General features: G+C 45.0%; 1 protein-coding gene across 1 annotated transcript; it reads left to right on the top strand.

The window, feature by feature from the left end:
- Positions 1-38,606: 38,606 nt before the first annotated feature.
- Positions 38,607-143,755, top strand: LOC112224076 (calpain-15-like). Its single transcript, XM_024387370.2, has 12 exons — positions 38,607-38,833; positions 99,186-100,869; positions 112,664-112,872; positions 123,369-123,552; positions 127,035-127,258; positions 129,453-129,578; positions 129,827-129,979; positions 135,847-136,008; positions 136,172-136,404; positions 136,799-136,962; positions 137,310-137,488; positions 143,052-143,755. The coding sequence occupies exons 2-12, from the start codon at positions 99,208-99,210 to the stop codon at positions 143,227-143,229; spliced, it is 3,474 nt and encodes a 1,157-aa protein (XP_024243138.2). The 5' UTR covers positions 38,607-38,833; positions 99,186-99,207; the 3' UTR covers positions 143,230-143,755.
- Positions 143,756-144,179: the final 424 nt, after the last annotated feature.

Below are 144,179 nucleotides of genomic sequence, written 5' to 3'. Positions count from 1 at the left end.
GTCCTTGTGCCCTTTCTCAGTAATGTGTTTTCTAACCTGCGGGGGGCCGAGTGCAGGCCTTGGGCTGGTGGCTGGTGCTGGCCAAAGACTTCCTACGAAGACGACTCCCACCAATCAGGTCTGAGTGGTGGACCCTGGCCACTGTAGGCGACTGGGGGATGCTGGGTAGTGTCCGGGACATGGCCAATAGAGGCCTATGTAGCTTCCTCTCCAAAGACCTGGTGGTGTGACAAATCAATAACAGGTCATCAGTAATATAACAGTACAATAATATGGTCTTTCAGCAGACACTCTTATAGTCACTTAGATTAGTAGACACTATATGGGCGGCAGGCAGCTTCGAGGTTAGACTGAGGGCCAGTAACTGAAAGGTAGCAGATTTCAATCCTGAAGCCAACAAGGTGAAAAATCTGTCGTTGTGCCCTGAGTAAGGTACTTTTGGTAAATTCACATGCTGGTCAGGAAGTTCTAAGTCCCAAGTGTGCAACCTACAAGATTTTAGCTAGCTAGATAAGCTAGCTAACGTTGCTAATAATAAAGTTAGCTACCTTGCTTAACATTGACAATATGGTCAAAGTAGCTACATTATTAACATTATCAACATTATCAGTTTGTAAATGTCAAAAAACTGATTTGTTGTCATTTTTAGGTTGAAAAGATAAAGGTCAGAGATGATATGTCACAACTCGGCAGCTCTGGTAACAAAATGATCTCTGATTTTCCGACTTGAAAATACAACCTGGAGGGTCGTTTAAGTGAAACCTCCCAGTCGTAATCTCGTATTTCCGATAACTCCAACACCACATGAACTCCCCATTTACCCCAATTGCTACGTACTTATAAATGTCCAATGCAGACATTTTTATCTCAATTTCAAATTATTTCTTGGTAACAATACAGCCCAATGCAGCAGTTTTTTTGATCTGCTTATAAAATCATTTCCAGGTAAAAAATGAGTACGTTACTGTGATTCTTTTCAATCAAAATGGTCCAAAGGAATCAACAGTAGCTTGCCTAGTTAAATCAAGGATAAATAAAATAAAAAATGAAAAAATAGCTTCTAAGGAACAGCAATTTCTCAAGCAAGAATTTTGCTAGGACTATCTAGGAGTGGTTTGAGTGGGGAGGGGAAAACTCAAAACTAGCTGTTATTGTGAGAGAGGTCATGGAACTATCTGTCTTATTGGTATATTATCTAATTGGTGATATCACCAGGCATGCCTAAATGTCACCAGCCAGGTGATGTCACCAGAGAGGCCAAAACTCCATCCCACCAAAACAAGCTGACATTTGAGGTGGTCTTTTCAAACAGCTCCTACACTAAAAGGGCATTATCATCATGTTCACAATTGCACAGTATTATTCCAACCTCATGGTGTTGGAATATAAACACAACATGCAACAATTTCTAAGATTTTACAGTTCATATAAGAAAATCAGTCAGTTGATATGAATTAATTAGGCCCTAATCTATGGATTTCACATTACTGGGAATACAGGTATGCATTTCTTGCTCACAAATCAGAAAACCAGTCAGTATCTGGTGTGACCCCCATTTGCCTCATGGAGAGCGACACATGTCCATCGCATAGAGTTGATCAGGTTGTTGATTGTGGCCTGTGGAATGTTGTCCCACTCCTCTTCAATGGCTGTGTGAAGTAGCTGCATATTGGTGGGAACTGGAAAATGCTGTCGTACACGTTGATCCAGTTCATCCCAAACTTGCTCAATAGGTAACATGTCTGGTGACTATGCAGGCCATGGAAGAACTGGGACATTTTCAGCTTCCAGGAATTGTGTACAGATCCCTGTGAAATGGGGCTGTGAATGGCATGACAATGGGCATCAGGATCTTGTCACGATATCTCTGTGCATTCAAATTGCCATAGGTAAAATGCTATTGTGTTTGATGTCCATAACTTATGCCTGCCATACCATAACCCAGCTGCCACCATGGGGCACTCTGTTTACAATGTTGACATCAGCAAACCACTCGCACACACGTCTGCCATCTGCCCGGTACAGTTGAAACCGGGATTCATCCATGAAGAGCACACATCTCCATCGAAGGTGAGCACATGCCCACAGAAGTCAGTTACAACACCGAACTGCAGTCAGGTCAAGATCCTGGTGAGACCAACGATCACGCAGATGAGCTTAACTGAGACTGTTTCTGACCGTTTGTGCAACAATTGTTTGGTTGTGTGAACCCACAGTTTCATCAGCTGTCCGGGTGGCTGGTCTCAGATGATCCTACAGGTGAAGAAGCATGATGGTCCTGGGCTTGCGTGGTTACACATGGTCTGCTGTTGTGAGGCCAATTGCTCGTACTGCCAAATTCTCTAAAATGACATTGGAGGCGGCTTATGGTGGAGAAATTAACATTCAATCTCTGGCAACAACTCTGGTGGACATTCCTGCAGTCAGCATGCCAATTGCACACTCCCTCAAAACTTGTGTTGTGTGACAGAACCGCATACTTTAGAGTGCCATTTTATTGTCACCAGCACAAGGTGCACCTGATCATGCTGACCTGATCATGATAAGCTCCTTGATATGCCACACCTGTCATGGTTACCATGTTCTAAGAATTTAAGATATGAATGTTCTAGACATGTTTCATATGAATGTAATCATGGGCTGAAATCGCTGCCAAAGGTGCTTCAAGAACTAAGTAAAGGTTCTGAATACTTATGTAAATGTAATATTTATGTTGATAATTTTTTTTTAAATTAAGTATTCCTAAAAAGCTGTTTTTCTTTGTCTTTATGGGGTATTGGGTGTAGATTGATGAGGAAAAACATATATTTAATCAATATAGCTGTAACGTAACAAAATGTGGAAAAAGTCAATGGGTCTGAATAATTTCAAAATGCACTGTATATAAGGTACACTGCTGTCATTGACTGCTAGACCAGAAACAGTCAGAAGTTGCACACTTGACACAATCGAGGTGCAGATGTTTACTTTCTACACAAGTTATTTTTTTGTTTCGTACAAAAAACGAATTGTTGCGGTAAAAAAAAAAAGGGAGACATTTTTTGGTGCCATTTATGGAAAATGGAATTCTAAGCTTCACTCCAGTAAGAAGAGGCGCAAGGAATGTTCATTTAAATTAATTGGCTATGGCCTCGCGCTACTGTTCCAGCTCAGCCAACGTTCTTTGGCAGTTTTTTAGCCTTGGGTGAATTTTCAATTGTTCTATTGTCCATCTTATCAGGAGTTTAGCTAGCTAGCTTTAGCGTTCAAAAGTGTTCGAAAACCTTGTCAATTATCAACTGACTGGCTTTCTTGATGTCTACAGTATTCTCTCTGGTATGCAATTGGGTTTCCGCTCAGGTTATGGATGTGTCACTGCAACCTTAAAGGTCCTCAATGATACACCTCAATCATTTACCTTGATTTTAAGCAATGTTGTGCGGCTATTTTTCTTGACTTGGCCAAAGCTTTTGATACGGTAGACCATTTCATTCTTGTGAGCCGGCTAAGGAGTATTGGTGTCTCTTAGTGGTTTTTGGCATGGTTCGCTAACTACCTCTCAAAGAGTGCAGTGTATAAAGTCAGATGCTTATTTATAAAACCCTCTTAGGCCTCTCTCCCCCCTAGCTGAGAAATCTTCTGCAGCCCTCATCCTCCACATACAACACCCGTTCTGCCAGTCACATTCTGTTTAAGGTCCCCAAAGCACACACACATCCCTGGGTCACTCATCTTTTCAGTTCGCTGCAGCTAGCGACTGGAACGAGTTGCAACAAACACTCAAACTGGACAGTTTTATCTCAATTTCTTCCTTCAAACTCTTACAGACAGTTGTGGCTGCTTTGTGTGATGTATTGTTGTCTCTACCTTCTTGCCCTTTGTGATGTTGTCTGTGCCCAATAATATTTGTACCATGATTTGTGCTACTACCATGTTGTCAAAAATCTAATTTAAATCAAATCAAATGTATTTATATAGCCCTTCTTACATCAGCTGATATCTCAAAGTGCTGTACAGAAACCCAACCTAAAACCTCAAACAGCAAGTAATGCAGGTGTAGAAGCAAATCTAATCAAATCAAATTTTATTAGTCACATGCACCGAATACAACAGCTTACAATGAAATGCTTACTTACGAGCCCCGAACCAACAATTCAGTTGTAAAAAATTATAATCATTAAAAAAAATACTAACATTAAAACCCAAAACTGAAAAAACTATATAGAAGATTTCAAAATAAATACAAATAAAAAAAAATATATATTTACAGATAAGTATTAGAAATAAAAGTAACAAGTATTTAAAGAGCAGCAGTAAACTTACAATTGTGAGACTATTTGCAGGGGGTACAGGTACAAAGTCAATGTGCGGGGGCACCAGATAGTTGATGTAATATGTACATGTGGGTAGAGTTATTGAAGTGGCTATGCATAGATGATAACAATAGAGAGTAGCAGCGGTGTAAAAGAGGGGGGGATGCAAATAGTCTGGGTAGCCATTTGATTAGGTGTCCAGGAGTCTTATGGCTTGGGGGTACAATTTTTAGGGTCTTCCTCTGACACCGCCTGGTATAGAGGTCCTGGGCCGTTCGCACTACCCTCTGTAGTGCCTTGCAGTCGGAAGCCAAGCAGTTGCCATATCAGGCAGTGATGCAACCCGTCAGGATGCTCTCGATGGTGCAGCTGTAGAACCTTTTGAGGATCTGAGGACCCATGCCAAATCTTTTCAGTCTCCTGAGGGGGAATAGGTTTTGTCGTGCCCTCGTCACGACTGTCTTGGTGTGCTTGGACCATGTTAGTTAGTTGGTGATGTGGACGCCAAGGAACTTGAAGCTCTCAACCTGCTCCACTGCAGCCCTGTAGCTTACCATCTGCTTCATCTAACCACTTTTTTATTGAACGAGTCACTGGTGCTTCCTGCTTTAGTTTTTGCTTGTAAGCAGGAATCAGGAGGATATAATTATGGTCAGATTTACCAAATGGAGGGCAAGGGAGAGCTTTGTATGCGCCTCTGTGTGTGGAGCAAAGGTGGTCCAAAGAGTAAAGAGTTTTTTCCTCTGGTTGCACATTTAACATGCTGATAGAAATTTGGTAACACTGATTTAAGTTCCCTGCATTAAAGTCCCTGGCTACATGGATCGCCGCCTCTGGGTGAGAGTTTTCATTCAATGCTGTCTTAGTGCCAGCCTCTGACTGTGGTGGTATGTAAAACAGCTACAAAAAATACAGGTGAAAACTCTCTAGGTAGATAGTGTGGTCTACAGCTTATCATGAGCTACTCTACCTCAGGTGAGCAATACCTCGAGACTTCCTTCGATATCGTGCACCAGCTGTGATTTACAAAAATACAAGGCCCTATTCTGCTGGTACAGCGTATAACCAGCCAGCTGTATGTTGATAGTGTCGTCCATGACTCCATGAAACATAAGATATTACAGTTTTTAATGTCCATTTGGTAGTTTAATCTTGCGCGTAGGTCATCTATTTTATTCTCCAAAGATTGCATGTTTGCTAAAAGAATGGAAGGAAGTGGGGGTTTATTCGATCTTCTAGGAATTCTCAGAAGGCAGCCAGCCCTTTGGCCCCTGTTTCTCCGCCTCATCTTCACGCAAATCATGGGAATCTGGGTTGTCATGTGTTGCTGCCTTTCTATGTTGTTGTCTTAGGTCTCTCTTTATGTAGTGTTGTGTTGTCTCTCTTGTCGTGATGTGTGTGTCCTATATTTTATTTGTATCCCAGCCCCCGTCCCTGCAGGAGGCTTTTTGCCTTTTGATAGGTTATCATTGTAAATAAGGATTTGTTCTTAACTGACTTGCCTAGTTAAATAAAGGTTAAATAACATTTAAATTACGCTAGCTAGCAGCACTAGCAAGTTAACTATAAAAATATTTAACGAGGTCAAAAACAAAAGAAACTTTGCGAGAAGCGCCACTGCTTTCAGTCGAATGGTCTCTTTTTTCATATTACTTTCCACTACAGACCATTCATGTTCTTGATCCTCATCCACCCAACCCATATCATCAGAACTATCATCCATATTGATCACATTCTAGCACAGCTGCTGCTTCTCCAACCTTCTCTCCATATCCTCCAACGTGGAATCCTCACAATTCGCTGCCATCACTGTGTGGCCAGCTTTGACCTATAAAGCCTGGGCTCTTCTTCTTCAGTGTTTTTTATATAGAGGAATAGCGCCACCAAACCAACCATTGGCAAAAAATATACATCTGGAATGAATGGGATAATACTGGATTTATACCGGATGACCTTTTGTAGGTTAGCTGGAGGTAGATTCATTAATATTCATGAGTTACGTCGGGTGATTGGTTGAGCCTACTTGGGTAGATGACATCACACAGATGCGCTGCAGAGCCGTCTGTTTAGCTTGCATAAGAAGTAAGCACCGAATGACTTGGGAAACCCAGCTTCAGATGAATTCATTGTGAAATAAATTAAAGCCTCACCAGCTAGCTTCTTTAGGATCAGAATCCTGTCCACGAGACGGTTGAGCTAATGTAGGCTAATGAGATTAGCATGAGGTTGTAAGTAACAAGAACATTTCCCAGGACATAGATATATCTGATACTGGCAGAAACCTTAAATTATTGTTAATCTAACTGCACTGTCCAATTTACAGTAGCTATTAGAGTGCACAGTTTTGACCATGAAAAGTTATTAATAAACAAATTAGGCACATTTGGGCATTTTGAACAGAAATGCAATGGTTCATTAGATCAGTCTAAATCTTTGCACATACACCTTTGCCATCTAGTGGCCAAACTCTAAATTGCACCTGGGCTGGAATAATACATTATGGCTTTTCTCTTGCATTTCAAAGATGATGGTACAAAACAAATATAAAAGAACGGTTGGTTTTCTCTTTGTATTTTCCTTTACCAGATCTATTGTGTTATATTCTCCTATATTGCTTTCACATATCCACGAACATCAAAGTGTTTCCTTTCAAATGGTACCAAGAATATGCATGTCCTTGCTTCAGGGTCTGAGCTGCAGGCAGTTAGATTTGGGAATGTCATTTTAGGAGAAAATTGAAAAAAAGGTTCAGATCCTTATTAAGAAAATATTTACTCAATAAACCAAATAAAAAAATTAAATAAGAAGTAACACAATAAATGAACAAGGCTATATCCAGGGGGTATATTGTGTCAATGTAAATAGTCAGAGTGGCCATTTGTTCAACAGTCTTATGGCTTTGGGTTAGAAGCTGTTAAGGAGCCTTTTGGACCTAGACTTGGCGCTCCGGTACCACTTGATGTTCGGTAGCAGAGAGAACAGTCTATGACTTGGGTGACCGGAGTCTTTGACAATTCTTTTGGCCTTCCTCTGACAACGCCAAGTATATAGGTCCTGGATGGAGCAAGCTTGGCCCCAGTGATGGTTGCCGAGCAGTTGCCATACCAGGCGGTGATGCAACCAGGCAGGATGCTCTCGATGGTGCAACTGTGGAACTTTTTAAAGGATTTGGGGACCCATGCCAAATCTTTTCAGTCTCCTGAGGGGGAAAGGGTGTTGTCGTGCCATCTTCACAACTGTCTTGGTGTTTGGATCATGATATAATGTTGTTGGTGATGTGGACACCTAGGAACTTGAAACTCTCAACCTGCTCCACTACAGCCCCGTTGATGTAAATGGGGGCCCGTTCGGCCCTCCTTTTCCTGTAGTCCACGATCAGATCCTTTGTCTTCCTCACATTGAGGGAGAGGTTGTCGTTTTGACACCACACTGCCAGGTCTCTGACCTCTTCCCTATAGGCTGTCTCATCATTGTCGGTGATCAGGCCTACCACCGTTGTGTTGTCAGCAAAGTTAATGATGGTGTTGGAGTCTTGGCCACACAATCGTGGGAGAACAGGGAATATGGGAGGTGCAAGCGTAGCAGATGTGTTGTTGCCTACCCTTACCACCTGGGGGTGGCCCGTCAGGTAGTCCAGGATCCAAATCAAATCTTATTAGTCACATGCGCCGAATTCAACAGATGTAGACCTTACACTGAAATGCCTACTTACGAGCCCCTAACCAACAATGCAGTTTTAAAAAATTATAATAAATAAAAATAATAATATGAAAAAAAATATATATATATTAAAGAGCAGCAGTAAATTAACAGTACATGTCCTGGTAATCCGTCTGGCCCTGCGGACTTCTGAATGTTGGCCTGTTTAAAGGTCTTACTCACATCGGCTGCGGAGAGCGTGATAACACAGTCTTCCAGAACAGATGCTCTCGTGCATGTTTCAGTGTTATTTGCCTCGAAGTGAGCATAGAAGTAGTTTAGCTCGTCTGGTAGGCTCATGTCACTGGGCAGCTTGCGGCTGTGCTTCCCTTTGTAGTCTGTAATGGTTTGCAAGCCCTGCCCAATCCGACGAGCGTCAGAGCCGGTGTAGTACGATTCAATCTTAGTCCTGAATTGATGCTTTGCCTCTTTGATGGTCCCATCTGAGGGCATAGCGGGATTTCTTAAAAGCATCCGGATTAGTGTCCCGCTCCTTGAAAGCAGCAGGGGCCATTCATAAAACATTCTTGAGAATAAATTTCTTCTTGAATGCCATTTTCTCCTAAACTATAGACTTAAGAAGAAAATTAAGCAAAGTTGCTACTCCTCAATAAAGTTATTGGAAATGTTCTTAAGGTTTTCCCTAAGTTTCTTTCTAAGAAAAAAGTTTAAAAGAAATGGGATTCTTGAAAATAATGCTTAAGGATTTCTTCTTGGAAATGTACTTAACTTTAGGACAGCTAAACCATTGTCTTTAGACGAATGGATACTTTTGAAAACATAAACGTTTTCTTGTACCACAGACACAGTTGGCTACCGGATATTTAAATACAGCAAGAAAACAAATTAAATGTGCATTATCTAGCTAGCTAGTAATTAACAATATGTTACAATATTCTAGAAGTGTTAAATAGCTAGCGTTAGCTAACGTTAATGTCGGTAGCTATGTTGTTGGCTATGATGTTGGGATGCGTTGGCTAGCTAAGGCAGCTACCTAACTTACCGGTTGAGCAGCCCCTCTACGACCATCTCTCCTATCATGGATGACACCTTCTCCTCCAGCTGGTCCACATTAATGGTTTCTCAGCTCCCTTCTTCTTAGCAGCCAACTTGATGTCGGACTACTTCTTTTTTACGTTGTCACTGTCCCTTGCCATACCCCCGACAGCAGAGACAGACTCGGCCACTCTCCCTCTCTTTCTGGTCTCTGCAGTGACCCCACAGTTATCAAGTCTCCCCAACAGCAACCTTTTCCCGGCTCCTATTTCCTCCACCATCACTTCAAACTCTTGTTTGCTGAAGTTTTTATTGAGCTTTCCTTGGTTATCCATGTTTTATTTTGATGTACAGTAGCTAACGTTAGTCTGGCTAAAATGTGCGAAGAATAACGTTTTTTGTTGTGCGTGTTGCCAAATGGAGGGCAAGGGAGAGCTTTGTGTTTGGAGTAAAGGTGGAAATGCTGGTACAAATTGGGTAAAACTGATTTAAGTTTGCCTGCATTAACGTCCCTGACCACTAGGAGTGCCGCTTCTGGATGAGCATTTTCTTGTTTGTTTATGGCCTTATACAGCTCGTTGAGTGTGGTTTTAGGGCCAGCATTGGTTTGTGGTGGTAAATAGACGGCCAAGAATAAAATAGATGAAAACTCTCTTGGTAGATAGTGTGGTAGCTTATCATAGCTTATCATTAGCTTATCATAAAGTACTCTACCTCAGGTGAGCAAATACCTTAATACTTCTTTAACCTTTTCACATGTCAGTTCCAAATATCTCTAACGGTCGCCCCAGCGTGAGTTGTTTTATACACGCGATGTCAGAATGCACTCACTGTTCCAAAATTTGATTGTTAAGCAACAGGACAGTTAACACACACTGCCTGCGTATTATCTATAGGCTGTTTCAACCTGTCAATTTCTAATTATTTTCTTCCAATTTTTATTTATCTAACAGTTTGAATTGAGTTGTGTTCCTCCTCCTCATTGATTCATATAGAACTAGCCCATTTCAGTGTTGCGGACAATCCAGACAAACTTCTCTCCGCGAGGAGAGCCCAAGCACCTCCCCTGTGTTTCCACAGATCAAGTATGCAGATATTTGCGCAGTCTTGCATGAACTGGCACATTTTCTGTCTGGCGTTCGCATTGCTTTCATTGTTTTCCTTACAAATACTAACTTTGATAGGAACTCACACATGTCCAAAGTTATTTTCTTTATATCGTGTTTTCATTTCTACTGTAGCATACAGTATGTATATGTGGAGCATAATGTATTTTCAGCTTTATTCACATGATTTCAAGTACTGGTGACAAATAATACATTCCAATTATTGCATAGATTGTAATGGACATCTATGATGTGTGTAAAAAAAAAACGTTTTTTGAAGTTTGTACTGACAATGTATATGGAAAGCTTCAGTCTGGTTTTAGACCCCATCATAGCACTGATACTGCACTCGTGAAGGTGGTAAATAACCTTACAATGGCGTCAGACCAAGGCTTTGCATCGGTCCTCGTGCTCCTAGACCTTAGTGCTGCTTTTGACACCATCAATCACCACATTCTTTTGGAGAGATTGGAAGACCAAATTGGTCCACACGGACAAGTTCTGGCCTGGTTTAGATCTTATCTGTCGGAAAGATACCAGTTTGTCTCCGTGGATGGTTAGTCCTCTGACAAATTAATTGTAAGTTTTGGGTGTTCCTCAAGGCTCCATTTTAGGACCATTTGTTTTCACTATATATATTTTACCTCTTGGTGATGTCATTCGGAAACATAATGTTAACTTTCACTGCTATGCGGACGATACACAGCTGTACATTTTGATGAAACATGGTGAAGCCCAAATATTGTCCTCCCTGGAAGCCTGTGATTCAGACATAGGAAGTGGATGGCGGCAAATGTTTTACTTTTAAACTTGGACAAAACTGAGATTCCAGTTCTAGGTCCCAAGAAACAAAGAGATCTTCTGTTGGATCTATTAATTAATCTTGATGGATGTATATTTGTCTCAAATAAAACTATGAAGGACCTCAGCGTTACTCTGGACCCTGATCTCTCTTTTGACGAACATATCAAGACTATTTCAAGGACAGCTTTTTCCATCTACGTAACATTGCAAAAATCAGAAACGTTCTGTCCAAAACCTATGCAGAAAAGTAAATCCATGCTTTTGTTACTTCTAAATTAGACTACTGCAATGTTCTACTTTCCAGCTACCCAGATAAAGCACTAAACACACTTCAGTTAGTGCTAAACAAGGCTGCTTGAATTTTGACTAGAAACAAACAATTTGATCATAGTACTAGCCTTTCTACACTGGCTTCCTGCTGATTTCAAGGTTTTACTGCTAAACTACAAAGCATTACATTGGCTTGCTCCTACCTATCTCTCTGATTTGGTCCTGCCGTACATACCTACACGTACGCTACTGTCACAAGACGCAGGACTCCTTACTGTCCCTAGAATTTCTAAACAAACAGCTGGAGGCAGGGCTTTCTCCTATAGAGTTCAATTTTTATGGAATGGTGTACTTATCCATGTGAGATAGGACCTACTGAAGATAGGTCCTATGATTGAGTGTAGTCTGGCCCAGGGGTGTGAAGGTGAACGGAATGGCACTGGAGCAATTGCCTGGCAGGTTCCCCTCTCTCCACTGGTATTCTCTGCCTCTATCATTATTAGGGGGCTGAGTCTCTGACGTACTGGTGCTCTTCCATGCCGTCCCTAGGAGGGGTGTGTCACTTGAGTGGGTTGAGTCACTGACGTGATCTTTCTGTCCGGGTTGGCGCCCCCTTTGGGTTCGTGCCGTGGGGGAGATCTTTGTGGGCTATACTCAGCCTTGTCTCAGGGTACTAAGTTGGTGGTTGAAGATATCCCTCTAGTGGTATGGGGGCTGTGCTTTGGCAAAGTAGGTGGGGTTATATCCTGCCTGGTTGGCCCTGTCCGGGGGTATCATCGGACGGGACCAGAGTGTCTCCCAACCCCTCCTGTCTCAGCCCTCAGTATTTATGCTGCAATAGTTTGTGTTGGGGGGATAGGGTCGGTCTGTTATATCTGGAGTATTTCTCCTGTCTTATCCGGTGTCCTGTGTGAATTTAAGTATGCTCCCGCTAATTCTCTCTCTCCCCGGAAGGGGATTGACACCTTGCTGTCTCTAATTCAAGTGGTTGTGCTGCTGCTCCAGTTTCAACTGTTCTGCCTGCGGCAGATGGAATATGGAACCCTGACCTTTTCACCAGACGTGCTACCTTGTCCTGGACCTGCTGTTTTTTTCAACTCTGTCAGACCAAAGGTGTTATAATGAGGTGAAGGAATGGTGAAGGAATGAAAGGAACTGAATAATCAATCTTTCCTCAGTTAGCGTAGTAGCCTACATTTTCCGGTTTGGATGAAAAATATGTTTTGCTGTGCTACTTCTCTGAATGTCTGAACATTGCATCCAAAAATAAACTGGTCACATTCAGGACATAACTTTGTAAGGACTGTGTTTGTGCAAAACGTTTCTGTAAAAAAAAAAAACTGTGTGGCCAGCTCAAATTCTGTCTGCTGCATCAATCGAATCTGGAGTTCTAAATAAGAGTTCTAATCATACCAGTTTTAGCATACGCTGCAGGGACCACTGTAGAGCGCTCATACCCATCTGTTGGTATGTGTGAAAAGGTTCATATTAGACATTGCGCACCAGCTGTTATTGACCAATAGACACACACCCCACCCCTCGACTTACCAGACGTAGCTGCTCTGTCCTGCCGATGCACGGAAAACCCAGCCAGCTCTATATTACCTGTATCGTCGTTCAGCCACGACTTGGTAAAACATAAGATATTACAGTTTTTAATGTAGGATAGTCTCGATCGTAGATCATCCAGTTTATTTTCCAGTGATTGCACATTGGCCAAATAGAACGGATGGTGGAGGAGGTCTACACAGTCACCGACTAATTCTCACAAGGCACCCCAACCTCCGCCCCCTATATTTCCATCTTTTCTTCACACGAATGACGGGGATTTGGGCCTGGTCTCAGCGAAGCATAATCGCTGTTCTGATGTCCAGAAGCTCTTTTCTGTCATAAGAGATGGTAGCAGCAACATTATGTACAAAATAAGTTAAAAACTATATGAAAAAAATCATCAAAATAGCACAAATGTTTAGGAGCCCGTAAAACGTCAGCCATCCCCTCCAGTGCCATTATTGATGATGGAAGTAGAACATAACTATCGGCTTTGACTTTGTAAAAAAAGTAAAAAAAGATGAACGAATGCCTGTTCAACTGAAGGATTCACATGGCTACAAACACACGCAAAACGACAACTGGTGTCAAATACAAAAGCACACACACACACAGTTGAAACGAATTTGTGCCGTAACATGTCTTCTTGTATAAAACCACCCGCCCATCGCGCGTCACCTACACACTTAACAGTCTTATGTCGGAGGTGTGCTGTAGTTGACTCCAACCTCCAACCAATTAATGCACCTCAGAGAACACACCCGTCCCTCACCTCACCACTTACATAACACTACACTGAACCTCTCTCGAACGCCCATGTGAATGATCCATCATTATATCACAGCGTAGGTTTGCACAAAAAAAAATGAAAATCTGATAATCAGCATTCTGTTTCCATCAAATAGGTTTCTTGATAATTAAAAGCTTTGCCATAGTGCATAGAACAAGCCCTTTTCATACCTTTGAAGTCAGAAGTTTACTTACACTTAGGTTGGAGTCATTAAAACTTGTTTTTAAACCACTCCACAAATTTCTTGTTAACAAAATATAGTTTTGGCAAGTCGGTCAGGACATCTACTTTGTCCATGACACAAGTCATTTTTACAACAATTGTTTACAGACAGATTATTTCACTTATAATTCACTGTATCACAATTCCAGTGGTTCAGAAGTTTACATACACTAAGTTGACTGTGCCTTTAACCTCTCTTGGGTAGGGGGCAGTATTTTCACGTCTGGATGAAAAGCGTGCCCAAAGTAAACTTCCTATTACCCAGGTCCAGAAGCTAGGATATGCATATAATTGGTAGATTTGGATAAAACAGTTAAAATAATGTCTGAGTATAACAGAACTGATATGGTCGGCGAAACCCCAAGGACAAACCATCCCCCCAGCTGGTTTAAGCTTTAAATTGATGATTAATACTTGTATTTTCATGAATGTTAAATATTTATATTTCTGTAATTTGAATATCGAGCAAATTATGTCATGGCTTTAGAAGGTTCTGATAGGCTAATTGACATCATTTGAGTCAATTGGAGGTGTACCTGTGGATGTATTTCAAGGCCTTACCATCAAACTCAGTACCTCTTTGCTTGACATCATGGGAAAATCAAAAGTAATCAGCCAAGACCTCAGAAAAAAAATTGTGACCTCCACAAGTCTGGTTCATCCTTGGGAGCAATTTCCAAATGCCTGAAGGTACCACATTCATCTGTACAAACAATAGTATGCAAGTATGAACACCATGGGACCACGAAGCCGCCATACCGCTCAGAAAGAAGACGCATTCTGTCTCCTAGAGATTAACGTACTTTGGTGCGAAAAGTGCAAATCAATCCCAGAACAACAGCAAAGGACCTTGTGAAGATGCTGGAGGAAACAAGTACAAAAGTATCTATATCCACAGTAAAACGAGTCCTATATCGACATAACCTGAAAGGCCGCTCAGCAAGGAAGATGCCTCTGCTCCAAAACCGCCATAAAAAAGCCAGACTACGGTTTGCAACTGCACATGGGGACAAAGACTGTACTTTTTGGAGAAATGTCCTCTGGTCTGATGAAACACACGTAGAACTGTTTGGCCATAATGACCATAGTCATGTTTGGAGGAAAAAGGGGGAGGCTTGCAAGCCGAAGAACACGATCCCAACCGCTAAGCAAAGGCGTGGCAGCATCATGTTGTCGGGGTAATTTGCTGTAGGGGGGACTGGTGCACTTCACAAAATAGATGGCATCATGAGCAGGACAAGTATGTGGATATATTGAAGCAACATCTCAAGACATCCGTCAGGAAGTTACAGCTTGGTCGCAAATGGGTCTTCCAACTGGACAATGACCCCAAGCATACTTCCAAAGTTGTGGCAAAATGGCTTAAGGACAACAAAGTCAAGGCATTGGAGTGGCCATCACAAAGCCCTGACCTCAATCTTATAGAAGATTTGTGGGCAGAACTGGAAAAGTATGTGCGAGCAAGGCCTACAAACCTGAATCAGTTACATTAGCTCTGTCAGGAGGAATGAGCCAAAATTGACCCACTTGTTGTGGGAAGCTTGTGGAAGGCTACCCGTAACGCTTGACCCAAGTTAAACAACTGGAGGCAGCAAAAACTGAGTGGCGGCGATATGAGGTAAGGCAGTGCAACAGGCACGAGAGGCAGCCCCCATTTTTTTGGGGGGACACACACTGGGGGATTGGCGGAGTGAGGCGATAGACCTGAGCCAACTCCCCGTGCTTACTGGAAGAAGCGTAGTACTGGTCAGGCACCGTGTTATGCGGTCAAGCGCGCGGTGTCGCCAGTTCGCACTCATAGCCCGGAGCACTATAGGCCAGCCCCCTGCAAGTGTCATGCGAGAGTGGGCATCTAGCCAGGGCGTATTGTGCCAGCTCAGCGTGTTTGGTCTCCGGTACGCCGTTTCGGCCCAGGGTATCCTGAGCCGGAGCTGCGCACTGTGTCTCCGGGGCGCTGGGAGGGTGCAGTGCGCCCTATGCCTGCGCCTCGTCCGTGCCGGGCGAATGTGGGTATTGAGCCTAAGGGAGAGGTGCGAGTGGTATGCACCAGATCTCCAGTGCTCATACACAGCCCGGTTCAACCTAAATCAAATCAAATCTAATTTTATTTGTCACATACACATGGTTAGCAGATGTTAATGCGAGTGTAGCGAAATGCTTGTGCTTCTAGTTCCGACAATGCAGTAATAACCAACGAGTAATCTAACCTAACAATTCCAAAACTACTACCTTATACACACAAGAGTAAGGGGATAAAGAATATGTACATAAAGATATATGAATGAGTGATGGTACACAGCGGCATAGGCAAGATACAGTAGATGGTATCGAGTACAGTATATACATATGAGATGAGTATGTAAACAAAGTGGCATAGTTTAAAGTGGCTAGTGATACATGTATTACATAAAGATGCAGTAGATGATATAGAGTACAGTATATACTTATACATATGAGATAAATCATGTAGGGTATGTAAACATTGTATTAAGTAGCATTGTTTAAAGTGGCTAGTGATATATTTTACATCAATTCCCATCAATTCCCATTATTAAAGTGGCTGGAGTTGAGTCAGTGTGTTGGCAGCAGCCACTCAATGTTAGTGGTGGCTGTTTAACAGTCTGATGGCCTTGAGATAGAAGCTGTTTTTCAGTCTCTCGGTCCCAGCTTTGATGCACCTGTACTGACCTCGCCTTCTGGATGATAGCAGGGTGAACAGGCAGTGGCTCGGGTGGTTGTTGTCCTTGATGATCTTGATGGCCTTCCTGTGACATCGGGTGGTGTAGGTGTCCTGGAGGGCAGGTAGACCCTGTGCCTGCACTTTGGAGGGTCCGGGCTAAAGTGGTCATCCAGCCTGGAGGTGTGATGCCAAGGCTGCGCAACACAGCTCCAGTTATCCCCCACAGCCCGGTCCATCCGGTGCCTCCTCCACGCACCAGACCTCCTGAACGCTAGGGGCCAGGTGATTGCGGTACATGGCGTACTGTTACCTGGGGTAAGTGATTGGCGCTACCCCCACTTCGCAATCAAGCATAATTGATTGTATCAGGCAGTAAAGCATAATGGGGAGACAAAAGACAAACACAGACCACCGCCTCTCATACTACATACACAACAACAGCACAAACACAGACCACTGCTGCCTCTCATACTACATACCCAACAACAGCACAAACCCAGACCACCGCTTCTCACAAACCCAGACCACCGCTTCTCACACTGCTAAAATACACAAATACACTAACTGTCCTACACTCACAAACCCAGACCACCACTTCTCACACTGCTAAAAAACACGAATACACTAACTGTCCTACACTCACAAACCCACTCATTATGTAATTTGTCATTAACAAACATCTACCCCTCGATAACAAGTTTTTAGAAACTTTTTTTACTACCAATTCTAAAACTACCAACACCACATTCTCTCACTATCCTGTACCCTAAAAGATACTTGTCTCACTCTATCAGAGGGTAAAGTTCAAGTGGGTGACTGTGTCAGTGAGGTGGCCCTTCATCACTCCAACAAACTTGCACTCTAACGGACTGAGAGAGACTCCAATGAGAGGAGCTAACTACACACTCAGACAACATGGGTGAAAGAGAGCAAGGGGAGCACAGGCAAAGCTGAGATGTTGCTACACATTAGAGGTCAAAGGAGAAACAGTAGGGGCGGAAACATGGAGAGAGAGAACACTGGAACTACTTTGTCTCGGAGGCTGTCTGTGTATAGACACGTAACAGCCCAGTATCAGCCTAGTCCTTGAGGTTCAAGTCTAAACGTTTGGTTGCCGGATCCAAGTTTAATGTCAACTAACCTCTACCAGTCAGCTCTCGCATTGCACATTTATTGAACTCACTCTTCCCCAAAGTATAGTGTGTGTTGCCTCAGATGTCTTTCAAACCGCTCCCTGCGTCCACCTGCAAGTTCACGTGAGATATCAAATCAAATCAAATTGATTTATATAGCCCTTCGTACATCAGCTGATATCTCAAAGTGCTGTACAGAAACCCAGCCTAAAACCCCAAACAGCAAGCAATGCAGGTGTAGAAGCACGGTGGCTAGGAAAAACTCCCTAGAAAGGCCAAAACCTAGGAAGAAACCTAGAGAGGAACCAGGCTATGTGGGGTGGCCAGTCCTATTCTGGCTGTGCAGGGTGGAGATTTTAACAGAACATGGCCAAGATGTTCAAATGTTCATAAATGACCAGCATGGTCGAATAATAATAAGGCAGAACAGTTGAAACTGGAGCAGCAGCACGGCCTGGTGGACTGGGGACAGCAAGGAGTCATCATGTCAGGTAATCCTGGGGCATGGTCCTAGGGCTCAGGTCCTCCGAGAGAGAGAAGGAGAGAATTAGAGAACGCACACTTAGATTCACACAGGACACCGAATAGGACAGGAGAAGTACTCCAGATATAACAAACTGACCCTAGCCCCCCGACACATAAACTACTGCAGCATAAATACTGGAGGCTGAGACAGGAGGGGTCAGGAGACACTGTGGACCCATCCGAGGACACCCCCGGACAGGGCCAAACAGGAAGGATATAACCCCACCCACTTTGCCAAAGCACAGCCCCCACACCACTAGAGGGATATCTTCAACCACCAACCTACCATCCTGAGACAAGGCTGAGTATAGCCCACAAAGATCTCCGCCATGGCACAACCCAAGGGGGGGGTGCCAACCCAGACAGGATGACCACATCAGTGAATCAACCCACTCAGGTGACGCACCCCTTCCAGGGACGGCATGAGAGAGCCCCAGTAAGCCAGTGACTCAGCCCCTGTAATAGGGTTAGAGGCAGAGAATCCCAGTGGAAAGAGGGGAACCGGCCAGGCAGAGACAGCAGCATATCCCCTTCAACTGTTGCATCCTGAGGCCTGGAAAACATTTGTAACAGAACTGGGTATGGTATGCAATATGATGATGATCGGACACTGCAGACCCGGTGACAGGTCCAGTTGAAGACCCTAGAGTAGACAGACATATTGCAGTAGTCAGATCATAGGATCCTAGGGTTGCCATGTATCACTAGAACGCTGCAGGTGTCTAGTTGGAAGATAGCAGAAACCACATTTTACACTCTACGATAAACTCACCCCCCACATATAAGCAGTATGTGTCATGCTTACTATAGAAGATCATCATCTTAACTAAACTTTAGACAACAGAGCTACTACACCTGGTCCCAGGGATGATTAACTCTGGAAATTCCTTTAGTCTCTACTGAGTTAGATAAATCAGCTTTTAGTTTTCTTGCACCTTGTCCCACAAATAATCTTCAAAATGTTCTTATATGTTACGTTTTGGTGCCTCTAGGGATTTGGAGGAAGAAAACACAAACCAAAATATAGTGGCTACTGGAGGTTACGTGAACAAAGTAAAAAAAATTATATATATATTTCAGATTTTCTGTGATTTTCACAGATTTTTTGTGGCCCGGCCCCTAGTTTGAGAAATGCTGCACTAGAGGGAACACATATTTATGAATGGAACTACACAGTGTGTACAGCTAGAAACAGTTATTCTGACAGTTGTCATAATGGGAACCCTGGTTATAGTAGGTAGTTTAGGGTCAAGCAGAGGTTGTGTGGATTTGTGGTTTTACGGAGGTTGTTTAGAGGTTGAGAATGATCTATGTGTCGGAGTTCGTGTGTGATCATGTGGCGATTGAATGAAGGTTTTTTGTGGGTTGTGAAGGAATCATAAAATACATTTAAGATGGTTTGGGTTGGGTGGGCATTGGACGTGTGGAAGTTGTTTGCAGAATAAAAGGACATACAGTAGCACAGAAGTTGTGTGGAGTTTATTAGGGGGAGTTAAGTCAAAACTGAAGCATAAGATTGTCAGCATGCTGCTCATGTTTTAAAGATGCTTCAAAAGTAATAAGGCCTTAGAAATACAGTATCTATCAGCCTAGTCTGGATCCAGCACCAGGGGCCACTCAGGATACTCCACAGAGGCACAGAAGGCTTTACAGATCTATCGGCAGGCTTTTAAGAGGCTTCCCTTCTACAGACAGCTAGCTTATCAATCCTCCGCGGCATCACTCTGCTTTTGCTGAATAGCAGTGAACTGCTGAACTGCAGTGTACAGAACAGAGTGATTACTCCAATGTGGATGACAGTGTGTGTATGTGTGTGTTTGTGTGTGTGTGCGCGTACGTGTATGCACATTTGGCATGTGAAAGTCAACCAGCAAACTCAACAACATTGCTTAATTGTTTAAAATAAAGTGTGACTAGCTATTAAAACGCATGGACACGTTTGCCTGTACAACTATTTGTCCCTAACAAGATTAGTCCCAAGAAAACCATCAGAGAGACAAGAGAAACCAGGAGACACACAGCATCTGTTTACAAAAAACATCTGCCAAAGACGTGAGGTCATACAAGGGGGAAGACGTTTCCCTTAGTCACAGATCTAAGATCAGCTTTCCTTCCCCATACAGGGTTGATGTAAATCTGACCTTAGATCAGTGTCTAGGGATAATCATCATACTCCTATATGGCAGCAATAGAACCAGGGCCTGTAATTAAAGCTGATCCTAGATCAGCACTCCAGGTTTCGTTTGAACTTGAGACATCCTCTTTGACTGATAGTACTTAACACAGAAACAACTATATGAAATCAAATCAAACTTTGTCACATGCGCCGAATACAACAAGTGTAGACCTTTCCATGAAATGCTTACTTACAAACCCTTAAGTAAGCTACAGTGCAGTTCAAGAAGAGTTATGATCTATGATCGTGACTATACCTATGACTATGCATAGGTAATAAACAGCGAGTAGCAGCAGTGTACAAAATGTAAATAGAAATTTGATTAATTGTTCAGCAGTCTTATGGCTTGGGGGTAGAAGCTGTTAAGGAGCCTTTTGGTCCTTGGCGCTCCAGTACCGCTTGCTGTGCGGTAGCAGAGAAAACAGTCTATGACTTGGGTGACTGGAGTCTCTGACAATTGTATGGGCTTTCCTCTGACACCACCTATTATACAGGTCCTGGATGGCAGGAAGCTTGATGTACTGGGCCGTACGCACTACCCTCTGTAGCGCCGAGCAGTTGCCATGCCAGGCGGTGATGCAACTGGTCAGGATGCTCTCGATGGTGCAGCTGTAGAACTTTTTGAGAATCTGGAGACTCATGCCAAATCTTTTCAGTCTCCTGGGGGGGAGGGAAGGTTTTGTTGTGTCCTCTTCACGACTGTCTTGGTGTGTTTGGACCATGATAGTTTGTTGGTTATGTGGACACAAGGTGAACTGCAGTGTACGACCCGCTCCACTACAGCCTCGTCGATGTTAATGGGGATCAGTTGAGGATCAGCGTGGCAGATGTGTTGTTGCCTACCCTTACCACCTGGGGGCGGCCTGTCAGGAAGTCCAGAATCCAGTTGTAAAGGGAGGCGTTTAGTCCCAGGGACTTAGCTTAGTGAAGTGCTTTGTGGGCACTATGGTGTTGAACGCTGAGCGGTCAATGGTGAATGAACAGCATTCTCACATAAGTGTTCCTTTTGTCCAGGTGGGAAAGAGCCGTGTGGAGTGCGATTGAGACATCTGTGGATCTGTATGCATATTGGAGTCGGTCTAGGGTATTTTATTTTACCTTTAATTAACTATGCAAGTCAGTTAAGAACAAATTCTTATTTCCAATGGCGGCCTAGGAACAGTGGGTTAACTGCCTTGTTCAGGGGCAGAATGACAGATTTGTACTTTGTCAGCTCGGGAATTCAATCTTGAAACCTTTCGGTTACAAGTCCAATGCTCTACCCACTAGACTACCTGCCGTTCCTGGTATCCGGGAGGATGCTGTTGATGTGAGCCATGACCAGCCTTTGCAAGCACTTCATGGCTACTGATGTGAGTACTACGGGGCAGTAATCATTTAGGCAGGTTACCTTCGCTTCCTTGGGCACAGGGACTATGGTGGTCTGCTTGAAACATGTAGGTATTACAGACTCGGTCAGGGAGAGCTTGAAATTGTCAGTGAAGACACAAGCCAGTTGGTCCGTGTTTGCTTTGAGTACACGTCCTGGTAATCTGTCTGGCCCCGTGGCTTTGTGAATGTTGACCTGTTTAAAGGTCTTGCTCACATCGGCTACCGAGAGCGTTATCACACAGTCATCCCATCCAGAACAGCTGGTGCTCTCGTGCTTGCTTCAGTGTTGCTTGCCTCGAAGCGAGCATTAAAGGCATTTAGCTTGTCTGGTAGGCTCGTGTCACTGGGCAGCTCATGTCTGATTTTCCCTTTGTAGTTCGTAATAGTTTTCAAGCCCTGCCACATCCGACGAACCAGTCTGTGCTAGCAAAACAGTCCTGTAGCGTAGCATCCGTGTCCTTGGACCACTTTCGTATTGAACGAGTCACTGGTACTTCCTGCTTTAGTTTGTGCTTGTAAGCAGGAATCAGGAGGATATAATTATGGTCAGATTTGCCAAATGGAGGGTGGGGGAGAGCTTTGTAGGCATCTCTGTTTGTGGAGTAAAGGTGATCTAGAGTTTTTTCCCTCTGGTTGCACATGTGACATGCTGGTAAATTTTTATTAAAACTGATTTAAGTTTACCTGCATTACAGTACCCGGCCACTAGAAGCGCCGCTTCTGGATGAGCATTTTCATAGACGGCTACGAAAAATATAGATGAGAACTCTCTAGGTAGATAGTGTGGTCTACAGTTTATCATAAGGTACTCAGGCGAGCAATACCTCGAGACTTCTTGAATATTAGATATCGCGCACCAGCTGTTATTGACAAAAAGACACACACCCCCACCCCTCGTCTTACCAGATGTAGCTTCATTCTCTGTTCTGCTGGTGCATGGAAAATCCCGCTCTATATTATCTGTGTTGTCATTCAGCCACGACTCAGTGAAACATAAGATATTACAGTTTTGAATGTCTCGTTGGTAGGATAATCGTAATTCTAGGTTATCAATTTTATTTTCCAATGATTGCACGTAGAACGGATGGCAGTGGGAGTTTATATGCTCGCCTACGGATTCTCAGAAGGCAGCCCGATCTGCGTCCTCTTTTCCTCCGTATTTTCTTCATGAAAATGACAGGGATTTGGGCCTGTCCCCGGGAAAGCAGAATTTCCTTCTCGTCGGACTCGTTAAAGGAAAAAGCTTCTTCTAGTTCATGGTGAGTAATCATTGTTCTGATGTCCAGAAGTTATTTTCAGTCATAAGACTAGTAGCAGCAACATGATGTACAAAATAAACAAAAAAATAAGTTCCAAACAACACAAAAAAAAAAAAATAGCACAGTTGGTTAGGAGCATGTAAAATGTTCACTTCAGCGCCATCTTCTCCCTGTGCTCCCTTCACTTCCTCATCTCATATAACAGTCAACACATACAGATCATAAAGAACCCTTCAAGCAGAATGAACCACAAGCAGAAAGAACCACATTTTAGACCTTGTAGCTGGGAGTGGTGTTTAACCAAAAAATAAAATGTCATCCAAATACAGTGGCAAGAAAAAGTATGTGAACCCCATGGAATTACCTGGATTTCAGCATACATTTGACCTGATCTTCATCTAAGTCACAACAATAGAGAAACATAGTGTGCATAAAATGGGAAAAGTATGTGAACCCTGTGGTGGTTCATTTCTTTACTATCAAATGAGGAGAGACAAACTTATCACACAAGTCAGAGTTATACTTAAACTAAGTCTTTAATCACTTATTAATAAGGGAGCAGGTCAATACAACGCACACATATAAAGTGAATCGATTGAGTGCTCTACGATAATGATGGCTGGTCATAGCTGGTCGACGATTCACGTTCCGATGATTTGTTGAGAGCCCCGAGACAAAAGTACAAAGGTATTTTATAGCCAAGATACACCCCTTTCAACCTACATGACGAACAACAGATATATAGAATGGGTCACAAGGTTAAGATGTGTATGAAAGATACCATTAATACATAGCAGACTTTATCTGCTGTGTCAACAGTTTTCATTGTGTATAGACCAGTGTCTGGCCCTGCGACTCCAAACTGGATCCATCTCTTCCTGGTACGGTATAGAACAGAAACATTAACTCATGCTCTGGAATGCTCTTTAGGTTTTATCACCCAAAAGGCATCGTAAATCTCCTTTGTCAGTGTTATCTCCCAGAGGCCCATCCTCAGTAGAACACACACACAATAGTTATAAGAATCCTCTATTCTGTTGCATAAAACAACCGTTTGATGCAATAAAAGTATTATAACATAATCTTGCAATTTTCCACCATAACCCCTAGGCTAATGACTTCTCCAAAAGCTAATTGTCCAATCAATGAGACGAGATTGGAGATGTTGGTTAAAGCTGCCTTGCCCTATAAAAAACACTCACACAATTTGAGTTTGCTATCCACAAGAAGCATTGCATGATGTGAACCATGCCTCAAACAAAAGAGATCTCAGAAGACCTAAGATTAAGAATTGTTGACTTGCATAAAGCAGGAAAGGGTTACAAAAGTATCTCTAAAAGCCTTGATGTTCATCAGTCCATGGTAAGACAAATTGTCAACACTGTTGCTACTCTCCCTAGGAGTGGCCTTCCTATAAAGATCACTGCAAGAGCACAGCGTAGAATGCTCAATGAGGTTAAGAAGAATCCTAGAGTGTCAGCTAAAGACTTACAGAAATCTCTGGAACATGCTAACATCTCTGTTGATGAGTCTACGATACGCAAAACACTTAACAAGAATGGTGTTCATGGGAGGACACCACGGAAGAAGCCACAGCTGTCCAAAAAAAAACATTGCTGCACGTCTGAAGTTCGCAAAAGTGCACCTGGATGTGCCACAGCGCTACTGACAAAATATTCTGTGGACAGATGAAACTCCAGTTGAGTTGTTTGGACGGAACATACAACACTATGTGTGGAGAAAAAAAAGGCACAGCACACCATCAAAACCTCATCCCAACTGTAAAGTATGGTTTGGGGCTGCTTTGCTGGCTCAGGGCCTGGACAGCTTGCTATCATCGACGGAAAATGAATTCCCAAGTTTATCAAGATATTTTGCAGGAGAATGTTAGGCTATCTGTCCGCCAATTGAAGCTCAACAGAAGTTGGGTGACAGGACAACAGGACAACGACCAAAAACACAGAAGTAAATCAACAGCAGAATGGCTTCAACAGAAGAAAATACGCCTTCTGGAGTGGCCCAGTCAAAGTGCTGACCTCAACCCGATTTGAGATGCTGTGGCATGCGGTTCACAGCAGACATCTCAAGAATATTGCTGAACTGAAACAGTTTTGTAAAGAGGAATGGTCCAAAACTCCTCCTGATAGTTGTGCAGGTCTGATCCGCAACTACACAACATATTTGGTTGAGGTTATTGCTGCCAAAGGAGGGTCAACCAGCTATTAAATCCAAGGGTTCACATACTTGTCCCATCCTGCACTGTGAATGTTTACATGGTGTGTCAATAAAGACATGAAAACGTGTAATTGTTTGTGTGTCAATAAGGGACAATAACACTAAACTGAATCGTTATCTATAGACATGCTATTGGCCATGCTATTGATAATTTGAAGCAGAGCCGGTGCTGGTTACAAACACAGACTGTGTCCAAAACGGCACCTTATTCCCTACAAAGTGCACTGGTGAAAAGTTGAACACACACTTACTATACATGTCAGACTTCATTTGACCCCTTGTTAAAATGCCTCTGAATGCATTATTTGGAATCAACCAAGTCAAACGACCACCCCTCATCACTGTCAAATGCTCCCTAAAACACTTCTGTGAGCAGGCCTTTCTAATCGACCTGGCCCGGGTATCCTGGAAGGACATTGACCTCATCCCGTCAGTTGAGGATGCCTGGTCATTCTTTAAAAGTAACTTCCTCACCATTTTAGATAAGCATGCTCCGTTCAAAAAATGCAGAACTAAGAACAGCCCTTGGTTCACTCCAGACCTGACTGCCCTCGACCAGCACAAAAATATCCTGTGGCGGACTGCAATAGCATCGAATAGTCCCCGCGATATGCAACTGTTCAGGGAAGTCAGAATCCAATACACGCAGTCAGTCAGGAAAGCTAAAGCCAGCTTCTTCAGGCAGAAGTTTGAATCCTGTAGCTCCAACTCCAAAAAGTTCTGGGACACTGTGAAGTCCATGGAGAACAAGAGCACCTCCTCCCAGCTGCCCACTGCACTGAGGCTAGGTAACACGGTCACCACCGATAAATCCATGATTATCGAAAACGTCAACAAGCATTTCTCAACAGCTGGCCATGCCTTCCGCCTGGCTACTCCAACCTCGGCCAACAGCCCGGCCCCCCCCCGCAGCTACTCGCCCAAGCCTCTCCAGGTTCTCCTTTACCCAAATCCAGATAGCAGATGTTCTGAAAGAGCTGCAAAACCTGGACCCGTACAAATCAGCTGGGCTTGACAATCTGGACCCTCTATTTCTGAAACTATCTGCCGCCATTGTCGCAACCCCTATTACCAGCCTGTTCAACCTCTCTTTCATATCGTCTGAGATCCCCAAGGATTGGAAAGCTGCCGCAGTCATCCCCCTCTTCAAAGGGGGAGACACCCTGGACCCAAACTGTTACAGACCTATATCCATCCTGCCCTGCCTACCTAAGGTCTTCGAAAGCCAAGTCAACAAACAGGTCACTGACCATCTCGAATCCCACCGTACCTTCTCCGCTGTGCAATCTGGTTTCCGAGACGGTCACGGGTGCACCTCAGCCACGCTCAAGGTACTAAACGATATCATAACCGCCATAAAAGACAGTACTGTGCAGCCGTCTTCATCGACCTTGCCAAGGCTTTCGACTCTGTCAATCACCATATTCTTATCGGCAGACTCAGTAGCCTCGGTTTTTCGGATGACTGCCTTGCCTGGTTCACCAATTACTTTGCAGACAGAGTTCAGTGTGTCAAATCGGAGGGCATGCTGTCCGGTCCTCTGGCAGTCGCTATGGGGGTGCCACAGGGTTCAATCCTCGGGCCGACTCTTTTCTCTGTATATATCAATGATGTTGCTCTTGCTGCGGGCGATTCCCTGATCCACCTCTACGCAGACGACACCATTCTATATACTTCCGGCCCGTCCTTGGACACTGTGCTATCTAACCTCCAAACGAGCTTCAATGCCATACAACACTCCTTCCGTGGCCTCCAACTGCTCTTAAACGCTAGTAAAACCAAATGCATGCACGCCTGACCAGCATCACCACCCTGGATGGTTCCGACCTTGAATATGTGGACATCTATAAGTACCTAGGTGTCTGGCTAGACTGTAAACTCTCCTTCCAGACTCATATCAAACATCTCCAATAGAAAATCAAATCAAGAATCGGCTTTCTATTCCGCAACAAAGCCTCCTTCACTCACGCCGCCAAACTTACCCTAGTAAAACTGACTATTCTACCGATCCTCGACTTCGGCGACGTCATCAACAAAATTGCTTCCAACACTCTACTCAGCAAACTGGATGCAGTTTATCACAGTGCCATCCGTTTTGTCACTAAAGCACCTTATACCACTCACCACTGCGACTTGTATGCTCTAGTCGGCTGGCCCTCGCTACATATTCGTCGCCCATTCGTCGTCCATGCTAGGTAAAGCTCCGCCTTATCTCAGTTCACTGGTCACGATGGCAACACCCATCCGTAGCATGCGCTCCAGCAGGTGTATCTCACTGATCATCCCTAAAGCCAACACCTCATTTGGCCGCCTTTCGTTCCAGTTCTCTGCTGCCTGTGACTGGAACGAATTGCAAAAATCGCTGAAGCTGGAGACTTTTATCTCCCTCACCAACTTCAAACATCTGCTATCTGAGCAGTTAACCGATCGCTGCAGCTGTACATAGTCTATCGGTAAATAGCCCACCCATTTTTACCTACCTCATCCCCATACTGTTTTTATTTATTTACTTTTCTGCTCTTTTGCACACCAATATCTCTACCTGTACATGACCATCTGATCATTTATCACTCCAGTGTTATTTATCTGCAAAATTGTAATTATTCGCCTACCTCCTCATGCCTTTTGCACACAATGTATATAGACTCCCCTTTTTTTCTACTGTGTTATTGACTTGTTAATTGTTTACTCCATGTGTAACTCTGTGTTGTCTGTTCACACTGCTATGCTTTATCTTGGCCAGGTCGCAGTTGCAAATGAGAACTTGTTCTCAACTAGCCTACCTGGTTAAATAAAGGTGAAAATAAATATGATAGCATAAGAGCACATAGAAGATCTAACCAAGGGGACCAGTTTGGGGGCGATTGAATTGAGTTTTCCAACACAAAATTAAAATTCACATATTGGACAGGTTCCTAAACATTCTTCCTTAGTTTCAACCAGTTTTTCCTTGTTTCATGCCTAATAAGTGCAAACCTGTTCTCTACCTATTCTCCTTTCCTTCTCTCCTACCTATTCTCCTTAACCCAAGTCATCTACATTCATGGCTTATCTTCCACCTAGTTATACATGCTAATAAATGCTGTAACTCGTGGCAGTGAGTGTCTACAGCCTGCCTATGACCTCAAACACGCATAAGTAAGAGATGAATCTTTGATGTATTCATTTTGCCAGGCCTCTGGTCGTATGTATGTGTGTATCTGGGCCCTATAGGGGATGGTATAGCTGGAGAAAGGTGTCATTGCATGCCCTGACAGAGAGGCAAGGGAACAGCATGTACACACAAACCTGGGATGTTCAAGTGTTTTATAGTCTTTCGGACAGCAAGTTGACGTTTAGCATTGTAAGTACCCTTTAAAATGTCCATAGGCAATGAGATAGTTATTATTGCATTGAGGAAAGCATTGTAAAAATGTATCCACCGGAGGGTTGTAAGTTAATAAAACTATCAGAATCAGCTAAGCAGAACAGGAGATTCATATTCCTGTTTATAACTGTTGCAGTCAGATTGGATACAGGTCTAATCCGTAACAATGATGAAATCATTTTATGAAGGACAAAGGAAACACCCTTGTGAACTGGCATCCCCTCGGGGTAGTCCATAGCCCTGTAATCTCAGCACACTGCCACAATGACATACAAACATGGTCCACCCACACAGACAGTGTTGTGAAGAAGGCGCAACAGTGCCTCTTCCACCTCAAGACGGTGAAGAAATTTGGCTTGGCCCCTAAGACACTTTACAGATGCACCATTAAGATCATCCTGTCAGGCTGTATCACGCCTGGTAGGCACTCCAGAGGGTTCTGCGGTCAGCCCAACGCATCACTGGGAGCAAGTTGACTGCCCTTCAGGAAATCTACAGCATCCGGTGTCACATGAAGGCCAAGAAGATCATCAAGGACCTCAGCCACCCGAGCCACGGCCTGTTCACCCCGCTCTCATCCAGAAGGTGAGGTCAGTACATGTGCATCAAAGCTGAGTGAGAGACTGAAAAACAGCTTCTATCGCAAGGCCATCAGACTGTTAGTCATCACTAGCCGGCCTCCACCCAGTACCCTGCCCTGAACTTAGTCACTGTTACTAGCTGGCTACCACCCGGTTACTCATAACTGCACTTTAGAGGCTGCTGCATTCAAAACTTATTGAGACCCCTTCACTTTTTTCAGATTTTGTTACAGTACAGCTTTTTTCTAAAATGTATTAAATTGTTTTTCCCTTCATCAATCTACACACAGTAACCCATAATGACAAAGCAACATTTTGTTTTTGCTAATTTATTACAACAAAAAAACTGAAAAATCACATTTACCAAAGTATTCAGACCATTTACTCATAACTTTGTTGAAAGACCTTTTGCAGCGATTGCAGCCTCGAGTCTTCTTGGATAATACACTAAAAGCTTGGCACACCTGTATTTGGGGAGTTTCTCCCATTCTTCTCAGCAGATCCTCTCAAGCTTTGTCGGTCGGATGGGGAGCATCGCTGCACAGTTATTTGCATGTCTCTCGAGAGATGTTCAAGTCCGGCCTCTGCCTTGGCCACTCAAGGACATTCAAAGACTTGTCCTGAAGCCACTTCTGTGTTGTCTTGAATGTGTGCTTAGGGTTGTTGTCCTGTTGGAAGGTGAACCTTTGCCCCAGTCTGAGGTCCTGAGGACTCTAGAGCAGGTTTTCATCAAGGATCTTTCTGTGGGGCCTCCTGGGTGGTGCAGTGTTCACCAGAGACTCTGGGTTCGCGCCCAGGCTCTGTCGTGTTCCCTCTGGCCATTCTACCATAAAGGCCTGATTGGTGGAGTGCTTTGGGGTTGGTTGTCCTCCTGGAAGGTTCTCCCATCTCCAACAAAGAACTCTGAAGCTCTGTCAGAGTGACCACCAGGTTCTTGGTCACCTCCCTGACCAAGGCCCTTCTCTCCCGATTGCTCAGTTTGGCTGGGAGGCCAGCTCTAGGAAGAGTCTTGGTGGTTCCAAACTTATTCCATTTAGCAATGATGGAGGCCCTTGTGTTCTTGGGGACCTTCAATGCTGCAGACATTTTTTGGTACGCTTCCCCAGATATGTGTCGCGGAGCTCTACAGACAATTCCTTTGACCTCATGGCTTGGTTTTTTGCTCTGACATGCATTGTCAACTGTGGGACCTTATATAGACTGTGTGCCTTTCCAAATCATGTCCAATCAATTTATTGTACCACAAATGTACTCCAAATCAAGTTGTAGAAACATCTCAAGGATGATCAATGGAAACAGGATGTCCCTGAGCTCAATGTTGAGTCTCTTAGCAAAGAGTCGGAATTCTTTTGTAAATAAGGTATTTCTGTTTTTTTATATAAATTTGCAAACATTTATAAAAAACTGTTTTCGCTTAGTCATTGTGGGATATTATTGTAACGAGTGCGCTGAGAGTCTGGAAGCAAGTTCAGGCAGCGAGGGTTTTAATTAAAAAAAGAAAGAATGAACACAAATCATAAACAACGCACCGACATGAAAACAGAGTCAATAACACCTGAGGAAAGAACCAAGGGGAGTGGCAGACATAGGGAAGATAATCAAGGAGGTGAAGAAGTCCAGGTGAGTGTCATGAGGTGCAGATGCGCGAGACGATGGTGACAGGTGTGCAGGATATTCAGTAGCCTGATGACCTAGAGGCCGGGGAGGGAGTATACGTGACAGTACCCCCTCGCCAACGTGCAGCTCCAGACGCAGGACGCCGTCAAAGGGCATGAGCCTGGGGATCAGGAGCGGACCGGTCAACCCTGCTGATGCGTGAGAACCTGTCACGCCAGCTGAGGCATGGGAACCTTTCGAGTCAGCTGGAGCGCGGGAACTTGCCAGGTCGGTTGAGGCAGGGGAGCCTGGTGATCTGGATGAGGCATGAAATGCTGATGAGCCGGTGGAAGCAGGGAAGCCTGGCAATCTGGTTGAGGCATGAGAGCCTGTAGCAGTTCCCGGACCCGACGTCATTACTCTGACACAAAAAAATGTATGAAAAAAACACTTCCTGATGCTTCCCTTAGGTGAGGTGTTATTCTGTAACGAGTGCTCTGAGAGTCGGGAAGCAAATGTTGGGGCATAATCAGAATTGGTTGGTAAAATAGGTAAGATGTTTTATTTTCATGATATGCTTATGAGTTATTTCTCATAAGAATGTATTTTGTTGTACTATAGTGGTGGCCATTGGCAGTTATCTGTTCTATGTCAAGACTAAGTTGCATGGTCCGCAGAGAGGGGAGAGGTCAAGGTGTCATCATGTGTAAACATATCTTTTGCTCCACTGTGTCTGTGTGCCAGTCACTCCCTACTTCACTCCCTACTTTTCCCATCGGGGAGAGGAGGATGGCAGTGTCTGGAATCATTCTATGCTCCCCGTGAGCTTGTCCAGGATTGGTTGTATTTAGAATTGGTTGTATCTAAATGACAATTTTATATATGCCTGTTGATATGGAGGATTGGTTTATAGTTCTGGGTTTGAGTAAGGAGACAAAGCTGAACGATTTATTATGTCTATGCTGTCTGACTATGTGTGTTCTTTGCTATTAAAGGATCTCAGTTGCAATGTAGAAGGGTCTCTCAGAGAATTCATTGATAGACACTGAATTGATCTGAGAGTCACAGGGTTGTGATAGAGCTCATATAATTAAAGATGGGCTTTGAGAACTAACTCTGACTTGTGTTGTGGTTTGCTCCCATGATTTGGTAAATAGAGGAAATTTCCACGACACAAGTTCAGAGTGTGTTTTAATAAATAAATGAAACAATGAACACAAAACACAAACAACGCACCAACAGAGTCAATAACAATTACAGAACTTTGGAAGAAAAAAACAACAACCTAACCTTAGTTTTCAAAACCTCCCACAATTACTCTCTCCATGTCAAGTCCATTTAACTCACGAGATTCAATTTCTTGCTCAAAGCTATGAGCGGGCCTTTCACGATCGTCGTAAGAAGCGGACCAAAGCGCATCATTTAATAGATGACAAAAAACCCGAAGTAAACTGTACAAAAACAATAAACAAATAACGCCCCCCCGGCTCTGCCCAGGGTCCTTTCCCGTCTAGGATCTCCTGCCAAGTCCACTACTCCAAATAGTGCTGCCTCTCCCACTGCTGGTGCTGTTGCTCCTGCTGCTGCTGCTTCTCCTGCTGCACCTGTTGCTTCTCCTGCTGCTGCTGCTTCTCCTGCTGCACCTGTTGCTTCTCCTGCTGCTGCTGCTTCTCCTGCTGCACCTGTTGCTTCTTCTGCTGCTGCTTTTGCTGCTGCCTCTGTTTACCACACCGCTTGGTCCTTGGTTGGTGGGTGATTCTGTCACGATCGTCGTAAGAAGCGGATCAAAGCGCAGCGTGGTGTGAATGCATCATTTAATAGATGACAACAAACCCGAAGTAAACTGTACAAAAACAATAAACAAATAACGACCGTGAAGCTATCATATGAACTGTGCTGACACAAGCAACTGACATAGACACACAACATAGAATGCCCACCCAGCTCACGTCCTGACCAACACTAAAACGAGGAAAACACACAAGAACTATGGTCAGAACGTGACAGGGCCTGTGGCTGTGACATTTGCCTCCTTCAAAGGCTGTTCTGAAGATGTAGAGTCTATTTTTTTATTTGAAGTGGTAACTATAACCTGGGTGTCCTCTTTAGCCTGTCTACAAGGCTTGCTGCCACCAAATGCGCCTTGGTTCGGGCATGTTCTAAACCTTTTTTCTGATGGCTCTGTTGTTGTTTTTTACGCCTGAAGCATAGGATATTAAATGACTGTAGATTCCACCCACTCTATTACTAGTTTAATCCTGCCAGCAGTTTCTAGACCTAAGCTCACTACCTTTTTTGCATGTTGTACAGCCCAACTTTGAATTTTGCATGACAAGCCAGGGGTTATACGTTTGCTTGTTCTTGAACTGCCAATTGCACCTGCTCCTTGCACCTCGTCGGTGGATGCATTGCCCCCCTCCCTTGTCTCCTGCTGAGACTGACTCTGCTGGTGGAGGTGCTGGCGGTGATGCTGAACTGGGGGATTAGCATCTTTGCTAGCTAAGGCATCGCCATCAGGAACAGTTTGCCCCTCACTCCTCTCCTCTGGCACTGACTGATCTCTGGCTCGTTCTGGGTTCGATTCACCATCTTTCTCTGGATTTTTTAAATTTTTATCAAAATCGATTGCCTTTTCATATCCATTTTTTATGTGACTTTCCCTAAATTCAAATTCAGTTGGGAGACGACTAGCCTGGGCTACGTGACATGATTAAGTAGGGACCTCTTCACCAGCTGACCACCATTACCAAGACCTGTGTTAAGATCAGTTAATTACCCCACTGGCCCTCCCCTGATTAACTTCTAAAAACATATAAGAGAGCAGGTCTGGAATCAGTGTGGCAGGATAGGATGATTACACAGAAGGATCACCGCGCTTTATGATGGTCTTTCTGGGGGGGTGGGAGAAGTAACGAGGAGGTAACTTGATTTAACGCTGATCGCTTTTATTAGAATGTCTACAGTGCGAACAGTTAAACAATTAATAAATCATGCCGTGAGAGGTGCCAGATCTGGGCAAATAGGTGCCGAAACAAACAAAGTCAAATCAGAGAGGTGCTGGATCCTGCCGGCTCAAATGAAGCACTGGCGGCAGGGACTGGAAGACTAGTCAGGATCGAGGCAAAGATGAACGGAGCAAAGAACAGAGATATCCTTGATGAAAACCTGCTCCAGAGCGCTCAGGTCCTCAGACTGGGGCGAAGGTTCACCTTCCAACAGGACGACAACCCTAAGCACTCAGCCAAGACAACGCAGGAGTCTCTGAATTTCCTTGAGTGGCCCAGCTAGAGACCGGACTTGAACCCAGCTGTACAGCAACGCTCCCCATCCAACCTGACAGAGCTTGAGAAGATCTGCAGAGAAGAATGGGAGAAACTCTCCAAATACAAGTGTGCCAAGCTTGTAGTGTCATACCCAAGAAGACTCGAGGCTGTAATTGCTGCCAAAGATGCTTCAACAAAGTACTGAGGAAAGGGTCTGAATTTTTTAAAATGTGATATTTCAGTTTTTATTTGAAATGTACCTGTATTTGCAAACACTTCTAAAAACCAGTTTTTGCTTTGTCATTATGGATATGTAGATTGATGAAGGAAAAAAACTATTTAATCAATTTTAGAATAAGGCTGTAATGTAACAACATTTAGAAAAAGTCCAGGGGTCTGAATATTTTCCAGAATGCACTGTGTGTGTATGTGTGTGTGTGTGTGTGTGTGTGTGTGTGTGTGTGTGTGTGTACAATACCAGTCAAAAGTTTGGACACACCTACTCATTCCAGAGTTTTTCTTTATTTTTTATTACTTTCTACATTGTAGAATAACGGTGAAGTCATCAAAACTATGAAATAACACATATGAAATCATGTAGTAACCAACAAAAGTGTTCCTTCAAGACTGTTGGAAAAACATTCCAGGTGAAGCTGGTTGAAAGAATGCCAAGTGTGTGCAAAGCTGTCATCAAGGCAAAGGGTGGCTACTTTGAATACTTTGAAATATAAAATATATTTTTGGTTACTACATGATTCCATTTGTTATTTCATAGTTTTGATGTCTTCACTATCATTCTACAATGTAGAAAGTGGTAAAAACAAAGAAAAACTCTAGAATGAGTAGGTGTGTCCAAACTTTTGACTGGTACCTATATACATTTTTTTATACTCCGGACTCGGACACTAATCACCCTAATATTTCTATACTTTTACTTTTAGATTTGTTTGTGTTGTTATATATTGCTGCACTGTTGAAACTAGGAACATAAGCATTTCGCTACACCAGCAATAACATCGGCTAAATATGTGTATGCGACGAATACAATTTGATTTAATCTAAAATTCAGAGACACACACACTCACAAACAAACAGACCCCTGGATTTCCGTTTTCCTCCAAGCAGCTAGCCTAAACTCTTTCCTGGATTTATTGTAGAGGCTGTCACTTCCACGTGTGCCGGCTGTTAACAAGAAGATAATGTCACCCTAAAAGCATCCCTTTCACACGCTGTCCCCAGTTCCACGTAAACCCAATATAACATTCGTATTTAAAATATTTGGCTTCATGAACCATGCCATTCTAGACTGCATAGCCAACGTAAGTAGAGTTATTTAGTGAGAATGGACTTGTAAACTGTCTGTAGTAGAATAGTTTAATAGAAGTTCCACGCAGGAGCGCCTAACAAATTTGCCATGCGCTTTTTGCCGTAGCATTTTCATGACAACAGTGTGCACATAGAGCTGCTGGCCTTTGAAGACGATACACACACTAAAATCCGAAATAAATTATTGCTGTGTTTTGTTGTTTGGTCTAAAAAAAAACATTGGAGCAATGGCTACATTTTAAAGGTATGAAAAGCAAAGCACAGCTATAGTTCTGGATTGTCAAACAAAGGCAGAACAAGTGCACTGTCTTTCAACGTGACAAGCGCAATAAAGAACGTCCAAATCCGATGTCATCACATACCTTTTTCACAAAGAGGTCTTCCAATCCAAGTAGCTAACTCCAGACCGGTTTAGCATGTTCGTTTATGTAGCCGACTTTACAGAAGCCGAAAGATTCTGTTATTCCGAAGACTGTGCAAATCAAATAAATAGCCACTGTAGAATAGCTGTCATATTAGTCCCAAAAAAGTACATTTAACATAACCGACATGTGAAAATCAACAGTCTAACTTTCTCAGCACAGTATATCCCGCTATTCTTGAGCCCACGTTTCACCCCTGAACGGGTTTAATTCCCACCGCTCAGGGTCACCATATGCACATGATCTCAAACCCTTATTTAAATGTTTTAATTGCCCTGCCCACGGTGCCATTTCTAGTATTGAGAGAGGGTCAAGAGATGTACGTCAGATTATTCATATTTCAAAATGCTTAATTAATGTAGAATTCATATTATAGCCCCCTGCTCAATCTCTGTCATGATACATTTTAAAGTCATAACACTGACGAACATATATAATTATTTGAACCCTGCATGGTTCAAACACACGGAGTGACACGTCAATGCAAAAGCTTTGTGCAGGTAGTTTATGCAAGGCATTTCTTTGGTATATGATGTTATTAACCTTTTCCCAGATTTTGGCAAATGTTGATAGCTTAGAAAACCCTTGCATTATTGATGTATATAAACTGTTTATGTTAGATGTCCTCTAATATATTGTAAAAACAAATAAATAATATGAAAAATGTGGCACTATGTAGGCCTAATAAAGTATAAACTACACCCACGAACATTAAATCTACCCCAAGCATACCCCAATGTTTGCATATTTTGCATTACTCATCTCATATGTATATACTGTATTCTATCCTATTTGATTGTATCTTAGTCTGTGCCTCTCTGACATTGCTCATCTCATATGTATATACTGTATTCTATCCTATTTGATTGTATCTTAGTCTGTGCCTCTCTGACATTACTCATCTCATATGTATATACTGTATTCTATCCTATTTGATTGTATCTTAGTCTGTGCCTCTCTGACATTGCTCATCTCATATGTATATACTGTATTCTATCCTATTTGATTGTATCTTAGTCTGTGCCTCTCTGACATTGCTCATCTCATATGTATATACTGTATTCTATCCTATTTGATTGTATCTTAGTCTGTGCCTCTCTGACATTGCTCATCTCATATGTATATACTGTATTCTATCCTATTTGATTGTATCTTAGTCTGTGCCTCTCTGACATTACTCATCTCATATGTATATACTGTATTCTATCCTATTTGATTGTATCTTAGTCTGTGCCTCTCTGACATTGCTCATCCAAATACTCATATATTCTTAATACCATTCCTTTTCTTTAGATTGTGTGTATTGTTAGATAGTACTTGTTAGATATTACTGCACTGTTGGAGCTAGAAACACACGCATTTCGTGCAATAACATCTGCTAAACACGTGTATGTGACAAATACAATTTGATTTGATTTGAAAAATATGACGGTAGAAATTCATACTTAAAAGTTATGCTCTGTTGATGTTTTTCTTGTAGAGGCTACATGTTCATCTTGCTGTTACATGTTTGGCTCCCTAATCCCTAATCCGAGAAAAAAAGCTGTTCTATTATTATCTATATGCATTTACTGAGTTGGGAAAAGCGTATTTCTTAAATCTAATGTCCTTTACCCAGATCAGTTGTTTTTTTCGAAAGGTGCACGTTTGAATAGTGCCGCTAGATGACAGCAGATGTCTGCAAAATAATAAGGTTAGGTGGGACAGTTCATTTTGGCTTTGTTTCTGCGACGCTGGGATATTCATATAACATAAAATAAATGGAATAGAAATAGATATAAATTCTACATTTCACTGGTATTCGTAAAACATGTGTTTATGTGAGTTTTTTTTTTATTTTTATGTTTCGTGTGCCTATTGATTGGTTGTGTAAACGGTTGTTGCTTAATTAATACTTCGATGTAGGCTACCTGTATCAATAGTCATATAGAATCAAATAAAATAAATTGTAAAACAAGAATAATTTATTTTTATTTTTATTTATTTCACCTTTATATAACCAGGTAGGCTAGTTGAGAACAAGTTCTCATTTGCAACTGTGACCTGGCCAAGATAAAGCATAGCAATTCAATACAAAAACACAGAGTTACACATGGAGTAAAACAAACATACAATCAATAATACAGTAGAACAAAAGAGAGCAAAAAGTCTATGAGTGCTGTGAGTGCAAATGAGGTGAGATAAGGCAATAAATAGGCCATTGTGGCGAGGGTAATTACAATATAGCAATTAAACACTGGAATAGTAGATGTGCAGAAGATGAATGTGCAAGTTGAGATACTAGGGTGTAAATGAGCAAAATAAATAAATACATACTGTATGAGGATGAGGTAGGTAGATTGATGGGCTGTTTACAGATGGGCTATGTACAGGTGCAGTGATCTGTGAGCTGCTCTGACAGCTGGTGCTTAAAGTTAGTGAGGGAGATATGAGTCTCCAGCTTCAGAGATTATTGCAGTTCCTTCCAGTCATTGGCAGCAGAGAACTGGAAGGAAAGACCACCAAAGGAGGAATTGGCTTTGGGGGTGACCAGTGAGATAGTGAGATATACCTGCTGGAGCGCATGCTATGAGTGGGTGCTGCTATGGTGACCAGTGAGCTGAGATAAGGCGGGGCTTTACCTGGCACATACGTATGCATAATGTAATACAATAATAGAAAACCATATTTTTGATATATAAATTGATTTTTTTGTCTTTAATAAACAACTTCAGAAAATATACAGTGCTATTTTTTTTTTAATAAAAGGTTGTCAATTTCAACTGATGATTGATTAAAACAATTACAATAGATTTACAGTGCACCGTGGGAAACGTAGTTCTTATGGCCATATTCCCGAATGAATTATACGCATACTGAACTTGCTTTGGCCCCTTGGAGATTCCCTTCCTGGGGTGTTTGATGTAACGTAGGCTACATGGTGACTGTATTCAGCACCTAACCTAACTCAATGAATGATAAATGAGAGCTAGTAAAACAAATAGCTCAAGGATGCACTGGAGTGAGAAGGGCATATTGAACAGTGTACTGTCTTCGGCAGCTGGCGCTCGTCAAAGTGCCATTTCTGAGATAACTTCTCATTTGGCGCATACAGAAAAGTAAACACGTTCGAAAATCAAGAAAGGACCAGCTTGTCGTCAACCTCACATCACCAGCTACGTGTCTTGAGGTAAGAATCCTTTCGACGTAGAATCAGAAAGAGAAAGCCTGTGACAATATCGATTATGTCCATATATATTCGCGGTATACGGTTGTCTTTGTTTACAATTGTCCCCCGGCTTCCTTGTCTCCCGCTGTCCCGCGTCATCCCAGTATGGGATTTCTTACTGCTACATTGTAGGCAAACTGACAAACTCGTGCTGCTTTCTTGTGGAACTTTGTTGCGAGTTGTTTTATTTGGCCGCGGTAGGAACATGACAGGTCAACTAGCCATTGCTCTCTAGCTAACCCCTCATGGCTATGAGCAACATAGGATCTGGTTCGACTGTCTGTCTGCCTGCCCTGTATGGCTAGTCTAGCATGCCATAGAGAGGAGTAGAATAGACTAGCCTGTACTTCATTCCTAAACGCTAAATGGAAATAAAATGTGACATGGCCTATGGAAGAAACGTTGTCAAATAAATGACTGTAATGCTTTCCCAATATGTATGCGTCTTGCACTTTAAAACTGCTGTTTAAAGACTGCACTGTCGTAGCCATAATACTTTGTCTACTGAATGCAGCTTTCTGGTTGTGTGCTTGGGAGATGTGGATTAAAACCACTCGTATGTCAAAGCTTGTGTTATACTTCACAGTCAGGACAACTTTCCATGCTGGCAACCTAAATGTAAATCATATTTATGCCATTTGCCTCACTGGGTGGAGACAGATTGTGCTTTCGTTTGTGACTACTGAATGAACTACATCTCTTGCTGGCACTGACTCTCTCAAATGCACAGTCTCTTGCTCTGTCTCTGTCTGAGACCCAGCTGGTCTGCCTCACTGACAGGTGTCTACAGGAACAGGTGCATTGTAACAAAGGGTTACAGTACTGTGTGGGGGTGGGGGCGAGATAGAGAAAGATCATGCTGGGTGCGGTGGGGGATGGAGAAAGATCATGCTAGGTGCGGTGGTGGGGGGTGGAGAAAGATCATGCTGGGTGCGGTGGTGGGGGGAGATGGAGAAAGATCATGCTGGGTGCAGTGGGGGGAGGGGGGGGGGATCATGCTGGGGGGGGGATGGAGAAAGATCATGCTGGGTGGGGGGATGGAGAAAGATCATGCTGGGTGGGGGGATGGAGAAAGATCATGCTGGGTGCGGTGGGGGAGATGGAGAAAGATCATGCTGGGTGCGGTGGGGGGAGGGAGATGGAGAAAGATCATGCTCGGTGGGGGGAGATGGAGAAACATCATGCTGGGTGGGGGGAGATGGAGAAACATCATGCTGGGTGGGGGGAGGGAGATGGAGAAACATCATGCTGGGTGCGGTGGGGAGGGAGATGGAGAAACATCATGCTGGGTGCGGTGGGGGGATGGAGAAAGATCATGCTGGGTGCAGTGGGGGGGGATGGAGAAAGATCATGCTGGGTGCGGTGGGGGAGGGAGATGGAGAAACATCATGCTGGGTGCGGTGGGGGGAGATGGAGAAAGATCATGCTGGGTGCGGTGGGGGGGGAGATGGAGAAAGATCATGCTGGGTGTGGTGGGGGGTGGGGAAATGGAGAAAGATCATGCTGGGTGCGGTGGGGGGGGTGGGGAAATGAGAAAGATCATGGTGGGGGGTGGGGAAATGGAGAAAGATCATGCTGGGTGCGGTGGGGGGTGGGGAAATGGAGAAAGATCATGCTGGGTACGGTGGGGGGTGGGGAGCTTGAGAAAGATCATGCTGGGTACGGTGGGGGGTGGGGAGATGGAGAAAGATCATGCTGGGTGCGGTGGGGGTGGGGAGATGGAGAAAGATCATGCTGGGTGTGGTGGGGGGGAGAAAGATCATGCTGGGTGTGGTGGGGGGAGAAAGATCATGCTGGGTGTGGTGGGGGGAGAAAGATCATGGTGTGGGGGGGAGAAAGATCATGCTGGGTGCGGTGGGGCGGGGGGGGAGATGAGAAAGATCATGCTGGGTGCGGTGGGGGAGGGAGATGGAGAAAGATCATGCTGGGTGCGGTGGGGGGTGGGGAGATGGAGAAAGATCATGCTGGGTGCGGTGGGGGTGGGGAGCTGGAGAAAGATCATGCTGGGTACGGTGGGGGGTGGGGAGATGGAGAAAGATCATGCTGGGTGTGGTGGGGGAGAAAGATCATGCTGGGTGTGGTGGGGGGAGAAAGATCATGCTGGGTGTGGTGGGGGGAGAAAGATCATGGTGGGGGAGAAAGATCATGCTGGGTGCGGTGGGGGGAGAAAGATCATGCTGGGTGCGGTGGGGGGAGAAAGATCATGCTGGGTGCGGTGGGGGGTCGTAGATGGAGAAAGATCATGCTGGGTGCGGTGGGGGGAGATGGAGAAAGATCATGCTGGGTGCGGTGGGGGAGGGAGATGGAGAAACATCATGCTGGGTGTGGTGGGGGAGAAAGATCATGCTGGGTGTGGTGGGGGGAGAAAGATCATGCTGGGTGTGGTGGGGGAGGAGAAAGATCATGCTGGGTGCGGTGGGGGGAGAAAGATCATGCTGGGTGCGGTGGGGGGAGAAAGATCATTCTGGATGCGGTGGGGGAGAAATATCATCTGGGTGCGGTGGGGGTCGTAGATGGAGAAAGATCATGCTGGGTGCGGTGGGGGGGGTGGGGAGCTGGAGAAAGATCATGCTGGGTACGGTGGGGGGTGGGGAGCTTGAGAAAGATCATGCTGGGTACGGTGGGGGGGGTGGGGAGATGGAGAAAGATCATGCTGGGTGTGGTGGGGGGGGAAAGATCATGCTGGGTGCGGTGGGGGGGGAGATGGAGAAAGATCATGCTGGGTGCGGTGGGCGGGAGATGGAGAAAGATCATGCTAGGTGCGGTGGGGGGATGGAGATGGAGAAAGATCATGCTGGGTGCGGTGGGGGGAGGGAGATGGAGAAAGATCATGCTCGGTGGGGGGAGATGGAGAAACATCATGCTGGGTGCGGTGGGGGAGGGAGATGGAGAAACATCATGCTGGGTGTGGTGGGGGGAGAAAGATCATGCTGGGTGTGGTGGGGGGAGAAAGATCATGCTGGGTGTGGTGGGGGGGGAGAAAGATCATGCTGGGTGCGGTGGGGGAGAAAGATCATGCTGGGTGCGGTGGGGGGAGAAAGATCATTCTGAATGCTGTGGGGGGGAGAAATATCATCTGGGTGCGGGGGGGGTCGTAGATGGAGAAAGATCATGCTGGGTGCGGTGGGGGGAAATGGGGAAGATCATGCTGGGTGTGGTGGGGGGGGATGGGGAAGATCATGCTGGGTGTGGTGGGGGGATGGAGAAAGATCATGCTGGGTGTGGGGGGGGATGGAGAAAATATCATGCTGGGTGCGGTGGGGGAGGGAGATGGAGAAAGATCATGCTGGGTGCGGTGGGGGGTGGGGAGATGGAGAAAGATCATGCTGGGTGCGGTGGGGGGTGGGGAGCTGGAGAAAGATCATGCTGGGTGCGGTGGGGGGTGGGGAGCTGGAGAAAGATCATGCTGGGTGTGGTGGGGGGGGAGAAAGATCATGCTGGGTGTGGTGGGGGGAGAAAGATCATCCTGGGTGTGGTGGGGGGAGAAAGATCATCCTGGTGTGGTGGGGGAGAAAGATCATGCTGGGGGGGGGGGAGAAAGATCATGCTGGGTGCGGTGGGGGGAGAAAGATCATGCTGGGTGCGTGGGGGGGAGAAAGATCATGCTGGGTGCGGTGGGGGTCGTAGATGGAGAAAGATCATGCTGGGTGCGGTGGGGGGGAGATGGAGAAAGATCATGCTGGGTGCGGTGGGGGAGGGAGATGGAGAAACATCATGCTGGGTGTGGTGGGGGGAGAAAGATCATGCTGGGTGTGGTGGGGGGAGAAAGATCATGCTGGGTGTGGTGGGGGAGGAGAAAGATCATGCTGGGTGCGGTGGGGGAGAAAGATCATGCTGGGTGCGGGGGGGGAGAAAGATCATTCTGGATGCGGTGGGGGAGAAATATCATCTGGGTGCGGTGGGGGTCGTAGATGGAGAAAGATCATGCTGGGTGCGGTGGGGGGTGGGGAGCTGGAGAAAGATCATGCTGGGTACGGTGGGGGTGGGGAGCTTGAGAAAGATCATGCTGGGTACGGTGGGGGGTGGGGAGATGGAGAAAGATCATGCTGGGTGTGGTGGGGGGAGAAAGATCATGCTGGGTGCGGTGGGGGGAGATGGAGAAAGATCATGCTGGGTGCGGTGGGCGGGAGATGGAGAAAGATCATGCTAGGTGCGGTGGGGGGATGGAGATGGAGAAAGATCATGCTGGGTGCGGTGGGGGGGGAGGGAGATGGAGAAAGATCATGCTCGGTGGGGGGAGATGGAGAAACATCATGCTGGGTGCGGTGGGGGGAGGGAGATGGAGAAACATCATGCTGGGTGTGGTGGGGGGAGAAAGATCATGCTGGGTGTGGTGGGGGGAGAAAGATCATGCTGGGTGTGGTGGGGGGGGAGAAAGATCATGCTGGGTGCGGTGGGGGAGAAAGATCATGCTGGGTGCGGTGGGGGGAGAAAGATCATTCTGAATGCGGTGGGGGAGAAATATCATCTGGGTGCGGTGGGGGGTCGTAGATGGAGAAAGATCATGCTGGGTGCGGGTGGGGGGGGAGATGGAGAAAGATCATGCTGGGTGCGGTGGGGGGAAATGGGGAAGATCATGCTGGGTGTGGTGGGGGGATGGAGGAAGATCATGCTGGGTGTGGTGGGGGGATGGAGAAAGATCATGCTGGGTGCGGTGGGGGGGGAGATGGAGAAAAGATCATGCTGGGTGCGGTGGGGGGAGATGGAGAAAGATCATGCTGGGTGCGGTGGGGGGTGGGGAAATGGAGAAAGATCATGCTGGGTGCGGGGGGGGTGGGGAAATGGAGAAAGATCATGCTGGGTGCGGTGGGGGGTGGGGAAATGGAGAAAGATCATGCTGGGTGCGGTGGGGGTGGGGGAAATGGAGAAAGATCATGCTGGGTGCGGTGGGGGTGGGGAGATGGAGAAAGATCATGCTGGGTGCGGTGGGGGGGGGGAGCTGGAGAAAGATCATGCTGGGTACGGTGGGGGGTGGGAGCTTGAGAAAGATCATGCTGGGTACGGTGGGGGGTGGGGAGATGGAGAAAGATCATGCTGGGTGTGGTGGGGGGAGAAAGATCATGCTGGGTGCGGTGGGGGGAGATGGAGAAAGATCATGCTGGGTGCGGTGGGCGGGAGATGGAGAAAGATCATGCTGGGGTGCGGTGGGGGGTGGAGATGGAGAAAGATCATGCTGGGTGCGGTGGGGGAGGGAGATGGAGAAAGATCATGCTGGGTGGGGGGGGAGGGATGGAGAAACATCATGCTGGGTGCGGTGGGGGGGGGGAGATGGAGAAACATCATGCTGGGTGTGGTGGGGGGGAGAAAGATCATGCTGGGTGTGGTGGGGGGAGAAAGATCATGCTGGGTGTGGTGGGGGGGAGAAAGATCATGCTGGGTGCAGTGGGGGGGGAGAAAGATCATGCTGGGTGCGGTGGGGGGGAGAAAGATCATTCTGGATGCGGTGGGGGGGGGAAAGATCATGCTGGGTCTGGTGGGGGGGGAGAAAGATCATGCTGGGTGCGGTGGGGGGAGAAAGATCATGCTGGGTGCGGTGGGGGGGGAGAAAGATCATTCTGGATGCGGTGGGGGATGGGGGAGAAATATCATGCTGGGTGCGGTGGGGGGGGTGGGGAAATGGAGAAAGATCATGCTGGGTGCGGTGGGGGGTGGGGAAATGGAGAAAGATCATGCTGGGTGCGGTGGGGGGTGGGGAAATGGAGAAAGATCATGCTGGGTGCGGTGGGGGGGGTGGGGAGCTGGAGAAAGATCATGCTGGGTACGGTGGGGGGTGGGGAGCTGGAGAAAGATCATGCTGGGTGCGGTGGGGGGGTGGGGAGATGGAGAAAGATCATGCTGGGTGTGGTGGGGGGGTCGAGATGGAGAAAGATCATGCTGGGTGCGGTGGGGGGAGGGAGATGGAGAAACATCATGCTGGGTGCGGTGGGGAGGGAGATGGAGAAACATCATGCTGGGTGCGGTGGGGGGTGGGGATGGAGAAAGATCATGTTGGGTGCAGTGGGGGGATGGAGAAAGATCATGCTGGGTGCGGTGGGGGAGGGAGATGGAGAAAATATCATGCTGGGTGCGGTGGGGGGAGATGGAGAAACATCATGCTGGATGCGGTGGGGGGGGGATGGAGAAAGATCATGCTGGGTGCGGTGGGGGTGGGGAAATGGAGAAAGATCATGCTGGGTGCGGTGGGGGGTGGGGAGATGGAGAAAGATCATGCTGGGTGCGGGGGGGTGGGGAGCTGGAGAAAGATCATGCTGGGTACGGTGGGGGGGTGAGGAGATGGAGAAAGATCATGCTGGGTGTGGTGGGGGGAGAAAGATCATGCTGGGTGTGGTGGGGGGAGAAAGATGGAGAAAGATCATGCTGGGTACGGTGGGGGGGAGGAGATGGAGAAAGATCATGCTGGGTGTGGTGGGGGGAGAAAGATCATGCTGGGTGTGGTGGGGGGACAAAGATCATGCTGGGTGCGGTGGGGGGGAGATGGAGAAAGATCATGCTGGGTGCGGTGGGGGGGAGATGGAGAAAGATCATGCTAGGTGCGGTGGGGGGATGGAGATGGAGAAAGATCATGCTGGGTGCGGGGGGAGGGAGATGGAGAAAGATCATGCTGGGTGCGGTGGGGGGAGGGAGATGGGGAAAGATCATGCTCGGTGGGGGGGGGATGGAGAAACATCATGCTGGGTGCGGTGGGGGGAGGGAGATGGAGAAACATCATGCTGGGTGCGGTGGGGGGGGATGGAGAAAGATCATGCTGGGTGCGGTGGGGCGGGGGAGATGGAGAAAGATCATGCTGGGTGCGGTGGGGGAGGGAGGGAGATGGAGAAAGATCATGCTGGGTGCGGTGGGGGGTGGGGAGATGGAGAAAGATCATGCTGGGTGGGGTGGGGGGGTGGGGAGATGGAGAAAGATCATGCTGGGTGGGGTGGGGGTGGGGAGATGGAGAAAGATCATGCTGGGTACGGTGGGGGTGGGGAGCTGGAGAAAGATCATGCTGGGTGCGGTGGGGGGTGGGGAGATGGAGAAAGATCATGCTGGGTACGGTGGGGGGTGGGGAGCTGGAGAAAGATCATGCTGGGTACGGTGGGGGTGGGGAGCTGGAGAAAGATCATGCTGGGTGTGGTGGGGGGGGGGAGAAAGATCATGCTGGGTGTGGTGGGGGGAGAAAGATCATGCTGGGTGTGGTGGGGGAGAAAGATCATGCTGGGTGCGGTGGGGGGAGAAAGATCATGCTGGGTGCGGTGGGGGGGGGAGAAAAGCATGCTGGGTGCGGTGGGGGGGGGAGAAAGATCATGCTGGGTGCGGTGGGGGGAGAAAGATCATTCTGGATGCGGTGGGGGGAGAAAGATCATGCTGGGTGCGGTGGGGGGGAGATGGAGAAAGATCATGCTGGGTGCGGTGGGGGGGGAAATGGGGAAGATCATGCTGGGTGGTGGGGGGGGAGAAAGATCATGCTGGGTGTGGTGGGGGGGATGGAGAAAGATCATGCTGGGTGTGGTGGGGGGATGGAGAAAGATCATGCTGGGTGTGGTGGGGGGATGGAGAAAGATCATGCTGGGTGCGGTGGGGGGGGAAATGGGAAAGATCATGCTGGGTGTGGGGGGGGGGAGAAAGATCATTCTGGATGCGGTGGGGGGGGAGATGGAGAAAGATCATGCTGGGTGCGGTGGGGGGAAATGGGGAAAGATCATGCTGGGTGTGGTGGGGGGGTGGAGAAAGATCATGCTGGGTGCGGTGGGGGGGAGAAAGATCATGCTGGGTGCGGTGGGGGGGAGATGGAGAAAGATCATGCTGGGTGCGGTGGGGGGGGGGAGAAAGATCATGCTGGGTGTGGTGGGGGGGGGATGGAGAAAGATCATGCTGGGTGCGGTGGGGGGGGAGAAAGATCATGCTGGGTGCGTTGGGGGGGGGGAGAAAGATCATGCTGGGTGCGGTGGGGGGAGGGAGAAAGATCACACTGGGTGCGGTGGGGGGGAGGGAGAAAGATCATGCTGGGTGCGGTGGGGGGGAGGGAGATGGAGAAAGATCATGCTCGGTGCGGTGGGGGGGGGGGAGATGGAGAAACATCATGCTGGGTGCGGTGGGGGGAGGGAGATGGAGAAAGATCATGTTGGGTGCGGTGGGGGGATGGAGAAAGATCATGCTGGGTGCGGTGGGGGGTGGGGAGATGGAGAAAGATCATGTTGGGTGCAGTGGGGGGATGGAGAAAGATCATGCTGGGTGTGGTGGGGGGGGTGGGGAGATGGAGAAAGATCATGCTGGGTGCGGTGGGGGAGGGAGATGGAGAAACATCATGCTGGGTGCGGTGGGGAGGGAGATGGAGAAACATCATGCTGGGTGCGGTGGGGGGTGGGGATGGAGAAAGATCATGTTGGGTGCAGTGGGGGGATGGAGAAAGATCATGCTGGGTGCGGTGGGGGAGGGAGATGGAGAAAATATCATGCTGGGTGCGGTGGGGGGGAGATGGAGAAACATCATGCTGGATGCGGGGGGGGGGATGGAGAAAGATCATGCTGGGTGCGGTGGGGGTGGGGAAATGGAGAAAGATCATGCTGGGTGCGGGGGGGGGTGGGGAGATGGAGAAAGATCGCGGTGGGGGGTGGGGAGCTGGAGAAAGATCATGCTGGGTACGGTGGGGGGTGGGGAGCTTGAGAAAGATCATGCTGGGTACGGTGGGGGTGAGGAGATGGAGAAAGATCATGCTGGGTGTGGTGGGGGGAGAAAGATCATGCTGGGTGTGGTGGGGGGAGAAAGATCATGCTGGGTGCGGTGGGGGGAGATGGAGAAAGATCATGCTGGGTGCGGTGGGCGGGAGATGGAGAAAGATCATGCTAGGTGCGGTGGGGGGATGGAGATGGAGAAAGATCATGCTGGGTGCGGTGGGGGGAGGGAGATGGAGAAAGATCATGCTGGGTACGGTGGGGGTGAGGAGATGGAGAAAGATCATGCTGGGTGTGGTGGGGGGAGAAAGATCATGCTGGGTGTGGTGGGGGGGGACAAAGATCATGCTGGGTGCGGTGGGGGGGGAGATGGAGAAAGATCATGCTGGGTGCGGTGGGGGAGATGGAGAAAGATCATGCTAGGTGCGGTGCGGGGGGGATGGAGATGGAGAAAGATCATGCTGGGTGCGGTGGGGGGAGGGAGATGGAGAAAGATCATGCTCGGTGGGGGGGGAGATGGAGAAACATCATGCTGGGTGCGGTGGGGGGAGGGAGATGGAGAAACATCATGCTGGGTGCGGTGGGGGGATGGAGAAAGATCATGCTGGGTGCGGTGGGGGGGGGGAGATGGAGAAAGATCATGCTGGGTGCGGTGGGGGGTGGGGGAGATGGAGAAAGATCATGCTGGGTGCGGTGGGGGTGGGGAGATGGAGAAAGATCATGCTGGGTGGGGTGGGGGTGGGGAGATGGAGAAAGATCATGCTGGGTACGGTGGGGGTGGGGAGCTGGAGAAAGATCATGCTGGGTACGGTGGGGGGGGGAGATGGAGAAAGATCATGCTGGGTACGGTGGGGGGTGGGGAGCTGGAGAAAGATCATGCTGGGTACGGTGGGGGTGGGGAGCTGGAGAAAGATCATGCTGGGTGTGGTGGGGGGGGGAGAAAGATCATGCTGGGTGTGGTGGTGGGGGAGAAAGATCATGCTGGGTGTGGTGGGGGGGGAGAAAGATCATGCTGGGTGCGGTGGGGGGAGAAAGATCATGCTGGGTGCGGTGGGGGGGAGAAAGAGCATGCTGGGTGCGGTGGGGGGGGGGAGAAAGATCATGCTGGGTGCGGTGGGGGGAGAAAGATCATTCTGGATGCGGTGGGGGGAGAAATATCATGCTGGGTGCGGTGGGGGGGGGAGATGGAGAAAGATCATGCTGGGTGCGGTGGGGGGGGGAAATGGGGAAGATCATGCTGGGTGTGGTGGGGGGATGGAGGAAGATCATGCTGGGTGTGGTGGGGGGATGGAGAAAGATCATGCTGGGTGCGGTGGGGGGGGAGATGGAGAAAGATCATGCTGGGTGCGGTGGGGGGGGGAAATGGGGAAGATCATGCTGGGTGCGGTGGGGGGGGAAATGGGGAAGATCATGCTGGGTGTGGTGGGGGGATGGAGAAAGATCATGCTGGGTGCGGTGGGGGGAGAAAGATCATTCTGGATGCGGTGGGGGGGGGAGATGGAGAAAGATCATGCTGGGTGCGGTGGGGGGAAATGGGGAAGATCATGCTGGGTGTGGTGGGGGGATGGAGAAAGATCATGCTGGGTGCGGTGGGGGGAGAAAGATCATGCTGGGTGTGGTGGGGGGATGGAGAAAGATCATGCTGGGTGTGGTGGGGGGATGGAGAAAGATCATGCTGGGTGTGGTGGGGGATGGAGAAAGATCATGCTGGGTGCGGTGGGGGAAATGGGGAAGATCATGCTGGGTGTGGTGGGGGGGGATGGAGAAAGATCATGCTGGGTGCGGTGGGGGGAGAAAGATCATTCTGGATGCGGTGGGGGGAGATGGAGAAAGATCATGCTGGGTGCGGTGGGGGGAAATGGGAAAGATCATGCTGGGTGTGGTGGGGGGGATGGAGAAAGATCATGCTGGGTGCGGTGGGGGGAGAAAGATCATGCTGGGTGTGGTGGGGGGAGAAAGATCATGCTGGGTGTGGGGGGGATGGAGAAAGATCATGCTGGGTGTGGTGGGGGGATGGAGAAAGATCATGCTGGGTGGTGGGGGGGGATGGAGAAAGATCATGCTGGGTGCGGTGGGGGGAAATGGGGAAGATCATGCTGGGTGTGGTGGGGGGAGAAAGATCATTCTGGATGCGGTGGGGGGAGATGGAGAAAGATCATGCTGGGTGCGGTGGGGGGGAAATGGGGAAAGATCATGCTGGGTGTGGTGGGGGGTGGAGAAAGATCATGCTGGGTGCGGTGGGGGGGGGGAGAAAGATCATGCTGGGTGCGGTGGGGGAGATGGAGAAAGATCATGCTGGGTGCGGTGGGGGGGGAGAAAGATCATGCTGGGTGTGGTGGGGGGATGGAGAAAGATCATGCTGGGTGTGGTGGGGGGATGGAGAAAGATCATGCTGGGTGCGGTGGGGGGAAATGGGGAAGATCATGCTGGGTGTGGTGGGGGGGATGGAGAAAGATCATGCTGGGTGCGGTGGGGGGAGAAAGATCATGCTGGGTGCGTTGGGGGAGAAAGATCATGCTGGGTGCGGTGGGGGGAGGGAGAAAGATCACACTGGGTGCGGTGGGGGAGGGAGAAAGATCATGCTGGGTGCGGTGGGGGGAGGGAGATGGAGAAAGATCATGCTCGGTGGGGGGAGATGGAGAAACATCATGCTGGGTGCGGTGGGGGAGGGAGATGGAGAAAGATCATGTTGGGTGCAGTGGGGGGATGGAGAAAGATCATGCTGGGTGCGGTGGGGGGAGGGAGATGGAGAAAGATCATGTTGGGTGCAGTGGGGGGATGGAGAAAGATCATGCTGGGTGTGGTGGGGGGTCGTAGATGGAGAAAGATCATGCTGGGTGCGGTGGGGGAGGGAGATGGAGAAACATCATGCTGGGTGCGGTGGGGAGGGAGATGGAGAAACATCATGCTGGGTGCGGTGGGGGGGGGATGGAGAAAGATCATGTTGGGTGCAGTGGGGGATGGAGAAAGATCATGCTGGGTGCGGTGGGGAGGGAGATGGAGAAAATATCATGCTGGGTGCGGTGGGGGAGATGGAGAAACATCATGCTGGATGCGGTGGGGGGATGGAGAAAGATCATGCTGGGTGCGGTGGGGGTGGGGAAATGGAGAAAGATCATGCTGGGTGCGGTGGGGGTGGGGAGATGGAGAAAGATCGCGGTGGGGGGGTGGGGAGCTGGAGAAAGATCATGCTGGGTACGGTGGGGGGTGGGGAGCTTGAGAAAGATCATGCTGGGTACGGTGGGGGTGAGGAGATGGAGAAAGATCATGCTGGGTGTGGTGGGGGGAGAAAGATCATGCTGGGTGTGGTGGGGGGAGAAAGATCATGCTGGGTGCGGTGGGGGGGGAGATGGAGAAAGATCATGCTGGGTGCGGTGGGGGGAGATGGAGAAAGATCATGCTAGGTGCGGTGGGGGGATGGAGATGGAGAAAGATCATGCTGGGTGCGGTGGGGGAGGGAGATGGAGAAAGATCATGCTGGGTACGGTGGGGGGTGAGGAGATGGAGAAAGATCATGCTGGGTGTGGTGGGGGGGGAGAAAGATCATGCTGGGTGTGGTGGGGGGACAAAGATCATGCTGGGTGCGGTGGGGGGAGATGGAGAAAGATCATGCTGGGTGCGGTGGGCGGGAGATGGAGAAAGATCATGCTAGGTGCGGTGGGGGGATGGAGATGGAGAAAGATCATGCTGGGTGCGGTGGGGGGAGGGAGATGGAGAAAGATCATGCTCGGTGGGGGGAGATGGAGAAACATCATGCTGGGTGCGGTGGGGGAGGGAGATGGAGAAACATCATGCTGGGTGCGGTGGGGGGATGGAGAAAGATCATGCTGGGTGCGCGGGGGGCGGGGGAGATGGAGAAAGATCATGCTGGGTGCGGTGGGGAGGGAGATGGAGAAAGATCATGCTGGGTGCGGTGGGGGGTGGGGAGATGGAGAAAGATCATGCTGGGTGGGGGGGGGGGGGTGGGGAGATGGAGAAAGATCATGCTGGGTACGGTGGGGGTGGGGAGCTGGAGAAAGATCATGCTGGGTACGGTGGGGGTGGGGAGATGGAGAAAGATCATGCTGGGTACGGTGGGGGGGTGGGGAGCTGGAGAAAGATCATGCTGGGTACGGTGGGGGGTGGGGAGCTGGAGAAAGATCATGCTGGGTGTGGTGGGGGGAGAAAGATCATGCTGGGTGTGGTGGGGGGAGAAAGATCATGCTGGGTGTGGTGGGGGGGAGAAAGATCATGCTGGGTGCGGTGGGGGAGAAAGATCATGCTGGGTGCGGTGGGGGAGAAAGAGCATGCTGGGTGCGGTGGGGGAGAAAGATCATGCTGGGTGCGGTGGGGGAGAAAGATCATTCTGGATGCGGTGGGGGAGAAATATCATGCTGGGTGCGGTGGGGGGAGATGGAGAAAGATCATGCTGGGTGCGGGGGGGGGGAAATGGGGAAGATCATGCTGGGTGTGGTGGGGGGATGGAGGAAGATCATGCTGGGTGTGGTGGGGGGATGGAGAAAGATCATGCTGGGTGCGGTGGGGGGAGATGGAGAAAGATCATGCTGGGTGCGGGGGGGGAAATGGGGAAGATCATGCTGGGTGCGGTGGGGGGAAATGGGGAAGATCATGCTGGGTGTGGTGGGGGGATGGAGAAAGATCATGCTGGGTGCGGTGGGGGGAGAAAGATCATTCTGGATGCGGTGGGGGGAGATGGAGAAAGATCATGCTGGGTGCGGTGGGGGGAAATGGGGAAGATCATGCTGGGTGTGGTGGGGGATGGAGAAAGATCATGCTGGGTGCGGTGGGGGGAGAAAGATCATGCTGGGTGTGGTGGGGGGATGGAGAAAGATCATGCTGGGTGTGGTGGGGGGATGGAGAAAGATCATGCTGGGTGTGGTGGGGGGATGGAGAAAGATCATGCTGGGTGCGGTGGGGGGAAATGGGGAAAGATCATGCTGGGTGTGGTGGGGGGATGGAGAAAGATCATGCTGGGTGCGGTGGGGGGAGAAAGATCATTCTGGATGCGGTGGGGGGAGATGGAGAAAGATCATGCTGGGTGCGGTGGGGGGGAAATGGGGAAGATCATGCTGGGTGTGGTGGGGGGGGATGGAGAAAGATCATGCTGGGTGCGGTGGGGAGAAAGATCATGCTGGGTGGTGGTGGGGGGATGGAGAAAGATCATGCTGGGTGTGGTGGGGGGATGGAGAAAGATCATGCTGGGTGTGGTGGGGGGATGGAGAAAGATCATGCTGGGTGCGGTGGGGGGGGGGGAAGATCATGCTGGGTGTGGTGGGGGGATGGAGAAAGATCATGCTGGGTGCGGTGGGGGGGAGAAAGATCATGCTGGGTGCGGTGGGGGAGATGGAGAAAGATCATGCTGGGTGCGGTGGGGGGGGGAGATGGAGAAAGATCATGCTGGGTGCGGTGGGGGGAGAAAGATCGTGGTGGGGGGATGAAGAAAGATCATGCTGGGTGCGGTGGGGGGAGATCATGCTGGGTGTGGGGGGGGATGGAGAAAGATCATGCTGGGTGCGGGGGGGAGAAAGATCATGCTGGGGGGCGTGGGGGGGGGGGGAGAAAGATCATGCTGGGTGCGGGGGGGGGAGGGAGAAAGATCACACTGGGTGCGGTGGGGGGAGGGAGAAAGATCATGCTGGGTGCGGTGGGGGGAGGGAGATGGAGAAAGATCATGCTCGGTGGGGGGGAGATGGAGAAACATCATGCTGGGTGCGGTGGGGGGGGAGATGGAGAAACATCATGCTGGGTGCGGTGGGGGGGGATGGAGAAAGATCATGCTGGGTGCGGTGGGGGGGGGAGATGGAGAAAGATCATGCTGGGTGCGGTGGGGGGGGGAGATGGAGAAAGATCATGCTGGGTGCGGTGGGGGGTGGGGAGATGGAGAAAGATCATGCTGGGTGGGGTGGGGGGTGGGGAGATGGAGAAAGATCATGCTGGGTACGGTGGGGGGTGGGGAGCTGGAGAAAGATCATGCTGGGTACGGTGGGGGGGTGGGGAGATGGAGAAAGATCATGCTGGGTACGGTGGGGGTGGGGAGCTGGAGAAAGATCATGCTGGGTACGGTGGGGGTGGGGAGCTGGAGAAAGATCATGCTGGGTGTGGTGGGGGGAGAAAGATCATGCTGGGTGTGGTGGGGGGAGAAAGATCATGCTGGGTGTGGTGGGGGGAGAAAGATCATGCTGGGTGCGGTGGGGGGAGAAAGATCATGCTGGGTGCGGTGGGGGAGAAAGAGCATGCTGGGTGCGGTGGGGGGGAGAAAGATCATGCTGGGTGCGGTGGGGGAGAAAGATCATTCTGGATGCGGTGGGGGAGAAATATCATGCTGGGTGCGGTGGGGGAGATGGAGAAAGATCATGCTGGGTGCGGTGGGGGGAAATGGGGAAGATCATGCTGGGTGTGGTGGGGGGATGGAGGAAGATCATGCTGGGTGTGGTGGGGGGATGGAGAAAGATCATGCTGGGTGCGGTGGGGGGAGATGGAGAAAGATCATGCTGGGTGCGGTGGGGGGGAAATGGGGAAGATCATGCTGGGTGCGGTGGGGGGGGAAATGGGGAAGATCATGCTGGGTGTGGTGGGGGATGGAGAAAGATCATGCTGGGTGCGGTGGGGGAGAAAGATCATTCTGGATGCGGTGGGGGGGAGATGGAGAAAGATCATGCTGGGTGCGGGGGGGGAAATGGGGAAGATCATGCTGGGTGTGGTGGGGGGATGGAGAAAGATCATGCTGGGTGCGGTGGGGGAGAAAGATCATGCTGGGTGCGGTGGGGGAGATGGAGAAAGATCATGCTGGGTGCGGGGGGAGAAAGATCATGCTGGGTGTGGTGGGGGATGGAGAAAGATCATGCTGGGTGTGGTGGGGGGATGGAGAAAGATCATGCTGGGTGTGGTGGGGGGATGGAGAAAGATCATGCTGGGTGCGGTGGGGGGAAATGGGGAAGATCATGCTGGGTGTGGTGGGGGGATGGAGAAAGATCATGCTGGGTGCGGTGGGGGGAGAAAGATCATGCTGGGTGCGTTTGGGGGAGAAAGATCATGCTGGGTGCGGTGGGGGGAGATGGAGAAAGATCATGCTGGGTGCGGTGGGGGAGAAAGATCGTGGTGGGGGGATGAAGAAAGATCATGCTGGGTGCGGTGGGGGAGATCATGCTGGGTGTGGTGGGGGGATGGAGAAAGATCATGCTGGGTGCGGTCGGGGGAGAAAGATCATGCTGGGGGCGTTCGGAGGGGGCAGAAAGATCATGCTGGGTGCGGTGGGGGAGGGAGAAAGATCACACTGGGTGCGGTGGGGGAGGGAGAAAGATCATGCTGGGTGCGGGGGTTGAGAAAGATCATGCTGGGTGCGGTGGGGAGGGGGATGGAGAAAGATCATGCTGGGTGTGGTGGGGGGAAGATCATGCTGGGTGCGGTGGGGAGGGGGATGGAGAAAGATCATGCTGGGTGTGGTGGGGGGAGAAAGATCATGCTGGGTGCGGTGGGGAGGGAGAAAGATCATGGTGGGAAGGAGGGAGATAGATCATGGTGGGAAGGAGGGAGAAAGATCATGGTGGGAAGGAGGGAGAAAGATCATGGTGGGAAGGAGGGAGAAAGATCATGCTGGGAAGGAGGGAGAAAGATCATGCTGAGAAGGAGGGAGAAAGATCATGGTGGGAAGGAGGGAGAAAGATCATGGTGGGAAGGAGGGAGAAAGATCATGCTGGGAAGGAGGGAGAAAGATCATGCTGGGTGCGGTGGGGGGAGGGAGATAGATCATGGTGGGAAGGAGGGAGATAGATCATGGTGGGAAGGAGGGAGAAAGATCATGCTGGGTGCGGTGGGGGAGGGAGATAGATCATGGTGGGAAGGAGGGAGATAGATCATGGTGGGAAGGAGGGAGAAAGATCATGCTGGGAAGGAGGGAGATAGATCATGGTGGGAAGGAGGGAGAAAGATCATGGTGGGAAGGAGGGAGAAAGATCATGCTGGGAAGGAGGGAGAAAGATCATGCTGGGAAGGAGGGAGAAAGATCATGCTCGGTGTGTTTTTTTTCTTCTTCTTCTAATCAGTAAGCCTGCTCAGCTATGCTGTAGATAAACCGAAGGGTATTCGATTGTTGGCTACTTGTCATCTGTTCAGTGTCAAAATGTAATGTTGCAACAGACTTGTAGGCTTACTAATGCCAATGCAATGTGTTCTCAGAGTTTATCTTTGTGCCATTGGGGAAGTGTGTTGTGTAGGCTATAGCTTTTGATCGACACCAATGTCAGCATCATGTTTTCCATTTTCATACAGTAGGGCTTTTTATTTCACAAGTCGGACCAGTTTGGGTTCTTCTTTCAATACGTGGCAACAGGAAGAGGTCTTCCACAGAGGCCCACACAGACAGAGAGAGATAATTACTGTAAGCATCAGACAATTATGGGCAAGCCGAGTCACCACTCCCTGTTCTATTAAACCAAAAATATAATATTTGGACGAGCAATGTCGGAGTCCAGAGTGTATATATATATATATATATATGTATATATAATATATTTATTTACTTATTTATACCCCAGACTCCAACATTGCTCGTCCAAATATTATATATTGCTTAATTCCATTATTTTACTTTTAGATTACTGAGTATTGCTGTGAATTGATAGATATTGATAGATAAGCATTTCACTACACCCGCAATAACATCTGCTAAATATGTGTATGCGACCAATAAGATTTGATTTGAAACTATGAAGAAGAAAAAAATATGTATATATACAATACCAGTCAAAAGTTTGGACACACCTACTCATTCAACGGTTTTTCTTTATTTTACTATTTTCCACATTGTAGAATAATAGTGAAGACATCAACACTATGAAATAACACATATGGAATCATGTAGTAACCAACAAAAAGTGTTGAACAAATCAAAATATTTTTGATTCTTCAAAGTAGCCACCCTTTGCCTTGACAGCTTTGCACACTCTTTGCATTCTCCCAACCAGCTTCATGAGGTAGTCACCTGGAATGCATTTAAATAAACAGGTGTGCCTTGTTAAAAGTTCATTAGTGGAATTTCTTTCCTTCTTAATGCGTTTGAGCCATTCAGTTGTGTTTTTTTCTTATACACGATTCCATATGTGTTAATTCATAGTTTGTCTTCACTATTATTGTACAATGTGGAAAATAGTCCAAATGTAGAAAAAACCCTTGAATGAGTAGGTGTGACCAATCTTTGGACTGGTATGTGATGCATAGACTTTATGGAAAGTATGTGGATCGAATATTTAGTATATCTGTAGAATACATAGAATATACAGCAATATTTGAATAACACATAGTATATACATATGACATGAGTAAAACTGTGTGTAAACATTATTAAAGTGACCAGTGATTCCATGTACATAGGGCGGCAGCCTCTAAGTTGCAGGGTTGAGTAACCGGGTGGAAGCCGGCTAGTGACAGTGACTAAGTTCAGGGCAGAAGCCAGTTAGTGATGCCTATTTAACAGTCTGACGGCCTTGTGATAGAAGCTGTTTTTCAGTCTTCCTGTCCCAGCTTTGATGCACCTGTACTGACCTCGTCTTCTGGATGATAGCGGAGTGAACATGCCATGGCGGTTGATGTCCTTGATGATCATTTGGCCTTCCTGTGACATCAGGTGCTTTATTTTTTTTTAGTTTTCCTTTATTTAACTAGGCCAGTCAGTTATGAACAAATAATTATTTACAATGACAGCCTAGGAACAGTGGGTTAATTGCCTTGTTCAGGGGCAGAACGACAGATTTTCACCTTTTCAGCTCGGGATTCAATGTCCTTCAGGGCAGGCAGTGTGATGCGTTGGGCAGACCGCCAGTCAAGAGTAGCCTAGCCTACTGCAATTTATTTAGAACAATACAAATAGGCTACAGTATTTGTATAGTTTTTATCCGTTTTGATCTCTTGAATGCAGCCCTTCGCGTTCTCTGCCCAACATGCCAATGCGCATGCGCGCTGCTGACTCGCTGTAATCCTCCTTTAGGCAGAGATTGCATCTGCCTCCACTGCATTTATCAGAGAGGGAGAATTAAACCCCATGGGGAAAAATATATGCATATAATGTAAAACAGCCCCCGGTGCAAAGACATACTGTGGGCCCAGGATAGAGCATTGCAGTATGGGTAGTCATTTATTTCTGAAGCGACAACGGGGTCGAAACGAGGATGTCTCATAGAAGTCAACGAGGATCAGCGTCATAAAACACCGGAATTATGAGATGAGCTCAAGAGAATGGACCGGGAGGAAGAGAGTGGAATTTGCGTTTAATATCCATTCTGGATGAGACTGTTTAGTTCAAATTTCACGTTTTTAATAGCTTGTTATTTCGGCTCAGTCCCTTCCATCAATACCATTTAGTCAGCTCCTGAGTTAGTCACTGGAAACTGGTAGGCTACAACTGTAGAAATCTACATGGTTTACTCTGAACTCGCCCGTTTTGCAGCTCTGGCACCGACGGTAATTCGATACATTGTTAAATGTTTCTGCACGCATTTGTAGGCAAAGCTTCACCACATTGTAGTTCGCGACATTTTCTTTAGCCAGGCTGTATTGGCATGAACAATATATGTGTCATTATCAATATTGGCGCGGCTCGTCTGATAGTTAGAGGCTACCCGTCCCTATGAGCTATTGTAGAGACTTGAGCTTTTTTATGTCGATAATAAGGGAGATTGAAATAATATAAGTGAATTAGTAATAATTTCGCGTGTTGTCTTCTTTGGAATAAAACATGCATGTGTATATAATTAGACTTCACGCCTCCGTTGGACTCCTCACCCGGAATGCACCATCGTAGTTCCCCTGGCATACCGACTCGCTATGACAGGTTGGCACACGTACAGCCCACTGTACCCACAGATGAACCACCAGACCGGCCGTATCATCAACGGGATCATCAGACTGAAGTGAAGCTCCGAATAGGCTACCCGACATCTCCCGTGTTGTAACAGGGCCGCACCGGCAAAGGACTGCATACCATTAGGGGACAGTCTGCTAAGAAGGTTGCACTTGTCGAATATGTATTAGAACTTCTCTGTCCGTTGGGATTGGGAGCCGTAGCCTATTCCAATTTCCATTGTGGCCGGTTCGTGTTCTACACTGCGCTCTTTGCGCACACTCGTTGTCTTTGGGTTGTGTTCAATTTCGAAGTTCATGTTTGTTTTAATGTTCAAGTAGCTTGCTATTCGGGACATTGCCTCAATCAGAGTTGTCAGTTGTGAATAGTGCGACTTTTCAGCCACAAAGAAATGGTGGTTCGAGTGTTCTGCTGTAGCAGCTGTAGGCAAGTGTCAAAATTTGAAGAATGAGCCTTGGATATTCATTCAGAGCTTCAGTCAGTGTCGCAGCAGTGCCTGCACACAGAATCACTCACATTCTGAGACTGCTTCTCAGATAAACATTACAGTAAAAAACGATACAAAACGAAATTATTTTTTTACTTTAGTGTATTCAGATATGTGTTGAGTTAAACGCTTATTTAAAGCCATATTAAAAGTATCAAAGTATTTGAAAATAGCAAAAAAAATGTAGGTTGTTATCCATGTCATGGTTTGGTTTGAGTTTGACAAACTCATTCTGGCTCAAGTGCTAAAAAAGAAACGCCCCAGACATCTGCCAGTCACTTCTCAGTTCCTATTCGGTTATGTTTTTTTATTCCTGTTTTGTCAACCACAACAAAAACAGTCGAGTGCCTGAACTGTGCCATATTATCTCAGAGATGTTGATTGATGGAGGACTACGTCATCTCTGTGTGTGCCTCTTCCACTGCCTGTGTCCATGCGTGCTGGACCAGGTATGAGACTGCACATGCCACGAAGGAACACTGTAGACAACATGGCCCACATAGTTAGTTAAGAAGGCTACGACAGAGAGAATTAGTACCCACTTCAGAGAGGAGTATGTGAGTTATTTTCCCACAGACTCAGTGCCACATTGGAATCAGTGCTCGGGGCAACCAATTACAGTTTTGATTGAACACTACTTCCTGCTCGCTGTGGGAAATCCACCTCGATCTGGACTTTGAGACTTTGTCGTATTCCACTTGTTTTTTTGAATACTCCTGATATCCTCGTTATTGCCTTTTCCATTCAATATTTTTGGATAAAGCCATCTTCAAGCACATTTGGAGTCACTTAACAGGATGAAATCTGTCCCTTTTTTAAAAATAGGGGTTGTTTCGAATCGTGCCAGTTGGAAGTTTGGCAGGACTAAGAACACATGAGCAGGGTTTTCATCGGGCCTAGACCACCTTTTTCTCCTATCCCCACCCTCAAACTGTAATCCTGAGACTGAGACATAAGGCACTGTCACTCCTCTACTCCCTGTCCCACACACTTTGCCGGTTCAAAGGGCGAGAACCCCAGTAGACTGAAAAAGTTGTGTCGCTGTGGTGATGGGGAGTTCTGCCTCCTCTCTCACCGCAGAGACCGAGTCGGACCACGGGTTCCGGAGCACCCCGTACCCGTCGTCGCCTCATATGGGCTGGCTTAGGACCAGCCACAGTAGCCCGGTGTGGGGCACCACCTTCATTACGCGCCAGCAGCAGCCACCACATCCATACAGAGAGCGCAGGTAAGAGCCAACACTTCAGTCCACTGCACCTGGGCGACAGGGCCAGACTGGTCAGGCCTGTTGATGGCCAGCAAGCAGAGAAATGGGCCATGCTCTGCAACACTAGGGGTTGTATTACACAGGGATGGATGTCACCGGGGGCAGTTAGAGCGAGCATAAAGGACAGATGGCTTTGTTGTGATGTGTGTTTTATTTGAGTCATATCCTAAGGGTGTTTTGACATTTTTAGTGTGGCAATTCTCAGAGCTCTCAGATCCACTTTAAATCGGACACCTGCCGCTGCCTTAGACACGATTTACTGTGGACTATTATTTCATATTCAAGCCTTTTCAATGAAATCGCTTTATATGCACTGAGAATGTTATAGTATCATTAAATCTTACACAATATTATTAAATCAAAAGTACGGTTCCAAATTTGATCTAAACATAGTTCCACTTTGATATTTTGACATCCAATATCATATCCAAAATCCACTTGTGCTGGATTGGTCATCTGACAATCCCACCTCTTAGTACCTCCTACAGCTCTATGCGCCGGATTGGATTGGTGTACCAAGTTGATCGCACCCAGGGCGTGACCTAGGCACGAGCGACCCAGGCACAAACTCTCTCGCTGGGTGGATTGGGGAGCTTGTATCATGGCAAATCCTTTGGAGGGCGACCAGACCACAAGACTTTTGATTCCATGACATCGTCTTCGCTTGAGAACACGCAAATACACTGGGCTCTGTTGTTTGATGTCCGTCAATGTGCTGTCCGCTAACAGAAGGCCGAGTCTAGGTGTGAAATGGGTTTGTATGTCAGTTCTCCAGGAAGGAGAACAGTGGAGCTGCTATCGGCTTCCTCCTCCGGTGTATTGAGGTTATTGCTGAGTCACTACAGGCATCAAGTCCAGTTGTTAGGTATTGCGTTTCAGAAAGTCTATCAAATATCTTTACAATGGATGCCATTGTTTATTCAGCGTGGGCCTCCTCTATCTCTCATCTCTTGCTACTATTGTCTGTGCTTGTCAATACTTTGCAATTGCCCTTCAGTTAACAGTCAAACTTTAGAATCTCTTGGAGAGGCCTTGTAGGGTTCCGATTGAACTGTGCATAAGGTAGGTTGTGCCTGCTTGGGCTGAAGGAAGTGCCTGTCTTTATTATTAGTAGGCCTATTTTATACGAGTGATGATAGAAAGTGCTGTCAGTATCAGTTTGCATCTTCATACACTGAACTCCTTTATTGTTTTGGGAGACCCTCTTCTGCTGTGTTCATGTGCATCCCCATAGCAACAAGCCTCTGTCTCCATCACCAATCAGACTCCAGCGTCAGTCAGCTGAGCTCATAATACACAAATGCATGAATGCACATCTCACCACAAGTACAACCACTGCTTTTGGTAGCGGCGAGGGTCTGCTTACACACACACACACAACGCACTCACACACAGATCCTCAAATGACACGTCTTTTTAGGAGTGATGTGCAATGATGCTTTGAGCGTACTCTCACACACACTCTCACCCCACACACATACACACTTCTGCTTGAGTCTAACGAGGTTAGGCAAGCCTAGCTGAGCCGTGACAGAGCATGAAATATAGAAACAACAGACTGCTGTGAGCTCAGCTTACGTTTGGTGATTCATGGTGAGGGTTTACTCCCTTAATATAGCCCTAGTGTCTTGTTGCACCACACAGAACTCTTTCTCCGGCTGTTTATCCCAGCCCCTGAAAACTGGCAATATGTCTTGTCCTTGTGTATTTTTTTTGTTTAAATTCAGCTTCTCCCAGCAGTGACTCATTGGTATTGGGAAGGGTCTGTGTAGTGAATCAGTATTTCTTCACTTCACAGTTTTAGGCTTGCTCAAGAAAGCAACCAAACATGTAAACTAGCTAGGCCTGTCCTTCATGTCTAAGTAATGATGGACTGTTGTTTATCTTTGCTTATTTATACCAAATAAGGCTATCTTCTGTATACCACCCCTACCTTGTCACAGCACAACTGATTGTCTCAAACACATTAAGAAGGAAATATATTCCACTAATAAACTTTGAACAAGGCACACCTGGTAATTGAAATGCATTCCAGGTGACTACCTCATGAAGCTGGTTGAGAGAATGCTAAGAGTGTGCAAAGCTGTCATCAAGGCAAAGGATGGCTATTTTGAAGAATCTCAAATATATCAAATATATTTGAATTTGTTTAACACTTTTTTGGTTACTACATGATTCCATATGTGTTATAGTTTTGATGTCTTCACTATTATTCTAGAATGTAGAACATAGTACAAATAAAGAAAAGCCCTTGAATAAGTAGGTGTGTCCAAAGTTTTGACTGGTACTGTACGTCCCGTAGATATTCCTGTTTGTATCTGAGTGTTTTAGCCTGTGTCTGTCATGGAAACAGGTCTCTAACGTAAACATGTACCATTGCCTGTAGCCTATATCAGGTGTGAAGAATGTTTTCCCTCGTTTCGTGATGGTTCCAGGAAATGCTAAAGTGTGTTATCTAGGAATAAAGCCTGATGCCAAGCTGATCTTTTAAGGTAGTTTCACATAATCTCAGGGCTAGCCTTTTTCCCATTATTTTCCCATAAATTCAACTAGGTGGTTATATGCTGTACTGACTTTATGGCCAATTCCCCCGGCCCCTCCTGAAGTTCCTGTCTGCTGGTCCGTGGTTGTTTCCTATTGCAGGCGTCTGTGTTTGTCCAAGCATGATGGATGTGAGCGTTTACCATGGCTCCATTCCATTGGCTGTTCTCCCTCTAATTGGATTAAAACTGATCCACATGGATTTGGCTAACATGCGTTGTGTCTGTGTTTGTGTCTTGACTTATTTCAGTGTATCTTCCCAATTAGCTCTATTGCCTGTGTGATGGGCAGGCCACATCGGGACACTGGTCTTGAAGTGATCACAATGGATTTAGCACACATGCACAGTTTTGTGATGCATTGTTGTTAGTGGATTGACTCACCTGAAGTGTTGGTATATTTTCATTAACGCCATCTGTATTATGATTTTGGAGTTTCCTCCCTCTTTCCATGGAGATCATAACATACAGTACCAGTCAAAAGTTTGGACACATCTACTCATTCAAGGGCTTTTCTTTATTTTTTACTATTTTCTACATTGTAGAATAATAGTGAAGACATCAAAACTATGAAATAACACATATGGAATCATGTAGTAACCAAAGAAAGTGTTAAACAATTCAAAATGTATTTTATATTTTAGATTCTTCAAAGTAGCCACCCTTGCCTTGATAACATCTTTGCACACTCTTAGCATTCTCTCAACCAGCTTCACCTGGAATGCTTTTCCAACAGTCTTGAAGGAGTTCCCACATGCTGAGCACTTATTGGCTGCTTTTCCTTCACTCTGCGGTCCAACTCATCCCAAACCATCTCAATTGGGTTTAGGTCGGGTGATTGTGGAGGACCGGTCATCTGATGCAGCACAATCACTTTCCTTTTTGGTCAAATAGCCTTTACACAGCCTGGAGGTGTGTTGGGTCATTGTCCTGTTCAAAAACAAATGATAGTCCCACTAAGTGTGCCTTGAATTCTAAATAAATCATAGACCGTGTCACCAGCAAAGCACCACACAGCCTCCACATGCAGAGATCATCCATTCACCTACTCTGCGTCTCACAAAGACACGGCGGTTGGAACAAAAATGTAAAATTTGGACTCCAGACCATGGGACAGATTTCCACTGGTCTAATTTCCATTACTCGTGTTTCTTGGCTCAAGCAAGTCTCTTTTTCTTATTGGTGTCCTTTAGTAGTGTTTTTTTGCAGCAATTCAACCATGAAGGCCTGATTCACACAGTCTCCTCTGAACAGTTGATGTTGAGATGTGTGTTACTTGAACTCTGTGAAGCCTTTATTTGGGCTGCATTTTCTGCGGCTGGTATCTCTAATGAACTTGTTCTCTACAGCAGAGGTAACTCTGGGTCTTCCTTTCCTGTGGCGGTCCTCATGAGAGCCAATTTCATCATAGCGCTTGGATTTTACGTCTGCACTTTAAGAAACTTTCAAAGTTCTTGAAATGTTACGTATTGACTGACCTAAATGTCTTAAAGTAATGATGGACTGTTGTTTCTCTTTGCTTATTTGATCTAAAAAGATTTGGCATGGGTCCTGAGATCCTCAAAAGGGTTCTACAGCTGCAACATTGAGAGCATGGTTGCATCACTGCCTGGTACGGCAACTGCTCAGCCTCCGACCGCAAGGCACTACAGAGGGTAGTGTGTACGGCCCAGTAATTAAATGGGGCTAAGCTGCCTGCAATCCAGGACCTCTATACTAGGCGGTGTCAAAGGAAGGCCCTAAAAATGGTCAAATACCCCAGCCACCCAAGTCATAGACTGTTCTCTCTGCTAACGCATGGCAAGAGGTACCGGAGTGCAAAGTTTTGGACAAAAAGGCTTCTCAACAGTTTTCACCCCCAAGTCATGACTCCTGAACTGGTAATTAAATTTACGCTACTGCTAGTCTCTGTTTATCATATATGCATAGTCACTTTAACCATATCTACATGTACATCATGTAGATATGGTTAAAGTGCCTCAATCAATCAGCCCGACTAACCGGTGCCTGTATATAGCCTTGCTACTGTATATAGACTCTCTACTGTATGTAGCCTCTACTGTATGTAACCTCTACTGTATATAGCCTCACTACTGTTATTCACTGTCTTTTTAATGTTGTTTTTATTTCTTTACTCACCTATTGTTCACCTAATACCTTTTTTTTAAATGTAGAAATTACACTGTTGGTTAGAGCCTGTAAGTAAATATTTCACTGTCAGGTCTACACCCTTTGTATTCGGCGCACATGACAAATACACTTTGATTTGATCTGTTCTTGCCATAATATGGACTTTTACTGTATGTCCCGTAGATAGATTACTGTTTGCTTATCCCTGTTTGTGTTAGAGATACAAACTGCCACCACTCTCAGAATATCCTTCTGCAACTACTCAATTCAACTCAGTCTCCAGTAATGCTGGATAGAAGGTAATGCAGAGTGGAAACTTTTTATGGGGAAATTATTCTAACGGATCATTTCGATAATTGTTTAATTCAGGCGGGTAATAGCTGTGAATAAATCTCTATTTTGCTACTCCCCATTCTGAAGCACCTTCCTGGTTGAAGGACATGCTGTGTCAGCCCTGCCAGTGCCTGTGAGGCTCGAGTACCCGTTAGAAACATCAGATTAGCAGCGCAGCATCACGCGATGCCTACGCCCCTGCCACCTCTTCTTTCTCCCGAAAGCCAGGGCTTATTGCCACATCCGTCCCTGCATGGTTCTCTGTCTCTGCAACACTTTATCTGCTGAAACCCAGTCGGACAGTTTCCTCTGTTTAAAGATTCAAACGTCTGCAGCTGTCTTCCCCACTGACAGATTCACCCATCAAATATGAGCGCCGGTCATGAAATATTCAGAGGGTACAGCCAGAGGTCAGGCACTTTTTTTTCACACACAATGTTGTCTTTCGAAAAGTCACAGATTCCCGTCCAGCTCGTAAAGCTAGACTCTCATCCGGCAAGAAGCTCCGGCCTTGCTACTCTGCAAGGTTGCTGTTCTATCTAGTGTTTGCACTATACCAAGTACCCTAGTTTCAGAGTCCTAATTATCCTTGCACCTCTGAAGACCAGCCAGTCAGAAGAACCTAGGTGTTTTATCTCTGAACACTTGAGAGTTTGTTTCTACATCGACTGTTGGATAAGGTGAACCATGGGGTGTTAACAACACTCGTGGAGACTAGAGGTCCGGGCTGCCGATGTGTCCAGCCTGAGACGTGCCATGTACAGTGTACTGTATGTGAACCCTTTGGAATTACCTGGATTTCTGCATAAATTGGTCATACAATTTGATCTGATCTTCATCTAGGTCACGACAATAGACAAGCACAGTCTGTTTAAACTAATAACACACAAACAATTATGTTTTCATGTCTTTGTTGAACACACCGTGTAAACATTCACAGTGTAGGGTGGAAAAAGTTTGTGAACCCTTGGATTTAGTAACAGGTTGACCCTCCTTTGGCAGCAATAAACTCAACCAAACGTTTTCTGTAGTTGCAGATCAGACCTGCACAACGGTCAGGAGGAATTTTGGACAATTCCTCTTTACAAAACTGTTTCAGTTCCACAATATTCTAGGATGTCTGGTGTGAACCGCTCTCGAGGTCATGCCACATCATCTCAAACCGGGATGAGGTCAGGACTCTGACTGGGCCACTCCAGAAGGTCAGGACTCTGACTGGGCCACTCCAGAAGGTCAGGACTCTGACTGGGCCACTCCAGAAGGCGTATTTTCTTCTGTTCAAGCCATTCTGTTGTTGATTTACTTCTGTTTTGGGTCGTTGCCACCCTTTCCAGCTTTATGCAAGTCAACAATTCTTAATCTTAGGTCTTCTGAGATCTCTTTTGTTCGAGGCATGGTTCACATCAGGCAATGCTTCTTGTGAAAAGCAAACTCACATTTTGTGAGTGTTTTTTATGGGGCAGGGCAGCTCTAACTAACATCTCCAATCTCATCTCATTGATTGGACTCCAGGTTAGCTGACTCCTGACTCGAATTAGCTTTTGGAGAAGTCATTAGCCTAGGGGTTCACATACTTTTTCCAACCTACACTGTGAATGTTTAAAATATGTATTCAATACAGACAAATACAATAACTTGTGTTATTAGTATAATCAGACTGTCTATTGTTGTGACAGATGTAGATCAGATCAAATGTTATGACTAACTTATGCAGAAATCAGGTAAGTCCAAAGGGTTCACATACTTTCTTGCCACTGTAACAATAAAGAGGCTATATGCAGAGGGTACCGCTACCGAGTCAATGCGCGGGGGGTACAGGTTAGTCAAGGTAATTTGTAAAGTGACTGTGCATAGATACTAAACAGCAAGTAGCAGCAGTGTAAAAAGGGGAGGGCGTCTATGTAAATAGACCAGGTGGCCATTTGAATAATTGTTCAGCAGTCTTATGGCTTGGGGGTAGAAGCTGTTAAGGAGCCTTTTGGACGAGACTTGGTGCACCGGTATCGCTTGCCGTGCGGTAGCAGTCCTCCTTACTCATACAACTAAAGTCCATGTAACATGATCATGTTCACTACAATGTTTGTGTTAAATTCACTCATCAATGGACAGTTGAACAGCAAGACACAGCCACTGGTCCAGAGGAATTGCCATTGCAACAAGAGCAGACCCAGGCAGGAGATATTTTGGCAGGATGAACATTGTACTTGTGGGTTTATTATTACAGAGTTTTTGTGTCTCCTCTGTATTACATCGATAATATATCTTAACAATTTATTAAGTCGGCTACTTTTATTTTTGTTCTATAATTGTTATTATTTTGTACGTTTCTCTGAGCTATTTGAAGTGCCATACGTGTTCTTTACATTGGATAAAAGCAGGCACACAGAGCTACAAAATTGTGTATCATACACTGCAGTTGAGGAACAACGGGGAAGTAATTCTGCCTTAAAAGTTGATAATAAACTTGTAACCTCACTTTTGAGAAAATGGGCTTTGAAAGTGTTGGTACCTACTGGAGACCTGTTCTTTGTCTACAGCCATTCAGCATTGTTCACACCCTCTTAATGCCAGCCACATCCATCTCTTTAAGGATTCACATGTGAGTCTGTGCTAAACAGTGAGTAGTGTAGTAAAGATTAAGACTAAAAGTGGTTAAAGTAGTAGCCTACAATAACGAAAAATTCCAGGTAAACAAAGTGTCCAGATATAAATATGTTATAAATATTATATGACACTCACCCAGACTCGTCTAAATTGATGGGTCATGTGAAAGAAATGCTATAAATCCCAGCCACATCTTGCCAAGTGGATGGGTCTCTACAGAAGGTGTAAACGGTACAGCCAAATGGTTACTTGCATATTAGAAATAGATACTGTATATTATTTTCTTTATATTGACACTATGTACAATAACAATATCAATAAAGATGTCAGTGATCGATGAGGTTGTTGTGCATACAATCAGGGGTAAAGTGGCTGAGTAGCAGGATAAAAAATAAATATATATATATATAGTAGCAGCAATGTATGGGGGGTGTGTGTGTGTTAGACCCATTCACCAACAAAGATGAGACAGCCTACCGGGAGGAGGTGAGGGTGTCAGGAAAATAACCTCTCACTCAATGTTCGCAAAACAAAAGAGATGATCGTGGACTTCAGGAAACAGCAAAGGGAGCACCCCCCGTATTCACTTCGATGTAACATTTAGTGGAGAAGGTGGAAAGTTTTAAGCTCCTCGATGTACACATCACTGACAATCTGAAATGGTCCACGACACAGACAGTGTGGTGAAGAAGCCGCAACAGCGCCTCTTCAACCTCGGGAGGCTGAAAAAAATGTGGCTTGTCACCGAAAACATTTTTACAGGTGCACAATCGAGAGCATCCTGTCGGGCTGTATCACCACCTGGTACGGCAACTGCACCGCCCACAACTGCAGGTCTCTCCAGAGGGTAGTGAGGTCTGCACAACGCATCACCGGTGGTAAACTACCTGCCCTCTACTACAGCACCCGATGTCACAGGAAGGCAAAAAAGATAATCAAGGACAACAACCACCTGAGCCACTGCCTGTTAATCCCACTTCCACCCAGAAGGCAAGGTCAGTACAGGTGCATCAAAGCTGGGACAGAGAGATTGAAAAACAGCTTCTATCTCAAGGCCATCAGATTGTTAAACAGCCACCACTAGCACAGAGACGGCTGCCTACCTACAGACTTGATATCATTGGCCACTTTAATAAACGGAACACTAGTCACTTTAATAATGCTACTTTAAGAATGTTTTACATATCTCGCATTACTCATCTCATATGTATATACTGTATTTTATATCATCTATTGCATCTTGCCTATGTCGCTCTGTCACTGCTCATCCATATTTTATACTTATATATTCTCATCCCATTCCTTTACTAGATTGTGTGTATCAGGTAGTAGTTGTGGAATTGTCAGATATTACCTGTTAGATACTGCTGCACTGTTGGATCTAGAAGCAAAGCATTTTTCTACACTAGCAATAACATCTGCTAACCATGTATATGACCAATAAATTGTGATTTGATTTGTTAGGGGAGAGACATTTGAATCAAGGCACTGCAGATAGTGCTGATGACTGAACTCTTCCCCCAGTGATGAACTGGTCCGTCCGAACCACGCATGAACAAGATAATCTATATTTGGAGAGCCTGTTTCTGTCCTGCCCTTGACTTTGGTGCAGGGCACGTGATTTCCATAACCTCTTCGTTGCAAAACTCCCTGATCTTCTCAAAAAGATACGTTTGTCTAGCTGTGTCCAGTCCAGGTGGTGTTTGTCCAGGCAAACCATCTATGGGAGGAAGGATTTCAGCGTTGCGCAGCAACTCCCAACTGAGTCCCAACGCTCCTTAGCGACAACAATACCAGGCTCCAGAGCATCGAAGCTGTAAAATAGGAAATAGTATTTTTTTTAAATTTTAGATCAATAAAATTAGTGCCAATAATGGAGTTAAATTAAATAATCGAAACACGTTTATGTGTTAGACACATGAAAGTTCACACGTTTGAGAAGGCATTTCTGCCAAAAAACACAAAGTTTGTTGAAACGGCTCTCCTGTGAAGTAGTGACCCGCGACATATGCCTAGTTTCCTGAGACGTGTCCCGTATTTCATGTCCACAGACATGGCTGACAGCAAACCACACCTTCTGGAAGAATATTGATGAATACTGGAACACTAAGAAATATTAAGCTTAGCATGCATACCTCACCGGCCACATTTGTCAACCAGCCTTTTTAGCTTGTTCTTTAATCAATGACACCGTTGTGTTTAATGTTCTTTGATAACATTTGATCTATTTTATTGCCGTGCCTGTTTTTTCCTTTTATTTTTTAAGTGTGTTGCTATTTTAAATGCACTTCAAACAAATTTTGAATTGAGGTTTGATTTGATATTGGATCTTTAAATGATGATTGAATGAATATAGACTCCATTAACTTTGTAGTTTATCATTCTTAATAACTTCTTATGGCTCAAATCCCGTTAGCGGGATCGATTTGACAACATCCGGTGAAATGGCAGAGCGCCAAATCCAAAATCAATTGTTACAAATATTTAACTTTCATACATTCACAAGTGCAATACATCAAAAAGGCTTTACGGCGAAAGCAAACCTATTATCTGAGGATAGCACCCCATCAAACAACCACAGACAATCATATTTCATCCCGCCAGGCGCGACACAAAAGTCAGAAATAACGATTTAATTCATGCCTTACCTTTGAAGAACTTGTTCTGTTGGCACTCCAATATGTCCCATAAACATCGCAAATGGTCCTTTTGTTCAATTAATTCCGTCGTTATATCTCTCAAATGTCCATTTATTTGGCGCGTTTGATTAAAAAAAACACTGGTTCCAACTCGCGCAACATGACTACAAAATATATCTTATAAATGACCTGTAATCTTGATCCAAACATTTTCTAACAACTTTCCTTGTACAACTTTAGGTATTTTTCAATGTAAATAATCGATAAAATTTAAGACGGGATAAACTCAATACCAGAGGAAAACTAATAATCAAAACATTAGAGAGCCCTAGGCTGGACCCTCGTTCTGGACAGCCATACTTTTTCATTTCTCTAAAGAAAAACATCAACCAATTTCTAAAGACTGTTTACATCTAGTGGAAGCTATAGGAACTGCAAGCATATTTCTATTAAAACGGGCTTACCATAGAAAACCAATGGAAAACAGATTGGCCTAAAAAAAAGAATCCCTGGATGGAATGTGCTTGGTGTTTCACCTGCCAAATCAGTTATGTTATACTCACAGACATTGTTCACACACAGCCCTATTTGTTTTGACACTTATCACATTGCCCTCTTTAGAAGAAATGACATTATTATGAAGTGCAGGATACTTCTGTCTTCTTCAGTTACCACACAGTCAGTCGTGTGGTTGAGTGTTTTCACGTCTAAGATGTAGAAATAAAACTCTTGTGAATGTCTTCTTCTTTTACTCTTAAAGCTTTAGTCTTCATCACTTAGTCAAATTGTCACAAAAGCTTAGGTGTCTTATCCCGAAAACTGCCGTTTCTTTTCATTCCTCAAACATATCACCAAAGTGTCTCTTACTACTGACCAACGTCTCAATGTCACCAAGCCCTCTGTTATCATGTAACCAAAGTTCAGTGTGCCACACCTGAGGTTTTGTCTACTGTCACTGAAGTACTCATTGTCTGAAGCTTCATTCCTCTGATCATACTGTAGTAGAGCGATGTCTGCCATCACTGGTGTTGGCTGTAGAATCAGATGAGTAAAGTGGAGTAAATGTACTTTTATGTCCCCATCTTTCTTTTACTATGCTCTGAGTCAGTCATCACTCATCATCTCTTCTCTGATAGACAGGGAGTGGAAGGGAGGGAATGAGGAACGCTGTTAAAAAAAGTAAAAATATATACAGTACCAGTTTGGACCTACCTACTTGGCATTCTCTCAACCAGCTTCATGAGGAATTAGTCTTGAAGGAGTTCCCACATACAGTGGGGAGAACAAGTATTTGATACACTGCCTATTTTGCAGGCTTTCCTACTTACAAAGCATGTAGAGGTCTGTAGATTTTATCATAGGTACACTTCAACTGTGAGAGACGGAATCTAAAACAAAAATCCAAAAAATCACATTGTATGATTTTTAAGTAATTAACTTGCATTTTATTGGCCAAAATCCCTGCTGCAGTGTGTGCAAACCTGGTCAAGAACTACAGGAAACGTATGATCTCTGTCATTGCCAACAAAGGGTATATAACAAAGTATTGAGAGAAACTTTTGTTATTGACCAAATACTTATTTTCCACCATAATTTGCAAATAAATTCATTAAAAAATCATACAATGTGATTTTCTGGATTTTTTTATTCTCATTTTGTCTGTCATAGTTGAAGTGTACCTATGATGAAAATGACAGGCCTCTCTCATCTTTTTAAGTGGGAGAACTTGCACAATTGGTGGCTGACTAAATACTTTTTTGCCCCACTGTATATATGACTCAAGCGGAAAAGGGTTGCTTCAATCTCAGACTGGGAGAAATCTCACTCGGGAGCAGTGCTGCAAATGTATTGGTTTGTCATAGGGTAGATGGCATTCCTGAGCTTACTTAATTTTTTCAGTAAAGTTTGGGCATATTCCAACACATCCCTCTATTTGAATTAGAGGTCGACCGATTAATCGGAATGGCCGATTTCAAGTTTTCATACCGATTTTAATTTTTTATATTTTTTAAAATTGTATTTATTATATATATATATTTTTACACCTTAATTTCATCTTTATTTAACTAGGCAAGTCAGTTAAGAACACATTCTTATTTTCAATGACTGCCTAGGAACGGTGGGTTGACTGCCTCGTTCAGGGGCAGAAAGACAGATTTTCACATTGTCAGCTTGGGGGATCCAATCTTACAGTTAACTAGTCCAATGCAATAACGACCTGCCTCTCTCTTGTTGCACTCCACAAGGAGACTGCCTGTTACGCAAATGCAGTAAGCCAAGGTAAGTTGCTAGCTAGCATTAAACTTATATTATAAAAAACTTTGTTGATGATATTACTAGATATGATCTAGCGTGTCCTGTGTTGCATATAATCTGACTGAGCATACAAGTATCTAAGTATCTGACTGAGCGGTGGTAGGCAGAAACAAGCACGTAAACATTAATTCAAACAGCACTTTTGTGCGTTTTGCCAGCAGCTCTATGTTGTGCGTCAAGCATTGCGCTGTTTATGACTTCAAGCCTACCAACTTCCGAGATGAGGCTGGTGTGACCGAAGTGAAATGGCTAGCTAGTTAGCGCGCGCTAAAAGCGTTTCAAACGTCACTCGCTCTGAGCCTTGGGGTGGTTGTTTCCCTTGCTCTGCATGGGTACCGCTTCGATGTGGTGGTTGTTGTCGTTGTGTTGCTGGTTCGAGCCCAGGGAGGCGCGAGGGGAGTGACGGAAGCTATACTGTTACACTGCTAATACTAAAGTGCCTATAAGAACATCCAATAGTCAAAGGTTAATGAAATACAAATGGTATAGAGGGAAATAGTCCTATAATTCCTATAATAACTACAACCTAAAACTTCTTACTGGGAATATTGAAGACTCATGTTAAAAGGAACCACCAGCTTTCATATGTTCTCATGTTCTGAGCAAGGAACTGAAACGTTAGCTTTCTTACACAGCACATATTGCACTTTTACGTTCTTCTCCAACACTTTGTTTTTGCATAATTTAAACCAAATTGAACATGTTTCATTGATTGATATTGATTGATTGATATTATTGATGTATTATATTAAGTTAAAATAAGTGTTAATTCAAAATACATTATATTTTGGTGACTTTTTTTGCGATGTGAATATTGGGTTGCGACTGGGAGGACCTGGTTCAATTTGGGTCCTTAGGCAAAACCAGTTGAGAACCGCTGCTTTAGATTTATGATCTACACACTCTCTGGATCTAAGGATATTCTAACTCCTTCCTTTATTCCTCTGTAAAGCAGAAATCGTGAAAAGCGTACTGGTCAGTGTGCTGTAAGTGTAAGGGTTTCTTTTCTTTTCCATGGCTGTGAGGTGTGAAAGAAACCACTGCCATGTCTTCAAGTTCATCTTCTCAGGGAAGCTACACTCTAACACCCAGATAACCTGCGCGTAACTGGCAGATTGTAGCCAATCAGTTCCCTGTGAGTGTGACCTTAGTGTCTCCTCCTGAGGAGGCTACGCTAAGCAAAGCTAACTCGGGCTAATTACCTACTGAAGCGCCAGTCTTATCTGGGCACAGCTCACCATTACTGAGCCTCCCCTGTCCAACTTAGCCCCAGTGGGCACCAGAAAAAGGCCTGTGTCATTTCAGAAATATATTGTGCCCAGTAATGCTAAAGTGCCATACTAAAGTAGTATCTAGCATGCTGATAGACTGAAGGAATAGAAACTGAAGTCATGCCTGCTGTCTTCAGAGATGACGTAGCCTAGTATGCCTCTATTTGTTCTAGCTGTCTACCTCCTAGGCATTGTAATAAACCTCTTATTTTGCCTCTACGTCGTTGTCCCACCTCATCCCTGATTCTACATTTCACAAAAAAAATCCCCAACACCAGGATCCTTGATGTCAGCCCCCGGGGCTGTATGGATTACCTGCATTATTACTAGCAGCTAGGCCTCCAGGGGAGTGAGGCTGGAAACAACACACCACCCCATCCACCCAATGATTGGGCCAGGTAGAATTGTAGCCAGCCACAGGGGAACCTAGGAGGAAACTATTTTAGCAGTGCAGTGGTCAGACAATCTTTTCTCTATTGAGTTAAAAAATAAATAAAAATGTAACCCCTCCACTACTCCTCTTTGGAGGACAAATATCTTTGTTTTTATACAGCTTTTTTACTACATATACATTGTACATATACTTTTTTTACTACATATACATTGTACATATACATTTTACATACATGGTACTTTTATACATTTGAAGTTGGAAGTTTACAAACTTAACTTGTTTTTCAACCACTCCACAAGTGTCTTGTTAACAAACTATAGTTTTGGCAAGTCGGTTAGGACATCTACTTTGTGCATGACACAAGCAAGTTTTCCATCAAATGATTACAGATGGATTATTTCACTTATAATTCACTGTATCACAATTCCAGTGGGTCAGAAGTTTACATACACTAAGTTGACTGTGCCTTTAAACAGCTTGGAAAATTCCAGAAAATTATGTCATGGCTTTAGAAGCTTCTGATAGGCTAATTTGACATATTTTGAGTCAATTGGAGGTGTACCTGTGGATGTATTTCAAGGCCTACCTTCAAACTCAGTGCCTCTTTGCTTGACATCATGGGGAAATCAAAAGAAATCAGCCAAGACCTCAGAAAAAAAATTGTAGACCTCCACAAGTCTGGTTCATCCTTAGGAGCAATTTCCAAACGCCTGAAGATACCACGTTCATCTGTACAAACAATAGTACGCAAGTATAAACACCATGGGACCCTGCAGCCGGCATACCGCTCAGGCAGGAGATGCGTTCTGTCTCCTAGAGATTAACGTACTTTGGTGAGTGAAGTGCAAATCAATACCAGAACAACAGCAAAGGACCTTATGAGGATGCTGGAGGAAACAGGTACAAAAGTATCTATATACACAGTAAAATGAGTCCTATATTGACCTAACCTGAAAGTCAGCTCAGCAAGGAAGAAGCCACTGCCCCAAAACCGCCATAAAAAAGCCAGACTACAGTTTGCAACTGCACATGGGGACAAAGATCGTACTTTTTGGAGAAATGTCCTCTGGTCTGATGAAACAAAAATAGAACTGTTTGGCCATAATGACCATCGTTATGTTTGGAGGAAAAAGGGTGAGGCTTGTAAGCCGAGGAGTACCATCCCAACCGTGAAACACGTTGGTGCCAGCATCAGGTTGTGGGGGTGCATTGCTGCAGGAGGGACTGGTGCACTTCACAAAATAGATGGAACCATGAGGGAGAAAAATTATGTGGATATATTGAAGCAACATCTCAAGACATCAGTCAGTCAACTTCCGACTTCAACTGTATATAACAATACATTACCAAACAAACTCTTTAATCCCAACCCTCTGCCACTCTCAGCCCTTCCCACCTATCACCATAGACCGCCCTTGTTTTAGTTTCTCTACTGAGCTTTCTCCACTGCTAATTAGGACTAGCACGTATCGGCTACATGGATTTGCATCCTGCAAGATTAGCAGCATGTTCACCATGCTATCCCGACTGCTGTTTCTCTAGGATTAGGCCTAGATGTTAGTTTTATTCTCAGGTGTTATTGTAGGAGAAGCCTATGTCGTTATTCTTTAAGACCGTGATGTCAAGTGGCGCTAGTTAAAGGAATCCTCCTTGACGATTATGTGAGAGATGATTCACAGCAGAGGAGATCCGTGTCGTCTGAAGAGCGACTCTATTAGCTTTTGTGTCCCAGGTGAGGACTCTCGGAACAAGACGCTGATTTATGAAACATCAATCAAGTTTTTTTCCCCCCCAAGCTTTATTCTTTCATGATGAGCCTCAGAAGAATGTTTGCCTGGTCATCCTTCTCTTTGTGTCTGATAATATCATATCGAACCTGTGAAACTGGAGGAGGAGGATTATACTGCTGTGCATATTGACATTGAAATTGCGTCTGTGATTTCTCCATCTCTTTCTTTTTTTGTTTCGTAGAATAATAGAGGCTTGGAGAATTGACGGCAGAAACTGACTATGCTCTCTCTCTCTTTCAGAATATAGTACATGGAGCTATTTAAAAAGCGTTATCCAAATTAATTTATATTTCACCCAGTATAAAAGGGTGGGAAAGTATATATTGATTGAGAACCTGAAAATTACCATCTCTCTGGAAGATGTGAGTATGAAGACGTTACAAAAACGAACTTTAAGTTCAAAGAAGTAAAGTAAATAAATACACTACATTACCAAAAGTATGTGGACACCTGCTCGTCCAACATCTTATTCCACAATCATTGGCATTAATACGATATTGGTCCACCTACACTCTTCTGGGAAGGCTTTCCACTAGTTGTTTGAACATTGCTGCGGGGACTTGCTTCCATTCAGCCACAAGAGCATTAGTGAGGTCGGGCACTGATGTTGGGCAATTAGGCACTGGCTCGCAGACAGAGTTCCAATTCATCCCGAAGGTGTTCAATTGGGTTGAGGTCAGGGCTATGAGCAGGCCAGTCAAGTTCTTCCACACTGATCTCGACAAACCATTTCTGTATGGACCTTGCTTTGTGCACGGGGGCATTGTCATGCTGAAACAGGAAAGGGCCTTCTTCAAAACGTTTTGGTACCCTTTGCTAAATCTCTGCTTCGACACAATCCTGCCTCGGAGCTCTACGGACAATTACTTCAACCTCATGGCTTGGTTTTTGCTCTGACATGCACTGTCAACTGTGGGACCTTATATAGACAGGTGTGTGCCTTTCCAAATCATATCCGATCAATTGAATTTACCACAGGTGGACTCCAATCAAGTTGGATGATCAAGGAAACAGGATGCACCTGAGCTCAATTTCTAGTCTCATAGCAAAGTGTCTGAATACTTATGTAAATAAGGTATCTGTTTTTTATATTTGATACATTTGCAAACATTTCTAAAAATCTGTTTTCACTTTGTCATTATGGGGTGGTGTGTGTAGATTGCTGATGATTTCCTTGTATTTAATCCATTTTAAAATAAGGCTGTAACATAACAAAATGTGGAAAAAGTCAAGGGGTCTGAATACTTTCCGAAGGCACTGTATACAGTGTATAATAGCCTATTTGCCAAACTGAATCCCTACTTTTGAAGAGGGGGACAATATATGCTAAAGTATGTGAGAAATACTTTGCAAACAGTTCTCTATCTAGGGCTAGGGTAAACATACATATTATATACATACCCACGTAACTCATTAAGCCCTCTTCCATTTTTGGATTTAAATGTATGTATGTGTGTGTGTGTGTGTATATATATATATATATATATATTTACACTCACACACTACTGTTCAAATATTTGGGGTCACTTAGAAATTTGCTTGTTTTTGGAAAAAAAAACTTATTTTCTCCATTTAAAATAACATCAAAATGATCAGAAATACAGTGTAGACATTTAACGTTGTAAATTACTATTGTAACTGGAAACGGCAGATTGCTTTTATTTTTATGGAATATTTACATAGGCATACAGAGGCCCATTTTCAGCAACCATCACTCCTGTGTTCCAATGGCACGTTGTGTTGGCCTTTTAAAATGATAAACTTGGATTAGCTAATTGACCATTAAAAAAACATTTTGCAATTGTATTAGCACATTAGTCAGTCTATTCTTGTTCTGAGAAATGAAGGCTACTGGCTTTTAGACTAGTTGAGTATCTGGAGCATCAGCATTTGTGGGTTTGATTACAGGCTCATAATGGCCAGAAACAAAGACTTTCTTCTGATACTCGTCAGTCTATTCTTGTTCTGAGAAATGAAGGCTATTCCATGTGAGAAATTGCCAAGAAACTGAAGATCTCGTACAGCGCTGTGTACTACTCCCTTCACAGAACAGCACAACCTAGACCATTGTCCCGTTGTTGTCCTTCATTCATCCAGGTGATGAAGTTTTTTGGCCCTCCGCCTGTACCTTTGTAATACAACAGTAGAGATGGAGATTTTTAACCGTCAGAAAGGCTTTAGGAAAACTAGTTTAACTAGTTTAACAGTACAGCACATGTGACTCCGCTATCAGATCATTCATTGAAACTTGTGTGTGTTATGGTCTTTGTGCATGGCCTCTTATCCACAGAAGGCCCGTGTGGGTGTAGATTTTTTTTTATAACCATTTGAAGTCTATGATTAGTTGATTTGTTCAATCAGGTGTGGTAGCCTAGTGTTTAGAGCTTTGGGCCAGTAACCGAAAGGTTGCTGGCTCGAATCCCAGAGCTGACAAGATACAAATCTGTCGTTCTTCCCCTGAGCAAGGCAGTTAACCAACTGTTCCCCGGGCGCCGAAGACGTGGATGTCGATTTAAGGCAGCCCCCCGCACCTCTTTGGTTCACATTGTTAACTTTGAATTAATGAGGAGGCGGAACACACCTGAATTCAAACTCTTGTTAGAAAATAATTTGAAATTGACAAGTGGAAACAGCCTATAGATAATTAGCAGGCAGCGCGTGTTAACTGTTTTGTTCCGTAACGATCACATTTTGGAACAGTGAGTTCATTCTGACATCACGTGCATAAAACAACTACCGCTGGGGCGACCGTTAGAGATATTTGGAACTGACATATGACAGGGTTGAAGGGTACATTCGGTACCAATTAAGCCCAGTCCGGACTTTTCACTTATTTTATCAAATGTTTTTATCGTAACACATTTTTGTAAGTACAGTCATAAAACTTCACATGAGAGATTAGTCTTTCATTTTATCTCAATTTATCTTATAGAAATTAGGATAGTATATGTTAGGAATGTCTAAACTTAGATTTTGGTAGGCTTAGTAGGTACACTTACCCTATGCCTTTTTTCCTGACTTGGCAAAAATAGTATGATTAGCCCAGTCCTTCGGTGTGAGTAGTGGTGTTTGTCGCTTTATGTTGTGAATAAAAACAAATAGTGCCCCCGGTGGCTAAGGGGGGTAATATCGCTCCCAAGACTGAGGCACCGGGCTGTGGGCCAACCTTGGAAAGGCAGCACTAATGACTGTCACACAAAGGCAAATGTCTAACGGCGAGGCGGGGGAAGCCGGCGGCGGCTTGGCTCACGGCTTGGCTCTCACACCGGCGCTCAGAATGTGGAGCACAGCCAGCCGGCCATGGTGGCATACTCCATCATCACTGCCTGCAGCACTGACCAGACTGCCTCTAGCTTGGCCCTCTGTGCCTTAACCGTTGCCCTCTTATCTGGTCCTTCCACTGCAGATTTTATTTTTGTTCCTCCCTTTATTCATAGTGTTCACTACCTTTTCTGGATATAATCTCCCCCCCCCCCTATTCCTTATGCTCCCTTCCTCTGTTCACCTACTCCTCACCAGTAACCCTAAGCTCTCAATCTATTTACCTTTCCCTCTCTTCATTACAGGAGGGAAGCCCTCTGCTCCTTGACTTTCCTAGTTCACTTTCATGCCCTGTGATTGGTTCAGAACCCAGTGGCTTTGTCAGTGATTGGTTAAGGTGATACAGTAGCGTCCTCTCCTCGGGGCTACAGTGAATGAAGATGAGGAGGAGTATACTGGGCAGCTTGGCTGCAGGGTGGCTAGTGGAAACGAATGTGAATGCAGCAGGGTTTTGTGCAGGAAAGTGGTTCTCTTGCATTTCTTTGCCACTGAGAGCTCTTGGCCCCAAGCCTAGGTCTGCCACACTAAGAAGCTGAAGTGGGCACTTTTTGAGCAGCTCCACAGAACACAAGGCCAAGGACAGAAGAAGGTGGGTGTGTGTGGGTGGGGGTTCCTGCAAGCCTGCCTACAAGAAAGAAGTTGGTACCACAGGCTATGCCAGATCATGATCTCTTCATTAGTTAGATTTAATGCAAAATACTTTTACTATTATGCATACCGAAACGGATTACTGTTTAAAAAATGTAATAAAATGTTATGTCACGTGCCGAATTTATATATATATATATATATTTTTTTTTTCTTGAACCTTTTTAACTAGGCAAGTCAGTTAAGAACAAATTCGTATTTACAATGACGGCCTACCCCGGCCAAACCCAGAAGACTGTGGGCCAATTGTGCTCCGCCCTCTGGGACTCCCAATCACCGCCAGATGTGATACAGCCTGGTACAACAGGTGTAGACGTTACCATGAAATGCTTACTTACAAGCCCTTAACCAACATTGCAGTTCAAGAAATAGAGTTAAGAAAATATTTATTAAATAAACTAAAGTCAATTTTAATACAAATTAACAGAATAAAATAACAATCAATACAAATCCCTCAACAGCTATAGCAGCTGTAATCCCTCAACAGCTATAGCAGCTGTAATCCCTCAACAGCTATAATCCCTCAACAGCTATAGCAGCTGTAATCCCTCAACAGCTATAGCAGCTGTAATCCCTCAACAGATATAGCAGCTGTAATCCCTCAACAGATATAGCAGCTGTAATCCCTCAACAGCTATAGCAGCTGTAATCCCTCAACAGCTATAATCCCTCAACAGCTATAGCAGCTGTAATCCCTCAACAGCTATAGCAGCTGTAATCCCTCAACAGCTATAGCAGCTGTAATCCCTCAGCAGCTATAATCCCTCAACAGATATAGCAGCTGTAATCCCTCAACAGATATAGCAGCTGTAATCCCTCAACAGCTATAGCAGCTGTAATCCCTCAACAGCTATAGCAGCTGTAATCCCTCAGCAGCTGTAATCCTCAACAGCAGCTGTAATCCTCAACAGCTATAGCAGCTATAATCCCTCAACAGCTATAGCAGCTGTCCCTCAACAGATATAGCAGCTGTAATCCCTCAACAGATATAGCAGCTGTAATCCCTCAACAGCTATAGCAGCTGTAATCCCTCAACAGCTATAGCAGCTGTAATCCCTCAACAGCTATAGCAGCTGTAATCCCTCAACAGCTATAGCAGCTGTAATCCCTCAACAGCTATAGCAGCTGTAATAGCAGCTGTAATCCCTCAACAGATATAGCAGCTGTAATCCCTCAGATATAGCAGCAGATATAGCAGCTGTAATCCCTCAACAGCTATAGCAGCTGTAATCCCTCAACAGCTATAGCAGCTGTAATCCCTCAACAGCTATAGCAGCTGTAATCCCTCAACAGCTATAGCAGCTGTAATCCCTCAACAGCTATAATCCCTCAACAGCTATAGCAGCTGTTGAGGGATTTGTATTGATTGTTATTTTATTCTGTTAATTTGTGATTGGAACCAATAACATTGAATGAGTTCATCATGTTGCTCCAGCGAGCACCATAACAATAGATTTTACAGTGGCCTTCCTTTGCCAACAGTTTGGTTTTACTTTTGGTGATGAAGAAGGAGGTCTGAAAGCTATTAAAATAGCTGCCGGGGGAATTCTGTTTGAAAAACATGAAGTGTCCCTTCTTTGTGGTTGTCTTGTCATGCTCGATTCCTTCCGTCAGAGTGGAAGCATGGCTGTGGAGAGGTGTCTGTCTGTAAGGTAAATCCATTCGAATTCAATCCTTTTTTGAGAGCATCCCTTTTTGATTTAAAAAAAAACTTCCAATACATGTTTGCCCCTTTGAAGAAATGGTCAGAAATGGGCTTTTTGGAGCTGAATGCCAAAACATTCAGGAGATAAAGGTGCTCAAAGTTGATCCATTTTGCATACCCCACCATACCATGAGACATCCATGTCTTCATCACTGGAAAAGATAAAACGCTTGAGTTTGATATTATTTCAGTTTACAAGCAGCATTGTCAATCGACAAACATTTTCACCTCCAAAAAAATGTTTTAATAAAAATGAATACATTTTTCTGCCCTTAATGTCAGTTATCAAAAAATGTGTAAACTACTATTTTTTTTCATATTCGCACATGTTGCAGATTAGACCCTACTTTACATAATCTGAGGTTCTATTGTGTTGTGCTCGCCATCGGTTGAGGCACAACATGCTCTTGAATACATGTGGGTGTCATTTCTATCAAGAAATAGAATTCATAGAATGGAACTATCCCGTCAGACCACTGCAATGTAGCTGGTGCACCATTGACATTTTTAGTTTTTACTTCAAATGACTAACCCTAACTATGTCGATTTGTCAATTTACAGTGCCCTCAGAAAGTTGAATGGCTGTGAACTGACGATAGATCAACATTGTAACCTAAATGACAGGGTGAAAAGAAGCCTGTACAGAATACAAATATTCCAAAACATGCATCCTGTTTGCCATAACGTGATTCTAACATGTGTAGATGGTGATAAAAAAATGGATTTAGTCTATTTTGGATTGACTAACACAAAATGTGGAGTAAGTCAAGGGGTCTGAATACTTTCTGAAAGAGGATTGACAGTATAATTTAATAGAACAGATTTTCCCATTCAAGTCAATATTCTCTGTGTGGACCTCCAAATGTTAAACATGTGCCAGAGAAACATACTTTATGTTCTGATTAAAGTGTTATGTTGCGGCAAATCCAACACAACACGTCAATGAGTACCCGTCTTCATATTTTCAAGCATGGGGGTGGCTGCATCATGTTATGGGTATGCTTGTCATCGGCAAGGACTAGGGAGTTTTGTAGGATAAAAAGAAACAGAATAGCAAAAATCCTAGAGGATTGGTTCAGTCTGCTTTCCAACAGACACTGGGAGACATTCACCTTTCAGCAGGAAAATAACCAAAAACACAAGGCCAAATATACACTGGAGTTGTTTACCAAGACGGCACTGAATGTTCCTGAGTGGCCGAGTTACAGTTTCGACTTAAATTGGCTGTCTAGTAATGATCAACAACCAACTTCACAGAGCAAAAAAATATTGTACAATCCAGGTGTGCAAAGCTCTTAGAGACTTACCAAGAGCTGTAATTGCTGCAAAACGTGATTCTAACGTGTGTAGATGGGTGATTCAATTGATTTAGTCTATTTTGAATTCATGCTGTAACACAACAAAATGTGGAGTAATTCAAGGGGTATGAAACCTTTCTGAAAGAGGACTGACAGTATAATTTAATACAACAGATATTCCCATTCAAGTCAACATTCTCTGATGTGTGGACTTCCAACCATTTTTGTGGTACCATTTGAAAGCAGAAATGTACATTTTATACCCATTTTAATAGGCTACATTTATCAGCCAACATGTATTCAAGAGCATGATGTGTCTCAGCTGATGACGGGCACAACACAAAAACCTCATTATGTAAATTAGGGACTAAGATACAACTTATGCAAATATGATTTATTTAGTTGTTTAATGTGTTTTTTTATCATTGACGTTATGGGCAAAAATAATTATTGATTTCCATTAAAACATTTTTGGGGGTGAAAATGTTTATATAGTTTGACAACCCTATATGGATACACTGAGTATACAAAACATTAAGAACACCAGCTCATTCCATGACATAGCTTTCACCTGGTCAGTCTATGATCCCTTATTGATGTCACTTGTTAAATCTGCTTCAGTCAGTTTAGATGGAGGGGAGGAGACGGGTGGTTAAAGAAGGATCTTTAAGCCTTGAGACAATTGAGACAAGGATTTTGTGTGTGTGCCAGGCAGAGCGTGAATGGGCAAGACAAACCATGGAAGTGCCTTGGAACGGTGTATGTTTGTAGTCACGTAGAAGCCTCTACTAGTCAGCTTCTCACAGGCACACATTGACTGGAGTGGCTCTGTTGCAACAGTAACTTTAAAGGGGCTGCTGAAAATTTGTCTCATCTGTCATATTTAGCTTAAATTAGCAATATACCACATTGCATCTTAATAGTAATACATTCCTTGTTTTAGAATACATCATCCATTTTGTTTCGTTTTTTTGGTGTAATTAATGCAAAAATATATATTTTGGATTGTTAGAAAATCTGAGTGGTTGGTAAAAAAATAATCTTTTTTTTTTTCTGCCTACCACAGTAGCTGGTAGACAATTTTTGTTTTGTTTTAGGCACTGCCTTTTTCTCTTGAATGTTTTGGCATTCAGGTAAAAAAAAAAAAAAGTCAATTTCTGACCACTTCTACAATAAGCAAATATGTATGGATGGTTTTGTTCAAATCAAAATGGGTGCTGTCAAAATTGAATGAATTCAAATGGATTTACCCTTTTGACTGTGTGTGAGAGAGACTGTGTGTGTGTGTGTGTGTGTGAACATGGTCTCTCTCCCTAGCAGTGGGCTGCTCCACTAAGCCATAGAGAATTGAGTGAACAGCAGAGTACTGTGGAAAATGCACTTCACTTCACATTGCAAGTGTAACAGTAGGGTCGTGTGAGGACAGTTTCTGCTGTCATTGTTTTTGGGAGAAGTGCCCTGATCACAGTTTCTGTTTTTGGTTGGAGTTGGACTATGAGTGAGCGAAGTGGTTTTAGAGAGATGGACCTAAACCCTCTTGTTTTTTAGTAATGGATACTTGTTTCTGATTCATTTTATGCGTTTGAAAGATGAATACTGAATGTTTGAGCAATGGCCTTCAAGTACTTACTGCTTGATTGTTAGTGTTTTGAGGGTTAAGAGGACTTAACCAGGCTGGTACTTTGCTTCTCTTCTCTAAGGGCAGCTTTTTCCTATCTTCTCTGTGTTAGTGTTAACTACCGGACAGTAGCTAAGTCCATTCCCAGTTGGAGAGGAGTGCTGGCCCAGGCCAGGGAGAGCTTATCACTAATGGCTTCTGAAAGCAATGTGACTTCCTTTCCCTCTCACTGCCCTGGGCTACTAGTGGGCACAATTCACATGGCCACGATCGCACACAGAGACACACCAGGGTTCTGTACTAACTTCTTCCACCGGTGCCACCAACTTTTTCAGCTGTTTGTCAGCAGCGCCTCTCTCTGACTGACAAATTATATATAGGCTGTAAACTGAAATAAAAGTTCCTAGAATATTTCATACTCACAAATGTCTCTCTCAAAAAATGTTCTTTACATCCCTGTTATTGAGCATTTCTCCTTTGCCAAGATAACCCATCCACCTGACATATGTGGCATATCAAGAAGCTGATTAAACAGCATCATCATTACACAGGTGCACCTTGTGCTGGGGACAATGAAAGGTCACTCTAAAATGTGACTCACCACCTGGATTAGGTTTTACAGTCGTATGAAAAAGTTGGGACACCCCTGACAATTTCCATGATTTCCATTTATAAATAATTGGGTGTTTGGATCAGCAATTTGATTTTGATCTATCAAATAACTGATGGACACAGTAATATTTCAGTAGTGAAATGAGGTTTATTGGATTAACAGAAAATGTGCAATATGCATCAAAACAAAATTAGACAGGTGCATACATTTGGGCACCCCAATAGAGAAATCACATCAATATTTAGTAGAGCATCCTTTTGCTAAAATAACAGCCTCTAGCTGCTTCCCATAGCCTCTAATGAGTGTCTGGATTCTGGATGAAGGTACTTTGGACCATTCCTCCTTACAAAACATCTCCAGTTCAGTTAGGTTTGATGGTTGCAGAGCATGGACAGCCCGCTTCAAATCATCCCACAGATTCTCAATAATATTCAGGTCTGGGTACTGGGATGCCATTCCAGAACATTGTACTTGTTCCTCTGCATAAATGCCAGGGTAGATTTTGAGCAGTGTTTTGGGTCGTTGTCTTGTTGAAATATCCAGCCCCAGCGTAACTTGAACTTTGTGACTGATTCTTCAACATTATTCCCAAGAATCTGCTGATATTGAGTGGAATCCATGCGACCCTCAACTTTAACAAGATTCCCAGTACCGGCACTGGCCACACAGTCCCACAGCATGATGGAACCCCCACCAAATTTTACTGTGGGTAGCAAGTGTTTTTCTTGGAACTCTGTGTTCTTTTGCCGCGATGCACAACGTCCCTTGTTATGACCAAATAACTCAATATTTGTTTCATCAGTCCACAGCACCTTATTCCAAAATGAAGCTGGCTTGTCCAAATGTGTGTTTGCATACCTCAAGCGACTCTGTTTGTGGCGTGTGTGTAGAAAAGGCTTCTTCCGCATCACTCTCCCATACAGCTTCTCCTTGTGCAAAGTGCTCTGAATTGTTGAACGATGCAAAGTGACACCATCTGCAGCAAGATGATGTTGTAGGTCTTTGGAGGTCGTCTGTGGGCTGTTTTTGACCATTCTCACCATCCTTCGCCTTTGCCTCTCCGATATCTTACTTGGCCTGCCACTTCTGGCCTTAACAAGAACTGTGCCTGTGGTCTTCCATTTCCTCACTATGTTCCTCACAGTGGAAACAGACAGCTTAAATCTCTGCGATAGCTTTTTGTAGCCTTCCTCTAAACCATAATGTTGAACAATCTTTGTTTTCAGGTCATTTGATAGTTGTTTTGAGGCCCCCATGTTGCCACTCTTCAGAGGAGAGTCAAAGAGAACAACAACTTGCAATTGGCCACCTTAAATACCTTTTCTCATGATTGGATGCACTTGTCTATGAAGTTCAAGGCTTAATGAGCTCACCAAACCAATTGTGTGTTCCAATTAATCAGTGCTAAGTAGTTACAGGTATTCAAATCAACAGAATGACAAGGGTGCCCACATTTTTGCATAGCCTATTTTTCACATCTGATTTAATTTCATACAACTTAATATTGCTACACTAAAAATCTTTGTCTGGACAATACCCCAGTACTCAGCTTTTATTAGAAAATGAATGGCATGCCACTGTGATCATTTTCTGTGACGACAGAGTAAATTATTATGCAGCCTTAGAGGGGTGCCCAAACATTTTCATACGACTGTATGTAGCAAAATGTGAATTGTGTTTTTTCTACATTGGATAAAAGTAGAGACTCGGCTACAAAATAGCATATCATACACTGCATTTGAGGAACAATGGGAAATTAACTCTTCTTTGAAAGTTGATCAACTTGTAAACTCACTTTTGAGAAAAAGTTCAGCATCGTTCACACCCTCTTAAGCATTAACCCCCCCCCCATCTCGTTTCGCTTTCGGAACTCACACCTGATGCTCTTGGCTGATTATTTGTTTACCTCTGGATAACATGAAAACAGGCTAACCAGCTCTGCTGGCAACAATTTCATCACGCTTTTCTGCAGACGTTTACTGACACCGGCCATATTCAACTGGTGCTCTACACGTCACGTAATGTTAGCTAACGAGCCAGCCAGCTAACGTTAACAATGAACAAAGTGCCAACAATGCCTAACATTAGGCTCTAACTAGTAAAGCAAACAGCTCTGGGAAACAAATAATAACGGCCGCTAGGGAGCCAGCCAGCTAACACTAGCTAGCTAGTTAACAATACACTTTAGCTTAAGACATATAGCTAGCTAGCGAAGTAAACAATTAACCTAACTAGATAAACAACGTTTAAGATCACACACGTCACGTAACGTTAGCTAATGAGCCAGCCAGCTAACATTAGCTAGGTAAACAACATTGAACAAAGTGCCAACAAAACCACAGTGCTGGGAGCTAACCAACCAGGTCCAATGTTAGAGTAATGTTTGCTAGCTATCTAGAAAAGCAAACAGCTCCGGGAAACAAATAATAATGTCAACTGGCTGGCTAACGTTAGCTAGCTAACAGTACACTTTAGCTTGAAATGACTTTCTGTCAAAATGTATTCAATGTGGCAGACCAATCTGAAATCATCTCTCTGCATGTCCGGCCCACTCATTATCTCAGCCAATCATGGCTAGTGGGAAGGTTGCTACCTTTTTCTGTGGCTCGTAATTTAACAATTGTATTTACAGAGGGCATACAAGTTTGTTATTAAGGCACATGAAAGTTCACATGTTCCAGAAGGCATTTCTGCCCCCCAAAAAAAGCATTTTGATTTAAAAAAAATGTGTTATGTTCAAACGGCTCTCCTGTGAAATCGTGACTTGCGACATACATTTACACCTGGATCTCGCAGCTAGTTAGCTGCTATCTGTGTGACTATTGGCTTACGTCGATCCCGGAGAAAACATCAATTATTCCGGAGCTAGCCAGCTGAAGAGTTCCATCAGCCACTCTTGGGCTACAATCACCTATCCGGACCCGTTTTACTGCCAATGCGGAGCCCCACCGGGCCTTCACGAATGGATTACCGACGTTATCTGCCCGAGGGAGTTATCCAACTGGCCCCTCCGTCGCGACGTTACCTGAACGCCCATCTGCAGCCCGCTAATCGTTAGCTGTCTTATCGGCTGCTATCTGAATAGGTCTATCGGACAATATTTCTTGGGTCACTATAACTATAACTTCTACTTTTAAAAATCCACCTCTCTAAAAACAAGTCTCTCACCGTTGCCGCCTGCTATAGACCACCCTCTGCCCCCAGCTGTGCTCTGGACACCAAATGTAAACTGATTACCCCCCATCTGTCTTCAGAGCTCGTGCTGCTAGGCGACCTAAACTGGAACATGCTTAACACCCCAGCCATCCTACAATCTAAGCTTGATGCCCTCAATCTCACACAAATGATCAATAAACCTACCAAGTACCACCCCAAAGCCGTAAACACGGGCACCCTCATAGTTATCATCCTAACCAACTTGCCCTCCAAATACACCTCTGCTGTTTTCAACCAGGATCTCAGCGATCACTGCCTCATTGCCTGCATCCGTAATGGTTCTGCTGTCAAACGACCACCTCTCATCACTGTCAAACACTCCCTGAAACACTTCAGCGAGCAGGCCTTTCTAATCGACCTGGCTGGTGTATCCTGGAAGGATATTGATCCCATACCGTCAGTAGAGGATGTCTGGTTATTTTTTTTAAATGCCTTCCTCACCATCTTAAATAAGCATGCCCCATTCAAGAAATTTAGTACCAGGAACAGATATAGCCCTTGGTTTTCTCCAGACCTGACTGCCCTTAACCAACACAAAAACATCCTATGGCGTTCTGCATTAGCATCGAACAGCCCCGTGATATGCAACTTTCAGGGAAGCTAGAAACCAATATACACAGGCAGTTAGAAAAGCCAAGGCTAGCTTTTTCAAGCAGAAATTTGCTTCCTGCAACAGAAACTCAAAGTTCTGGGACACTGTAAAGTCGATGGAGAATAAGAACACCTCCTCCCAGCTGCCTACTGCACTGAAGATAGTGTTTCCTATCACCACCGATAAATCCACTATAATTGAACATTTCAAGAAGCATTTTTCTACGGCTGGCCATGCTTTCCACCTGGCTACCCCTACCCCGGTCAACAGCACTGCACCCCCCACAGCAACTCACCCAAGCCTTCCCCATTTCTCCTTCTCCCAAATCCAGGGCTAGACAATCTGGACCCTTTCTTTGTAAATATTATCTGCCATAATTGTTGCCACCCCTATTACTAGCCTGTTCAACCTCTCGTGTCGTCTGAAATTCCCAAAAATTGGAAAGCAGCTGCGGTCATCCCCCTCTTCAAAGGGGGGGACACTCTTGACCCAAACTGCTACAGACCTATATCTATCCTACCCTGCCTTTCTAAGGTCCTCGAAAGCCAAGTCAACAAATAGATTCCCAACCATTTGGAATCCCACCATACCTTCTCCACTGTGCAATCTGGCTTCAGAGCTGGTCATGGGTGCACCTCAGCCATGCTCAAGGTCCTGAACAATATCTTAACCGCCATCGATAAGAAACAATACTGTGCAGCCGTATTCATTGACCTGGCCAAGGCTTTCGACTCTGTGTCAATCACCACATCCTCATCGGCAGACTCGACAGCCTTGGTTTCTCAAATGATTGCCTCGCCTGGTTCACCAACTACTTCTCTGATAGAGTTCAGTGTGTCAAATCGGAGGGTCTGTTGTCTGGGCCTCTGGCAGTCTCTATGGGGGTGCCACAGGGCTCAATTCTTGGACCGACTCTCTTCTCTGTATACATCAATGATGTCGCGCTTGCTGCTGGTGAGTCTCTGATCCACCTCTATGCAGACGACACCATTCTGTATACTTCTGGCCCTTCTTTGGACACTGTGTTAACAACCCTTCAGGCGAGCTTCAATGCCATACAACTCTCCTTCCGTCACCTCCAATTGCTCTTAAATACAAGTAAAACTAAATCCATGCTCTTCAACCGATCGCTGCCTGCACCTGCCCGCCTGTCCAACATCACTACTCTGGACGGCTCTGACTTAGAATATGTGGACAACTACAAATCCCTAGGTGTCTGGTTAGACTGTAAACTCTCCTTCCAGACTCACATCAAACATCTCCAATCCAAAGTTAAATCTAGAATTGGCTTCTTTCAGAACATCAGCTGAACGGATTTGGGAGAAGGAGAAATGGGGAAGGCTTGGGCGAGTTGCTGTGGGGGGTGCAGTGCTGTTGACCGGGGTAGGAGTAGCCAGGTGGAAAGCATGGCCAGCCGTAGACAAATGTTTATTGAAATTCTCAATTATGGTGGATTTATCAGTGGTGACAGTGTTTCCTATCTTCAGTGCAGTGGGCAGCTGGGAGGAGGTGTTCTTATTCTCCATGGACTTTACAGTGTCCCTGAACCTTTTTGAGTTAGTGTTGCAGGAAGGAAATTTCTGCTTTTCTAACTGCCTGTGTATAATGGTTTCTAGCTTCCCTGAACAGCTGCATATCACGGGGGCTGTTCGATGCTAATGCAGAACGCCATAGGATGTTTTTGTGTTGGTTAAGGGCAGTCAGGTCTGGAGAGAACCAAGGGCTATATCTGTTCCTGGTTCTAAATTTATTGAATGGGGCATATTTATTTAAGATGGTTAGGAAGGCATTTAAAAACAATATCCAGGCATCCTCTATTGACGGGATGAGATCAATATCCTTCCAGGATACCCCGGCCAGGTCGATTAGAAAGGCCTGCTCGCTGAAGTGTTTCAGGGAGCGTTTGACAGTGACGAGTGGAGGTCATTTGACCGCTGACCCATTACGGATGCAGGCAATGAGGCAGTGATCGCTGAGATCTTGGTTGAAAACAGCAGAGGTGTATTTCGAGGGCAAGTTGGTTAGGATGATATCTATGAGGGTGCCCGTGTTTAAGGCTTTGGGGAGGTACCTGGTAGGTTCATTGATAATTTGTGTGAGATTGAGGGCATCAAGTTTAGATTGTAGGATGGCTTTGGTGTTAAGCATGTTTCAGTTTAGTTCGCCTAGCAGCACGAGCTCTGAAGATAGATGGGGGGCAATCAGTTCACATATGGTGTCCAGAGCACAGCTGGGGGCAGAGGGTGGTCTATAGCAGGCGGCAATGGTGAGAGACTTGTTTTTAGAGAGGGGGATTTTTAAAAGTAGAAGTTCAAATTGTTTGGGTACAGACCTGGATAGTAGGACAGAACTCTGCATGCTATCTTTGCAGTAGATTGCAATACCGCCCCCTTTGGCAGTTCTATCTTGTCTGAAAATGTTGTAGTTTGGGATTCAAATTTCAGAATGTTTGGTGGTCTTCCTAAGCCAGGATTCAGACACAGCTAGAACATCTGGGTTGGCAGAGTGTGCTAAAGCAGTGAATAGAACAAACTTAGGGAGGAGGCTTCTAATGTTAACATGCATGAAACCAAGGCTATTACGGTTACAGAAGTCATCAAAAGAGAGCGCCTGGGGAATAGGAGTGGAGCTAGGCACTGCAGGGCCTGGATTCACCTCTACATCGCCAGAGGAACAGAGGAGGAGTAGAATAAGGGTATGGCTAAAAGCAATACGAATTGATCGTCTAGAACAGAGAGTAAAAGGAGGTTTCTGGGGGTGATAAAATAGCATCAAGGTATAATGTACAGACAAAGGTATGGTAGGATGTGAATACAGTGGAGGTAAACCTAGGTATTGAGTGATGAAGAGAGAGATATTGTCTCTAGAAACATCATTGAAACCAGGAGATGTCATTGCATGTGTGGGTGGTGGAACTAATAGGTTGGATAAGGTATAGTGAGCAGGATTAGAGGCTCTACAGTCAAATAAGCCAATAAACACTAACCAGAACAGCAATGGACAAGGCATATTGACATTAAGGAGAGGCATGCTTAGTCGAGTGATCAAAAGGGTCCAGTGAGTAGAGAGGTTGGTTGGGGGTCACGGCGATTTAGACAGCTAGCCAGGCCATCGGTAGCAAGCTAGCATAGGATGGAGGTCTTTTGTTAGCCACCTCTTGCGTTCCGTCAGTAGATTAGTGGGGTTCTGTGTGATAGAGGGGATTAATCCAAATCACACAACAACAACAAAAAAACAATAGATATAGTTATAGAGGCCCAAGAAGAAGAAAAATAAAATAAATAAATTGTCGGATTGTCTATTCAGATAGCAGCCGATAAGACAGCTAACGGTTAGCGGGCCGCAGATGGTCGTTCAGGTAACGTCGCGACGGAGGAGCCAGCCGGATAACTCCTTCGGGTAGATAACTTCCGCAGTCCAGTTGTGAAGGCCCGGTGGGGCTCCACGTTGGCAGTAAAATGGGTCCGGATAGGTGATTGTAGCCCAGGAGTGATTCATGGAACTCTTCAGCTGGCTAGCTCTGGAATAATTGATGTTTGCTCAGGAATCGACGAAAGCCGATAGTCACACGGATAGCAGCTAGCTAGCTGTGAGATCCAGGTATGAATGTCCAGAGTTAGCGGTTGAAATCCAGGGACATGGAGAGAGAAATTGGTCCGGTATGTTCCGTTCCGAGCCGCGCCGTACAAAACTGGCGATAGATTTTCGAGCTAAAGGATAGCTGATGACCACAAACCGTGGTTAGCTGAATACTAATGATTAGCCAGTAAAGAAGCTAACCTGCTTCTGATTAGCTTCTGATTAGCTTCTGGCTAGCTTCTTGGAGGATTACAGATTTGAGGTAAATAATACTTTTTTTTATAAATATAAATTGGTGAGGCGGGTTGCAGGAGAGTGTTTTGAAGAAGAGTTTATGGAAAATTAAAAAATATATATAAAAAGGTATGTGAAAAAAGTTGTAAATATATATATATATATGGGACACGACAAGACGAGGATAAAAGACGTCTGAACTGCTATGCCATCTTGGAAATGATGTGATTTTCTGGATTTTTTTTCTCATTTTGTCTGTCATAGTTGAAGTGTACCTATGATGAAAATGACAGGCCTCTCTCATCTATTTAAAAGTGGGAGAACTTGCACAATTGGTGGCTGACTAAATACTTTTTTGCCCCACTGTAGTAGTGGCAAAAATATTTGCACTTGCACTTTGTTCATATAATGCAGCATTTCTTCCAGAAAACTGTTGAAATTTTGGTATCCACATATGTATGTTTTCAATGTCTGAATAATTTTACTAAATCTTAGTTAATTCAACAAAGAAATCCTAAAATGTCCCGGACAATATTATTGGCACCTTCTAGAAGTAGTTAGAAATAATTCAATTTCAAGCAGGTGATTCTCCTTTACTTTGGAATTGAACTCACCAGTGGTGAGTTGCAGGTGCCTGCAGTATAAACATCACGTATTCATCCAGGTTAAATAGAGAAGAGGACTGGTACCTGTAGTAACCAGCTCCAGATCTCTCTTGACACTGTGTGTACCGCAACAAGCATGGACAAACGAAAGAACCAGAGAATTATCTGAGGACGTCAGACACAAGATTGTAGTCAAGCATGGACAATCTCTAGGCTACAAGTCCCTCTCCAGAGACCTTGGTGTTCCTGTTTCCACCGTACGTAATGTTATCGAGATGTTTGAGGCCCATGCCACTGTAGCTAACCTCACTGGACGTGGCCACAAGATGTTTGAGGCCCATGCCACTGTAGCTAACCTCACTGGACGTGGCCACAAGATGTTTGAGGCCCATGCCACTGTAGCCAACCTCACTGGATGTGGCCACAAGATGTTTGAGGCCCATGCCACTGTAGCTAACCTCACTGGACGTGGCCACAAGATGTTTGAGGCCCATGCCACTGTAGCTAACCTCACTGGACGTGGCCACAAGAGGAAACTTGATGGAAGATTGCAGCGAAGGATTGTTAGAATGGTGGATAAGCACCTCGGCCAACTGCCACACAGATTCAAGCTGACCTTCAGACACAAGGTAGGACAGTTTCCTGTCGCACCATCCGTCGCCAACTCAATGGAAGGGGGTTATATGGTAGGAGACCCAGGAGGACCCCACTGCTGAGAGAGAGACATAAGAAAGCCTGACTGTAATTTGACAAAACACACCTGAACATGCCAAAATCCTTCTGGGAAAATGTCCTGTGGACAGATGAGACCAAGTTAGAGCTTTTTGGTAAAGTATACCATTTCTATGTTTTGGGGTTGCTTTGCTGCCTCTGGCACTGGGTGCCTTGAATCTGTGCATGACATCGTGAAATCAGGAGAATACCAAGGTATTTTGGAGCGCAATGTCATACCCAGTGTCAGAAAGCTGGGTCTCTCTTACAGCAGGACAATGTCCCCAAACACACCCAGAAGTGGCCAGCAGATCTAAATCCCATTGAAAACCTTCTAATCTGGCAGAACTGGTGCAGTTTGCACAAGAGCAGTGGCTCAAACTGCCAGTACAGAGGTGCAGGAAGCTACAGGAAGCGCTTGATTGCAGTTATTTTGACCAAAGGCTGATATAATATTAAGTCAAGGGTGTGATTTAAACGGATATATTAACTTCTGAATCAAAAACAAAGGTTTGGTAATATTAACAGTGAAATAAAAAATTGTGGCAACCAAATACTTTGTTCAATTTCAACTTATTTTTAGGGATAATTGTGAGTTACTTGAAAAAAGTGCAAGGTTGCCAGTATTTTTGGCCACGACTGTGTATGTATATATTGTGAAAGGCCATACCTATTCACTGACGAAATCCTAGGCAGGACAGCACGAAATGAGCCGCAGAGATGTAACTTCAACAAAAAAGAAGGACTAGTCTCCATAATCACTCTCCCCCCTATGCACCTTCAGTCAGGCACAAACAATAATCAGTCAATTGGCCTCAGGTGAGCTCATCAGTAGTGGCTGTACTGCGGCCCACATCCAGGGGAGGGTGCAGTCGGACCACTTGATCCGGCTGATCCCTCACAATTCCCCCACAATATATATAATATAGAGTACCAGTTATTTGTGTGAAAACATCAAAACTATGAAATAACATGTGGAATCCTGTAGTAACCAAAAGTGTTAAACCAATCAAAATATCTTTGAGATTCTTCAAAGCAGCCACCCATTGCCTTGATGACAGCTTTGCACACTCTTGGCATTCTCTCAACCAGCTTCATAAGGAATGCTTTTCCAGCAGTCTTGAAGGAGTTCCCACATATGCTGAGCACTTGGCTGCTTTTCCTTCACTCTGCTGTCCAACCATTTACAAACCATCTCAATTGGTTTGAGGTCAGGTGATTGTGGGGAACAGGTCATCTGATGCAACACTCCATCCCTCTCCTTGGTTAAATAGCCCTTACACAGCCTGGAAGTGTGTTTTGGGTCATTGTCCTGTTGAAAAACAAATGATAGTCCAACTAAGCTCAAACCAGATGGGATGGCGTATCGCTGCAGAATGCTGTGGTAGCCGTGTTGGCTAAGTGTGCCTTTAGATTCTAAATAAACGGTGTCACCAGCAAAGGACCATCACACCTCCTCCTACATGCTTCACGGTGGGAACCACACATGCAGAGATCATCCGTTCACCTGCTCTGCGTCTCAAAGACACAGCAATTGGAACCAAAAATCTAAAATTTGGACTCATCAGACCAAATGACAGATTTCTAATGTCTAATGTCCTTTGCTCGTGTTGGCCCAAGCAAGTCTCTTCTTCTTATTGATGTCCTCTAGTAGTGGTTTGTTTGCAATTCGACCATGAAGGTCTGATTTCATGCAGTCTCCTCTGAACAGTTGATGTGTCTGTTACTTGAACTCTGTGAAGAATTTATTTGGGCTGCAATCTGAGGCTGGTAACGCTAATGAACTTATCCTCTGCAGCAGAGGTAACTCTTGGTCTTCCTTTGCTGTGGCGGTCTTCATGAGAGCCAGTTTCATCATAGCGCTTGGTAGTTTTTGCGACTGCATTCAAAATAATTGAAATGTTCCAGCTTGACTGACCTTCATGTCTTAAATTAATGATGGATTGTTGTTTCTCTTTGCTTATTTGAGCTGTTCTTGCCATAATATGGACTTGATCTTTTACCAAATAGGGCTGTCTTCTATATACCACCCCTACCTTGTCACAACACAACTGATTGGCTCAAATGCGTTAAGAAGGAATGAAATTCCACAAATATAGTTTTAACAAGGCACACCTGTTAATTGAAATGCATTCCAGGTGACTACCTCATGAAGCTGGTTGAGAGAATGCCAAAAGTGTGCAAAGCTGTCATCAAGGCAAAGGGTGGCTACTTTGAAGAATCTCAAATATTAAAAACATTTTTATTTGTTTAGCACTTTTTTGGGTTACTACATGATTCCATATGTGTAATTTCATAGTTTTGATGTCTTCGTTATTATTTTACAACGTTGAAAATAGTATAAAATAAAGAAAAACCCTGGAATGAGTAGGTGTTCTGGAACTTTCGACAGGTAGTGTAGCTCAATGCTATTTTGTAAGATGCAGTTGTTGGTATCACGACATGTCAGTCAGACGTTCAATGGTAGGCGACAGCGTAAGATGTGAGACGTCATGCAGGCGTTTAGTCAGGCGGCGGTGTCACGACATGTCAGTCAGACGTTCAATGGTAGGCGACAGCGTAAGATGTAGACGTCATGCAGGCGTTTAGTCGGGCGGTGGTATCACGACATGTCAGTCAGACGTTCAATGGTAGGCGACAGTAGCTCATTATTGGCTCTGCTGTATCGCTCTCTTTCTCTCTCAATCTCTCACACACATACATAGCACCACAGCAACATTTGCACTCCTCCCTCTTGTCACTCCTCCTCTCTCACCTCCTCCGCAGCTCAAAGTGACCCTTCTCTTCACCTCTGGGACCCATGGCTAGAACAGGAGTAGAGGGATATGTCTTGGTCTATTAAAGGACCTCTTCGGTTGTAGCTGTGTTCTTGCCTGAAAGGGTTTAATGGAGTTGAACTAAGGGCAATTAGCTGGCCAGGACACCTGGTGCTCCAGTGGAGCTGTAGTGGAACAGTGGGACTTACCCGGGCCAGTCCAATCGCCGTCAATCTTAGAGAGAAGGCTTCTCATATTCCCGTACTACATAAAAGCACACAGTACAAGGCATAAGGAATATAGACTCGCAATGCTTTTCAAAAGAGTGCACAGAATCATATTAAAAGGGAGATACGCACCTCTTAGGATGTCGTCTACAGTCAGTTCTGCTTCATATGCCTTTACAATGAACTGAACAGACATACTCTGTTACTTATCTACCACCACTCTTAAAAATAGGCTACGTTTCATCAGAAATGCGAAAGAATGTCCAGTCAATTCTGCTACACTTTTACACGGACAAAGGCCGAGATGGATGTATTTCCTACTGTGTAGCACCACTGTAACACACATTGTAATTGTATAACGCTGTATTATTAATAGTGACAGATGTACCCTGGCTAGCGAGTTGTTGCTAGTGGTGCTAGCTCTTAGCACCTGATCCATTTCCCTCCCCATGTCTGTGTTCACACACGAGTGCTTTGATTGGCGATGACATTTATGGGCTCCGCTCGAACAACACCCCGTGTCGAGTGTCCCCAGGGGCATCCCGGTCCCTCGCCTGCATCAGACTGGCACACTCTAGAGTTGGTCAACCGTGCCAGTCCCCTAGGACGGGCCGTATGAACACATCTAGTTGGAATAAATCCTAGTTAAAAACACATCCTAGCTTGATTGTTTTTAGTTGGAACACACACATCCTGTTCCTAGTTGGAACACGCACTTCCTGTTCCTAGTTGGAACACGCACTTCCTGTTCCTAGTTGGAACACGCACTTCCTGTTCCTAGTTGGAACACGCACTTCCTGTTCCTAGTTGGAACACGCACTTCCTGTTCCTAGTTGGAACACGCACTTCCTGTTCCTAGTTGGAACACGCACTTCCTGTTCCTAGTTGGAACACGCACTTCCTGTTCCTAGTTGGAACACGCACTTCCTGTTCCTAGTTGGAACACGCACTTCCTGTTCCTAGTTGGAACACGCACTTCCTGTTCCTAGTTGGAACACGCACTTCCTGTTCCTAGTTGGAACACGCACTTCCTGTTCCTAGTTGGAACACGCACTTCCTGTTCCTAGTTGGAACACGCACTTCCTGTTCCTAGTTGGAACACGCACTTCCTGTTCCTAGTTGGAACACGCACTTCCTGTTCCTAGTTGGAACACGCACTTCCTGTTCCTAGTTGGAACACGCACTTCCTGTTCCTAGTTGGAACACGCACTTCCTGTTCCTAGTTGGAACACGCACTTCCTGTTCCTAGTTGGAACACGCACTTCCTGTTCCTAGTTGGAACACGCACTTCCTGTTCCTAGTTGGAACACGCACTTCCTGTTCCTAGTTGGAACACGCACATCCTAGTTATTCTAGTTTTGAAAATCATCACTTTCTTTCAGAATAGGCCTAAACACACCAGCAAGGCCAAAGCCCCAATCCAAGATGGGAACACAACCGTCAGTGCCTATTTTAATACATATAGTGCTTTCATTCTAACTCACTCTATTTCCCCTTCTGTCTTCTCCATTAGAATTGGCCTTAGGGAGGATGATAGAAGGTGTTAGATTAGAAGGTCCCGGTGTTTCTCCATTCAAATAAGTGTCAGTCAGGTGGATGGTTGTGAGTGTGTTGTATATGGTTGTGAGAGGATTCACTCTGTATTCTCCTGCAATAGAAGCAACATCTTCTTCTGCTGTCTCTGTCTGTCTGGCTCCTTTCATCACAGGGGCATTGTGTATGGATTTACTGCCCTCAATGCCCCCAGGAGGGAGATTTGATTCCACTGCACTGGCTAATCTCTGTCTCCTCTCTCTCTTCCCCTCTTTATCTCTCTCTCGCGCTCTCTCTCTCTCTACTCTTTTTTCTACTACTTATCTCAACTCTTCTTTTTACCGACTGCTCCTAATATCTCCCCCCTCACCTTCATACAGCCACTCTCACTCCCCGGGCTCCATGGCGGCAGCGGTGCAAGGCAGCGAATGGTCTTGCGGCCGATGCACCTTCCTAAACGCAGGGGCGGCGCCGCGCTGCTCCATCTGTGAGGCACCTCGCCAGAAGCCTGACCTAAACCAGATCCTGAGGCTGAGCAGCACCGAAGAGCAGCAACGCTGGGCCTGCCCCCGCTGCACCCTCAACAACCCCCAGGGCTCCGGCGCCTGCACCATCTGTGGCTTTGGACCCTCGCCAAGCACCCCCACACCGACCACAACCATGGCGACCATCGCCAATGGCCTCGTGCCGCCGGAGACTCCCACGCCTGTCATGACTCCCATGGTTCTCCTGGAGCCCCGCGGGCAGCAGCCGTCCGAGGAGGCACTGAGGAGGTCAGAGAGCAACGGGGAGGTGGGGGGCCTGAGTGGCCCGGGTGGACCCGAGGGGCAGCAGCAACACCACCACTTGGGCTGGGCGTGCCCGCGATGCACACTTCATAATACTCCTGTTGCACTGTCTTGTTCGGCCTGCGGAGGACCAAGGAAACTGTCGCTGCCCAAGATCCCCCCTGAGGCGTTGGTGGTGCCCGAAGTGCACACGCCCGTGCTAGGGTTTCCCGTCCACGTGGCCCCTGCCCCCCCGCTCCTCATTGACTTAACGGATGACTCACCCACTGCAGCCACCCCCTGCGAACCCCAGGAGCCCCCCCACAGCCACTTGCCCCCACCGCCACGCTCCTCACCTTTCACGCCCTTCTCCTCTCTCCAGAACAACCCGGTGCCCCGCAGCAGGAGAGAGGTGCCCCCACCGGGGCGTCCGCCCAACCCTAACCCCAATGCCCCAAGCCCAACTTCTCCCTCCACGGCCTGTGTGCTGCCCCAGCACTGCCCTGCCCTCTGCCCTGCCAAGCCCAAGCACGCCCAGCCCCAGGAGCCCTCCTTCCTCAGCAAGCGCCACAGCATCCTGGAGGAAGGGGACGGCACCCACCCCCTTCCTTATCACACCTCCAAGACCCCCGTCACATCACCTCCCACCTGGAAGTGCCATGGATGCTCCTTGCCCAACCTGAGTGACTCGTCCAAGTGCGAGGCATGCCACTCGTCGCGGGCCGGCGCCGACCTTATCGACCTGGTGGGCTGCGAGTCGGTGCGCTTCACGCCAGCAAACCCCTCTAGTCCGGACTCCAGCACCTGGGCCTGCTCCAAGTGTACCCTACGCAACCCCACCGGGATGACCAAGTGCACGGCCTGCTGCTCCTCCAAGCTACACGGCTTCCAGGAGCCTAGTTCTCACTGCTGCCCGCACTGCAGGCTCCCCGGCCCCTGCTACTGCTCCTCAGCCTCCTCCACATTGTCTTCTGGACACAAAGCCAGAAAACAGGCCCGGGTCTACCCCTCGCCCTCGGTCACCAACACCACCACCTCTTCTTCCTCATCCTCGTCCTTCTCTTCCTCGTGCACACTGCTGCAGGAGAAGCAGTGGGGCTGTCCGGCGTGTACGCTGCTCAACGACGTCAAGTCCAAGAACTGCGCAGCATGCCACACACCTCAGCAATACCTGACACTGCGCAAGGTGGCCAAGCCGCTTAAGAGGAGGGAGAGCATGCATGTGGAGGCGAGGCGGCGCAACGACGAGGGCGAAGCCAAGGAACTCTGGGAGAACATCACTACCTTCTGTCGAGAGGTAAGCCATCTGGAAATATGACGTTGGGAAATTGATTGTGTTTACGATTTTCAAAAGCTAATCGTTTTCTTAATAAAGAGAATGGGTCAAGACAACTGACATAATACGCTAGCAACTTAAATCCGTTTCCATGTACAGAACACCATTTTTTTCATGCTGGGTGGGAGGAGAAGAGACACAGTCTGATACAGAGAGGGTAATGTATAGCATTTACATTATGTCAGGATATGTTACTGAGGGAGAGAGGGTAATGTATAGCGTTTACATTATGTCAGGATATGTCACTGATACAGAGAGGGTAATGTATAGTGTTTACATTATGTCAGGATATGTTATTGTTAACCATCAGGGATCCTATGGGAGGAGAAGATACACAGTCTGATACAGAGAGGGTAATGTATAGCATTTACATTATGTCAGGATATGTTACTGAGGGAGAGAGGGTAATGTATAGCGTTTACATTATATCAGGATATGTCACTGATACAGAGAGGGTAATGTGTAATGTTTACATTATGTCAGGATATGTTACTGAGGGAGAGAGGGTAATGTATAGCATTTACATTATGTCAGGATATGTTACTGAGGGAGAGAGGGTAATGTATAGTGTTTACATTATATCAGGATATGTCACTGATACAGAGAGGGTAATGTGTAATGTTTACATTATGTCAGGATATGTTACTGAGGGAGAGAGGGTAATGTATAGCGTTTACATTATGTCAGGATATGTTACTGATACAGAGAGGGTAATGTGAAGCGTTTACATTATGTCAGGATATGTTATTGTTAACCATCAGGGATCCTATGGGAGGAGAAGAGACACAGTCTGATACAGAGGGGGTAATGTATAGCATTTACATTGTCAGGATATGTTACTGAGGGAGAGAGGGTAATGTATAGCATTTACATTATGTCAGGATATGTTACTGAGGGAGAGCGGGTAATGTATAGCGTTTACATTATGTCAGGATATGTTACTGAGGGAGAGAGGGTAATGTATAGCGTTTACATTATGTCAGGATATGTTACTGAGGAAGAGAGGGTAATGTATAACGTTTACATTATGTCAGGATATGTCACTGAGGGAGAGAGGGTAATGTATAACGTTTACATTGTCAGGATATGTCACTGATACAGAGAGGGTAATGTATAGTGTTTACATTATGTCAGGATATGTTACTGAGGGAGAGAGGGTAATGTATAGCGTTTACATTATATCAGGATATGTCACTGATACAGAGAGGGTAATGTGTAATGTTTACATTATGTCAGGATATGTTAGTGAGGGAGAGAGGGTAATGTATAGTGTTTACATTATGTCAGGATATGTTACTGATACAGAGATGGTAATGTATAGCGTTTACATTATGCCATGATATGTAACTGATGGAGAGAGGGTAATGTATAACGTTTACATTATGTCAGGGTATGTCACTGATACAGAGTTGGTAATGTATAGCGTTTACATTATGTCAGGATATGTTACTGAGGAAGAGAGGGTAATGTATAGCGTTTACATTATTTCAGGATATGTCACTGCTACAGAGAGGGTAATGTGTAATGTTTACATTATGTCAGGATATGTTACTGAGGGAGAAAGGGTAATGTATAGCGTTTACATTATGTCAGGATATGTTATGGATACAGAGATGGTAATGTATAGCATTTACATTATGCCATGATATGTCACTGAGGTAGAGAGGGTAAGGTATAACGTTTACATTATGTCAGGATATGTCACTGATACAGAGTTGGTAATGTATAGCGTTTACATTATGTCAGGATATGTTACTGAGGGAGAGAGGGTAATGTATAGCGTTTACATTATGTCAGGATATGTCACTGATGGAGATAATGTAAATGTTATACATTACCCTATGTCAGGATATGTCACTGAGGGAGAGAGGGTAATGTACAATGTTTACATTATGTCAGGATATGTTACTGAGGGAGAGAGGGTAATGTATAGCGTTTATATTATATCAGGATATGTCACCGATACATAGAGGGTAATGTGTAATGTTTACATTATGTCAGGATATGTCACTGAGGTAGAGAGGGTAATGTATAACGTTTACATTGTCAGAATATGTCACTGATACAGAGTTGGTAATGTATAGCGTTTACATTATGTCAGGATATGTTATTGTTAACCATCAGGGATCTTATGGGAGGAGAAGAGACTCAGTCTGATACAAGTCACCATGACAGCCGTGAGTTGGGGAGGAGTGGGGAATTTGGGCAGAGGTCAGGTCAGATGAAGTGAGGAAGAACATATATCACTAATGTTCTGTCTGGCAACAAAGGGGTATTGGCTGTTCAGATGTGTAAGGAGGGGCTCAGCATATGAGAAAGGGTTAAATATCCGTGAGTGTGTGAATATGTTCTTTGTCTGTTCAGATGTTTGATCCTTTGGGGGAATGAACTTGGTTGGAGCTTTTATGGTGTCCGTCAAATGTCTTACTCTGTTATTTAGGACCTAACAATACTGAACAAAAATATAAACACAACAGGCAACAGTTTCAATGATTTTACTGAATTACAGTTCATATGAGGAAATCAGTCAATTGAAATCAATTCATTAGGCCCAAAACAATGGATTTCACACGATGGGGAAAATGACTGGGTTCCCATGACGGGGTTCGATCCCAGGCTGTGTCACAACCGGCCGTGACCGGGAGTCCCTTAGGGCGACGCACACTTGGCCTAGTGTCGTCCGGGTTAGGGGAGGGTTTGGCCGGGGGGGCTTTACTTGGCTCATCGTGCTCTAGTGACTCCATGTGGTGGGTCGGGTGCCCGCAGGCTGACTCCGGTCGTCAGTTGAACGGTGTTTCATCCGACACATTGGTGAAGCTGGCTTCCGAGTTAAGTGTGCGGGTGTTAAGCAGCGTGCTTTGGCGGGTCATGTTTCGGGCCATGCCTTACGCGACTTTCGCTTCTCCCGAACTTGTTGGGGAGTTGCAGCGATGAGACAATCGAAATTGGGAGAGAAAGGGGGTAAAACATGTAAAGTGTTGGTCTCATGTTTCATGAGCTAAAATAAAATATCCCAGTAAATCATACTCACAAAAAGCTAATTTCTCTCAAATGTTGTGCACAAATTTGTTTACATCCCTGTTAGTGAGCATTTCTCCTTTGCCAAGATAATCCATCCATCTGACAGGTGTGGCATATCAAGAAGCTGATGAAACAGCATGGTCATTACACAGGTGCACCTTGTGCTTGGGACAATAAAAGGCAACTCTAAGATGTGCAGTTTTATAACACAACACAATGCCACAGGTGTCTCAAGTTTTGAGGGAGTGTGCAATTGGCATTCTGACTGCAGGAATGTCCACCAGAGCTATTGCCAGAGATTTTCATTTTAATTTCACTACCATAAGCCACCTCCAACGTCGTTTTAGAGAATGTGGCAGTGCCTCCAACTAGACTCACACCCGCAGACTAGAGGTCGACCGATTATGATATTTCAACGCCGATACCGATTATTGGAGGGTCAAATAATCCAATACCGATTAATCGGCCGATTTGTATTTATTTATTTGTAATAATGACAATTTCAACAATACTAAATGAACACTTATTTTAACTTAATATAATACATCAATAAAATCAATTTAGCCTCAAGTAAATAATGAAACATGTTCAATTTGGTTTAAATAATGCAAAAACAAAGTGTTGGGGAAGAAAGTAAAAGTGCAATATGTGCCATGTAAGAAAGCTAATGTTTAAGTTCCTTGCTCAGAACATGAGAACATATGAAAGCTGGTGGTTCCTTTTAACATGAGTCTTCAATATTCCCAGGTAAGAAGTTTTAGGTTGTAGTTATTATAGGAATTATAGGGACTATTTCCCTCTATACCATTTGTATTTCATTAACCTTTGACTATTGGATGACTATTGGATGTTCTTATAGGCACTTTAGTATTGCCAGTGTAACAGTATAGCTTCCGTCCCTCTCCTCACTCCTCCCTGGGCTCGAACCAGCACGACAACAGCCACCATCCAAGCAACGTTACCCATGCAGAGCAAGGGGAACAACTACTAGAAGGCTCAGAGCGAGTGATGTTTGAAACGCTATTAGCGCACACTAACTAGCTAGCCATTTCACTTCGGTTACACCAGCCTCATCTCGGGAGTTGATAGGCTTGAAGTCATAAACAGCGCAATGCTTGACGCACAACATAGAGCTGCTGGCAAAACGCACAAAAGTGCTGTTTGAATGAATGTTTACGCGCCTGCTTCTGTCTACCACCGCTCAGTCAGATACTTAGATACTTGTATGCTTGTATGCTCAGTCAGATTATATGCAACGCAGGACACGCTAGATAAAATCTAGTAATACCATCAACCATGTCATCAACCATGTGTAGTTCACTAGAGATTATGATTGATTGTTTTTTATAAGATAAGTTTAATGCTAGCTAGCAACTTACCTTGGCTTACTGCATTCGCGTAACAGGCAGTCTCCTTGTGGAGTGCAACGAGAGATAGGCAGGTCGTTATTGCGTTGGACTAACTGTAAGGTTGCAAGATCGGTTCCCCGAGCTGACAAGGTGAAAATCTGTCGTTCTACCCCTGAACAAGGCAGTTAACCCACCTTTCCTAGGCCATCTTTGAAAATAAGAATGTGTTCTTAACTGACTTGCCTAGTTAAATAAGGGTTTTTAAAAAATAGGCAAATCGGTGCCCATTAATACCGATTTCCGATTGTTATGAAAACTTGAAATCGGCCCTGATTAATTGGCCATTCTGATTAATCGGTCGACCTCTACCGCAGACCACATGTAACCACGTCAGCCCAGGACCTCCACCTGTGGAATCGTCTGAGACCAGTCACCCGGACAACTAATGAAACTGGTTTGCACAACCAAAGAATTTCTTTACAAACTGTCAGAAGCCATCTCAAGGAAGCTCATCTGTGTGGTTGTTGTCCTCACCAGATTCTTGACCTGACTACAGTTCGGCTTTGTAACCAACTTCAGTGGGCAAAAGCCCACCTTCGATGGCCACTAGCACACCGGAGGAGTTTGCTCTTCACGGATGAATCCCAGTTACAACTCTACCAGGAAGATGACAGACTTATGGCGTAGTGTGGGCGAGTGGTTTGCTGATGTCAACATTGTGAACATTGTGGCAGTGGGGTTATGGTATGAGCAGGAATAAGCTACAGACGATGAACACAATTGCATTTTAGCAATGGCAATTTGAATGCACAGAGATCCTGTGACAAGATCCTGAGGCCCATTGTCGTGCCATTCATCCGCCGCCATCACCTCATGTTTCAGCATGATAATGCACAGCCCCATGTCACAAGGAGCTGTACACAATTCCTGGAAGCTGAAAATGTCCCAGTTCTTCCATGGCCTGCGTACTCACCAGATTATCTGGATCGACATGTACAGTAGCGTGTACCAGTTCCCGCCAATATCCAGCAACTTCCACGCCCCTACTTAAAAATATATATATCTTTCTAGGGAGTTTTTCCTATCCACCGTGCTTCTACACCTGCATTGCTTGCTGTTTGGGGTTTTAGGCTGGGTTTCTGTACAGTACTCTGTGACATCAACTGATGTAAGAAGGGCTTTATAAATACATTTGATTGATTGATCTGTGACCACATCTGTATTCCCAGTCATGTGAAATTCATAGATTAGGGCCTAATGATTTATTTCAATTGACTGATATATGAACTGTAACTCAGAAAGTCATATGTTCAGTGTAATTGATTGCAGCCATTTTTTTAATGTATAGGATTCATAATTTTCAAAAATATAGTACCTAACATATGATTTGGCTCAATTTTTTTTTTACAGTGAGGAATCCAAAGAAATGGTAAAAAGCGACCCACGGACCCCCACGGACCCCCACACCCCACGCCAAACCCACCCCAAAGAGTATATAGTATATATTCTCTGTCTGACCATTAGATGGTGCTGTTCCTGCAAATAGGTGATTTATTTTAAATAATCAAATACAAAATATCGTATTGGTTTAAGCAGTCTATGAACAAGGTATGACAGCAATCCATGCTTTGGTTTTGTTGTCCACTTTTTCAAATACAAACGTTTTAGCATTTGTGGCACAAATCCAATGCAAGTCAATGGAACCTATATTAGCATTTTGACACTTCATGTCCAAACTGTCCTAAAGGAGTGGTATTGGAAATTTTTCATTGGGCACCCCATTTTTTTCCTCCTGAATTTCTGTGGACCCAATTTTTTTTTCTCCTCGAATTTCTCGCAACCCCACGCCAAATCTAATGACACAAACTTAATTTTCAAATCAATAAATAACCTTCAATTCATTGCAACCAATAAATGCATTTACTCAATAAAGTTGAATTTTTCAAATTATCTTTCTCAAACTTTTGTATATTGTCCCATGCAATGTATACTTTTTTTTGGGGGGGGGGCAGGGGGGGACTTTGAATACCACTGCCCTAAAGTAATCTAAAAAAGTATTGTTACTTATCGATGATTTGGATGTGAAGCGTGAAAATACTAATATAGGTTCCATCTTTGGGTTGCTGTTATACCTGGTCCATAAAGGAAACCAATTTGGCATTTTGAAATTTGGGTGGACTATCCCTCAAAAATTGAGGGGAGGGGGAGATCATAAAAAAAAACTAATAGCAGGAACAGCCCCATCTAGTGGTCAGAACCCGGTAATATCAGGCTGTAAACTCAGCTAAAAAATAAACTTCCCCTTTTCAGGACCCTGTCTTTCAAATATAATTCATAAAAATCCAAATAACTTCACAGATCTTCATTGAACAGTTAATGAACATGCACCTGTGGAACAGTCGTTAAGACACGAACCGCTTACAGACGGTAGGCAATTAAGAGTACAGAGAGTACAGGAGGGGGCTGTCGACACCATTGAATCAGCATTTCAGTGTTTACCAGTTTACCTAGGCCTAAATCGTCTCATGTATAAGCAACATAGTCGCACACACATTTCATTCCATGTTTAGGGTATTGTGTTCATCATGCAAAAACATTGGCTCTACCTTGCATTATTCATGTCAAATGCTACTCTGTGAGTTCCAGGTTCACCTTTGGAAGCGTGTGTGGGAAGCAGGCTATAGAGGAAGGATGTTAGAGAGATCCTCTCTTCCTCTGGAACAATTAGGCTAAATGTACAGCTGAAGTCAGCAGTTTACATACACTTAGGCTGGAGTCATTGAAACTCATTTTTCAACCACTCCACAAATTTCTTGTGAACAAACTATAGTTTTGGCAAGTCAGTTAGGACATCTACTTTGTGCATGACACAAGTCATTTTTCCAACAATTTTTTACAGACAGATTATTTCACTTTTAACTCACTGTATCACAATTCCAGTGGGTCAGAAGTTTACATACGCTAAGTTGACTGTGCCTTTAAACACCTTGGAAAATTCCAGAAAATTATGTCATGGCTTAAGAAGCTTTAGATAGGCTATTGACATTATTTGAGTCAATTGGTAGTGTACCTGTGGATGTATATCAAGGCCTACCTTCAAAATCAGTGCCTCTTTGCTTGACATCATGGGAAAATCAAAAGAAATCAGCCAAGACCTGGTTCATCCTTGGGAGCAATTTCCAAACGCCTGAAGGTACCACGTTCATCTGTACAAACAATAGTACGCAAGTATAAACACCATGGCACCACGCAGCCGTCATACCACTCAGGAAGGAGACGCGTTCTGTCTCCTAGAGATGAACGTACTTCGGTGCGAAAAGTGCAAATCATTCCCAGAACAACAGCAAAGGACCTTGTGAGGATGCTGGAGGAAACAGGTACAAAAGTATCTATATCCACAGTAAAACTAGTCCTATATTGACATAACCTGAAAGGTCGCTAAGCAAGGAAGAAGCCACTGCTCCAAAACCGCCATAAAAAAGCCAGACTATGGTTTGCAACTGCACATGGGGACAAAGATCGTATTTTTTTGAGAAATGTCCTCTGGTCTGATGAAACAAAAATAAAACTGTTTGGCCATGACCATCGTTATGTTTGGAGGAAAAAGGGGGAGGATTGCAAGCCGAAGAACACCATCCCAACCGTGAAGCACGGGAGTGGCAGCATCATGTTGTGAGGGTGCTTTGCTGCAGGAGGGACTGGTGCACTTCACAAAATACATGGCATCATGAGGGAGGAAAAGTTCGTGGATATATTGAAGCAACATCTCAAGACATCAGTCAGGAAGTTAAAGCTTGGTCGCAAATGGGTCTTCCAAATGGACAATGACCCCAAGCATTCTTCCAAAGTTGTGGCAAAATGGCTTAAGGACAACAAAGTCAAGGTATTGGAGTGGCCATCACAAAGCCCTGACTTAACATGCCCTAACATTTGTGGGCAGAACTGGAAAAGCGTGTGCGAGCAAGGAGGCCTACAAACCTGACTCAGTTACACCAATTCTGTCAGGTGAGTTTTGACCCATTCATCCTAACTTATTGTGGGAAGCTTGTGGAAGTCTACCGAAACGTTTGACCCAAGTTAAACAATTTAAAGGCAACACTACCAAATACTAATTGAGTGTATGTAAACTTCTGACCCACTGGGAATGTGATGAAAGAAATAAAAGCTGAAATAATGAATTCTCTCTGCTATTATTCTGACATTTCACATTCTTAAAATAAATTGGTGATCCTAACTGACCAAAGACAGGGAATTTTTGCTGGGATTAAATATCTGGAATTGTGAAAAACTGAGTTTAAATGTATTTGGCTAAGGTGTATGTAAACTTCTGACTTAAACTGTATTCCTTCATATCCCATTATCTTAAACCTCCTCTTCCTCCTCTCACTTCTATTCCCCCTTGCACCATAACTCCCCACCTTTCCTCTGTTGCTGTGGCACTACCCATGTGCACACTGAGGTGAACACGGGCCATTCTATTTTTAGAAACGGGGGAGTAGGGTAACAGCAATTATCCACTTCCCTAAAGCGAATGTAATCAGCGGGAGCATGGAGCGGCACATCTCAGTTTATGGAGGGTGAAGTCGGCTAAGCACACTCTGTCCATGCAGTGCATCTATCTCCCCTAGGGTGCCTCATGACTGCCTCAGCCTAACACAAGATGATGAAATACTTCCTCTGGTACATAAACGATAGGACTACCACTCAGAGTTGGCATGCACAGAGTGCCACAGACCACACACCACTCCAAAGCCACTCTACAGAATGTAACGGTTTGTCTTGGATTTCCTGATGTGGTCTTGTGTCCTTCTTGGTCAAAGATAAGAGAGCTTAGATGAGTACAATGTTGTGGAGGCATATCTCCTATCTATTTCAGTCACAGACAAGGAGATCAAGAACGGAAGCTATATGAGAGTGCAGCAAAGATGGTATTTAGATAGATAGATAGTTTAAGGACAAAGGCAACAATCCACATAGACAATATCCCTCCATGGTCTACTACTTGAGATTTTAAGCAATAAAGAAATAGCCCCAAGTGTGCCCATCCACTGTACGATTTAATACAGGGGAACGACACTGAGGCGTGTTGGCATTCTTTCTAACCTGTAAAGCCCCGTGTAGTGAAGTGTGCCCATCCACTGTACGATTTAATACAGGGGAACGACACTGAGGCGTGTTGGCATTCTTTCTAACCTGTAAAGCCCCGTGTAGTGAAGTGTGCCCATCCACTGTACGATTTAATACAGGGGAACGACACTGAGGCGTGTTGGCATTCTTTCTAACCTGTAAAGCCCCATGTGGTGAAAACTTTGTTTCTCGGCTGACACCAAATGCAGAGTAAACTGAACATATGAATTGTTTCCTGTTGACAACATCATATGTTCTTCTAGTCCCTTCTATTTTCCATTAAATAGCCGAGGCTATATAACAGCACAATTCACACAGTAGGCCTACATGTGGATTGTAACTGAAAGCAACAGCGACAAGGCAAACCACCACTTTCCACTTGGACAAATTTCAACCGCAACAGATTTAACTGGTCATAGCGGCTCGTGTTTTACAATAAGCCACTGTAAATGACGCCGTTATCGGTGCTCTTTTTATGTGACGGCGGTGTGCCAATGTCACGTCGGCTCAATAGCCATCCATCACTACTATTACCACGATCAATAGGTTGACTGTAGCGTCGAACTGGGTTGCAGGGAGTGCCAGTCACTCCCTCTCTGCATTCAAACGTCCCCGTATTGATTCAGATTTCTATAGAGACTCAGACAGCTGGAGTGCTGTTTGTTTTGTTAGCCGGAATAGTCTAGCCATGAACTGTGAGTGCTCTCAGGCATTGGCCCAGCCTTGAGAATTACCCAACACAGTTCCATCGGAGACAGTCAGACAGTCAGTCAGACTAGCACTGTGTTACACTGTCGCCCTCACAACAGGCCTCAAACAGCTGGACCTGGCGAGAATAGGTGAAGGGACACTAAAGCTGCATGTGACTGTTTGTGTCTTGTCTGTTTGGCTTGCTGTGGCAGTCTGTCCTATTTTTACACGGGTCTTGATGGTGCTTCGTCCTCGTTTGCCTTTGATTTCGGGGACACGCTCCTCATACAGGTTTATCCAAGTTCTTCTACCCTACCGTCTCTGTGAGGTCCTGAGCTGTCGGCGAGTGGCTTTTGGAACTAAAGTTAAAAAAAGGCCTCTATTTGCAGGTCTATAGGGCCAGAGCTGAAAGCTCTCCCAACTGCTGTGAAGCAAAGAAAACTTTATCGGTGTCTGGCTAAGCCCAACAACAAACAGGGCGGTGTATACCTCTGAACTACAGAGCCAGTGAGTCACTGATAGCCCCCAGTGGGACTAAATCTGCTGGAGCATGATGGGAAATGGGGACAGGGGCCAAGGTACTGCTGCCGATGTCTGGCACAGTGTCGAGGGCGACAGAAGTGGCTTTGGTGTAGGATGACGAATGAATATTCCTCCACCGGCTGTGCGACGCCGGGTTACAGTACTTTCCACTGGTTCAGGATGCGGGATCCAACTGCTTCCACCAGTGAGCAGAGGAAATAGGATAGACTAGTCTTTGTATGTGTTGCTCTCAGGTTTGTCGAGCAGGGTTTTGGCAGTGACAAAGTGTGACACACAGGTTGTGTACTGTAGGTCAGTTAGCCTAAATGCAAACTGTTATGTTGAAGTAGACATTTTTTGTGTGTGTTTCAAAGAGGCCATGTTTAGCCTAAGTAAGCGCTTGATAGTTCTTCACGGGGAGCGCGGGTCAGTGTGTTCAGAAGCGTCACGGTGTAATTCAGTGTGCCGTCTTCTTGATCTCGGGAGATGCGTTTTGATATATGTTAGCACAGCACATTCCATGCTGCGTGTGCATCTTAATGTGTTAGCAGCAGGGGGAGGCTCCTTGAGCCGCGCGTCCACTCAGTGCCGGTGGTTGTCCTTGTGCTTTGTCTCAGCATCCCGTGACTCCTACAGTGGCCTGCAGGGCTCCAAATGTATCATCATTCGTTTAACACAGACATCAGACAGAAATCTGGAGGCTAGCGTCTGTAATGGCTTATAGGCCTAACCTTAGATCCCTGATAGTGTCATGTTGAGGCTATTAGACATGTTGTTAGTTTACACATACTGTATTTACAATATATTGTGGGATTTCCAGAGTGCAGCCAACATACACATTTTCTCTCAGTGTGGTGACTTAGTCTTGTTTTGACTAGTCTTGATGCCAGTATGATGTTACACTTGTTCAGCCTTCTCCTCTCCAAGCAAATGTTTGGTGCCAGGGCAGTAACTTACTTCATCAGACACGACTGATCTCTGACTGTTTCTCAGCTGGACTGTTATGAATCCTCTGTCTCAGAGTTTTAAATCTCTCGTTCTTTTAGAATGTGGTGAACTTCGTAGACGACAGCTTCCCCCCAGGTCCGTGTTCCGTGGGCTTCCCTGAGGGTGACAGCGTACAGCAGCGAATCAAAAAGTGGCTCCGCCCCCACGAGATCAACTGCAACAACTTCAAGGACCGGGGCGTCAAATGGTCCGTCTTCTGCACCCCGCGGCCTTCGGACATCCTGCAAGGCCTGCTGGGAAACTGTTGGTGAGTTGTCGTCACTGAACGTGTGCAGTGTAGTAGTATCTGTAGCTCAGCTATGTGTGCGTGCGTCTGCGTGCATGTGTCTGTGTGGGTACCAAACTGTGTACAACCTACCTTAAGCAGTGCGTGTTCATGCTTGTGTGTCTGTGGCTTTTGTGTAGAAATGTATCCACGTGGCATGTTCAGTGTGCCTGCTGTGCTTCTTAGACACCGTGTCTCCGTCCTCCCTGGACTATGCCTAATGTGTTTCTGAATTAATAAACCAACTCCACTCTGCATATGAGAGGGGATCTCTCATCGCTTGTCTTAAAGGTCAGGGGGAATAACAGCACATTGGTGGCCCGCGTAGTTTATCATTGAGCAGTGACTATAGATGTACTCTCTGGGCCTAAAGCAGATAGAGGAGGGAGGGGGGGGGGGGGGAGAGACAGGTAGAGAGGGAAAGGGGGAGTTTAACCCTCTAGAGTCTAAGCCGGGGGAATTGTTTTAAGATGGGCATACCAAGGATCATTTGATTAAACATTTTAAGACCCTAAGGTATTTTTGGGGGATGAGACATTGAATTTGGCTTTAGGGCTATTAGCCATTAGAAATGCATTGAATAACACAGTCTCCAAAAAAAAATCTAAGATAAGTTTGTTCTGAAGTGTCTGCCCTATATCTGAGATACAGTTTTAGAAAGATCAGGAAACAGTTTTTTTGTTTGTTTTGCATGTATTTATCCCCTTATTTTAAGCCCAAACTATCTCCATAAATACTTCCATAATTTTTTATAAATTGGTACCGGGGACCTTCAGATGAGTCTTGTGCCCTAGTGAAAAACGGAGGGCATCGTGTTCAAGAGAGTCTCAGCGAGAGTGGTCACAATAGTTTGTAGGCTACACCGTTCGGATGCTACAGACATTTTTGTGAGAAGACCGAATTTGGGGATGTGCATTGTCTGACAAACACCCGTCTAGCTCTGCCACCGATAAGCAGAAGGGTGCTATATCGGCGGGTACGGTGGATTGAGACGCAGCCAATGCAAAAAAAAACACATCTATATCAAATCAAAGTTTATTTGTCATGTGCACCGAATACAACAGGTGTAGTAGAGTTTCACCTTACAGTGAAATGCTTACCTCCCTTTTTTGCACTATTGGTTAGAGCCTGTATTAGATGAACAATAGGTAAGTAAAGAAATAAAAGCAACAGTAAAGAGACAGTGGAGAAATAACAACAGCGAAGCTATATACAGTAGTGAGGTTATATACAGTAGAGAGGCTATATACAGTACAGAGGTTATATACAGGCACCGGTTAGTCGGGCTGATTGAGGTAGTATGTACATTAATGTATAGTTAAAGTGACTATGCATATATGATAAACAGAGACTAGCAGCAGCGTAAAAAGAGGGGTTGGGGGGAGCACACAATGCAGATTGTCCGGGTAGCCATTTGATTACCTGTATGTGTAAACTAACAATTTGATTAACTGGGTAAAAACTGTTGAGAAGCCTTTTTGTCCTAGTCTTAGCACTCCGGTATTGCTTGCCATGCGATAGTAGATAGAACAGTCTATGACTGGGGTGGCTGCAGTCTTTGACAATTTTTAGGGCCTTCCTCTGACACAACCTGGTGTAGAGGTCCTGAATGGCAGGCAGTTTAGCCCCAGTGATGTACTGGGCCGTACGCACTACACTCTATAGTACCTTGTGGTCGGAGGCCGAGCAATTGCCGTACCAGGCAGTGACGCAACCAGTCAGGATGCTCTCGATGTTGCAGCTGTAGAACCTTTTGAGGATCTCAGGACCCATGCAAAATCTTTTTAGTTTCCTGAGGGGGAATAGGCTTTGTCGTGCCCTCTTCACGACTGTCTTGGTGTGTTTGGACCATTCTAGGTTGTTGATGATGTGGACACCAAGGAACTTGAAGCTCTCACCTGCTCCACTACAGCCCCGTCGATGAGAATGTGGGTGTGCTCGGTCCTCCTTTTCCTGTAGTCCACAATCATCTCCTTAGTCTTGGTTACGTTGAGGGATAGGCTGTTATTGTGGCACCACATGGCCAGGTCTCTGACCACCTCCCTATAGGCTGTCTCGTCGTTGTCTGTGATCAGGCCTACCACTGTTGTGTCGTCTGCAAACTTAATGATGGTGTTGGAGTCGTGCCTGGCCATGCAGTTGTGGGTGAACAGGAGGGGACCGAGCATGCACCCCTAGTGGGCTCCAATGTTGAGGATCAGCATGGCAGATGTGTTGCTACCTACCCTCACCAACTGGGGGCGGCCCGTCAGGAAGTCCAGGATCCAGTTGCAGAGGGAGGTGTTTAGTCTCACAATCCTTAGTTTAGTGATGAGGTTTGAGGGTACTATAGTGTTGAATGCTGAGCTGTAGTCAATGAATAGCATTCTCACATAGATGTTCCTTTTGTCCAGGTGGGAAAGGGCAGTGTGGAGTGCAATAGAGATGGCATCATCTGTGGATTTGTTTGGGCGGTATGCAAATTGGAGTGGGTCTAGGGTTTCTGTGATAATGGTGTTGATGTGAGCCATGACCAGCCTTTCAAAGCACTTCATGGCTACGGGCTGTAGTCCTTTAGGCAGGTTGACTTTGTGTTCTTGGGCACAGGGACTATGGTGGTCTGCTTGAAACATGTTGGTGTTACAGACTCAATTAGGGACATGTTGACAATGTCAGTGAAGACACCTGCCAGTTTGTCAGCACATATCCAGAGCACACGTCCTGGTAATCCGCAGCCTTGTGAATGTTGACCTGTTTAAAGGTCTAACTCATGTCGGCTATGGAGAGCGTGATCACACAGTCGTCCGGAACAGCTGGTGTTCTCATGCATGCCTCAGTGTTGCTTGCCTCAAAGCGAGCATAGAAGTGATTTAGCTCGTCTGGCTTGTGTCACTGGGCAGCTCGCGGCTGTCCTTCCCTTTGTAGTCTGTAATAGTTTGCAAGATCTGCCACATAAGACAAGCGTCAGAGACGGTGTAGTATGATTCAGTCTTAGTCCTGTATTGATGCTTTGCCTGTTTGATGGTTTGTCGCAGCGCATAGCAGCATTTATTATAAGCTTCAGGGTTAGAGTCCCGTACCTTGAGTGCGGCAGCTCTACCCTTTAGCTCAGTGCGAATGTTGCCTGTAATCCATGGCTTCTGCTTGGGATATGTACGTACAGTCACTGTGGAGATGACGTCCTCGATGCACTTATTGATAAAGCCAGTGACTGATGTGGTGTACTCCTCAATGCCAATCGGAAGAATTCCGGAACAGCAAAACAGTCCTTCAGCATCTGCTTCACCTGACCACTTTTTATAGACCGAGTCACTGGTGCTACCAGCTTTCATTTTTGCTTGTAAGCAGGAATGAGGAGGATAGAGTTGTGGTCAGATTTATTTTTCAAATATGCACAGACCCCCTGCTCTTACCGGAGTTTTTTTATTTTTTTATTTATTTCACCTTTATTTAACCAGGTAGGCTAGCTGAGAACACCTTTATTTAACCAGGTAGGCTAGCTGAGAACACCTTTATTTAACCAGGTAGGCTAGTTGAGAACACCTTTATTTAACCAGGTAGGCTAGTTGAGAACACCTTTATTTAACCAGGTAGGCTAGTTGAGAACACCTTTATTTAACCAGGTAGGCTAGTTGAGAACACCTTTATTTAACCAGGTAGGCTAGTTGAGAACACCTTTATTTAACCAGGTAGACTAGTTGAGAACACCTTTATTTAACCAGGTAGGCTAGTTGAGAACACCTTTATTTAACCAGGTAGGCTAGTTGAGAACACCTTTATTTAACCAGGTAGGCTAGTTGAGAACACCTTTATTTAACCAGGTAGGCTAGTTGAGAACACCTTTATTTAACCAGGTAGGCTAGTTGAGAACACCTTTATTTAACCAGGCAGGCTAGTTGAGAACACCTTTATTTAACCGGGTAGGCTAGTTGAGAACACCTTTATTTAACCAGGTAGGCTAGTTGAGAACACCTTTATTTAACCAGGTAGGCTAGTTGAGAACAAGTTCTCATTTGCAACTGCGACCTGGCCAAGATAAAGCATAGCAGTGTGAGCAGACAACACAGAGTTACACATGGAGTAAACAATTAACAAGTCAATAACACAGTAGAAAACAAAGGGGAGTCTATATACATTGTGTGCAAAAGGCATGAGGAGGTAGGCGAATAATTACAATTTTGCAGATTAACACTGGAGTGATAAATGATCAGATGGTCATGTACAGGTAGAGATATTGGTGTGCAAAAGAGCAGAAAAGTAAATAAATAAAAACAGTATGGGGATGAGGTAGGTGAAAATGGGTGGGCTATTTACCAATAGACTATGTACAGCTGCAGCGATCGGTTAGCTGCTCAGATAGCTGATGTTTGAAGTTGGTGAGAGAGATAAAAGTCTCCAACTTCAGCGATTTTTGCAATTCGTTCCAGTCACAGGCAGCAGAGTACTGGAACGAAAGGCGGCCAAATGAGGTGTTGGCTTTAGGGATGATCAGTGAGATACACCTGCTGGAGCGCGTGCTACGGATGGGTGTTGCCATCGTGACCAGTGAACTGTGTGCTGTTCTTTCTTGCCGGTACAGGATATATCCCGCTAGCTGAATATCCATGTCGTCATTCAGCCACGATTCCCTGAAACATAGGATATTACAGTTTTTGATGTCCCGTTGGTAGGATATTCGTGATCGTACCTCGTCTAGTTTATTGTCCAATGATTGCACGTTGGCGAGTAGTATTGACGGTAACGGCAGCTTTCCCCGTATTATGTTAATTAGATTTCCGCGGGGCACGACCATTGTAGGCCAAGGTTTAAGAGAGAGAGAGAGATAGATAGGGACAGAGAGAATAAACCAAGAAAGAACTGGGGAGAGAAAGAGAGAGGGGAGGGGGGAGGTGGCCAGATGTACTGATACATCACCTGACTGGGGGATTATTCAGAGGATTATTCAGAGGAATGTAGGTCTGGACACAGACAGTTTTCTCCATACTTGTTTTGGGTGTCCTTGGGCCTTGTAGTCATCCCTATACACACACACACACGCACACGCACGCTTATCAAAAATAACCCTCCACAGAGCCCCCTCCACACACCCTTTCTCTCACACTACAGGAGGTAAACCACTTCCCATCCTGAATCACACCCCAGTCACATTTGCAGTCCACGTTACACATCCTCAGCCACACAACCATGTCCAATCACATTTCCCCTCTCTCGCTCGCCCTTGAGTGGCCGGAGAAGCTAGAAACATGACCCGTCATTGTCCGGCGTTCCATCGCTGCGACCAAAGTAATTGGATTTAGATTTTTATCTGATTTGCATTGATTTGATTTACATGGGGATGGCCCTGCTTGTCTAGCACTAGCGCCGGAGCAGACTGGGGGATTGAGTTATTATTGAAAACGTCTCGTTGAGATGATACTAGAAAATCATCCAGAACCTCTCTCGAGACAGATTCTCTATCTCGAGAACACACAAACGATTGCACGCATGCTCACACACATTCTCACACAAACATCTCAGGTCATGTGGCCAGGTGCTTGTTCAGTAAGGTGTTGAGTAAGGCCTCAAATAAATGGAGCTTTGCACTAGGAAGGAGAGATTTGCAAAGAGATTGTCAGCTTCCCCGAACCTCCATCTAGAGCAGACAAGTATTTTCCATGGAGGGCCACATTAGAATATATTTTTTCCATCGCGTGCCAGAATCATATTACAGGATTATACATCATGTGTACGACTGTGTTGACAGATATATCTACTGTAAATCACATCCAGATATGCTACTTATTTTACTTGTTTAACATGCACAGAAATAAACCACATCCATGTTCTCCTTTTGGTAGGTATTCTCATTATCAAACATGCAATGAACTACATGGAGGGAAAAGCACACTGTGCATTCAGCACCATGGACAGAACTCTTGTTAATGGGTATGCACAAAACCACAAGAGAGAGAGAGCTCAACATTACATTTAAACTACTCAATCAGTGTGAGGAGTGAAGTCTCTGATGGGCATTGACAAGAGTAGTGAAGTCAGGTATGGTTTCTGACGTCGCTATGCGCAGGATTACTGATTGGTGAGAGTCAGTAAGAGAGGATCTGTGCCTTGACTTGTTATATTTCATCACTGAAAATGTCAGTTCACATACATAGGTTGACCCAAACAGTACAAACATATTCTGAGCATGAAAATGTTGTTCATAGAGAGATGCATAGAACCTTGTCAGTGACATCGTTTTGAATAGTTCTCCAATCACTGCATCAGACTGAAGATGGATAAAGTTGCAGGTCAGTGGGAGCAATGAGTATCCACAATGAAGGTGAAAGGAGAGGAAACCAACAGCATGTCATTTTCTAACACTCTGAAATCCTCAAAACGATGAGAAAACTCACCGTTCAAAGCACGCAGCAGTGATGTATACTTCTCCCGCTGGTCATCTGATAGTGGGTCAGACTGTTGTCATCTGATAGGGAACAGACTAGTAGTGTCAGAAGGTGGGTGACATTGTTGGCTTCTACTTGGCGGGCCAGGAGGAGTAATTTTCCCTTGAAGGCTTTGACAAGGCTGTATATCTGATGTGCAAAAAGGCCCTTCCCTTTTAGTTTGGAATTCAGTTAATTCATGAGGGTCATGATGTCCACGGTGAAGGCAAAATCAGCCAACCATTCTTTATCTTGCAGTTGAGAATCTCCGACTTCAGGTCCCACACCCTTTTAAGCACCTTCTCCAAACTCGGCCATCTCACGTGTGTGAGGTAGGGGAGATCTTCATGACCCGACTCTGTCTCTTCCAACAGTGAGACAAACTGTCTGTGGTTTAAAGATTTTGCTCTTATGAAGTTTACCACTTTAGTGACTGTATCCACAACATATTCAGAACATATTTACAGATCACCTCTTTTAGCTACTTGATCTTGTGTCCTTTTCAAAAGGCCAATGTTTTTTCCTGTCAAGTCTGGGCACCGATCAGCGGTCACACTGGATAACGTTTCAAAACTCAGTCCCAGCTTTGCCACACAGTTATTAACCTCCTCCAATAAATATTTCCCTGTGGTTGTGCTCTTCATTGACTGCACTGAAGCCAGCTCCTCTGTAATTTCAACGTCTGGGGTTATGCCTCGTAAGAATATCAACAACTGCACCGGGTCACGTGCATCACTGCTCTCTACCAGGGCCAAGGAGAAATAGGTGAAATCCTTTACCTTGTCTTTCAACCGTTGTTCCATATTCTCTGCAATGTCCACAACACGCCGTGTCACTGTTCATCTTGACAAGGAAACATTTTCAAACAGCTCTTTCTTGCTGGGGCAAAGTATTGCAAAGTCTATTAAACATTCTTTAATGAATTCGCCCTCAGCGAATGGCTTGCTATGCTTAGCAATTTTGTGGGACAGCACATAGCTAGCTCTAGCAATTCTGTTGTTTGCTGAATGCAGTTTTGTTAAAAGTCCTTGCTGCTTTTGCAGCTGAGAAAGCAACTCTTTCGATGCACTTGCCCTCTGCTCAGAAGACATATTCCTATATTTCTGCATGCTTCGTCTGGAAGTGTCGGGACAAGTTGTAATCTTTCAAAACAGAGATGCTCACTACGCACACTAAGCACACAGCTTTCCCTGATACCTCAATAAATAAATGTTTCGATGTCCACTCTTGCTGGAACAACCTACATTCATTGTCTACTTTCCTTTTCTTTGAAATCTTTGAAAAACAATTTTTTTGCGCTATTTCTAGCTAGCTACTATTTGTAACTGTGACGTGTGTGTCAGCCTGTCAGTCACTGGCTGTCCTCATGCAGTTGTCATTCACGTGCCTTCAAATAAATGTCCCACAAGCGGTGGGCTTTAAATCATTACACAAAGGCGAGTATTCATTGGGCATTTAATTTCAATAACAAATACGTTTTTAAAAGCAAATTCTTTATGTGATCTGAGTTTGATTCCGCGGGCCGCATTGAATCAGGTCGCTGGCGGGCCGGCCTTTGCCCAGGCCTGCTCTAGAGTCTGCTTCCTCAGAATGTTGTCTTCTGACATGTAGAGTTGTCTGGATGTTGTCGCCTCCACTTACAGTTGCTGTTACGTTCACCATCAGTACCACATGACTCGACCATAACAGGTCAGTGGTTCTGTCACGGAAGGTGATGTACACAAGGTATTACCTCCATTTCAAATATTTTTTTATTTCACCTTTATTTAACCAGGTAGGCTAGTTTAGAAGTTCTCATTTGCAACTGCGACCTGGCCAAGATAAAGCATAGCAGTTCGACACATACAACAACACAGAGTTACACATGGAATGAACAAAACATACAGTCAATAATACAGTAGAACAAAAGAAAACAAAGTCTATATACAGTGAGTGCAAATAAGGTCAAATAAGGGAGTTAAGGCAATAAATAGGCCATGGTGGCGAAGTAATTACATATCTATGAATACAATTCTATGAATACAATTCGCAGAATGATTTGATATTTATGAACTTTCTAACTGATTAATTGAATAATTGAATGACTGACTGATTGATTGATTGTAGTGCTGGGAATTTGCCAGGGACCTCACCATACGATATTATCACAACATGATATGTATTGCGATTGTATACATTCTGATTTATATACAGTGGGGAGAACAAGTATTTGATACACTGCCGATTTTGCAGGTTTTCCTACTTACAAAGCATGTAGAGGTCTGTAATTTTTATCATAGGTACACCTCAACTGTGAGAGACGGAATCTAAAACAAAAATCCAGAAAATCACATTGTATGATTTTTAAGTAATTAATTTGCATTTTATTGCATGACATAAGTATTTGATACATCCGAAAAGCAGAACTTAATATTTGGTACAGAAACCTTTGTTTGCAATAAGAGAGATCATACGTTTCCTGTAGTTCTTGACTAGGTTTGCACACACTGCAGCAGGGATTTTGGCCCACTCCTCCATACAGACCTTGTCCAGATCCTTCAGGTTTCGGGGCTGTCGCAGGGCAATACGGACTTTCAGCTCCCTCCAAAGATTTTCTATTGGGTTCAGGTCTGGAGACTGGCTAGGCCACTCCAGGACCTTGAGATGCTTCTTACGGAGCCACTCCTTAGTTGCCCTGGCTGTGTGTTTCGGGTCGTTGTCATGCTGGAAGACCCAGCCACGACCCATCTTCAATGCTCTTTCTGAGGGAAGGAGGTTGTTGGCCAAGATCTCGCGATACATGGCCCCATCCATCCTCCCATCAATACGGTGCAGTCGTCCTGTCCCCTTTGCAGAAAAGCATCCCCAAAGAATGATGTTTCCACCTCCATGCTTCACGGTTGTGATGGTGTTCTTGGGGTTGTACTCATCCTTCTTCTTCCTCCAAACACGGCGAGTGGAGTTTAGACCAAAAAGCTATATTTTGTCTCATCAGACGACATGACCTTCTCCCATTCCTCCTCTGGATCATCCAGATGGTCATTGGAAAGCTTCAGACGGGCCTGGACATGCGCTGGCTTGAGCAGGGGGACCTTGCGTGCATTGCAGGATTTTAATCCATGACGGCGTAGTGTGTTACTAATGGTTTTCTTTGAGACTGTGGTCCCAGCTCTCTTCAGGTCATTGACCGGGTCCTGCCGTGTAGTTCTGGGCTGATCCCTCACCTTCCTCGTGATCATTGATGCCCCACGAGGTGAGATCTTGCATGGAGCCCCAGACCGAGGGTGATTGACCGTCATCTTGAACTTCTTCCATTTTCTAATAATTGCGCCAACAGTTGTTGGCTTCTCACCAAGCTGCTTTCCTATTGTCCTGTAGCCCATCCCAGCCTTGTGCAGGTCTACAATTGTATCCCTGATGTCCATACACAGCTCGCTGGTCTTGGCCATTGTGGAGAGGTTGGTGTCTGTTTGATTGAGTGTGTGGACAGGTGTCTTTTATACAGGTAACGGGTTCAAACAGGTGCAGTTAATACAGGTCATGAGTGGAGAACAGGAGGGCTTCTTAAAGAAAAACTAACAGGTCTGTGAGAGCCGGAATTCTTACTGGTTGGTAGGTGATCAAATACTTATGTCATGCAATAAAATGCTAATTAATTACTTAAAAATCATACAATGTGAATTTCTGGATTTTTGTTTTAGATTCCGTCTCTCAAAGTTGAAGTGTGCTAAAAATTACAGACCTCTACATGCTTTGTAAGTAGGAAAACCTGCAAAATCGGCAGTGTATCAAATACTTGTTCTCCCCACTGTATGTATTGCAAACATATTGCTCAAAACATATTGCTCACTAGTTTTGATCAGTCATGAAAAGAAAAGTGCTGAAAACATGTTCACCATTTGAGAAGAAGATGGAGAACAAGCTATAGAAGGAGAAATATTGGAGTTTTGGTGCAGGTACAACCGACTAGTGCTTTTTAACATTAAATGGAGTCATATAATCGATTTATAATAGCGGAAAAAATTATATTGCAATACTGTATAGATTTTTTTTCCCCATCACCTAGTTAATTGACTGTCTATCTTATTGCCCGCCTTGTAGGTTCCTTAGTGCGTTGGCGGTGCTGGCAGAGCGTCCAGAGCTGGTGGAGAGGGTGATGATCACCAGGGGCATCTGCCAGGAAGGGGCTTACCAGGTCAGGCTGTGTAAGGATGGTACCTGGATAACCGTCCTAGTGGACGACATGCTGCCCTGTGACGAGTATGGATACCTGCTCTTCTCCCAGGTGAGGTGGGGGGATACACCACACACACACACACACACATACACACACATGTGTATGGATATAGTATGCACACAGACACACTGTATACAGACACATAACTATATCTAGTCTAGTCACTCACTCTCTGTCTCTCTCAAACTCGCATACACACACACAAACAAATGATCATGCAGTGAATTGTCATGCAGTGACTATAGCAACCTAATACTTTTATGGTTGAGTGAAAACATACACACACACAGATTTTCAAACACTGTCATTAGTCATACACACACACACTGTTATGCAGTGAATATAGCAACCTGATAGTCCAACTGGTAAACACACACTCATTCAGTTCAATCCATGGTTTTAAATATCAGCTGTGGTGGAGACAGAAATGTCATAGAGGAAATAAAGAGGGGAAACCCTACCTCGTCATAGAGTATCTTAAATAATCCCACGTCACCCCCCTCGTAAACGTCACCCCCCTCGTAAACTAACACTCGCACTTTACCTTTTTACCCCTTACTCTGACTTTGCTGAGAGTACATCATTATTTCTACAATAAAGTAACTACGCTACCGTTCAAAAGTTTGGGGTCACTAAGAAATGTCCTTGTTTTTGAAAGAAAAGCACAATTTTCATCCATTAAAATAACATCAAGTTGATAAGAAATACAGTGTAGACATTGTTAAAACCTGTTACGGATTCGGGTTCCCAGTTGGGAACCGACGTTAACTGGGACGTGGCGCATGGAACGCAAAAATATTCTTAGAAATATTTAACCTCCACACATTAACAAGTCCAATAGCTCAAATGAAAGATAAAGACCTTGTTCATCTAGCCAGCAAGTCAGATTTCTAAAATGTTTTACGGCGAAAACATAGCACATATTTATGTCAAACCACCACCAAAGACACAGCTAATTTGAATTAGCCACGTTGAACAAAATATGCAATCAACAACCGCAGGATTAAAAGAAAAATAATTCACTAACCTTTTGAAAATCTTCATCAGATGACAGTAATAGGACATGTTACACAGTACATTTATGTTTTTTTCAATAATATGCAATTTATATCCATAAATCTCTGTTTACAATGACGCCATGCATGAAGCAGCCAGATATGTCAGTTTGCATGAAGCAGCCAGAGATGTCAGCCTGCATGGAGCAGCCAGAGCTGTCGGTCTGCATGGAGCAGCCAGAGCTGCCGGTCTGCATGGAGCAGCCAGAGCTGTCAGTCTGCATGGAGCAGCCAGATCTGTCAGTCTGCATGGAGCAGCCAGAGATGTCAGTCTGCATGATGCAGCCAGAGCTGCCAGTCTGCACTGAGCTGCCAGTCTGCACGGAGCTGCCAGTCTGCACGGAGCTGCCAGTCTGCACGGAGCTGCCAGTCTGCAAGGAGTTGCCAGTCTGCAAGGAGCTGCCAGTCTGCACGGAGCCGCCAGAGCTGCCAGTCTGTAAGAAGCCGCCAGAGCTGTCAGCCTACATGGAGCAGCCAGAGCCGCCAGTCAGCGTGGAGCAGCCAGAGCCGCCAGTCAGCATGGAGCAGCCAGATCTTTCAGTCTGCCAGACTGTTCCAGATCCGCCAGTCAACCAGACTCTTCCAGATCCGCCAGTCAGCCAGACTCTTCCAGATCTGCCAGTCAGCCAGACTCTTCCAGATCTGCCAGTCAACCAGACTCTTCCAGATCTGCCAGTCAGCCAGACTCTTCCAGATCTGCCAGTCAGCCAGACTCTTCCAGATCTGTCAGTCAACCAGACTCTTCCAGATCTGCCAGTCAGCCAGATTCTTCCAGATCTGCCAGTCAGCCAGACTCTTCCAGATCTGCCAGTCAACCAGACTCTTCCAGATCTGCCAGTCAGCCAGGGGCCGCCAGTGCCCCCAGTCAGCCAGGGGCCGCCAGTGCCGCCAGTCAGCCAGGGGCCGCCAGTGCCGCCAGTCAGCCAGGGGCCGCCAGTGCCGCCAGTCAGCCAGGGGCCGCCAGTGCCGCCAGTCAGCCAGGGGGGGCCGCCAGTCAGCCAGGCGCCAGTGCCGCCAGTCAGCCTGCCCAGAGGCGCCAGACCCCCTCTGCCCAGAGGCGCCAGACCCCCTCTGCCCAGAGGCGCCAGACCCCCTCTGTCCCGAGCAGCTGCCTCTCTGTCCCGAGCAGCTGCCCCTCAGTCCAGTGGGGTCATGTAGTAGGGTCGCCGTAGTTAGGAGGCCAAGGAAGCGAACAAGGTGGCGGACTAAGACTATGGTGAAGTGGGGGCCACGTCCAGCACCAGAGCCGCCACCGCGGACAGATGCCCACCCAGACCCTCCCCAATAGGTTCAGGTTTTGCGGCCGGAGTCCGCACCTTGGGGGTACTGTCACACCCTGACCATAGTTTGCTTTGTATGTTTCTATGTTTGTTTGGTCAGGGTGTGATCTGAGTGGGCATTCTATGTTGTGTGTCTAGTTTGTCTGTTTCTGTGTTTGGTCTGATATGGTTCTCAATCAGAGGCAGGTGTTAGTCATTGTCTCTGATTGGGAACCATATTTAGGTAGCCTGTTTGGTGTTGGGTTTTGTGGGTGATTGTCCTTGTAACTGTCTAGTGTTAGTTTGCACCAGTTTAGGCTGTTTGGGTTTTCACATTACGTTTATTGTTTTTGTATTGATTCGTGTTTACTTTGTGTTTATTAAACATGAATCTCAATAGCCACGCCGCATTTTGGTCCGACTCTCCTTCACACCTAGAAAACCGTTACAATATCTACATAGGCGTTTTATTGCTTCTTTAATCAGTTTTATTGCATCTTTAATCAGAACAACAGTTTTCAGCTGTGCTAACATAATTGCAAAATGGTTTTGTAATGATCAATTAACCTTTTAAAATGATAAACTTGGATTAGCTAACACAACGTGCCATTGGAACACAGGAGTGATGGTTGCTGATAATGGGCCTCTGTATGCCTATGTAGATATTCCATTATAAATCATCTGTTTACAGCTACAATAGTCATTTACATCATTAACAATGTCAACACTGTATTTGTGATCCATTTTATGTTATTTTAATGGACAAAAAATTGTGCTTTTCTTTCAAAAACAAGGACATTTCTTGGGGACCCCAAACTTGACTAAACATACGTTTGACCTCTTCTCTTTCTCTCTCTCTCTCTCTCTCTCTCTCTCTCTCTATCTATCCCCTTCCCACCCTTTCTCTACCCTACTCTCTCCTTCTATCCCAATCCTTCCTTCTATCTATCCTTCTCTCTCTCTTGCTCTTTTTCTCTCTCCCTCTATCTTCTCTCTCCTTCCGTCTATCCCCTTTCCTACTGTTCTCTCCATCATGCACTTCCCTCTATCCCCTTCATTACCTTTCTCCACCCTCCCTCTATCACCTTCCTTTCTCCATTCTTCCTTCTTTGCCACCTATATCCCCATCTGCCTTTTACTATCCCTATTTTCTTCTCTTTATCTTTCCTTCTTCCTTTCTCCATCCCCCTTCCCTCCCTCCTCTCTCTCTTCATAGGCCCAGCGTAAGCAACTCTGGGTGGCCCTGATAGAGAAGGCCCTTGCCAAGCTCCACGGCTCCTACTTTGCCCTGCAGGCAGGGCGCGCCATCGAGGGCCTGGCCACGCTGACTGGGGCACCGTGCGACTCCCTCATGCTGCAGGTCAGCTCCACCAACCCACGCGAGGAGCCCATCGACACAGACCTCATCTGGGCCAAGATGCTCAGTTCCAAGGAGGCCGGGTGAGTGGAATAGAGGAGATTTGTCTTTGGAGAAAGTCTCTGAGATGTATCATGATGTGCACAAATGGGACAAGGAAAGAAGTAATTACTTGGAACTCATCATGGGGGGCTGCAGTGGCTCATGTGTCTGTGTACCCATATCCATACTCCCCCTCATGCAGAGAAAAATGATGCTGTTTTAAAGCAAATTTCCTGCAATTCTACACATTTTGCAATAGGATGGAGGCAAATGTTTGATTATCAATGACACTACACATCCAAGTGTATCTGACCAAATTATGAAAGATAAGCATTGTACTGAGAGAAATTGATGATAAAAAGATTGTCAGGGCAGTTTTGTTAGATTTAGTCTGCTGGAACTTAGATTTCAGACTTAGATCGTAGTCTGCTGCTGGAAAAACGTATGTATTATGGCCTTACACCCTCTGCTATTTTGTGAATAAAGAGTTACCTGTCTAACAGAACACATGGAGTGTTTTTTAATGGAAGCCTCTCCAACATAATCCTGGTAGAATCAGGAATTCCCCAGGGCAGCTGTCTAGGCCCCTTACCTTTTTCAATCTTTACTAACGGCATGCCACTGGCAAAATTGTAGACCTGCACCAGACTGGGAAGACTGAATCTGCAATAGGTAAGCAACTTGGTTTGAAGAAATCAACTGTGGGAGCAATTATTAGGAAATGGAAGACATACAAAACCACTGATAATCTCCCTCAATCTGGGGCTCCACGCAAGATCTCACCCCGTGGGGTCAAAATGATCACAAGAACGGTGAGCAAAAATCCCAGAACCACACTGGGGGACCTAGTGAATGACCTGCAGAGAGCTGGGACCAAAGTAACAAAGTCTACCATCAGAAACATACTACGCCGCCAGGGACTCAAATCCTGCAGTGCTAGACGTGTCTCCCTGCTTAAGCCAGTACATGTCCAGGCCCGTCTGAAGTTTGCTAGAGAGCATTTGGATGATCCAGAAGAAGATTGGGAGAATGTCATATGGTCAGATGAAACCAAAATAGAACTTTTTGGTAAAAACTCAACTCGTCGTGTTTGGAGGACAAAGAATGCTGAGTTGCATCCAAAGAACACCATACCTACTGTGAAGCATGGGGGTGGAAACATCATGCTTTGGGGCTGTTTTTCTGCAAAGGGACCAGGACGACTGATCTGTGTAAAGGAAAAAATGAATGGCACCATGTATCGTGAGATTTTGAGTGAAAACCTCCCTCCACCAGCAATGGCATTGAAGATGAAATGTGGCTGGGTCTGTCAGCATGACAATGATCCCAAACACACCGCCCGGGCAACGAAGGAGTGGCTTCGTAAGAAGCATTTCAAGGTCCTGGAGTGGCCTAGCCAGTCTCCAGATCTCAACCCCATAGAAAATCTTTGGAGGGAGTTGAAAGTCCGTGTTGCCCAGCAACTGCCCCAAAACATCACTGCTCTAGAGGAGATCTGCATGGAGGAATGGGCCAAAATACCAGCAACAGTGTGTGAAAACCTTGTGAAGACTTACAGAAAATGTTTGACCTCTGTCATTGCCAACAAAGGGTATATAACAAAGTATTGAGAAACTTTTGTTATTGACCAAATACTTATTTTCCACCATAATTTGCAAATAAATTCATTAAAAACCCTACAATGTGATTTTTTTTCTCTCATTTTGACTGTCATAGTTGAAGTGTACCTATGATGAAAATTTCAGGCCTCTCTCATCTTTTTAAGTGGGAGAACTTGCACAATTGGTGGCTGACTAAATACTTTTTTGCCCCACTGTATATGATGTACTGTTTTATATTTTGTTTTTTATGTATTGTAAGTGCCTTAATGTGTTTGGACCCAGGAAGAGTAACTGCTGCCTTGGCAACAGCTAATGGATCCCTAATAAATATGAATTAAAATACAAATGGGCCGGTCGGTGTCTTATTGGTCCGCGTGCCTATAAAAGAGTTGCCCATCCCTGGTCTCGGTCAATAACAAATCATTAATTTGAAAAGACATGAAGAGGCTTATTGAATGGACCCTGATTAAGCATACTCCTTGACTAACAAGCATGTTCAATGGAGAATACTTTTTTAGTCCAAGAGTAGGCTTATATCTGGGTCCACTTTGGCCCCAAGTTTAAGGTGATGGAAATGGACTCTAACTTATTCTGATGCGTCTCTATCTATGTTGTGTGTGTGTGTGGTGGGTAGGTTTCTGATGGGGGCATCATGCGGAGGAGGGAACATGAAGGTGGATGATGTGGTGTATGAGTCGTTGGGCCTCCGCCCTCGTCATGCCTACTCTATCCTGGACGTACGGGACGTGCAGAGCTACAGGTGAGAGCTGATTGGGTTATTAGTGGGACAGGGTGTGGCTAATTGGTCACAAGTGATAAGGGGGTGGGACTAATATGTTATTGTTGAAAAGAGCCATGTATCTTTCTTTTTCTGAAATCCCGTCATTGTTATCCTTTTACATCTTTACCACGGTTAGTTGTAAGAACCTTATCAAACCCTGATATGAGTCCTTCCCAATTGCATTCATTTTAATTGCTTCAGCTAATGACATGCTCTCTCCCTCTCAGACTTCTGCGGTTGAGGAACCCGTGGGGTCGCTTCTCGTGGAATGGCAGCTGGTCAGACGAGTGGCCTGACTGGCCGCAGCTCCTCCGCCACGAGCTCATGGCCCACGGCAGCAGCGAGGGCGTCTTCTGGATAGAGTATGGAGACTTCATCAAGTAGGTCCCGTCTTAATGTGCCAATCACGCAAGGACCTAGGACTAGGTCAAGGATGGGTGACTCTAATGTTGGAGACCCATTGGGTGTGCTCTCACTAAAACCAACAAGTGCCATTAACAAGAGTCAATTAGATGGTATTTCAGGTAATGGACTAATTGGTAGTTAATTAGCTGACTCAGCAGATAATCATTCGTGTGTAAGACTTAAACTGAGAGGCACTGACCTCTGCTAGCTTGTTGAGTAGCATGAGTTAAACTTAGTGCCTGGTAGTCCAATAAGTGAATGCTAGGCTGTGAATCAGACTCTGAGAGTGCATTGCAACAAGGATGCACCTCCCTTCCTGACTGTCAGCTTGTTTTCCTTTGTCAATTAAGTGAACGTTGCAATGTAGGGTACAAGGCCCAATGCTCTGTGCAGTCTGTCTGTCTGCCTGTCTTTGTTAAATTCATCTTCTCCGTCAATTAAATGAGCAATGGAATCTAGAGTCTGTCTGCCTATATACTGTATCTGAAAGAAGAGAGAGAGAACCCAGTAACTCTGCTCAGCATCCAGCAAGGTAAACAGTACTTGACAGACAAATAAATGGTAGACAAGCAAGGTGAAGTCCTCGGAGCATTTAACTCAATGAGTCCCACCGCGACACTGGCGCAATTTGGACTTCTAACCTCTTTTAAACACGTTGTACCGTTGGATTCGTTTTTGTCTTCTGCATACGTTTGTACCAACCATTCGTCTGTGTGATTAACGGGAGCTGAGGTGTTTGTGAGACGAGGGCGGATCCCAAAGGGCCCCAGGCTGGGTCTTTTTACAAAAAAAGTCTGTAGAGTCCGAATAATTTGAGCTAGAAACTATTACAAGCCATATATGAAAAGCTGAGACTCTCATGAACACGCACATGTAACATGATGCTCACAAGCTACTCAAAAGTAATTTGAAGGTAAAGGGTTCTTCAACATCGAAGATAATAGGAAATCCAGGGACATCAAATCAAATGTTATTGGTCACATGCACATATTTAGCAGATGTTATTGTGGGTGTAGAGAAATGCTTGTGTTCCTAGCTCCATAGACTCTATAATACTGTAATAAACACACATAGTTTCTGTCACAAACACAACTCTGCACAGTTGTCACTGACTAGTTGGATATTCATTTCCCACTGAGCAAACAGTTTCTGTACTTACAACATTCATATAAATTCATTTTTTATCAGGGATTTGATTTGTTAATATAACTCATCAATGCAACGGTTCATGTCAAATTGTTTTGTGTTTTACTTGGCCCTGGTCATGAAAAGAAAATGATAAAACATTTAATTGTCAGGCAGTTGAAATAAATATACAGTTGAAGTCAGAGGTTTACATACACCTTAGCCAAATACATTGAAACTCAGTTTTTCACAATTCCTGACAATTCCTGACATTTAATCCAAGTAAGAATGCCCTGTATTAGTTCAGTTAGGATTACCACTTTATTTTAAGAATGTGAAATGTCAGAATAATAGTAGAGAGAATTATTTATTTCAGCTTTTATTTCTGTCATCTCATTCCCAGTTGGTCAGAAGTCTACATACACTCAATTAGTATTTGGTAGCATTGCCTTTAAATTGTTTAACTTGCGTCAAACGTTCCGGGTAGCCTTCCACAAGCTTCCCAAAATACGTTTGGCGAATTTTGGCCTATTCCTTCTGACAGAGCTGGTGTAACCGAGTCAGGTTTGTAGGCCTCCTTGCCCGCACACACTTTTTCAGTGCTGCCCACACATTTTCTATAAGACTGAAGTCAGAAGTCAGGGCTTTGTGATGGCCACTCCAATAGCTTGACTTTGTTGTCCTTACGCCATTTTGCCACAACTTTGGAAGAATGCTTGGGGTCATTGTCCATTTGGAAGACCCATTTGCGACCAAGCTTTAACTTCCTGACTGATCTCTTGTGCTGTTGCTTCAATATATCCACATCATTTTCCACCCTCATGATGCCATCTATTTTGTGAAGTGCACCAGTCCCTCCTGCAGCAAAGCACCCCCACAACATGATGCTGCCACCCCTTTGCTTCACGGTTGGGATGGTGTTCTTCGGCTTGCAAGCCTCTCCCCTTTTCCTCCAAACATAACGATGGTCATTATGGTCGAATAGTTCTATTATTGTTTCATCAGACCAGAGGACATTCCTCCAAGATGTACGATCTTTGTTCCCATGTGCAATTACAAACCATAGTCTGGCTTTTTATTGGCGGTTTTGGAGCAGTGGCTTCTTCCTTGCTGAGCGGCCTTTCAGGTTATGTCGAGATAGGACTCGTTTTACTGTGGATATAGATACTTTTGTACGTGTTTCCTCCAGCATCTTCACAAGGTCCTTTTTTGTTGCTCTGGGATTGATTTGCATTTTTTGCACCAAATTACGTTCATCTCCAGGAGACCGAATGTGTCTCCTTCCTGAGCGGTATGACGGCTGCGTGGTCCCATGGTGTTTATACTTGCGTACTATTGTTTGTACAGATGATTGTGGTACCTTAACCTCTAGCGACGAGCAATCCCGTATCCGGGAGCGTAATCATAGCCTCAAGCTCATTACCATAACGCAACATTTCCTATTCATGAAAATCGCAAATGAAATTAAATAAATATATTCAAACACAAGCTTAGCCTTTTGTTAACAACACTGTCATCTCAGACAAGCATTTGTGTAAGTTTAGCATGGCATAATGCTATGCTAGGCTGTGCTGGCAGCAAGCAACATTTTCACAAAAATAAGAAAAGCAACCAAATTAAATCATTTACCTTTGAAGAACTTCAGATGCGTTCACTCAGGAGACTCCCAGTTAGTTAGCAAATGTCACGTTTGTTCATCCTGCTTGGCTGAGAAATCGACAGAAAAATACTTCAACTATAATGCAACTTTTTCTATTCATGAAAATCGCAAATGAAATGAAATAAATATATTGAAACACAAGCTTAGCCTTTTGTTAACAACACTGTCATCTCAGATTTTCAAAATATGCTTTTCAACCAAAGCTACACAAGCATTTGTGTAAGAGTATTGATAGCCTAGCATAGCATTAAGCCTAGCATTCAGCAGGCAACATTTTCACAAAAACAAGAAAAGTATTCAAATAAAATAATTTACCTTTGAAGAACTTCGGATGATTTCAATGATGAGACTCTCAGTTAGATAGCAAATGTTCATTTTTTCCAAAAAGATTATTTGTGTTGGCGAAATAGCTCCGTTTTGTTCATCACGTTTGGCTAAGAAAAAGACCGAAAAATGCAGTCACTACAACGCCAAACTTTTTTTCAAATTAGCTCCATAATATCACCAGAAACATGGCAAACGTTGTTTAGAATCAATCCTCAAGGTGTTTTTCACATATCTATTCGATAATATATGAGTCGTGACAGTGGGTTTCTCATCAGAAGCAAACGGAAAAATACTGCAGCTGGATATTACGCAATAATTGCAACGGAGGACACCAAGCAACTACCTGGTAGATGTAGTCTCTTATGGTCAATCTTCCAATGATATGCCTACAACTACGTCACAATGCTGTCGACACCTTGGGGAAGCGACAGAAAGCCTAAGCTCATTCGTGGCGCATTCACAGCCATATAAGGAGTCATTGGCATGAGGCGGTTTCAAAAAATGCGGCACTTCCTGATTGGATTTTTATCTGGGTTTCGCCTGTAACATCAGTTCTCTGGTACTCACAGACAATATCTTTGCAGTTTTGGAAACGTCAGAATGTTTTCTTTCCAAAGCTGTCAATTATATGCATAGTCGAGCATCTTTTCGTGACAAAATATCTTGTTTAAAACGGGAACGTTTTTCATCCAAAAATTAAAATAGCGCCCCCTATATCAAAGAAGTTAAGGCATTTGGAAATTGGTCTTGGCTGATTTCTTTTGTTTTCCCCATGATGTCAAGCAAAGAGGCACTGAGTTTGAAGCTAGGCCTTGAAATACATCCACAGGTACACCTCCAATTTACTGAAATGATATCAATTAGCCTATCAGAAGCTTCTAAAGCCATGACATCATTTTCTGGAATTTTCCAAGCTGTTTAAATCCACAGTCAATTTAGTGTATGTAAACTTTTGACCCACTGGAATTGTGATACAGTGAAATATAAGTGAAGTAATCTCTCTGTAAACAATTATTGGAAAAATTACTTGTGTCATGCACGAAGTAGATGTCCTAACCGACTTGACAAAACTATAGTTTGTTAACAATACATTTGTGGAATGGTTGAAAAACGAGTTAACATAAGTGTATGTAAACTTCCAATTTCAACTGTAAGGCTGGACATGAAGATAAATGAAAAGCCGGTTTTTGCTGGGCTCTCGGGACTGATAGGATTAACCTTTGTGTTGTCTTAAGGGTAAAAAATGACCCACCACTATGTTTAACAGCAGAGAAAACCCCCTAAATTATATTTTTTCACCTTGAAATTTGACATATTTTCCTAGAGTGACCCCAACATTAGAAAAAGTGAAACATCGCCTTTGTTCATGTTTTCATGAAAGCTGTACACCACCAGGGTACAAAGATTGTCTTAGGGTCATTTTTGCCCCGGCAGTTATAAAATCATTTACACACCACAAAAACCACAAAGACACACACACAATGAGAAATTGAGATTATGTGTGCTACTGATTGAACTCAGACAAAACTAAAACGTTCTTGTGCACGTGCAGCATCTCCCCTCCACGACCCCACACATGACCCAAGTTCACAGACAAAATAAAAACAGTTTCAGACAAAAAATAAATATTTCTTGTTAACTAATGGAGAAGGCAATCAAAGGCTATATAGGTGCTGCAGATGACAGTCCCCCAGTTCTCTCTTTGCTGAAGACATGAGTGCACGTTTCAGTGCCCAACAGGTCATACATCAGATTTTTTCAGATGTCCAGGAGGAACAAGAGAACAATGATTTAGAAGAGGAGGAGGTATCTCTCCCTATTTTCTTCTTAGTCAGTCATCAGTCTGCTCTTCTTTTTTGTTTTCCCAGATGAAGTGAGGGATAAGAGGGAAGGAGGTGAAAGAGATGAAAATCTCTCCACATGTGCCCTTGCACTTCCTTTCAGCTTTGAAACCAGAGAGAGGGATAGACACACACCACCACCCCTCGTCTTACCAGACGTAGCTGTTTTGTCCTGCCGATGCACGGAAACCCAGCCAACTGTATATTATCCGTGTCGTCGTTCAGCCACGACTCAGTGAAACATAAGATACTACAGTTTTTAATGTCAGGTTGGTAGGATAGTCTCGAACAGAGATCGCCCAGTTTATTCTCCAGTGAATGCACGTTTGCCAATAGATGGATGGTAGACTCGGGTTACCCACGCGCCGATGAATTCTCACAAGGGACCCGGATCTACGCCCCCTGTACCTCCGTCGTTTCTTCATGCGAGTGACAGGGATTTGGGCCTGGTCCGGAAGAAACAGTATATCCTTTGCATCAGACTCATATTTGTCTCGGTCCTGAAATCTAGAAGCTATTTTGGGTCATTAGACACGGTAGGAGCAACATTATGTACAATCTAAGTTACAAACAAAGCTTGGGAAAAACACAAAATAGCACAATTGGTTAGGAGCCAGCAAAACGTCAGCCGTCCCCTCTGGCACCGTTAACAACAGCACACTTGGTTAGGAGCCAACAAAACGTCAGCCGTCCCCTCTGGCGCCGTTAACAACAGCACAATTGGTTAGGAGCCAGCAAAACAGCAGCCATCCCCTCTGGCGCCGTTAACAACAGCACAATTGGCTTTGAGCGACGAGTGTGTGCATAAGGTCGTAAGATCACGTCCTGGTCAGGGTTGAACTGACTTTGTTACACAGTTAGAGATTCTGTATTTTCTTGTTTCCCACAGGTACTTTGACTCAGTTGACATCTGTAAGATCCATTCGGATTGGCAGGAGGTGCGGTTGCAGGGCTGTTTCCCCAGCAGAGCCTTTGGTCCTGTTACGGTCACTGCCCTGACCGTACTGGAGAGGACCGCGCTGGAGTTCGCCCTTTTCCAGGAGGGCAGCAGGTACTCTCGCTCTCTCTTTTTCTACTCTCTCTCTCTCTTTTTCTACTCTCTCTCTCTCTTTTTCTACTCTTTCTCTCTCTTTTTCTCTCTCTCAACAGGCACCTGTTGGAATGAAAAATACATATTTTAAACTTCTGAATTTCTACTTCCCTCCATCCTCTAGGCGGTCGGACACAGCAGACAGCCACCTGTTAGACCTGTGTATCATGGTGTTCAGAGCATCGTTTGGCAGTGGCAACAAGTTGACCCTGGGCCGGCTGCTGGCCCACAGCAAGCGGGCCGTTAAGAAGTTTGTGGGCTGTGAAGTGATGCTGGAGCCGGGCGAGTACGCCATGGTGTGCTGCGCATTTAACCACTGGCAGATGAATATCAGCGGAGTGGGGCTGCCCACACCAGGTACACACACACAAACACACATACATACAGTATAGCCCTCTACAGATTAGCATGAATGGATGGTGGAGGAGTACTGCCCACACAAACTAACGCACACACACACACACACACACATTTGTGTTCTCGTATACATTTCCATTTTCACATACACAAACATTGACACACATATTCAAAAACAACATAGGCGTTCCGAACCGGTAAAGCATTCAATAGGGAGAATATGCCCATGGACTGATTCATCTATCATAGACTCCCAAGGACCATGTCATAAACTAGCTATGTTGTCCATTCCATAAGTGCTAATGCTTACACCTGTAGTTAACCTGCTAGCTTGTGGATTGAACCTAGCCAATCACAATGGAAACAAAATGGAATCTTTCTTGTCTTCTTTTAGTGTCGAGCCCCACGAGTGCACGGCGTCCCACCCAAGACTTCCCAGGGTACATTCTGGCCATCTACAGCTCCCGTCAGGTGATGGTGGAGCAGGTGGAGGCTACCGCTACCACGCTGGCCGACGCCATCATCCTACTGACCGAGAACAAGGGAGAGAGACACGAGGTGAGGAGGGAGTAGCATACACCACGTACACTTACTCTGTAACAGACACACACTCTCACTCGCACAGCGACGGCAAAGAGCATTTCACCACTGGAGACGAAACACATCCAGTTATAGAAATCAGAAACTGGCATTACCTAAACATAGTAGGAGGATTGAATAGAGAGAGATGGTGTCACAGGCATATGTGTAACTCCAATGGAATCTTATGTATGTACTATTTACAATGTATTTGTGTCTGTTTGTGTTACTGTCTGTATCTTTGTTTCTGTCTGTCTGTGTTTTTTTTGTGTGTGTCTGCCTCTGTGTTCCTGTGTCTGTCTCTCTGTCTCTGTATGTCTCTGCAGGGTCGCGAGGGCATGACATGCTACTACCTGACCCATGGCTGGGCGGGACTGATCGTGGTGGTGGAGAACCGCCACCCCAAGTACTACCTCCACGTGTCATGTGACTGTACAGACAGCTTCAATGTAGTGTCCACCCGCGGCAGCCTCAAGACCATCGACAGTGTACCGCCTCTACACAGGTGCTACTGTACACCAAACAGTACATTGTTTATATAGGCATTTTTAGAATGTAAGCTTACACAGGTCCTAATAGGCAGAGGTGGGACCAAGTCACAAGGTCCAAGTCTCAAGTCGAGTCCCAAGCACAACCGGTCGAGTCTCGAGTCAAGTCCAAGTCGTGCATTCTAAGGTCGAGTCGAGTCACAAGTTTTTTCAAGTCAAGTTAAAACACTATAGGCTAGAGGAAATGACCTATTCAACTACAACTCTTTGTCTATGTATTGAGGCTACCAGACAGCCCTTTTCATTATTTTGTCTACAACACATTTTGATTATATTATAACACATTTTAACAACAAATCCAAAATGCAAGCATCAAAAGTAAATTTGACCTACCAAAAGATCAGTAGGCCTGGGTTAGGGTTTTGCCCCATTGCTGGTGAACCAGTAGTAAACGGTTCATATTCTTGACCACCAAACAGTTTTTGGAGCTACATATTCATTTATGGTAATCCTCTCTCCCTACAATTTGATTTTTGTGCTAAATCTGATCCTATAGCTGTACAACAAATCTGCAATCTGGTCACTAGCTCAGTGGTTTTCAAGCTTTCTGACCCGCAACCCCCAAAAACGAGTGGTTCAAAGCTTGCGACCCCCGCACATGTACACAGGGTGAGCGCGCGCATGCAAACGCTGCCCAAATGTAACAGCCATAAACGGTAAAGCATTTTCAAAACACAAGATACAGAAAAATAAACTGCGTTTTATACCTGCATTTTGAGCTGAAAGTCATTCATGTTAGCAGTCAATATCAACTAGGGATATTATGTCACATTGTCACTTTGGAGTTCAGAGCTAGCAGGATCATATGGCTTACCTGCCTACCTGTGGGCCTATGCAGATCGGCCTACCTGTGGGCTATAGCAGGATCATATGGCCTACCTATGGGCCTATGCAGCGGAGGTAGCAGGATCATATGGCCTACCTGTGGGCCTATGCAGCATATGGCCTACCTGTGGGAGCTAGCAGGATCATATGGCCTACCTGTGGGCCTATGCAGCGGAGGTTGCAGGATCATATGGCCTACCTATGGGCCTATGCAGCCTACCTATGGGGAGCTAGCAGGATCATATGACCTACCTGTGGGCCGATGCAGCGGAGGTTGCAGGATCATGCAGCGGATGGCCAACCTGTGGGCCTATGCAGCGGAGGTTGCAGGATCATATGGCCTACCTGTGGGCCGATGCAGCGGAGGTTGCAGGATCATATGGCCTACCTGTGGGCCGATGCAGCGGAGGTTGCAGGATCATATGGCCTACCTGTGGGCCTGCAGCGGAGGTTGCAGGATCATATGGACCTGTGCAGCGGAGGTTGCAGGATCATATGGCCTACCTGTGGGCCGATGCAGCGGAGGTTGCAGGATCATATGGCCTACCTGTGGGCCGATGCAGCGGAGCTAGCAGGATCATTTGGCCTACCTGTGGGCCGATGCAGCGGAGGTTGCAGGATCGGATGGAAAACATGATCTGTAGCCTTTTACCTCCTCACAAATAATATAATGTATTCGCCAGATTGTTACAGCTTCATCCCATAAGTATTGAAGGTTGTGCGATGTTACAGCCATCTTTAGACATATAGCCAGTACCACCACTGAAGTATATCATTTTAACTCACCTAAACTAGGCCTATCTGAGATATGAAAAGGATCAATGAAATCAGAAACGGCCCCTGAACATGCGTGCACCAGTTTTCGTACAAAAGTTGGCATTTATAAAAAACTAACTTGACGTGAGAATGTGCTTATCCTCCCGCATATTTTAGACCATGTGTACGCACAGTTTCTAGTGGTTGAAGTATTGCATTGCAAGAAGGCAAAAAGAGTGTAATTGTGTAAATGGGGAATATATGATGACAATTAATTCATAACAAAAGAACAGGTAGGCCAAGCTGAATTACAAGATTCAATCATTTGTCATTATTGAGAAAAGCAAATCAATTTATCTTTGCATTCTAAAATAATTTGAAATATTCATATATTTCCTACTATTTATTTTATTTCCATGATCATTGCAGGTTAAATTCCTCACCTTTTCAGACTGTGATGGTTTCATACGCTACTCGCAAAATAGCCTATAGGCCTACAACAGGTTAGGATAGGTTACCATTCATCCCACTAAACAGTAGTAAATAGATAGCCTATAGGCCTACAACAGGTTAGGATAGGTTACCATTCATCCCACTAAACAGTAGTAAATAGATAGCCTATAGGCCTACAACAGGTTAGGATAGGTTACCATTCATCCCACTAAACAGTAGTAAATAGATAGCCTATAGGCCTACAACAGGTTAGGATAGGTTACCATTCATCCCACTAAACAGTAGTAAATAGATTAGCCTATAGGCCTACAACAGGTTAGGATAGGTTACTATTCATCCCACTAAACAGTAGTAAATAGATAGCCTATAGGCCTACAACAGGTTAGGATAGGTTACCATTTATCCCACTAAACAGTAGTAAATATATAGCCTATAGGCCTACAACAGGTTAGGATAGGTTACCATTCATCCCACTAAACAGTAGTAAATAGATAGCCTATAGGCCTACAACAGGTTAGGATAGGTTACCATTCATCCCACTAAACAGTAGTAAATAGATAGCCTATAGGCCTACAACAGGTTAGGATAGGTTACCATTCATCCCACTAAACAGTAGTAAATAGATAGCCTATAGGCCTACAACAGGTTAGGATAGGTTACCATTCATCCCACTAAACAGTAGTAAATAGATAGCCTATAGGCCTACAACAGGTTAGGATAGGTTACCATTCATCCCACTAAACAGTAGTAAATAGATAGCCTATAGGCCTACAACAGGTTAGGATAGGTTACCATTCATCCCACTAAACAGTAGTAAATAGATAGCCTATAGGCCTACAACAGGTTAGGATAGGTTACCATTCATCCCACTAAACAGTAGTAAATAGATAGCCTATAGGCCTACAACAGGTTAGGATAGGTTACCATTCATCCCACTAAACAGTAGTAAATAGATAGCCTATAGGCCTACAACAGGTTAGGATAGGTTACCATTTATCCCACTAAACAGTAGTAAATAGATAGCCTATAGGCCTACAACAGGTTAGGATAGGTTACCATTCATCCCACTACACAGTAGTAAATAGATAGCCTATAGACCTACAACAGGTTAGGATAGGTTACCATTCATCCCACTACACAGTAGTAAATAGATAGCCTATAGGCCTACAACAGGTTAGGATAGGTTACCATTCATCCCACTAAACATTAGTAAATAGATAGCCTATAGGCCTACAACAGGTTAGGATAGGTTACCATTCATCCCACTAAACATTAGTAAATATATAGCCTATAGGCCTACAACAGGTTAGGATAGGTTACCATTCATCCCACTAAACAGTAGTAAATAGATAGCCTATAGGCCTACAACAGGTTAGGATAGGTTACCATTCATCCCACTAAACATTAGTAAATAGATAGCCTATAGGCCTACAACAGGTTAGGATAGGTTACCATTCATCCCACTAAACATTAGTAAATAGATAGCCTATAGGCCTACAACAGGTTAGGATAGGTTACCATTCATCCCACTAAACAGTAGTAAATAGATAGCCTATAGGCCTACAACAGGTTAGGATAGGTTACCATTCATCCCACTAAACAGTAGTAAATAGATAGCCTATAGGCCTACAACAGGTTAGGATAGGTTACCATTCATCCCACTAAACAGTAGTAAATAGATAGCCTATAGGCCTACAACAGGTTAGGATAGGTTACCATTCATCCCACTACACAGTAGTAAATAGATAGCCTATAGGCCTACAACAGGTTAGGATAGGTTACCATTCATCCCACTAAACATTAGTAAATAGATAGCCTATAGGCCTACAACAGGTTAGGATAGGTTACCATTCATCCCACTACACAGTAGTAAATAGATAGCCTATAGGCCTACAACAGGTTAGGATAGGTTACCATTCATCCCACTAAACATTAGTAAATAGATAGCCTATAGGCCTACAACAGGTTAGGATAGGTTACCATTCATCCCACTAAACATTAGTAAATAGATAGCCTATAGGCCTACAACAGGTTAGGATAGGTTACCATTCATCCCACTACACAGTAGTAAATAGATAAGCTATTTCAAGCAGCATATTTTTCTCTATCTGATCCTAAGCGCAGTTTAATGGCAGGTTCACCTTTTCCATTGATGTTTGTAGGCTACATATGAGTACTGCAATGTTCATTTCTAGCATAGGCTATATTTAATTTCTGAACATAATACATATATCATAACCATTGCGGAATAAATGCCTCTCCTTTTTCTGGCCATGAGTTGTTATTCCCATAGTAGCCGTACACCAAATTACCATGTGCATCTCTCAATTAACTGGGACTATTAGTTAGGCAATTATAATTTCAAGTTTTTGCTCTTTGCATCCGACAGGGAGCGCAGTTTATAACATACAGTAGAATTTAACAGGTGAACAGACAGTTGATATTTGTCATTGAGGTGTGTAGGCTACCACTGTAAGTAGGCCTACTGTAGTTTTCATTTTGTTTCAGAATTCGCGTGTAGTGAAGCATATTTAGGTTCTGGAAAAAGTGAATGCAAAACATGCATTCAAACAATCTGTTTACAGGTCCACAACAATTGTTTTTGTCTTTCACAAACGGCCACTGCAAAATGAAGCGTTCTGCCACAACCTCCAAAGACATTTGATCCAGTTGCTATTTCCTTTTGTCTTGGTCTAATTCCAATACTTTCAAACTATACACCATAAAATGTGGATGATGGGCGCTTTCAGGCGGAGATCTAATGCTTGTTTGCACATACAGGTCTAATTTATAATGGATACATGGGTATGTACTGTATGGGGTTCCCCAAGTTTATAAATCGTATAATTTCTGTGCGTCTGCAGTGTTTTCAGAAATGGTGCACGCAGATATTTAGTGGTAAATGTATGCAATGGTTACAAATGAGGCCCCAGGTAGACCTGCTTTCCCGACAGAGGTCATTGCGGTGTGGTCGTCATTGTTCACGCTGCGGTTGGGAGCGGGAGGTCAGATCAGAAGAAAATGTTTTAGTTGTCCTGATTTGGAAACGGTAATCTTTCTGCTTTGTATGCATTAGCCTACCACATTTTTGCCACATTCACATACCCAGAATTCACTGCTTCAAGTTAAGTAGCCTACCTCTCCTCTCTTAGTTGGGCGTGTGACATCAAGTACACCTAGTATATGTGTAGTCTCAATGAAATAAAGTAGGCTGGCTATGCATGGGCGGAGAAGCACGAGGCAGTTATCTTTCCAAAGAACTGGACCTCCTAAATATGAGTAGGCTATAGTTTTCTACATTGCCTAGAAATACATATTTAGAATCCATACTTCGTTATATACCACCTCACTGTTCACGGAATGATTACAATGTTTTCTGGCAATGTTCTCTCCCGGTCATATTCTCCACTCTTCATATACCTCGTCTTTCTGTTGAAGACGGTCATGTTTCCTGACAGTGTTTCCTAACTGTGTCTCCCCCTGCAGGCAGGTGCTGGTAGTGCTATCCCAGTTGGAGGGCAACGCAGGCTTCTCCATCACCCACCGGCTGGCCCACCGCAAGGCCGCTCAGGCCTCCCTAGGGGACTGGACCCCCACCAAGGCCACGCACAGCCCCCAGCTCACCCCCGACATTGACGGGCTGCACCGGCCACGGCCCCTATGACCACGGCCCCCCCCTCTCACACACACATACACAAGCTAATGACACACGCGTACGTGAACACATATGTGCGGAAAGAGGGGGCTGTATCAAGCTGGAATACACACAAAACATTTGGAGAGAGGGGGTAATTGTGGAGGCATGCGTGGGGAGGATGACTGGACAGAGTACATGTGGTTTTCCTCCTCCACCTTTTCCTCTAATTCCTCGATCCCTGAAGGATGAGGACTCAACCCTGCCAAACGCACCTGGATCCAGTTGGGAATTAGGAGAAGAGGGTGGATTGATGTGCCATTTTGGATGTGGTGGGGGATGAGGTACACCTCCCAGGTTAAATCAGCATTTCTGGGTGACTAGAGGGGTCCTGAGCCTGAGATCCTGCAACCAACAATGAAGAATTATATATCTAGCCTTGTCAACTACAACGCTGTACTGTATGTCTGACTATGGACCAGTTACAACTGAAGTTGGAAGTTTACATACACCTTAGCCAAATACATTTAAACTCAGTTTTTCACAATTCCTGACATTTAATCCTAGTAAAAATTCCCTGTCTTAGGTCAGTTAGGATCACCACTTTATTTTAAGAATGTGAAATGTCAGAATGATAGTAGAGAGAATGATTTATTTCAGCTTTTATTTCAAATTCCCAGTGGGTCAGAAGTTTACATACATTCAATTAGTATTTGGTAGCATTGCCTTTAAATTGTTTAACTTGGGTCAAATGTTTTGTGTACCATTCCACAAGCTTCCCATAATAAGTTGGGTGAATTTTGGCTCATTCCTCCTGACAGAGCTGGTGTAACTGAGTCAGGTTTGTAGGCCTCCTTGCTCGCACACGCTTTTTCAGTTCTGCCCTTAATTGTTCTATAGGATTGAGGTCAGGGCTTTGTGATGGCCACTCCAATAGTTTGACTTTGTTGTCCTTAAGCCATTTTGCCACAACTTTGGAA

This window comes from Oncorhynchus tshawytscha, linkage group LG25 (genome assembly GCF_018296145.1).
Source record: "Oncorhynchus tshawytscha isolate Ot180627B linkage group LG25, Otsh_v2.0, whole genome shotgun sequence".
Classification (NCBI taxonomy): domain Eukaryota; kingdom Metazoa; phylum Chordata; class Actinopteri; order Salmoniformes; family Salmonidae; genus Oncorhynchus; species Oncorhynchus tshawytscha.
The sequence above is the reverse complement of the archived record's forward strand: the minus strand, read 5'-3'. Positions and strand labels throughout refer to the sequence as shown.

Excerpts from the sequence above, each read along its gene's own strand:
- LOC112224076 (XM_024387370.2), top strand. The coding sequence starts at position 99,208 with ATGGCGGCAGCGGTGCAAGGCAGCGAATGGTCTTGCGGCCGATGCACC. Across the intron at positions 127,259-129,452 it reads CTCAGTTCCAAGGAGGCCGG|GTTTCTGATGGGGGCATCAT; the intron begins GTGAGTGGAATA and ends TGTGGTGGGTAG. Across the intron at positions 129,579-129,826 it reads CGGGACGTGCAGAGCTACAG|ACTTCTGCGGTTGAGGAACC; the intron begins GTGAGAGCTGAT and ends TCTCCCTCTCAG.